Raw genomic sequence first — 142,182 nt, 5'->3', positions numbered from 1 at the left:
TTATAAGCCCCTTTTAAGTTCCGAAAGGCTACAATAAGGTGTCCTCAGAGTCTTCGCTTCGCAGCTGGGAACCTGTGGCTTAAAAATACGGGGTATTCTCACCAGTGCTACTCTGCATTCTGGCTTTGGTTGTAAAAATAAATGGTTTAGTAGTATGTGTATGTAAAGTTATCCATTGTTTTCTGCTCTTGTTGGCTGAACCTTATGGTCAGTGCTGGTGGTTGTCATTTTAATGGTTCTGATAGATCTTCCACTGTAAACTGGAAGATTAAAAATCTAAGATAAAGCAAATGCTCCAATTAAGTGATACCTAGAGCATTTGGTAAAGGAAAGGACCTTACTAATGCTACCTGGGATTCTTGCCTGAGCCTTCCACAGTCTTGTGTTTGTCTCAGTAACAGTTGATGAAGTTGTTGATAAACAGAAAAGCAAAGTAAGTTATTTTTGCTCTGTTTTTCAAAAAAGGATGCAATTTCAGTAGCTGTTTTTAGCTGTTTTACAGCATATCTTGTGAGCTGCTTTTTAACATAGAATCACAAAATGCTTTGGGTCGGAAGGGACCTTAAAGAACATCTCAGTTCCAACCCCCCTGCAGGGACACCTTCCACTAAATGAGGTTGTTCAAAGCTTTATCCAACCTGGCCTTAAACACTTCTGTGGATGGGGCAAACACAGCTTCTGTGAGCAACCTGTTCCAGTGCCTCACCACCATCACAGAAAAAAATTTCTTTGTAATATCTAATTTAAATCTCCCCTCTTTCAGCTTAAAACCCTAATCCTATCACTGCACTCCCTGGTAAGGAGTCCTCTCTAGCTTTCCTGTAGGACAAACATCATGCATTTGAGTTTTTTTGTAAGCTGGTCTAGGATTAAGTCTCTGTAGGCATTCATTCTATTTTCCATGGTGGCTGAAAATGCGTAATCTTCTTTTAAAATGCATAATTACCTTTCCTTACAGTCCTACAGAACAAGCTTTGCCCTGTTTCATACCCATTCGAGCTTTAGACAAGTCACTAGGGCCTACTGGATACCGATTATCCAACACTTGCTTTTATTCAGCTATATAACCTGAGTTATAAAAATAACTACATATATATAAAATCTGAGTATATCAAGTAAATTCACCATGACTAAGTTACATGAACCATGCTGTTCTCTGCTAGTGCAATTTAAGAGGAGATTCAGGGGCCTAAGAGAAAGCTGAGGAGGGACATTTACGAAAGCTTTTAGTGATAGGTCTAGGGGCAATGGGTATAAACTGGAGAAGGGCAAATTTAGACTAAACATAAGGAGGAATTTCTTCACCATGACAATGGTGAGGCACTGGCACAGGTTGCCTGGGGAAGCTGTGGCTGCCCCATCCCTGGAGGTGTTCAAGGCCAGGTTAGATGAGACCTTGGGCAGCCTGGTCTGGTGGGAGGTGTACCTGCTTATTGCAGGAGGTTGGAACTGGATGGTCTTTCAGGTCCCTTCCAACCCAAACTATTCTATGATTCTATCGTTCTGTTTTTCTATGAAATACTTGACATCGCAGATAACTGGCAATGCTGAGTGATGTAGTAACAATAAACCTAGAATGGAAAAATAAGGTGTACTTGAAGATCACATTTTTATTATCTCTCTTACTGCAAGTTATTTCCAGGAATTTTTCCTTCCTCTCTGCTCTGCATCCTTTACCACAATCAAGGCCCTGTTTCACATCCTCTGAATTCAATAGCAACAGCCTAAAATGGGATGTGCTTCATTATAATGAAAGAATCAAGGGGTTCATTTCCCTGTTTCAAACTCTTTACGGAGAGGCATTATTGCCCACCAACTATGGACTACTGTGGTCTGAGGGCATTGAAGCTAACTTGACCATTATTGTTATCATTAGAATGAGAAATGGAACTTAACAAGATACACCTATGACAACTAGGATTATAATTTGGAATGCACCAGAATTACTTCTCTTAAAAGTATATTAATAGTGCTAATTATTGTCCATTAATAATTGACCTATTTGTAATAGTCTCTAGTGTATTTAGGGGTTTTTTTATTTCTATGTACATATTTGTATAAAGAGAGGAAGTACAATTTGTGCAATAAATCAAAGCAAAATGGTGATTGCAAGAGATCGTATTTAAAATAAATTCATATAAATTAATTTTGGATCTTCCCATCTGCATGTAATCTTCCTAAGTGGTGGTTAGTTCTTTCTCTGTAGGCAGGACTATTTAAATAGCACACATAACAAGGATCAGTGTGATTTAGCCTTTCAAGACAAATTATAAGTGTTCAAGAATTGCAATTTTTTTGCTACATGTTACCAGTAGAACATCAGACTGTGTTCCCTGGGTGCGGTTGATCCCAGCACCTTTGCATCAGGAAGGGTCGCTTCCTCTGTGAGTAGAAACTCTGTGGCCAAACCTTTGGCTCATACAGCGACACATACATCAAGGGAGGGGAAAAATAATTAAAAAAATATTATTTGGTTTCATGCCAGCACACCATGCAAATCCCACTTAATGAATAAGTAACCATATATTTCTAAGCATCTCAGCCTCAGTAAATTCCCAGGTACTCATTAAGGGCTTGATCCAAAGTGAAGTTGATGATATGATTCCCTGCCACTGGTCACCAGCAAGGCAGACAGAGACGTTGGAAGTGTAGGATAGATGCCGATTCTTTCAGGCAATGTGATGAACTGCCATTCTAAACCAGCGTACCTAATTATGGAGAAAGAATTTCATAATAGACTTGTTTTATTATACAAGATATATTAGAGAGCAAGGAATATAGCACCTACCAAAACATTCTAGCAGATTTTGTGCTGGAGCTCTCATAGTCAGTTTGAAGACACCTATAGGCACTGAGAATTACAAAACTTAAGAAACAGATAAACTCACATTCATGCACTTTATCTCAAGGAGAAATACACTACAAAGCATAGCAGCCAAAGCTATGGATGGAATGATATGAATGGAAAACTCCTTGGCAAGATCCTTTGCCTGGCATACAAGACACCTGTATTGCTATCTGCATGATACATCTCAAAAAATTCTGTAGCTATCAGCAAGAAATGATAGTATCTACATAAAGTACTACATAAATCGTTTCAAACCTACACAAGTGACCAAGTTAAACACAAGATGCACAACATCCATCTAGACATATTTGCAGTGTGTTATTCTGCAGTTGGGTTAGTGACATTTCCTCAGTCAAAATCGCTCCAGGATCAGGGACCTTAGGCTCAAAACACCTGCAGCCCCAAGAACTCAAGGATATTATCTTATTATATTATTATCTAGCATATTATTACATGTTTCATTTGCTGTGAAGAAGCAAGTCTGATCAGACATCAATGCCAGCTTTTGATCTCCCCATGTTAACCGGCTTTGCATTTCTCCCAGGCTTCCGTGCATGTGTGGGAAGAGCTTCCCATAAATATCTACTCAGCCATCTTGCTATCTTCTTTCTGATTCCTCTGCAAAACTCTCTTTTCCTGTAAAGCCTACAAAAAATGGATCGGGGTCAGACTGCTGGTGCACCAAGGCGACTGCTTATCCTCTTGAGTAATACTGACTCATAGCGTTCTTGTCCACCCCCAGGATTCTGTCTGCATATATATGTTGTGCTTTATGGTTAAACTATACATTCTTTATAGACCATCTTTTTGTTCTTTATAGAGTGTTCAACTGACATTGGCTCATGACTAAATGCACAGATTAAGATACATATATACATGTAAGCACGTATAGTACATATGGATACACACGAAAACCTGATGGCTGAAGCCTGACACAAAGTTGTGTTTGGTAGGAACGGTTGGACTCGGTGATCCGGTGGGTCTCTTCCAACCTGGTTATTCTGTGATTCTGTGTGATTCTGTGAAAGTTGATTTGTATTGGAAAATGCATCTTACATTGAAGCATTCTTGCTGAAAGGAGATGTTCTTCATGAAGTCTTTCCTCTCTTCTCCTTCTCCTTTTCCTTCCTTCTCTCCTGCACTATTCTTGTTCTTATCTCCCTCCAATAAAAGGTTTTGAGTTTTCTTATACATCCCTTGTGGTTGTGAAAGTTTTTTACTGTGTACCACAGTTTTATTTAATTTTCCATGTTCCCTGACTTCTAAAGCTTGAGCTGGTGATGACCTGTGAACCTTAACAGCAGAGTCCAGCTGCTACTGCTCCCAGTGAAGGCCTCACAGAAGGGTCATAAACACATTAGTACGCCAACAATGAATAAATTAACACCTAAATTTGCTGACAAAAAGCTTTGTTAATACAAAGTTAAGTTTGCCCTGTAGGTTCCTCATGTCATTCCAGGACAGCAACAAATTCAGTGACAAATTCAAGTGATGCTTTAACCCTTGAAAACTAGGAATCGCCCAACTGAGCTACATCCTGGTGCAATGTTAAGGCTGCACCTGGAGCTCGCAACAGCTCTTGGCTTAATTTGCAGGTAAATCTCTGGCACCAAAGGCATGGATATGGTAGACGTGTGGGTAAAAGGAAGAAAGGCATGTAAGTCAGAAGACACGTCTCACTCCTTTTACAATTAAGACCACTACCAGTGATGACATCCTCCACTCCTTTGGTTGTAGGCACTGCATGAGAGTGGTCCGTGATGTTTATAGCAGGCAACTGGAAGTCTGTGTCTGTATCTGATCCTACAGGTGCTCAAGCTCACTGTGAAAGAGGACAAAGAATTAACGCATCAGAGGCTGTTTCAGGTAACTGGGTGTCAGTGTTTGAGTGCAGCGTATATACAGGATTTGTTAACACTCACCTAGACAGAGGTCTTCCTTTACGAGAGCTGTGCTACAGCTCTGAGATGCTTTGTGATGCCTATGTATGCTACAGGAAGACTGAATCACTGATCAAACAAGGCAGAGTTCAGGTTGCATGCAAGTACCTTAGCTCTGTATTTCCTGGTTCTCAGAGGTTTGTGTCTCAGTGATTTAGTGGAAGGAAACAAGACTGGGCAACTGGAAATTGAAACTTTTCCTCACTGAGATGCCTGATGATTTTTTCTTTCTTTCTTTTTTTTTTTTTTTGAGCGGAAAGGAGGGAAAAAAAACCGGAAATTTGGCTATTTCAAGAAATTACAGCAAACACATATATGTGCAGCTGGGATGCTATTGTAGTAAATACTGATATCCCCTAACCCTTCATCCTGGATCTCTAAATCATTTTGAAAAGAAATAATCGTCATTATTCTTACCTTACCAGTAAAGAAACAGAGAACAAAAGAAGCAATGTGCCTGATACTGCTCGAGGCCTGAGATGGAAAGTAGTGAATAAAATAAAACACACCTGAAAAAATCTTCTGTGCTAATCTTCTGTGTCTGATGCCGTTACATGCATCACAGGTAGCAATCTAGTGCATGCTTCCTAATGTACCAGATCTGAGTTGAATGCCAGGCCAGACCCCGCTTCCCTGTGAGACTTTCCCTTGAGTCAGCCAGTCTTTCCAGCCTTTCCTCAGCCCACGCAGTCTCCCTTCCCCACCCAACCAGTCCCTGCCTGGCAATAACTAACCTGATTTTCAGATTAATATATTTGCATTTATTCACTCCTTCGTTTCCTGGTATACTGAGTTTAAGTTTGCATTACTGTAGGTGTGCTCAGATATTGGCACATACAATCAGCTCACACTCTTCTTCTTCTGGACCAGAGATGAGTCATTTAGATCTCAGAACGCACCTCAGAGGTACAAATAGCACTGAATTACTACAATTACCAAACCTGTCTTTCCTTTTGGCAGTTTTCCTACAACATCAGTTTCACACCTTTCCAGCCAGTCCTTTCCTATGATCCTTTCTCTTCTTACTACAGCGTCAGCTCTCCCCACCACCTTACTCCTCTGTCCCAAGCTCGTATCAGCAAGCTGCTGTTCACAGCACTTTTAATTCTGTTTTCATCAACATGTTTTGAATTTTTTTTACTGTTTCCTTATACTGATGTTGCATTTCTCCAAAGTTAAATAGAAGCAAAATCCAAACCCTGGCAAAAGTGGGATCTGGCAACCTGTCTGTAGAGCTTGTAAGATTTGAACTGGGCTTAGGTCGGGTTCAAGAGTGATGCTGTTTCACAACCCATGTGAATACTATCTGACTGGAAGTCCTCTCGGCCACCCTGTTCAGCTGGCAACAGTGCAATCCATTTTGTCAGGGAGAATTGGGTACATGCCTATACAGGCAATTAAGCTCTTTTTTTTGCTGATATGAAGGTTAGTACGTGCCAGTGGCATACGTGTCAGGAGGATGATTGCTTTAGGATATGGCTCATTATCCTGGTCTGTGCAATTGCTAGGATCTGTCAATCTGAAAAAACGTAAGGGGTGGAGAAGTCAAGGGGTTACATCCTCAGGACTTTTTGTTTAGTTAACCCTGGCTCTGGTCAGAAGCACACTGAATTTCAGGGTCAGTTACACATCTGTATTTTAGACCTTTGGAGGACTTAGTCTTTAGATATGTGTATTTGTACAGTCTATTGAGGGCAGGTGTGAACACATCCTACTTGTGCTCCAACTCAATCAGCAACAGCATAATTTCAGTTCATGTAGCACTGAGCCCAGACAGATGTTTGGACAGACAGTGGTACAGCATTTGAAAACCAGTCAGATATATGCAAAATATAGCAGAGTTCAATTCACTGAGGAAATAATTGAGGTCCAAATTGTTGTTCTCCTAAAAGTGGAGGCTGAGAGTATTCTAAGACTCAATGCATGTGTTATTTAGAGCATTAGAAAAGGCATAGAATCTACAGAATATAAGGAAGGATTGTATAATAGAGAAAACAATCCCCAAAAGCTATGCAAAATAAAGAGAAAAACTAAATGATGGTTCTTGACATGTGGCAGTTTCTACACAGAACTTTTCAGCTACTGAGCTGGAAGGGCATCCAAAGAACAAAGTGTTTTATCTGAAATATCATACACAAAACTAGAGGGGATACAGGTAAACATAAACCCCATGTTATCATCTCTGAGGAAGATGGTGATATAGCATGAGTCATGAAATCTGACAATATATGGGGCCAGATGGTTTGTAATTGCAAGTATCAAAAGTTTAAGGAGCTGTCTGGTCCAAAAATAGTTCCTTTGTTTAATTAAATTACCCAAGATGTGAAAGGGCAATTATAGTCCTAAAGCAGCTCCTGGGTAAGCTCTTTGTCTCCATAATTTCCTAATCAGCTTTATTCACTTGATATGACCATTTCCTTTTTTCTTTTTTTTTTTGTTTTTAATCCTCTAGAAGATGATGAAAAAAACACCCTGTGGACTTGAACCACAGGGGGTCTGCCTGCGGTACTAATGTAAGTTACAATATTTTTTAACTGTGGCAACAATTCAAGGGTGTCAGGTATATTAAGAAGCTTTACACTACTGTATTTCAAAGATTTCTTGGATTTTAGCACTGGCAACATTTCAGGTTCAAAGGTTTTTGTTTAAAATGAGATTTAATGTACATAGACTGCAACATTGCCAATAATATCTTGAACTGGGTGTGTTTTATTGGGTGATTCATAAAGAAAGTCAGACTAAGTATGCACAGTGGTATTGGAATGCGGGTGGGATCAAAGTAATGATTTAGTGGAATATGCTTGTCAAGCACAGCATACAGGAAATCTTCTTTCTGAATAAAGATGGATTTAGCCCATGGGAGCCACAATCTATTTCCAAGAGTCATTTATTCCAGTGAATCCCTGTGAAAATATCAAAGTAAAAGGAGAAATCTGTGTCATTCACCCTCAGATATTCCATTGGCAATGAGACTACTGTTAGAATTGTTGGGAGTAAAGGGCAGGAAAATGAATAAATTTAACAAAAAGAACATTGATTTAAAGGGGTGCTGTCTGCAACTCCAACACAGAAGAAAATTCCATCCATTCTCTACAAAGCACTGCAATGTTTGTATTTAAATACAATTTTGGTATTAATTGAGTATCTATAAGCCTGCTGAGCTGGGTTTGTTGTGACTGCACATTTGCATGCATATATCTCACTCTCTCTGCACTCTTCCTGTTCACGTCCCTTTCTAGGCAGCATTTTGAAAAACACAGTGTTGATTTTGTTTCTCAGACTAAGGAGCCACTCGTACTGAGAACAAGGAGCCCTAACACTGGGAAACTGAGTCTTCCTTAGAGGGTTTCATACTGGTACAAGTGATAAATGTTTCCTAAGTTCAGTCATTAAAAAGCAAGCTGTTTTATTTTTAAAACATCTTTTAAAATATATTATGTTTAATTTCTCTTTGGTTCCCAATCATGAATTATGCCTCTTTCGTTATACTACTGCTTGCTAAAGAGTAAAACCAGAGTAGCCTACCCTTATTCCCGCTTTCTCCACGTTGATGCACTTGGAGGCCATAACCACCTCGGAAGGTTGGCCACTCTTTCCCACAGCCCCACAGGGCTTTCAAGTGTCATGGTCTGATCAGCAGACCACCTCCACTTTTGTTCATACCCAGAGGATGGTATGGTACATGCCATACCACCTCGTACACATGCTCCCTATATCAGGGAGCCAAAGGGGACAAGCTTTCTTGTTCTTTTAATAGAACCAGTGCCATTTTTCAACTTTTCACATTTTTTTTTTTTCACTACATCTTGCCTCGGTCTTCACTGGCAACTGCTCTCTTCAGCTCTCCTGAATCAATGGACAACAAGATGGGGACCAGTGGGGTAAAGCAGCTCCCACTGTAGGGCAAGATCAGGCTCATGAGCCCCTGAGCAACCTGAACATATAGAATTGTGTGGGACCTGACGAGATGCATCGCAGAGTCCTGAGGGAATTGGCTGATGTGGTTGCCAAGCCACTCTCCATGATATTTCAAAAGTCGTTGCAGTCAGGGGAAGTCCCTGGAGACTGGAAGAAGGGAAACATCACATCCATTTTTAAAAAGGGTAGAAAGGATGACTCTGAGAACTACTGATCTGTCAGCTTCACCTCTGTGCCTGGAAAGATCATGGAACAGATCCTCCTAGAAGCTATGCTAAAGCATGTGGAAAACGTGGAAGTGATTAATGGCAGCCAGCACAGCTTCACCAGGGGCAAATCCTGTATGACCAACTTAGTGGCTTTCTATGATGGGGTAACCACAGCAGTGGACACAGAGAAAGCAGTGGTTGTAATCCATCTAGATTTCTGTTAAGCCTTTGACACAGTCCCCAACAACTTCCTTCGCTCTAAATTGCAGAGATATGGATTTGATGGGTGGACTGTTAGGTAGATAAGGAATTGGTTTGATGGTCACATCCAGACAATAGTGGTCAACAGCTTGATGTCCAGATGGAGATCTGTGACAATTTGTGTCCTTCAGGGGTCCATACTGGTATCAGTGCTGTTTAATATCTTCATCAATTATATAGACAGTGAGGACGAGTGCACCCTCAGCAAGTTTGAAGATGACACCAAGCCAAGTTGTGCAGTTGTCACGCCAGAAAGACGGGACCTGAATAAGCTGGAAGAGTGGACCTGTGTGAACTTCATGAGGTTCAACAAGGCCAAGTGCAAAGTCCTACACCTGGGTCAGGGCAATCTGTGGTTTCAATACAGGCTGGGATGTGATTGAGAGCAGTCCTGTGGAGAAGGACCGGGGGCACTGGCAGATGATAAGCTCGACATAATCTGGCAATGTGCACTTGCAGCCCAGAAGACTAACTGTATCCTGGGCTGCATCAGAAGAAGTGTTGCCAGCAAGTCAAGGGAGGTGATTCTCCCCCTCTATCCTGCTCTCATGAGACCCTGCTGTGTCCAGTTCGGGAACCTCCAACATAAGAAGAATATGGAACTGTTGGAACAGGTCCAGAGGAGAGCCACAATGATGATCAGAGGGCTGGAGCACCTCTGCTATGAGGACAGGCTGGGAGTGTTGGGGTTGCTCAGCCTGGAGAAATGAAGGCTCTAAGGAGACCTTATTGCAGCCTTTCAGTGCTTGGAGGTCTACAGTAAAGCTAGGGAGGGACTTTTTACAAAGGAACGTGGTGATAGTATGAGGGGAAATGGCTTTAATTTGGAAGTGGGGAGATTTAGATTGGATATCAGGAAGAAATTCTTCATGCTGAGGGTGATGAGGCACTGGCACAGGTTGCCCGGGGAAGCTGTGGCTGCCCCATCCCTGGAGGTGTTCAAGGCCAGGTTGGATGGGGCCTTGGGCAGCCTGGGCTGGTGGGGTGTCCCTGCCCATGGCAGAGGGGTTGGAACTGGATGGTCTTTCAGGTCCCTTCCAACATAAACTATTCTATGATTCTATGATTTTTCAATGCCTCTGTACAGTTCAGTTGCCAAATGATGTCATTACGGTGGTCCTAACTGCCTTTTTTTTTTTTTTTTTTTTTTTAAATACATGCATTTATGAGGCAGGACAGCTTGCTAGAGTAAAAAGAACCGAAGGAAAGGCTGTGGATATCCTGTTTAATGAAGAGGAGTTTTACAGAGGAGAGGTAGATTGCAAGACTCACGTTCTCACAAAACAAGGGCAGATGGGACAAGGTGAACTATCCTGCTAACAGGAGCTAAAAGAAAGACTCCAACTCTGACCCCAGTGTTAGAAAGTATTCGCTACAGGAAATAGTGCATATATGATGTTTCTAGAGGCCTTTCTACCTTTGATGTTAAAATTTGAAGACCTGTGTATAGACAATTAACATTCCACAGATGCTATTTAGCTCTCTAAATTTCCTGCCATCAGCTGTGGTTTTTTAATAGTATGAATGCATTTACCCATAGGTTAATTGATCAGCTTTAAATAATACATTACATCCTTTCACTCAAATGTACTTTCAGATTTAAATCAGATTAAATATGCAGGCAAGACTTTAGTTTATAATTTTCCTCAGCATGTAAGGGATGAAACAAAAGGCTGTGCTTGCTGTGGTGTCCTTCACTTACCCATTAAAAGTTAATCTGCACCATTCTCAGCATTGCCAGGGAACAGGATTTCAAGATATGAAGAATTTGAGAAGAAAGGAAAAGTTCTGTTGGAAAAAATTCCTCTTAGAAAGCTTTATGAATAGTTTAGGTGCATTACTTATCTCATGATAACTTCTGGAAATCAAAGAGAAAATCATGCAGTGTACAACATATCTCTGCAAAGAGGAGTGGCAGAGAAAATTTGGTTTATCTTGAACAAACTGATAGACCGATTTTGTTTCTTTGATCCACAGAATCATAGAATCCAGAGACAGAGCTTTCATAAAGACAGACCTGGGAGCAGAATGTCTTTCTTTAAGACAGGCTTGATGTCTTCTCATCCTCAAAAATCTCTGCATTCTTTTTTCTTCCACATCTAGCTCCTTAGATGCCACTAAACCAGCATATGTATTTTACTTTCTCTTTTAGGCAAGATAAACAAACTAGCCCCCAATTTGAGCTTATTTTTTGGGTTTGGGTGACCAGTCTGAGAACAGGTACACAGTAGGTGTCCCTCAAAGGGATGCTTATATTCTCACTCCTATGTTGGAATAAATAAGATGTTATGAACTTGCTCCTGCTACGGGGTAAGACACCCAGGCAGCATTTGGATAAAGTCACACAGTATCATTTATCTCCCCTTCCTGCAGGATAAAGCCAGCCAGGAATTAATTTTTTTCCCATCCTCTGTGCAAGTCGCTTGGGATCCAGCTCCCCAAACCCTTTGTTATTTCCAGAGGTCTGATTTCCTTACTTTCCAGGTTGCTGTTCATTCTGCAGCCACAAGCAAGCGCTACGACCCAGGTCACCCAGGTGCCCAAGTGCTCCGTGTAGGAGCATAGGGGATATTCCCACCGAAGTACAGTTCATCTGAGCTTTGTTGGAAGGGGGATTACAGTCGAGGCATTTTTTTTCCAGAAGTTCAGTGAATTTCGGTAGCTTGCATAAAGCCTGAATTGTTCACGGGCTAAGCATCTTCCTTTCTGGCAACTGCACGAACAGCTGGACCAGGGGACTGGGGGCAAGCATCTCTGTTCCAGACACCTGTCTTACTAAAAGGATTTGGGTTCAGTAGAACTCTCAAACTCTCAAACTTCAACCAAGAGCTGGAGTTCAACCAATAGTGTTTATTTAAATATGTCCTAACACCAAAGTGGGACATTTTACTTTTCCTGGGTTTTTATAGAATGATATTTTGTCCTAGTCAGAGTGTCAGATTTAATTATTTCTAATCCATTTTAATATCTTCCTGATACCATTAAAAAGATCATGACTATGGAAGGTTCTCCCTAAGGTTGGCCTGCAGATAGATCTTCACACTGATGACTGTATTACTACGGAAAACTACTGCTAGTTCTTTTTTAAACAATACCTTCACATTGTACTTTTCCAATTATTGCTCTAATATTTTCATTCTCATTAAGTCTGCATGAGAGATATGACTTCCTGATCTACCTGTTACTTGGCGAATGTATGTCTACGTACCCTTAGAATACAGGCTTAGAATAAGACTTTGCTTGGCATTTAGCTGCCCTAAAAATTAACATTTACAGCCTCCTAGTGTACTGCAGGATCTTTGGACACGTTGGGCCATCACTGTTCCATCATCTTTAAAGAAACCACAAAAAATTGTTGAAGGTCATAAGGAAGACTCCTAAGTCTCTTAGCTATTAGATATGTCAGGGTAATTAGCATCTGTTGGTGCACTCAAGGCTCTGACAAGTTATTACTTTTTCAAAGAGATTACTGTATTATTCCTCCTCATTAGAAAAATAAATCTGTAGATGAAGTGGTGCATTCTTTTCCCCCTTGTAAAATATTTTATTGCTAACTATTCAAAACCCTGCAAAACAAAACATACAGACTTGTTGTTTTTTTTCAGAATAGAACCTTAGAATCATAGAGTAGTTTGGGTTGGAAGGGACCTGAAAGACCATCCAGTTCCAACCTCCTGCAATAAGCAGGTACACCTCCCACCAGACCAGGCTGCTCAAGGCCCCATCCAACCTGCCCTTGGACACCTCCAGGGATGGGGCAGCCACAGCTTCCCCGGGCAACCTGTGCCAGTGCCTCACCATTGTCATGGTGAAGAAATTCCTCCTTATGTCTAGTCTAAATCTGCCCCTCTCCAGTTTATACCCATTGCCCATTGTCGTATCACTACAAGGTTTGAACAAACTCAGATTATCTGTGTTGAAGGCAAATTCTGAAGCCCATAAACAGGCGGTACTACCACTGATGTAGATGGAAATTGGAATAAATGTTAAACAAGGACTTGCCCTGAGAAGAAAACTACGGACATCATAACAGAAATAATTCTAATTTGTGTGGCAAAAACTTGGCAAAACTGTAAGTTTCTTTAAAGGCTAATCTGTCCTTATAAAGGACAGAGACCCCAAAATGGATTTGGAGTCTACATCAAACATCCTGCACATTTCAGGACTATTTAGGCTAGGGGTGGGAAGAGGAGAGGTCACATTCCCAAACTCAGACTTAAACTCATTCAAACACTCAGACACATTTTTCATAGCAGCAAGAGGTTTGGAAAAAGGTTAGGAAATCTGCCTTTCATGCTGGAGAGAGTTTTTTTGATTGATGAGAGCTTCTTGATCAGATTTTTCTCCCTCTGAGATTTCTTTCTCAGATTGTTTTCCTGTTTAATGTTTGGGCTGTAAAGAATGCTCTCGCTGTTAAATATAAACAAATGAATCAAGTTTAATCCATAAGATAAGCCTCCTCAGCCACCACCTGGCTTACAACTGAATTTTAATTTCTTCTTTCCAGCTGCCTTATGAATGTTCATAGTGAACATCCAGTTCCACAGATGCAGACAAAAAGCTAGGAGTGACACCACAGGCTGGCTACAGACACCCTACTCATCACCTAAACTACTGTAAGGCCAGAATAGATGGATGCACTTTTATTTGAAAATGTTCATTTGAGGCTTGTTTGGAAGACCCCTGTTTGGGTCTTCTGTAACCACAGGAAGCATCTCTCAGTGTGCATTCACTGCCTGAGTATTTAATGAGAAAAATGAATGTGAAGTTCAAACCTTCTCTGGCTGGCAGTACACACACATTGGGCGTGTTTTAGACAAACCTGATGCCCACTTGGCAGGACAAATGCCTGACAGCATAAGAGCCCTGTTATCTCTCCTTGGCAATAAACAAAATAGAAGCCTGCTTTCTTGACAATAAAACATTGGCCTTAGTATAATACCCTTTTCACAGTTTGCAAGGCTAAGCTTAATTAAAAGGAGAATTATGGATGCCTTCCTTTCATTTGGTAGTAAACACAGGCTCCTTCACCCTATACAAAGCTAATGGTGGTACATTGGGCAAAATTAACCACTAGATACTATGCTATTCTGTATGAAAATAGTCTACTGTGGAATATACTGCTAGAAGGAAACAGCATTCCTGTTCAGTAAATCCTGTTGTAATTTATAATGAGACCCTCACTAAGCTGCTCCTGCAGTGAGCTGGAAGGCAAGGAACTATTGCTGTCCTGCTGCAAAGTCTCCCTGCATTTTGAAGTAGGGATCTCTTGGAACAACATCTAGTTGAGTGAAGCCGATCTTTACATTCTCTTTTCAACCAGCAACTAACAGGTATCAGCTGTATCAGAAGCATTAAAAGGATGGAGCAAACCAATGTCAGCACCACTAAATATGAACTGAGACAGTTTATGTCACCTCCATGGACTCATAATAATCATCATGCTGTTTTTTCAAACTGTGCTCGAAATTGGCAGCCTGAGGAGAGGGCTTGCAAAACAAAACATGTTACAACAGCTACAGGCACTACCAAATTGCAGCCTTGAATGCCCACAAGAAAGTGAGCCCCCTGCTTTGAACTGTGCCTTGGTACATGAAATCACAACAACCTTTTGTTTAGATTGCTGTTTACATTGTAAGTGTGTGCATGCTCAGGCATATTTTGTACAGAATGCAGCTTGAGAAAGGACTCATCCAGCATCATGGGCTCATGTAGGTATTTTCATAAGGTTCGTATAGAAAAGGAGATTGATAATACAATACGGAGCTCTTATCAGGAATTGATAGCATGGATTCATCGTGTATAAGTAATATCCAGGCTGAAGCAGCCGGACTTTTGATGAACTAAAAGATGGTAATTTCAGTCTCAGTAGAAAGAGCTCTAACTTGATTCTTTTGTCATACATCTGGTCTGATGCCCAATCTGAACATTTTTGAAAAAAGGAAAAAAAGAAGACTTGGGGAACTACAGGCCGATCAATTTCACCTCTGTGCCCAGCAAGATAATGGAGCAGATCATCATGGAAACTCTACCAAGGCACATGGAAAATAAGGAGATGATTGGTGACAGCCAATATGGCTTCACTAAGGGCAAATCATGCCTGACAAATCTGGTGCCCTTCTACAATGGGGCTACATCACTGGTAGATAAGGGAAGAGCAACTGATGTCATCTCCCTGGTCTTGAGCAAAGCATTTGACACTGTCCCACAGGACATCATTGTCTCCAAATTTGAGATACATGCATGCGATGGATGGATGTCTCAGTGGATAAGAAACTGGCTGGAGGGTCACACTGAAAGGGTTGCAGTCAACCGCTCGATGTCCAAGCGGAGACCAGTGACAAGCGGTGTTCCTCAGGGGTCAGTATTGGTACTGGTGTTTAACAGCTTTGTTGGCAACATGGACAGTGGGATTGAGTACGCCCTCAGCAAGTTTGCTCATGACACCAAGCTGTGTAGTGTAGTCAACAAACTGAAGGGAAGGGGTACTATCAGGAGGGACCTTGACAGGCTTGAGAGGTGGGCCTGTGTGAACATCATGAGGTTCAATAAGGTCAAGTGCAAGATCCTGAATATGGATCAGGGCAATCCTGTGTGCACAACTACAGGCGGGGCAGAGAGTGGATTGAGAACAGCCTTGAGGAGAAGGACTTGAGGGTGTTGACTGATAAGAAGTTCAACATGACCCAGCAAGGTGCTCTTGCAGCCCAGAAAGCCGACCATATCTTGGGCTGCATCAAAAGAGGCATTACCAACAGGTTGAGGGAGGTGATTCTCAACCTTTGCTCTGCTCTAATGAGACTTCACCTGGAGTCCTGCATCCAGCTCTGGGGTCCCCAGTACAAGAAAAATATGGACCTGTTGGAGCACATTCAGAAGAGGGCCATAAAGATGATCAGAGGGCTGGAGCACTTCTCCTGTGAAGACAGCCTGAGAGAGCTGGGATTGTTCAGCCTGTGGAAGAAAAGGCTCCAGGGAGACCTTATAGCAGCCTTCCAGTACCTAAAGTTGGCCTACAGGAAAGCTGGAGAGGTATATTTTACAAGGACGTGGAGTGATAGGACAAAGGATAATGGCTTTAAACTGAAAGAGGGTAGATTTAGATTAGATATAAGGAAGGAATAAGAGTGGTGAAGCAGATGTCCCTGCCCATGGCAAGGGGGTTGGAATTAGAAGATCTTTAAGGTCCCATACAACCCAAACCATTCTACGATTCTGTCTCTTTCCAGGTCTATCAAGAAGCATGCTGGTAAGCTTTATACAAACAACCCCCAGTTTTTTTCAACAGCAATAATGCTACTTTTCAAAATATTTAGCAACAAAGCTGCAAGTAGGATCTTGCAGAGCTGTACTCCCCTCTAACCTTTTTTGGTGGATTTTCTCTTCAGAAGGGAATGAATGGATCATATAGATACCGCAAACAAGAGATGTTAAAACATGAAGTAAAACATGATGGTTAATCACAGACTCAGTCAGAGAATCACAGGATAATTTGAGTTGGAAGGGACCTTAAGGATCACCCAGTTCCAACCCCCTGCCGTGGGCAGGGACACTTTCCACTAGACCAGATTGCTCAAAGCCTCATCCAGCCTAGCCTTGAACACTTCCAGGGATGGGACATCCACAACTTCCCTGGGCAACCTGTTCCAGTGCCTCACCATCTCCACAGTAAAGTATTTCCTCCTAATATCTAATCTAAATCTACTCTCTTTCAGCTTAAAACCATCACCCGTCATCCTATCACTACTCTTCTTGACAAAAAGCCCCTCTCTATCTTTCCTGTAGGCCCCCTTTAAGTACTTTAAGGCTGCTGTAGAGGTTTTCCTGGAGCCTTCTAAGTAAACAAATGGGAAAAAAATAGCATCTTCCAGACTTTTTAGCCATTTCATAACCACCGGATTTTGCGTGGGATCTAGGGTCTGAGCTGGATGCTGCTCTTCCTGCTCCAAGAACTGCTTGCTCAGCAGCAGCTGCTTTCCTTTTAAGATATTTTGGCAGTTCCTTGGGCAGGCACCGGCGAAATTTGTGTGCTGGCAGTCATTACTGTATTGCACATCTGTGTCATCCATGGGACGCGTGAGGCATTTCTCCCCAGGCAGTGTGGAGTTAACTTGCCTCCTGCTCTGTGCTTTGGGAATAAGTGCTGGGATGGCAGCCCATAGTAGGAGGGCCTGGGCTGGATTCATCAGTGAAGAGGAGGGATAACATTTTTGTGTGAGGAAGTTTCTTGCCAAGAAATCAAGAGGGAAAGCAACAGTGGGAGAAAGGATGTAACTCTTCAGGTGCTTGGGACAGACAACAGCAGTCTGGGGGACCTGGACACACACTGGGGTCCTGCAGGGATCTTTCTCTGCACAGGACACTCACCAAAGAGAGAAAGCAGAAGGAGGAAGGCAGATCCCTTCATAAGCCTGGGAACGTTGCCAGCAACTCAGAAGCACCCAGTTTCCTACCAATACAGTCTAGATAAATACTACTATACACAACTTACAGAGAGAAGTAGACTGAGATTGTAGAAAACTTTTAAATGTAGGGCTAGTTTTTTACTGGCACAGACCACAGAAGGACAGGAACATGTAGGTAGGGGCAAAGAGCATGGCAGCAGCAGCCCCAGATGCCATTGTCCAAGGCTGCTGGAGGAATCCAAGGTGGGACAGAGCACTCACTGTTAGGTACTCATCCCCGGGTCTCACAGTAAGGATGCACTGCAGGCAGGAGAATAACCCAGTCTTCCCGACTCCCTGTATTGCACCTCTAAGCAGGAGGCTGCCTTCCTTCCTCTCCTCAATGGGTCTGTTCACAGGACATCAGTCATGCGACGCTGGAAAAAACTAAGGTGAGTGACAAGGTAGTCCTGCTTTAGCTGTCTAAGCAAAAGCAAAGTGAAGGATGAATCAATCCTACCCTCCCAAGGCAACTAGTACTACCTTGAATTTCCAGAGGCAGGCCTGAACAAACTTTCCAAGTCGGAAACACCTTGAGCCAGATTACATGTTGCTGGCTTAAGTCCAGTTCTGAGGACCTAAACCTTTCACACTAAGGAGTAATAAATTGGAGAGCAGTGCAATTATGCTATTATAAAATTAAACCAAAGCATGGTCTGGCTCCTCCAGTTTCTGGACACTGAGGAAAATGATGTCTGAGGAGAGAACGGATTACTTGAAACTCTAAAGGAAAGCTGCTGAAAAACAAAGCCAATTGGTTTTGTAATTCCCAAACACAAAATAGAGTTGGGTAGAAAGAAGTGAGGTAAACCATTGCTTCAAAGCTTATAATTATTCATTGAGTAAGATGCTACAAAGGGGAAAAAAAAGGAAACATTTGGGATGCAAAGACTTGTTTTCTTTTGCTTTAAACCAGCCGTTTGAAAACACTGCAACATGACCAATTCCTCAAAAATGTTTTCCTGACCACAACGTCTTGCATGCAGACAAACACAAGGATTATGCCAGTTCCTGGAAGAATGAATGTCATTAGCTTTTTCTAATTCTGGAGCACATGTCTGTTTGTATTGTTGTTTTTCTTTCTTCTCATCTCCCTAATTTTGGGGGATATTTTTTCCTTCTTTCTTTGATTCCTAGACTCTTTGTTTAAAAGTACAATGAGTTACTTTTTTTCCCTCTGGTTTTCTTTTCTTTTTTTTTTTTTTTTTTTGTTTGGCTCTACAGACTTTTTGCCTACGTAAGTAAAATTGCCCTCCTTTAACACACTCTCTCGTGCTATTTCAGCCAGAACAACTTCCACTGGGTCATCTTCGTGCTACCCTTGTAAACAATTTGCTTGTTTGTAAGTAGCTAATTAGTTATTTGTATCTTCAGAAGTAAACTTTTGAGGTCATAGCTTTGACCTGTTTTAGTGAGGACTCCTGTTTCACCACTGTGTATTTGAGAAAAAGTTTCCCCAGATAAGGAGGAAGATGGGAGTCTGACTTGCTTTCCTTGGCTGATTTCTCAGACACTGCTCTGTATTATCATGGTACTGAGTCAAGGCAGCATTAGGCATGTACTTACCTGCCTTTGAAGCCACTAAGGTGTATTACTGTCTCAAAAATGGATGGGCTTAATCAAATGCTTTCCCAAACTGTAACTTTATTTATTGAATTCTAGTGCATGCCTGCATTGAGAGGCTTTGGAAAATGACACTGCTGCGATTAAAGTGGCATTGTCAATGCATATATAGTAAAGTGCTTTAATCTGCTCTACAGATGCTCCCATTACATCATCATAGCTTAATCTGAGTGAACCTATAGACAAGCCCTCAAGCTGTGCTCATGACACCAAAGATCTTTGAATACAGTGCTCCAGTCTCTTTCTGTAATACACAATCTAATGTATTGGCACTTCAATGCTTCTTGCTGGAATTAGTTCAGCTAGTATAACGTTTCACCCGTACAACAAGCAAAAATTTCCAAACTTCAAGAATTGCATGAGTTGGGCTAAAGCAAAGGGATAGGTAACCAATATGTGGAATATATGGAAGACACAGAACTGTTTAAAGATGTGTCAAAAATACAAATCTATGCAAAAGATGATACTGAACCACAACACAATCTATGAAACTCAGTCCCTCAACAGTGGAAATGTCTGAATTTAAGTAATAGGGGGAACATTTCGCTTAGACTTTACATAGAAAGAGAGGATGGAGTTGAGTGGTATAAAGCCTTGAAAATTCAAATCTCCTTTTGTTTTGTAGATTAATGATGGGCTGAACTGCTGAACTGCTCTGAATTAGTTGTGCTATGAGTGCAAACTGTAATTGTTCTATATTAGTGAGTATATCCTAGTTGCTTATTGTAAGACCTCTATTGTCTCATGCATTCTTCTGGAAAGACAATGAGCAGAGTGAATTCTAAAAATGATCTGTATTGGCTGTCTGAAAACCTGCTGTGCTCTGTTTCTCTTTGCTACATTCTTCTGAAAAAGAAAAGCTTAATTAAATGACAAGCGTTTTTTCTGATGAGCCTCTCCCTTGATATCTTTCTTTTGATATTCTGTCTCCTGACAGGCTGTGATACTCCACTACAAATGCTTTGTGTTTTCCTCCTTGGGGATAACAACTGCTCTGTTCCAAGTGTTTCCTTGGCCTAGGATTTGGGAGCTCTGGAAGAGAGCAAACATCTTCTTCCAGCCAATTAGTGTGAGTATAGGACCCCATGTGGAACTATTTAGTGACATAATGAACGCCACAACAGTTTATTGCCAGGAAGCTCCTAATGATGTAGCAGTAATCTCACAATGACTAATCAAGATTTTCTCCATTTCCTTTTAGAAGTTCTACTTCATAATTTAGCAAAAAAAATGAAAACAAAACTGTAAGTAGAACAGAAGCTGTGACTTTACAGATGACACTGTTCTGTTTTCTCAGGGTTGTCGCACGCAATTCCTCTCCCTAAATTCTAGGACTTTGGCTGCTGAGAGCACGGCAGAGCAGTTTCGAACCTCCCTCACAGATTTGAGTGAACTGGTCCTAGTATTAGCTGCAATGTAGTATTTAGCATAGCTTTCAGATGCATAGGTTGCAGCCCTACTATCAACCCAAGGCTGACTGATTTAATGAAAAATGTGTAACGTATTACTTAGGACTGGGTTAAAATGGAGTTAGTCTTTCAAATGTTTTCTGCACACAGAAAGTAAAACTGAAAAAAAAACCCTCCATGAAGCAGATGGATACAGATCACTCGCAACCGAAGTAACCCAAATCCTGAATTTAGACCAGCAGCACACAGAACTTGGCACATGTGCAGTCCGGCACACCTGGAGTACTGTGTTCAGTTTTGGGGGCCTCAGAACAAGAAGGACATTGAGGTCCTGGAGCGTGTCCAGAGAAGAGCAACGAAGCTGGCGAAGGGTCTGGAGAACAAGTCTTACGAGGAGCAGCTGAGAGAGCTGGGGTTGTTTAGTCTGGAGAAGAGGAGGCTTAAGGGAGATCTTGCCACCCTCTACAACTACCTGAAAGGAGGTTGTAGAGAGGAGGGTGTCGTTCTCTTCTCCCAAGTTACAAGTGATAGGACGAGAGGAGATGGCCTCAAGTTGCATCAGGGCAGGTTTAGATTGGGTATTGGGAAAAACAGGCTGCCGGGAGCAGTGGTGGTGTCAGCATCCCTGGAGGCGTTCAAAAAGATGAAGATCTGAGAAGTTTGACGTGAGCTGGCGATGTGTGCTTGCAGCCCAGGAGGCCAACTGTGTCCTGCAGCAAGTGTGGCCAACAGGGCGAAGGAGGTGACTCTGCCCCTCTGTTCCTCTCTTGTGAGACCTCACCTGGAGTACTGTGTCCAGTTCTGGAATCCTCAACATAAGAAGGATATGGAGCTGTTGGAACCGTCCAGAGGAGGGCTACAAGGACAATTAGAGGGCTGGAGCACCTCCCATATGAGGAGAGGCTGAGAGAGTTGGGCTTGTTCAGCGTGGAGAAGAGAAGGCTACGTGATGATCTTATAATGACCTTCCAGTACCTGAAAGGGCCTTACAAAAAAGCTGGAGAGGGACTATTCATAAAGGCTTGTGGTGATAGGACAAGGGGGAACGGGTATAAACTGGAGAGGGGCAGATTTAGGCTAGACATTAGGAAGAATTTCTTCGCCATGAGAGTGCTGAGGCACTGGCACAGGTTACCAAGGGAGATTATGGCTGCCCCATCCCTGGAGGTGTTGAGGGCCAGGTTGGATGGGGCCTTGAGTAACCTGATCTAGTGGGAGGTGTCCCTGCCCATGGCAGGGGGCTTGGCACTAGATGATCTTTCAGCTCCCTTCCAAGCAAAACTATTCTATGATTCCAAGACGAGGCACTTCAGGTGGGGAAGGGCTCCCAATCGCATCGTCCCGACGCCCCCCACGGGGCGTCGGGACGATGCGATTGGAAGCCCTTCCCCACCTTTGCGTCCCCTCCCCCGGCTGCGGGGGCGGCTCTGCGGGGCGGGGCGGGGCGGGGGCCGCGGCGGCGCCGGGGCAGATGATGGCGATACGCGAGCTCAAAGTGTGTCTGCTTGGAGTGAGTAGAGGGGACCGGGCAGGGGGGAGCAGGGGACGGTGGGGCGCTTCACCTCTTTTCCGTCCCGCCCCGCTGAAGGAGATGGGGTCCTCGCTAAAAAAAATAACAAAACCCGGGAATGCTTCCACCCCCCCCCCCCCCCCCCGCTTCTCCCCTCTCGCTTCTCCCCGTCCCGGGTTGGAATTCCTCCACGCCGAGACTTGGCAGCCGCGCACCGGCCTCTGGGGGGCGAGGAGGGAAGAATTAGTGGGATTTTTTTGTTGTGGTGTTTTTTTTTTTTTTTGTCTTGGTTTTGAACTTTTAATAAAAAGTCAGAAGGGCGCAACGGGTCGGAGGGGGGAGAAGCGAGGGGCTTCCTTTTCCCAAGCCGGAGGTGCCGGCTGCCCCTGGATGGAGTGGGGGGTCGGCTGGCGGCTCCAGAGCGGGTCTCCATCGTGTGCCGGAACCCCGAGAGGGGTCCAGGAGGGTTTCGGTGGCCTCTGTCCCTGCGAGAGGCCGTGGGGTCTTGTCCCTGTCTGCCCCTGCAGCGATGCTGGGGAGCGAGACCAGCGGCCAGCCGGGACGGGCTCGGGGGTGGCTCCTTCTCCCGGGCTTTGCTGAATTGCTCGCTGGGGTTTATCCCGAGCTCGTTTGGCTCGGCTCCTTGCAGGAATGGCCCTTCTGCCGCCGCTTTTCCTTCTTTTGTTGAGCTTCGCAGCCCCGCGCCCCCTCGTTGCCCTGCGCGCTGCAGCTTCCCAGCAAAAGGCGCTCCCCGAGTCGTTCCCGGCGCTGCTGGGAGGACAGAGCCGGTCCCTCACGGCAGATAGAGATCACAGCATCGCTACTTTGCTTGTTAGTTACCCCCCGCCCCCGCCACGAATAAAACATCTCAAATTATCGGGTGGGAGTTAGGCTGCTTTTTAGGTCCGTAGCTCCATAAACATTCCCAAGAGCTGCATGAATGAAGTCGTTGTAGCGTGACTTTTCTTTCGTGCCCTAGAAGTGAGTTGAACGTATAAAAAGCAGATCCAGGCGCTCCACTTCTCTCCGGTCTTTGTTGGTGTTTATGCCAGACGGAGTTAGTACCTTGCCCTGGAGCAAGTGCCAGGGCACTGGGGAGTTCAACCCAAAGTATTTGGCAGTGACCATCCCTTCTTTCCTGGTAAGAATTCCTGCCTTCAGCTTTTGCAAATGGCATAGAGACAAAATAAATGTGGTTTATACAGACCTGAGGAGTCTGTGGTAGAATATGTGGATGTGTCTTTATTTTTCTAACCCAGCAGAAAATCGTGTAATGTTATAGTGATGAAGTGTCTTGCGGAATGACATTCCTCTTACCCATTATTAGCTGTTGTTTTGTAACATTAAACTGTACTGGGGATTTTGCAAGGCAATTGTTTACTTCTTTTAAAGACAGGAAAAGAAACCTATGAAGTAGCTCTGTATTACTAAAAGTATGCAGTTACTCTGTAGGTTCATTAAAATGATAGTGTGGTGGTGGGAACTACTGTGTCTGTAGTTATAGTTGTTCAGTCGCTAGTGAGGTGTTCCTTCCTGAGTTTTAATAGGGTGTAATCCTAGAAAAACATCTAGTTCTGATCATAAACATCTCATTTACCATGGAGGCTGACACCGTTTTCCCAAAAGTGAGGAATCCTTCTTATAACAAATCCCCTTGGGAAGCTCAGACAGATTTCAAGAAGAGGGAAACTATACCTGTCTGTGTGAACAAATGCAGGCCTTAATCTTCTGATCCACTTGAAAACTAGAGGGCAACTCGAAAATACATTTTCAGATCTACCAAAAGGAATTTTAACAGTTGTCTTTTCTGTAGGTCCTGGATTTGGTAAGGTAATCTGCATTTGTATCTAGTGGGTCCCCTGGCAGTCCAATCTAGCATATCACAGTCCTATCTGTATCCCTCTCTGCTTCTGAACAAAGCCCTAGGCTACACCTCCAAATCAGACAGGAGGATCACTGCGGGTCTGTGGCCCTCAGCTGTGCAAAGGGCATGGACTTGGGCTGTTCCTGCCAGATCGCAATTCCCCAATGAGAAAAAATTTGCAGCTGGCATAACATTGGCAAAGCCAGCTTCTCCACAAGCCCTGAAGGCCCCTCTGAGCTGTAGAGGGTCTAGACGGGAGGGTGAGAAGAGAGGAAGAGAGTAGCCGGAGCTGTGCTCCATGCTGCCGGCCTGCATGAGCTAGCACAGTACTCCAGGGCTACTGTTTGTCCTGGAGCTGTTGCCAGACATGGGGAGTAAGCTATTGGCCCCTGGATGTCACCCTGCGTTGCCAGGAGGGAACCTGGCCTGTAATTTTCAGCATAAGTCTAACAAAATAGGGATTTGTATATCTGTGCTTTACTTCCTCCGCCTCCAGAGTGTCTTATGGTTTTTAAAACTGTCTGTGGGTGTGATGGGAGAGATCTGGAGCGGCCTCGAGGGCTGGTTGTGGAGTTTGTAGACTTGAAGGATACACTAGCAAGAAAATGACAGGAAATTTGGGGCAGCTCAAGGCTAGCTGGGGTCAGTTTAGAAGGCGTTGTTGATGGCAGCAGAGCTTTGTTGTTCATGAATTTGGGAAGGCAGTGCTCCTTGAGGAGAGGTTGTTCCAGCTTGCTGGTGGGCAGGCAGCAAGAGGATGCCTGCCTAATTGTGCAGCGCCATACAGCCTTGGGTGTAAAAGCTATGGAGCTACGACTTTAATAGCTCTCGAGTATGTTGTCGTACAAGTGGTCTCAAGCCTGCTCCTAAACTACTTCACCCAGTAAATGATTGCTGCTGAGCAGCAAGGTGTCTGTATGTGGAACGTGCTCATCGTCATAAGTGCCAACACTTGAGCAACTACTCCCAAGTCCTGTCTTGTCATTCCAAACTCTTCTTGGTCTCTGGGTCCAGCCTGTTCTTTGTTCACAGCAGTTGTCTCTGTGTTAGAGAACACTTCCTTCTGGTACTGAGCAAGTTTTAGCTGCGGGTCAGTTTATGCAGTGAAATGGAGTGCAGATCCTGTTCGGCTTGCACGATGTTTCTGTCCTGAGTGGGCACCCTCTTGAGGAAAGAGGGGCAGAGAGCAGCTGGTGTGTTCCTGAGCTGCGCTTCGGTGCTGGATGTGCAACTGGGAAGAGCTGCCAGGTTTCCTAATCTGGCTGTGGCTGCTGAGTGCCATGTGTCTTGGCTCCCAACATTTTCTTTATGCAGGCTGGAGGAGTGATTTATAGCTCTCTGCCAAGTCCTGACATAATTGTGTGTTCCAACCATGGAAGAGATTGCCAGGTTTAGGACTAAGGCAGAATTTCTTGTCTTTGTCACTTCCTGAGGAAACTTTGACAGCCCTTCAGGGAGACTTTAGGAGGTGGCTTGTTAACTACCATCTAAAGTGACCTCCATTACTCCTTTCCATTTGTGTGTGTTTATTAGATTTTTATGTTGTGACTGTTCGTTGTAGGACCAATGGAGTTAGGATTGGAAGAGACTCAGAGGTCATCCCTTGGCTCTACAGCTGCTCATTACTTTCCTGACATATTTGTCTCACCTGTTCCTAAAAAAAAACCCCTCCCTATCAAAGTTTATCTTTTCCCCAGGATAACGTCCCAGAACCTAACTGCTCTTTACTGTAGAAAGTTTTTCCCAAACATAGCACCTACACCTTCCTTGCCTGAGTCTTCATTTCTTCACCCTCCTGTTTGTGTTTCCGTTTTTTTGCTCATAAGAAGACACTTCCTGGCATGCGTTTTGCTAGCATATAGTCTGAATATACTGTCTGAAGCTGGTGAGCCTAAATTTGTAAAAGGAGTGACATTTCCTGTGTGGAGGAGAAGGAGGTTTCCTCATGAGTTTCTCCACAACTGAATTGCAGTTGCTAGGTATGGAGAGCGGTTTATTACCTTTGACAATGTTGTGCACCTCCATGTGCATTGTGGGCATGTGCAGGCTGTGGAATTGAGCTCAGAATTGTTTGATATTTAAAGTAATTTGGAATATGATAATAGCTTTCCTGAGAAAATCTCTTTTTTTCCTATCTTCATGCCATGATAATGTAAAGAGCTGATTCTGTTGGATGGAGAACAAATTCCTGTAGCAGACCGTATGTATGTGTCAGGCCTTTCAGTGCAAAGCTTAAATATCCACTCTTCCTCTTTAAGTAACCATTATGCTGGACGTGTACGACAGAAAATCTTTCAGTTTGTGTTGGTGTTTATAAAGACAACAATTTTATTTCTCTTTTGATGCTGTTTGTCATTATTAATGCTCTTAGTGCCTAAATATGCCAAAACCAAAAATGCATCCCTGGATGGGTTTTACCAGTTAAGGACCTTTCTTCTCACTGGATACATGCCAGGAGTGTCTAAGTGTTAAGATGAACATCCTACTGAAGACAGTAAGGCTACACAGGTGCAGAAGCAGTGCATGCATCAACAGCTGCGGTGCTGTAGCCTAAACCAGAACAAGAGGGACCAAAGTACTGCAGACAACAAAGATCGTCATGAAAAGAAGAATATTTTACTGAGGAAGTAATTGTACACCTTCGAAAATTCTGTGCACAAAATATCTGTCTGAGAGAAGAACAGAGACTGATGAGCAATTTCTTTTTTTCATGATAACAGTTCGTCATCGTCTACTTATTCATTCATGTTGTATTATGTAAACAAGCAGCGCTATCGTGAGATAAATTTCTGAATCATGGGTTTCCACGGCTGTCTATCATGTGGAGTCACTGGTGTGAAATGTTGATTGTCAGAGCCTTTCTGTCAAAGGACTCCACACAGTCTATCTGTGTCTCTCTCCTAGCCACTTCGTTCTTTGCATTGTAGTGAAACATCAAATCACATGTAAAGCTGGACAGTGATTTTAAGTCCACAGGGAACTGAAAGGCAGACAGCCAGACATGGTTAGTGTGACTACGTATGCCTCATTTCCTTGGGAAATGGTATTCTCAATATTCTTCCCTGCTGAGGGATACTCTGAAGTTTGCACTTAAGTGTGCACATAGTACTTCCATACTCCATTGCCCTGCTTTGCCATTCAAAAGAATGGTCTACCAGCAGGCTGAAGAACACTGGGACTGTGGTTATTTGAGGGTTCTTTTTTTTTTTAAAAAAAACAACAAACAGATATGTTCAGAAGTCTAAACTAGCCTTTTCCTATAATCTATGAAGTATTTAAATGGCTACAATGAGATCTTTGCAACATAGACATTAAGTATGTGGGTAAACAATTTATCAGAATTTAGCATAACTCAGGATTACATATTGACCTTGGCCTTACTGCTTGCTTATGTATCTACAAAACCTTTTTATTTACTTATATCTTCCCAATGTTTTGTGTGGGATTGCTTAGAAAAGTGAGTAGACTGAGTTATGACCTGAACATCCGTTTAGGAAAACATGAGCAGAAGGCAGGACTTAAAACAGGTTTTACTTGCAGTAGCTGCAAAGCCTGTGAAGGGGAAGCTCATTATTACTCATCAACTGGGAAGCAAAAGAATACCCTGTGGCTGGTGCCTATTGCTGCATGTGATCAGCTCCGATCCACTGCTCTCATCTGCCATGCGCTGCTTATAACTTGCCTGAGACCCTGTAGTGGTTGTCATCCATAAATTATGTGCAGGTTGTAGTTTTACTGTCTCTCAAATTGTATTTATTTCTTTTGCTTATAGTGTGGGGTTTTTTTTTGTTAGGTTTTCCAGCCCCTTGGCTTCAGTATTTTTTTACTTCTTAGTATTGGTTGAAAAATTGTGAAGTGTCTTGTTTTAGAGTAATTCATACAAAAAAAAAGTAAATTCTTTCTTTCTGTGAAAATAAGGAAGTTCAGTTGGTGATAAATTCTATTTCTTTGTTAACATGGATGAATGCAGTTCTAGCTGTACTTTGTGCTGAGGCAGATTGTATGAAGCAACCAGAAACTCTGCATGTGAGAAATCTTGGGGGGGAAGGAAAAACCCTGTCATTCTCATCAGGCAATTCCTTTTAACTGGCTTAAGTCATGCCATATTCAAAGGCTATTTTTTAATTTACATTTAAAGTATGTTTTCTGAGACTCTGGTTGATGGTACGACTTGTTTCTAAGGTGACAGTTTGCCTTATTGATAGCATGTGTTGGAGTTAAGAGCGCAGTTTAAGGAAGTGGTAAAATAGGCATTAGCTGAGTTGGTCATGGGCAAAAGCTTCTGGACCTGCAGTGCTTTTCCATGAGGCAGTGTTTATAAATTACAGTGCTGTTGAATTTTGCTAATGTTGGGTTGGGTCTGAGCTGAGTATGTGGATGCTGTGGACTCTGCAGGCGTGCAGGCTGATTAGACATATTCTTTCTGAAGTTCCTCCTTGTTGAAAGAAGCACTTCCAGGGAGGCTGGAGCCACAGCTCTGCTCTAGTTGTCATCAAACACCCACTTTTTCTTTTGTCTGCCTTCCGCTCCTTCTTCCAAATGCCATTTGTCCAGTCATCAGGGCTGTTGGACCCTCCAGGGACTGTGTTGATCATTGTATTTCCTGAGTGTGTCCCTGCTCAGGTGAGATCAAGGCAGGCACTGTTTTCTTGCTTTCCTACTCCTTGGTTTTGAGGGGTAAGACCAAGAGGTGCATTGAAAGAGAACACAGCTGGCTTTAGCAGGTTTGCACTGTTGACCCCACCTTCCCTATGGTTCAGGTGCTGCCTCAGAAAACAAGCTGTTGAGTGCAGGACAACTTTTTTCTCCTCAGCTTCAGTGATTCATGAACCTCTGTTGATGGGGGGGCTGTAGTTTGGAGTTTTAGTTCAACTGCCTTGCCGTCATCTCCACCTCCACATGGAGATTTGTGGCCTCTGCTTGTAGTATTCCTAAGGCACTTCTGGGGCCAGCTGTGTGCCCAACATGTGGATACACAGAAATACACTCCAAAAGGATTGGGAAATATGGTTGGGAAATGAGGGGAGAGTTCATCTGGTCTGATCTACTGGATCCTGACATCAAAGGGAACAAATGCATTTGCCCTGGCTAAACTGGGAGCCTACCTGCCAGGTGTTTCAGTCTTTCTTAGAGTTGGTTTCATTTGTTTATGGAGCTTATCCTGGGAATGCCAAGGATCTCGTTTTCAGTTCAACAATCATTTGCTGCCTCTAGAGCTGGCAGCATATGTCAGTTCAGTATCTTCCTAGTCCCTCTTCTGCTCCTTGGTTTCCTTGACCGTGCCATGGACGCTAGCATGTGGGCTAATAGCCAAGAGCTTCCTAGTGCGAGTCATGGCTTCAGCTGTTTCCCACCAGCCCTGCAGCCCCATAGGTTTTTTTTCACAGAAAGGGTCATTGGGCACTGCAACAGGCTGCCCAGGGAGGTGGTTGAGTCACCATCCCTGGAGGTGTTTAAGGGACGGGTGGATGAGGTGCCGAGGGACATGGTTTAGTGGTTGATAGGAACGGTTGCACTCGATGATCCAGTGGGTCCTTTCCAACCTAGTGGTTCTATGATAGGTGAGTTGGACCTGCAGTGGCTGGCACAAAAATAGTGTGCAGCCCTCTGAATATGGCCAAAGATCTCAGCTGTGGGTCATTATGATGTCCCTGGAACTTCCTGCAGGGAAAACTGTGAGGGCATGGATGGGGATAGTTCGTCCTTGGGCAGTTCAGGCAGTAGCTTGCTGCTTCCTATCTTCCCGGGAGTTTCTTGCTCTGATCGTCTTTCCCTCTGAAAACTACTATGAGATAGTGTGCAGTCTGGTCTTTTCTTTCTAGTTTACATGGCCTGGTATTTCTAAATGCTTAGCTTACTAATCTTTACAGCACATTTAAGGTGGTTTATTTTCTCCCCTCCACTTCCTTTGGGTAATTGGCTGCAATATAAAGGGGTTAAAAAAAATCCTGCCTCCATCCAGTGCTGATCACAGCCATGGGTTAGATCATCCCACAAGTTTTTGGACAGGGCAGAGCAAGCCTTCAGTGCTCTGCTCCATGTCAGGGCTTGTTGTGCCCCCCACTACCTTTCATTTGTAGCCTGGCGGCAGCTCGTGTGAATATAACTCCGCAGCACCTTGCCAGAAGGCGCGTGAGAGCTGCTGTGGGGCACACACTCTCAAAGTAAATGAGAATAAAATATATTTTTGTTCCCATTAAATTGTTTTTCTTCTCTCTACGTACCTTGTAGAGATTGGGTAATGGTCTAAGGGTCAAAGTGAAAGGAAATTTTTAAAATTCCACCTCGGCTTAACTTGTAATACGCCAGGAAAGGGACATGTTCCAGTTTTCTTCTGAAACATCTTATACACCCTTCCTGTGAACGCTTGCAGCTTTGAACACTACCGCAAGAAGACAAATCCAAGCTTGAGAAAGCCGCCAGTGGAGGTGGATGGGAGGCTGGCTCAGAGGACAGCTTTGTGTAAGCAAATGCCAGCGGTTTGATTTACGGTCTCCAGCCTCGCAATGCTGATCATGAAAGCTGAACAGCAGGCAGTGGAACAAATGCTTTTTATTTTTGCCTGGCTATTTTTAAACATAAATGCTGGTTAGTGTGTGTTTTTTATGTTTCTTGGAGGAGAGGGTAGAGCAGTTATGGTTTTGCTATTTGTTTTGAACAGACTATGTTCTTACTTGGGCAACATGTGGAAGTACATGTGCATGAAATCCGGCTACTAAATACTTTCTGTCCCCAAGATATTGTTTCCTCCTCTGTCAGCAGAGCGACCGGATGCTGCAGACGTCATCGAGTGTCCTGGTTGGACCAGTCAGCCTCTGCCAGAAACACCGGCAGGGGATTATAAAAAACTGTAAGGGCAATCTTTTAAAATGATAAGTATCAGGCTCTAGCAGGGACTCTCTGAGGCAGATCTTCCTTTACTTTAAAGCCTATCTACAGAGGCACAGTGAGATTTAATTTTGAAACACTCTCTTTTTGGCCCTTTTAATTCTCCAGCAAATGGAACAGTAACTGTTCATAGGGTTTAATGTTCGTCAGCGAAGCTGTGCATCTGGGCAGTGGGTTGTCTGAAGTCATTTGCATATCTTCCCATGCTCACTGGTGACCCAAGAGATGCGATGGACATTGGAGTAGCATTAACCTTTTCTGTCTTGTGCGTGGAATTAGTAGCTGGGACCTCATCTCCAGCATTGCTGTTGTGTGTGTTCTCCAGATGTGCCCGTTTTCTGCTTGTGAGGCTGGTACTGGGAATTCAGCAGCAGAAGAGGAATCCTTAGGTGTTTGGTCAACATCTAGTGTGTGCCAGTGCAGAGAAGGTGGAGTAGGAATCACCAGGCCACTCAAAGACTAATGTGAAAAGCATCCCTGAAAGGACTCCCTTGAATTTGGTGTGGAGTCACATTAAGGCTCAGCTTGGCTCCTTGGACTTTTAATTCCATTTTAACTACCTGATTTAAGGAGGACGAAGTGGATTATTGCTATGATTAGTTGCTTAAGAGTTAGAAGCATATTACAGCTGAAAAATTTGAAGCGTTTGTCCATTCGCAGTCACAGTTCTAATCCCAAGCAGCTTCTGCTGTCTGTGGAAGCAAATACTGTGTTTGTTTGCTTCAGACAGCCTTTGTTAATTTAAAAAAAGCCAACACTGACTGATACACACCATTACCAGCCTGTAAGGGCACACTTCCACTTTGTGGCTGGATAAATCTGGCAGTTGGTTAATTCCTGGAGGGATTTGGGAAATGAGAAAAAAAAGTTTTTCCTTTGTTGAATAGGAAACCCACTATCTCTTTTTTCCTTTTTTTTTTTGCTTTTCCCTGTTGTACTGAATATAAATAGGTCCATTTTAAGAGTCATACAATCAACACTTGCATTGTATCTTGTTAAAGCTGATATGAATAGTAAGCTTCCAACCACATTTAGGTCAAAAATTCTTCATGATGCATAATCATGATGACTTCAACCTTCACAATACTATGCACACAATCATACTCTTAGGATATTCTGTTATTGAGTGTGCTACAAACATGTTTCTTTTTTTCTTGCGTTACCCCTTAAGTCAGATTTTTAATTTGTTTTGGATAATGCTCTTGTAGAAAATTCAAGGAGAGTTGGGCTTGGCTTTTGTCTTAACGTGCTTGGATCTCAATGAAGGAATTAAACATTTAATGTCTTCAATTGTTATGACTCCAGCAGCAGAATATAGTTTATGTAAGTAGACTTCAGAGTCAATTGTTCTGTCCTTTGACATTTATTTTTTCCCCCTTGGATATTTTTCTTTATTTTCTTTTCCTGCAGGGTGTGCTTGAAAAGAGTAAATGATTAGACAGACAATTGGAAAATATTTTATGTGACAAAAATGATGGTTGTATAAAACCAGATAACACAAATTGCTGAGCTAAGATTATGTTACTAGAACTCTAATTTGAGTAGCATCCTCAAGTATGTGTTTGATTCTAAGCATTGGGGTAATTCCTCTTCACCAGTGTGTCGTATGTGGTTCAACCTTTGCTTAAGGGGCTAAATTGAATTCTACACAGCTGAATGCAATACTGTGTGGATGACAAAGATAAAAAGTTTATGTAAATTGAGTATTTGAGATAACACAGCTGTTGAGTGACTCCTGTCATTTAACATTAAGAGCAGTTAAAGTAGCTCAGTTCTACCTCTGTTTTTCAGCATTTGGTAGCCTCTTTGGAGATGGTGCTTTGTTTCAGCAGTTGTTAAGCTGATGCAGAGTTTTGTGGCCAGATTTGCTTTCTCCTTTAGGCCAGTGGGAGAAAGGCTGAGGGAGAATTAACCTTTGGTCCTAATTGACTAAGTCCAAATAAAGAAGTTTGTCTGAAGGCCAGTGGTAGCTCTACAGAGTTTTTCAGGAATAGCTTAAGTGATAACCAGTAGAAAAGGGGTGTAAAACTGGCATAGAGGAGATTTGAAGGAACAAAGTGATAAAGCTTTCTTGGAGGAAGTGAGGACTGAAACTGAGGGACAGCATTAGAGGAGCGTTGTGGGGGACCAGTGGGAGAGAATGAGGAACATGGCGTGGGGGGTTAAAGTCAGAGAAGAAGCAAGGGAAAGAGAAGCTGAGAATTAGGAAACAGAAAACCGCACAGAGCAAAACAGCAAAAGGAGTAATACATATGAAATAATAAGATGGGTTGAAAACCACCCACCACCTCTCCCTTGGTTTTAGCTTTCAGTTTCCTTTTTTCTTCTTTTAAAGATGTAATTTTGTCCAGCTGAACCTGCAGAGTCGTTCTTTAAAATTAAGCAGTTATCTTTCAACCAGTAAAGAACAGTCTGTCACAGGTCTGAAGGGGAAGGTCTGGTAGGATCTTGTGGTGCACTTGAGATGTCCAAAATCCCGGTACCTATTGTTTTGCCATATGTGGGGTCTGTAGGAACTTTGGATGCAGGCTCATATGGTTCCAAACAGTCCATCTGCAACATGAAAAGCATTTTTAGTATCCAAACAGTGTGTCCTGAGAAGGACTCTTCACCTTCAGTGTGGCTCAGTCTTTTCCTGTTTTGGAGGGAAATACCAAATCTTTTCTGCCCTGGCTATACTTGTTACTTGAGGAAATGGTCTTAAATGTACTAAACTTCGTGGTTAGCACTACAATTTAAATGTTTCCATCAGCTTTTCAGATGAGATTTGCTTTTAACTATTTCTGGTTTCCAGTTGCTTGGTGAAGATAAGAAAAAATTGACTAAATGAATAAAAACTTTCTTGTGTGAGTCAGTTATATAGTTATTTCCTAGTTATTTTTGTGGTGAAGAAAGGAAAGTGCCTTAACGATAGTAACAAAACCCACTTCTGCTCTTTGTAAGGGCTTTTTTTCCTAAAAGTTGAATTTTGTGGCACTAGTGGTACCAGCTTTAGAAGTTGCTGGACTTAAATTCCTACTGAAATCAACAGGAGGTGAAGTCAGCTGCTAAAGGGATGCAACGTTGTGCTGATAATGTCTTCCATTTATGAGCCTGTTTGGTGCAGATAGCTTTAGTCCCAGTAAGTTCACAGCAGCACACAGTAAATCCACAGATAAAGAACTCAGCCTTAGCTTTTATTGTTCTGTGCTTGCACTTATCTCTTCAGTTCAGTTGCATGGGTGACAGAGGGGGCACCAGGTGGGTCCTCATATGATGCTGTTTAAGATAAGTGCAGATGTTTACTGTGTTAAGGAAAACTTTACATCCAGACAGTATGTGAAATGAGGATGAGAACATTGTTAATTGAAGTGAATTAAACATGATACTTCGATGAAAAATTTCTTAACAAGGATTGAAGTTTATGCAAACCTCTTGTTGTCCATACTCAGTTCTGCACATCAAGTCAGGAAATGAAAACATTGGTTTCAAGGATTCTAGACCTCTCCTTGATGCCATTTAATGTCCATGTAGATGTATATTATCTACATCTACTTATTACCTACATTGGATTGTAGATAACAAATAATAGTAAATTCCAGTAAATCTCAACTCACCCCCTTCCCTTGATGCACTGGGAGAAGGCACATGTTCTCCTGTGTCTAGAAGGCTGTTGAAGGTAGGTTCCCAAAGGCTGCGGGTGAGCTGGCAAATTGTAAGGGCAGTCTGCTTAAAGAAGGTGCTATTAGCAGCTGGTTTTGGCAGAGGCAAGGAAGAGTTCTTTGCCTCTGGTTATTGGTAGGTGACATACCCTGTACTAATATGGAGCAAAGATCTGGGGCTGTGAGGCTGGTTCCTATTTGTTAGGAGAAATGTCTTTAAATAGCTGCTCCTGAAACTCTCTCCTTCCTCTCTGTTGCCTCTTGCTACGAAAGAGAAGAGATCAGGCCTTATTTTCTCCAAGACTGAAGTTTTCAACGTGTGTTTCAGTTTGCACCCAAAATTTATGTGGCTTTTTTCTTCCTCTTTGGTATGAAATGCAGTAATAAGTTGCAGGTGAAGTAGTTACAAATTGGGAGGGCAATGTCTGAACATTGAGTCATGTTGCTTACTGAGATTAGGTGGTCAAATTTGAAGGTAAGTCAGCCCTTTTACAAATTTTCCAGGCAACCACTGGACAATTTTTATATTACTGAGGTAGTAAACTGAACATCAGGAACTGTTTTCTCAAGTGCTGCTGCCTAGCTGATGTGCATATAGTTGGTTGCATAGGAGCCACAGCCTTCTTTTACTGAAAGAAAATCACTTTGTTCGGATATGTAGGCAATCTATAATATGAAACTATATTTTTTTTATTGGATTACAAACATTGGTGGTGGAGCACCTCCCATACTAAGAGACTTGGGGTTGTTCAGCCTGGAGAAGAGAAGGCTCTGAGGAGACCTTATAGCAATCTTCCAGTACCTGAAGGGGCTACAAGAAAGCTGGGGAGGGACTTTTTACAAAGGCTTGTAGTGATAGGATGAGGGGAAATGTCTATAAGCTGGAGAGGGGAAGATTTGGACTAGACATAAGGAGGAAATTCTTCACAGTGAGGATGTTGAGGCACTGGTACAGGTTGCCCAGGGAAGCTGTGGCTGCCCCATCCCTGGAGGTGTTCAAGGCCAGGTTGGATGGGGCCTTGGGCAGCCTGGTCTGGTGGGAGGCATCCCTGCCCATGGCAGGGGGGCTGGAATTAGGTGATCTTTAAGGTCCCTTTCAACTCAAACCATTCTATGATTCTATGAATATCTATTCTAAACCGCCCAGAAGATTTTGAATATCTTCTATACGGAGACAGGTATATCTAATCTTCACCCCCACCTTCCATTAAGTAAATGACACTAACAAGCCTGTGATTTGAATATATAGATCCTAATGATAGGATTTGATAACAGAAGAGACAGGGTGTTGGAGTATGTGCAGAAACTTGTGTCAAGCAGCAATTCAAGTCAAAGATGATTTCCTTGTCATGCCATTATTTTGAAAGCATTGGCTGCTACAAATAAATGTGGGGAAAGTTCACTCAGGAAAAGAACTGGGTTTGGAAAAAGTAACACAGAATTGTTTGTCCCATTTTTTGCTGCCAAACTGTGCTGAAAAACAACAACATTTGTCAGGGTGCTGTTGCCTAAAGTGTTTACTGAACTATGAAAGCATCAGGTTATTTATGTATTTAGTCTGAAACTTGGTTTCTCTGATCACTGCATTGCACAATGGTGATGAATGATATTTAACCAGGTTGTTATGCTGGTGCGTACATATGGCCAATAGAGATAACAGCCACTGCAGTCAATACTCATTATTATTGACAGTGTGAGGTACAGCTATTTGTAAGTTACTTCTTACAGTTATCCATTACTTAATTTTTCCAGTTCAGGGCCAATTATCAGGATTACTAAGCATAAATCATTCACACAGACTGTGAATGATATTTTTGAATATTTTGATATTTGTGAATTCCTATTTTTGATAGGAATTTATCTATGTAAAGAGTAGTATATGAAGTGTATTTTTGTGACTGCATGTATGTTTTGAGATAGAATGGGTAGGAAGAGGATGGAAACATGCAGATGTTAAATGGTCTCCCAAGTTTGTCCGGAATATGAACTCCGACCATTTGAGTCATCAAAATCAAGTACTGCTGCAAGATTACATTGGCTTTAAAGCAGGACTCCCAAATTTTCTTTGTTTTTCTTTGGCTTTATTTAGCACCTCCGTGTTGATATTTCACATGCTGGAGAGATCTGCTAAGTTTTCTCTTGATTCCTGCTTTGTTGGCCAGGGAGATGATAAGTGGTGACCACCACCCACCCATGGCACCACAGTAGAAATTTTCCCCTGGTAAACTGGAGCTCTCGTTTCTCTTCCTCACCCGAAAAATGAAATGGTGAATGTTGAAGTGATAATACCTAAGTGTCTGACATGGTGCTTAGATGGGAAATCGGCAAGGCAGTAGCAGGGAGAGGTCATTAAGGTGAGCTGGGGTGGTGGGAGAGCTTACCGTGGAGTATGATTTCTTATCACTTACAGGGCATCTGGCAGGGTTGTTTTACCTGTTGGTTTGTGTTATGACTTGATCAGGAGAATCCTATGATTCAGTGATCGGTAGAAAGCAATTATAAAGGTCACTGCTATAGGCCTCCTAAAAAATGAATTAAAAAATATCCACCTGTGGTGTCGAACAGTGTTGATACTGTGCAAGTATGGGTATTTTGGTGGTGTTTTTTCTTTTTTTTTTCCTTTCTCAGTTCATTAATACAGCGATTTGTGTGTGGGGGGTGGGCATCCATTTGGAGCTGCCTTTGCTACGTTCATACCACCCACTGTCACGCAGAGCTCCCAAGGTGGTAACTGCAGTGGGAGATGCCTATGTTTTCGAGAGAGGGTGCTCAGGCACTCTTCTTTCCATTTCTGTCTGTCCCACATGTCTAGTTCTTGTAACTCCATCATGCAATCATCTTCCCCTTCTTACCCAGGCTCTTGGTTCCCAACTCACTTGAACGATTTGGCTGGTGGTCTTTCCTCCTGTCCTAGTATGGCCGAGTTGACTGTTCCTTCTCCCTTAGTACCAGAAGTCACCAGGTGGTGCTATTTCCCAATTAAATGCCCTCCCTTGCATTGCAGCACAGTTCAGCCCTTGCGGAAGGGTTTTATGGGGTTTGTGTTGGAGCTTTCTTTGGTGGGCAGCTGTGTCAGGTAGTGAGGAATCTTGGTTCTTGTCATGCATTCAGACTTGAGTTAGTTGTTTTGAAGGAAAAGTTGTTCCCTGTGACTTCATCAGCCAGTGCCTTGTTCGACACTGAGGTCCTGAAAAGGCTACACTGCTTCTACACAGCTTGTGACCACACTGTTGTACTCAAAAGCCACTTTACTGTAAAGTACAAGTAAGTCTCACTAAGGATGCCCTCATATTTTGCACTATTTGGTCCCCCTCATTCGATGGGAGGGGTTTCTGCAGATTCCTTGGCATCTGCTGCTACTCCAGTAGAGGTTTGTGTGTGTGTGAGACTGTGCCCTGAAAGATGTTCCTCTTGTTTTTCCTTTCAGCTTCTCATCTTATTAGTCAGCTAGATTGATACCACCTTATTTGTAGCTGCTTTTTATAGAGATCGTGCTCTCACTTGAAACTGTAGAGGCCATTCAAAACAAGGAGTTCAGCATCTTAAGGAAATAGCTAGTGCCCCCAAAAGCCATGATTTGAGATGAAGGAATGCAAATAAACACCAAGTTCCCATCTTCCTTTTCACAAGGCTAAGCACTTCTTCCTCTGCAGCAGTCTATACCTCATGCTGTCAAGGGCATAAGAAATTGATTGATTGAGATTCTGCTCTTTGATTTCAATTTAAAATCCTCCATTTCTCTTGGCAGTTCAGCTGCTGCTCTGAATTTGATAACTTGTGTGGAAAGCAGAAAGATGTGTGTAAGAAAAGAGACAGAATTAGCTGGAAATTTAATGTTGGGAAGCAGTTTTTAAATAATATTAACAATGATTGAAGACTCTTACCTTTGCCATCCATACTCCTGCTAGTGTGGCAGCATGGTTAGCTTGCAATTTGTTTGATAAGATGTAGTGATAAAGTATATATATTTGAATTAGAGTATTGGTGGTTTTTTTTTTGACTGAAGTTGTAGATGAGCTTTAAAAATTGCTGACCTGGGCAAAGTGGGGCTAGGTTGGCCGTGGTGTTAATTTGTTGTTATTATTTTTTAATATATTCTATAGTGCTGCTGTTCTTGAGTCATGTTGAAGAACAAGGAACTGAGGTAGCTGGGCTACTGATCTACAGGCTGTGTTTTCTTTATCAGTCATATTTCTGTTTTGCCATATGGTTTTATGTATTTATTTTTTCTGCATTGGAGTTATTTTAAAGAATAGCTTTGAAGGAAGCTTCTTTGTTCTCCCTTCCCTTCTGCAGCCCTCTGTCTCATAAATAAAGATAATTTTATATACCCATGCCAATTTTACACACAAAAAAAAGAGTTGGCAGGTCATGGAAAGGCAGCACGGTTTGTAAACTCTGGTTGAGTAAATGTGCAGCAGCCACATGGGCCACTTTGTGATTTCTTGGATAGGAGATAGTTTAACTGACTGCTAATTCTGCTGTCCCTTGCTAGTGCCGTGTAAAACAGGGATTTGTTCCTTACTGCTGATTTAATGCCACATCAGTCACTGGACTATATATGAAGGAAAGACAGCTCCTCTTCTGATTAGGTCATCTTTCCAGCACTGTCTTGCCTTCTGTCAAGGTGGTAATGTTTTCCTTGTCTCAGGTCTCGACATTTGGAGAAACCTTTCTACACCTGAAGTCAAATCTTCAGCTGAAGTTAGTGGAGTGCTTATTGGCTGCCTGATGAGAGAGTGAGCTTTGGGCGGACCTTTCAAAAACCAGGCATCTGGGGAAGAAAGGTGAAGGGAAGGTACAGCTGGTGCACTCATCTTTGAAGTCTTCAGGCTACAGCTGTGACCCTCCATGCCTTCAACTAAGCATGAAGAGTTTGAGATTGGAACCCTGGTTATGATAGCAGGATACTGCCAAGTATTAGGGAAGACTTGAGGAGAGGCTTTGGTTTCATATTATATTATATATACAAAGATATGTATGTCTCTAGGAAAGTGAATATATTGTTAACATTAGCTGCTTCTCAGTCTCCCTCATCCCTGACCAGACACATTGCTTTGATAGGATGATGAAGTGCTTTTGTCCATCTGTGCTTGCTTTTGTACTTTATATTTGGTGAGGCCAGAGTGTTAATTGCAGTCTCTGAACTTGTCTCTGACAGAAGTAGACAGATGGAGAGATTGTAATTAATATAGCAATCCAGGGCGGGGAAGGGCTGGATATATATTTTTCCTGTGAGAGTGGAAAGAATGCAGCAAAATACTAAAGATGATGTATTTGAAACTCGGGCATCAGGGGGTTTGTATTTCTCAAAGCTTTCTGGGCTGGAATCTGGTTGAGAGCAATGGACCTGTCACAGTGAACACGGATAAATTTATTAACTCTGGAGAAGCCTACAAAATGTCAGGACAAGTAGGACTGCATTCCCTGGCTCTGGGTATGGGAGATATCAGAGCAGCTATGCATGCCCAAGCTTATTTCCATAGGAGGATGAGTGCAGGATGGTGTGTGAAAGGAAGCCACGTGCTGAATAGTCACAGTGGTAAGGGAGCCAAAACCTGGCAGCAGGCGTTTGGCTTTGGTGGCTGGTTAGGAATGGGAGAGGTCAGTGGGGCTACTGGCATATCCAGCTCTGAGGTGGAACAGATGGGCAGTAATTGTATGTGTTTTACTAACCGATGTGGACGAAAGGAAAAACAAATTGAGAGAAAGTATGAGGTGATACATTATGCATTCAAATGCCAGATAGCATTAAGCCCTGGCCAACAGATATTTTTTTTTAATTTAAAAATAGCTGTTAGGAATATGCAGGTAGTATTGAAGATGCACATAAATATCAAACAAATGGACTTGGCACTTGACTGTTTGTCCAGGTACTTAAGTGGTTCTTTGTCACTCTATTTTCTGAACACTTTACAGGTACCACTGATTTTAATCCTTATAATGCTGTTACAAGGTAAAATCAAGTAATGATTATTTTCATCTAAGGGCTAGTGAGCTGAGAGTGAGAGAGCCAAGAATTCTTATGCAACACTAGGAGGGAGGATTGTATTCTGATATAATGGGACTGACCTGGTTGGGGCTAGAAAAATGTCTCTGAGAACAAGTGGTGCACTTCCTACGTGTACAGGGAATTAGAGTTAATGTAATTCCAATGCACACTACAGGAACCTTATTCTGTAGCTAATTCATGCTCCACAACACCAGCATGAGCCTGAAATTGCACTATCAATTAGAAATTATGTGTGGGGTGTTTTACTGTGGGAGAGTTGACACAGATCATTCTAATTTTATGGAAGTAGTATACTGACTGACTTAAAAGGTACCAATATTACCCCATATTATGAGTGTAAAGAAAGGCATACAACAAACGTGCTGATGGGGATGTTCTTTTAAGGCTCCCACATGGAGGATCACACAAAAGAAATGTGGTGGTTCCTACTGAAGAAGCGAGACACCGCTGAATAATCTTCCTCCTAAAACCACAGTTGCTTGTATCAAGATCTGTGTTTGTGATGGGATCTTGGGGAACTCGGTTCCAGTATTCAATGCAGCATTGCTGTCCATTAGCCAAGTACCTTTCACTCAGGAAAGTGCATAACAGCACTTTGACACTACTAGAGGACAACTCTGGTTCTAGTTCTTCCCTTTAAAAAAATTACCCTGCAATTGCATAACCTTTGGGTGTTTGCAGAAACTCCTTGCAGATACATCACTGGTGGCATATGGCTGTACCTGATGCCGTTTGGAGCTCTTGTTGAAGAAGTTGCATTGTCAGGCCTCGTAGTGAAGAAAGTCAAACAGTTAAAGTGGTGGTGATGGGGTAGGGAGGAAGAACACAACAGGCCTCTCATTTATTAGAAGTGCATTGAATGAGATGCATATTCTTTTAGCCGCAGAAGCAAGGCCTCAGAGCACCTCAGGGCACCTCACCATTCTTCGGGTTCAGGCTGAAGCCTCAAGCAGCTTTGTGTTGAAGTGGCTGAAAGCCAGTGTGTTGGTCTAAGGGCTGCTCGTGCATTTTCATCCGTGCACTTGTGCAGTGGTGGGATTTGCTCACTTGATACGTCCTGCAGATGGAAAAACTGAACACAGTGAGAAGCTATTTGCATTTCTTCCTAGACACCACTCCACAGTGCGTGGCTGCATTTTTGCTGGGACTAGCCTGACGCTTGGCAGATTCAATTCAGTCCTGGGGTATCTCTGAACCCAGGTATCCTGAAAGATATTTCTCCTCACAGTTGTGTCTTCAGACAAATAAGTGATACCCACATGCAGGGAAGGATGAAGGATGTGTGTAAGCTTAGCAAAAGTTTATTGGGTAGAGTGATTCTTGAGTTAAAATACTGCCCTTGGAAACTGATCAGGAGTCTGTTGTGCATAACTCTTCCTTGTATGTTCATACAGTTGTTAAAAATCCAAAGCCGTTTTCAGATGCTTTTCAAGCTGTCTGCCAGAGCAGCTGTAACTGGATTAGTAAGACATGGAAAGTATTGCAATGCTGCCTGCATCTGATCATCTGAGTAATGATTAAAATGTTAATGGCAGGCATAGAGAACTAAAGCAGGCTGTAAATTGCAAAGCTTTATTTTGTTGTCCAGCTCATTGCTTTTTTACCTCCTGTTAGAGTTTAAAAGGCAGTTGTAATCCTGTACTCAGCCTTAAAACATCACGTGCCTTTGGGGTAAGGACTGGCATCTCCAAAGCGTTGAAGATGCAGGTTGGATATCTCAATGCTGTGTGCTGGACCTTGTCCAAGGAGTGAAATTCCTCCTAGATACCAGGCTTGACCAGATCTGAGCATACATTTCTGCAAAAGCCCAGTGTTACTTTACAGTAGAGGCCTAGCGATTTATTTGATGGTAGCTAATAAAATGCTAACCATCTAGCAGTGCTGCAATGCTATTATGCTGCTGTGGATTTTCAAATTCCATTAAAGTCCTGCTGAGGATAATGGGAATGGGCCAGGGGGATTCAACTGTAAATCAAAAACTAAAGCGTGGCCAATTCTGACAGTGGAAAGAACAGCTATTTTAATGTGCAGAAGCTGAACTGCCAAGCCAAGACCAGCTGTGCTTTACAGAGCTACTGGAATGAAAGGTCTCTCTGCGCTGCATTTTTTGTAAGATTCATTGATTGTTTTTCTTCCCTTAAAGCTTAAACCACGCCTTTCTACCTCAGATTTGCCTGGCCAGTTGCAGAGTTTCGGAGTGCCCGTTTTTTGGTGTTTGGAATATCAAATGTTTTGATCATAAAGGACCATTTTCTTATTTTAGCAACTTCATAGTAGTTCAAATGCTTTCAACTGAACATCTTAATTACTCCTAGTAATGAAAGTTCTGCACTGAGCAAGGCAAGGGCTTCTCCTTCCTATCTGCCGTGGCATTGGCAGGAGTCAAATCAGTGTAACAAAGAGGAGAATTTAGCTTGGGAAATCTTAACAGCTTCTCTGTTATTTTTCATTTGAACCAGCCAAGAAGTTTGCCCGGTGGCATAAACATGTGACAGGGAGCCAGAAATTGTTGCTTTTATCAATAGTTGGGAACAGCCAGCTTCCTCTGAGCAGATTCTCTTCCAGGAGAGTGGGACAGCTTTTTGACTATACCCTTGTCCTGTATGTTTGGTTGAGCTTTCCTGCTGCTCCTGTGCCTGAAAGATGACACAAGGCAGCATTATTACACTGAAAGGTTCATGAAGCCAAATTTGACTATGATTGTTTCTGGTGTGTGCACTTATTGCACCTCTTGATGCTAACCTGTCTTAAGAAAGCTTCAAAACAGGTTGCTGGTAGGATCCAGTATTTCCTTCTGCCTATAACCTGGGTTTTCATCAGTGTAGCAGCTATGTAATTCCAGCAGCACACGTGGTGAAGAAGCTGTGCCATGGGACACTGCCTGGGGGTTACACTAAATCAACCCTGACTGTATCAGCCACACTCTTTTTCTCCTTATCAGGGATCCTCAGAGAAAAGGCTGAGCTGTCAAATGCTCATGATGCCTTTGCAATTAGGGTGCTTAGCAGGTGAGCTCTTGGGGGACCCCTGCACAAACTGGCTCGGAGGGGCAGATGGATTCTGAATGTGAGTTGCAGGGGGATTCCTGCTGAGTTTGGTCGAAGCCAGGTGAGCTGTGGGATTGATTTTTGGAAATGGGAAAGGGTAAAGACATGTCACTTACAAGTGTTTCTCATATTATTGTTGAAATAATATTGCCTTTGCCTGTTTTTCCGGAGCACTTGATATTGATATGCTCCACTTTGTTAGGGTATTGTCATTCTTCTTCCGATATGCAAGACAAATGCATGTTAAACCCAGGCAGTTTTAATAAGACTGCTGCCAGTAGGTCGTGTCTCGGTGAATGTTGGTTACTCTGAGAAATGCTTTGGGGGGACAGACGTTTCTAGTTGTAAAAATTGTACAAATTGAAATACCATGGATTGAAGCTTGGCTTTTTCTGAGGTGATAGGAAGACTTATAGAATCATAGAATTGCTTGGTTGGAAAAGACTTTTGAGATCATAGAGTCCAACCATACCTGTCTGCTACTAAATGATTTCTCTGAGCACTTCATCTACCTATCTTTTAAACACCTCCAGAAATGGTGACCCAACTACCTCCCTGGGAAAGCTGTTCCAGTGCCTGATAACCCTTTTGATGGAGAAATTTTTCCTGGTGTCCAATCTGAATGTCCCCTGGCACAACTTGAGGCCTTTTCCTCTTATCACCTGTCACTTGGGAGAAGAGATCAATGCCTACCTCACTACAATCTCCTTTCAGGTAGTCATAGACAGTGATAAGGTCTCCCCTCAGCCTCCTTTTTTCTAGGCTAACCAACCCCAGCTCCCTCAGCCACTCCTTGTAAGACTTGTTCTCCAGCCCCTTCACCAGCTTTGTGGCTCTTCTTTGGACATGCTCCAGGACCTCAATGTCTTTCCTGTAACGAGGGGCCCAAAACTGAACACAGTATATGAGGTGAGGCCTCACCGCTGGTGAGTACAGGGGCAGAATCACTTCCCTGGTCCTGCTGGCCACACTGTTTCTGATACAAGCCAAGATGCTATTGGCCTTCTTGGCCACCAGCATACGCAGCTAACTCTTACTCAGCCAGCTGTCAGCCAACACTCCCAGGTCCTTCTCCACCAGGAGGCTTTCCAGCCACTGTTCCCGAAGCCTGTAGCACTGCAGGATTGTTGTCTCCCAAGTGCAGGACTCAGCACTTGGCTCTGTTGAACCTCATCCCGTTGGCCTCAGCCCATCAGTCCAGCCTGTTCAGATCCCTTTGCAGAGCCTCCCTACCCTCAAGCAGATCCCAGCTTAGTGTCCTCCGTGAACTCACTAAGTTCAATCCCCTCATCCAGGTCATCAATAAAGACATTAAACAGGGCTGGACCCAGCACTGAGCCCTGGGGAACACCACTTGTCACTGGCCTCCAAGTGGATTTAATTCTATTTGCCAACAAATGGAATTTGATCCATTGGGTCTTTGGATCTGGCCAGCCTGATTTTAACCCAGCAGAGGATGTGCCTGTCCAGGCCAGTGGCAACCAGTTTCTCAAGCAGAATACTGTGAGAAATGGTGTCAAAGGCTTTAGTAAAGTCCAGGTACACTATATTCACAGCCTTTCCCTCATCCATTAAGTGGGTGACCTTTTCATAGAAAGAGATCAAGTTAGTTTGGCAGGGTCTGCCTTTCATAAGCCTATGTTGACTGGGCCTGATCACCTGGTTTTCTTGCATGTGCTTCATGGTGGCACTCAAGATCACCTGTTCCATGACCTTCCTTGGCATGAAGGTCAGACTGGCAGGCCTGTAGTTCCCGGTATCCTCCCTCCAACCCTTCTTGTAAATGGGCGTAACATTTGCCAGTCAAGTGGAACTTCCACAGTCAGCCAGGACTGCTGGAAGATAATAGAAAGGGGTTTAATGAGCACCTTCGCTGGCTCCCTGAATACCCTTTCTTTCTATAGGAGCCATGTGTTGGATCCTTATGTTCTAGAGTTCAGTTCTCCTTTACTCCTCAAAGTAGATTTTTGTGGCACTCATCTCTAGGGTATCTAAACCCTCTTTTAAAGCTGAAATGGGAAGTTAGTCATGAGATCTGTAGTGGTTACAAGCCAGATGTTCTCTTTTTTTTACTTGCTTTGCAAGTAGGAGGATAGGCAATTTCTTCAGTGTATTCATTCTTAGAATGTCATTTTCTTCTGTGAAATGCCATCTAGTATTCTTTTTTGGTTTGTGTTTCCAAAATCCTAGAGTCATAAAAGGATTTTTGCATGGTTTATCTAATTTTACATATATTAAGAACTCTATTAAGAATTTTACCTATATTAAGAACGTATATTAAGAACGGGAAGATTCTGCGTAAAGAGTGAAATAGCTGTTGCAGCAGTGTGCATAATTATAGGGCTGCTGTTTAGTCATCAGTCACAATACAAGTGGATTTTTTTGTGGATTCAACATCTATTTCAGATGTAAAAAGAATTTACACAAGGAGCTTCTTTTGCTCAACACGCTAGGGCTTGATGCATCTGAATATATTAAAAGCTATTTTAATAACTAGAGTGAAGATTAATAACCTAATTGGGGATGTGTTACAGTGTAGTATAGTTCCCTTTAAATTGGAAAAGTGCTTGGAGGACTGAGCCCTATGGTTATGCAAAGGTATAAAAGGCATCCAGATTTAAATTAAAGAGCTAAATTTTTCTACATTGTTTTTTTGTTCCAGTGTGCACACATTTGGAACAGTGGATGGAGGAATATACCAACTGCTTATTTGTGGTGGGAGAATATTTTTCTTTTTTAATATATTGCTTATATTGAACTTCTGCTTTTTCTTTTTCTTTTTTTTCTTTTTTTTTTTTTTTAATTCTTCCTCTGTGTTGCTGCAAATCAGCCAGAAGAAATCAGCAGCTAAGTTGTTGTTTGTCTGCGAATTAGTTGCCAGCATCTGGCCATTCTGTTGGCTTGAAATACAGTCTCATCTCTTTACAGTAATGTAAGCTGAGAAGAGCCAAGTGGTGTGGTTCTCTGCGAGCAGGAGTGTGGGTGGAAACACTGTTTTTTGTGGCATGCTGCTTTCCGTTTTGATGCTCTTCAAATCCTCATGCTTAAATCTGTGGGTGAAGGATTTTAGAGGAATAAAGAGTATCGTTTCAGGGTTAAAGGGTAAAAATCGGGAATTGGTCATGCTTGCATTGGTTCCTTGTATTTATCAGAAACATCTGATGTAGCTTCCAGTTTCCATATCCATGTTTCTGACCAACGGGAAATTCTGAAGCTGCTTCTTCTGGTGAACTAATAGCGGTTCCCTTACTGTGGATTACATTTCTACTCCTTTCCTTCCTCCCTACCCCACCTCTTTTGCTTATCCCAGTACAATGCATTTTATAACTGACGTTTTGTAAACCTTGTACAAGGCTTACGAAGAAGAAAGGAGAAAAGCAAAATGCGCAGTTGGTCCCATGAGTGACTCATCAAATGCATCATGTACATTTTGGTTCAGAATAATTATTTTACATGTATTCCTTTCTTGCCACTCCTTTCATGGAGTAGTAGACTCTTGATCATGATGAGTCAATTAGTATGGTGCTGAAACCCTTAGATTTCCTATGAATAGGCTTTTTCTGAAGAATTACAGATTCTGTTCCTTGAAGTGTGACGGAACTCCTGAGGACATGTGTTCTCAGTTCCTGAAACTTGGCCAATCCACTCAGCTCAATACCACTGTGACATAAACTTTATTCCTTGGTATATGTTATATGTACACCAACATGGAATAAAACAACAACAAAAAATGGATTAGAGGGTTTAGAAAGCTGATGAAAGGCAGAGCATTGAGAATTGAAAAAAGAAGTCATCTGCATGCATGAATGTTACCCAGGCATGTGGCTTGACAAGTCTCTTATAATCCTCTGAAGAAAAAGGAACAAAACAAGGATGATCGTCCCCATCAGATATTAGATGGATGTATGTAGGTGGATATAGGTAGAGGAAGGCCATATAGCAAAGAACAAAGTAGACGGCAGCAGGAAAGCTTTGTGCAGCCTTAGCAAGGAGATTTAATTAAATCCATCTCTGAGAAGTGAATGCCTTTTCTATTTCTTTGACCTCGCTTTCCTTGACTTCTGCGAGATTGACTTGAAAGGTAGCTCCCTGCTGTCAGTAAAAGATAAGGTCCGATTAGTGGTAAGAGATTTCAAGTTGTATAATGTTAATACATCATGATTTACTTTGCTTTCAGGCAAGTGAGTGTCTTAATTTGATGGGTGCGGGTACAGTAGCATGAACTGAAAATTGTCTTAAGCAGTTTTAAATTCTGCGATGGAATGAGGATCACTGCCGTAAGTAGGAAGCTTTTTGTTTTTCACTTCCTTCCCTTCTGTGCTCTAATTATAGCCAGGTAGCCGGCTGCTTATATCCTCCAGGCAACAAAGCAGAAGTTGGGAGTACTTGTTTCAGCTGAACTCTTGGTGCAATAGATTGCTTGGCTCCTGGAAAGCACTGGCAAGTGACTGCAACAGCCGCCATCCTAAAGGCAGGTTTATTTGTGGTCCAAGTCCATTGGTTTTACTGTAGTTACATCAGAAATAAATTTAGGCCTCTTAATAGTCCAAGCAACCCCAGGAACGAAGCGTAAGAATGCCTCTGAGCTATTTGAGGGCTCTTGATATTCCTGGCACATGTGTAAGTTTAGCTGTGCTTGTTGCAAGAGATGTGAGGGCAGTAGAAACTTTTAAAATTCATTTAACATTAGCGTGAAACGTTAGTAAGAGGCGTGAACTGAAAGATGAAGAGGTAGGAGCTTCCAAGAAAATGAGTTAAGCTTTAATACGTGCTTGAGGATGTCACGTCCCTGTCAGAGACCAAACTCCTCTGGCTTAGGAACTGTAATTGCAGTTGCCCTTCTGACCTGTCTAGAGAGCTGAAGGAAGTAGATGAAACTAAGCATCATTGAGTCATAGGAGTCAATATCTAGTTTCAAACATGGTGGCAGAAACTCCTTCCCCACAAGAGGGAAATGTAATTCCTCACACCCAGTGTGCGTTAGTTCTTGTTTCTTCACAATGTTTAAAATCTGCAGTAATAATTAGATCCTCAGTTTCAGCACAGAGCACCCTTTTTTTTTTTTCTTAATGTGTTCTGCCATCCTGGTCTAGTAATTATACAGAGATATCAGCTGGAATCAATAGCGAAGGCTACAGGACTGGTTTTAAACACTACTTCTCTCTTTGATCTTTCTTTCCTATTGATTGAACACAGTAGATAAACAACCGTCTGTGTAGCATGAGCATTTATTATGATTTTTAAGCTGACTAAGGACAGCTTTGACTTGAGAGTTTAAATGATGGTTTTCTAATAAGTGCTATCGTTAAAGACTTCACTTGCGGTAGTGATACAGCTTCATTGAAGCATGGTGAAAGGAAATCTAAATACAGGCATTCTTTTTCTTTTGTATTCAGAAGAAGATAAAGCATTGTAAAAGTGATTACAGGAAAGGCAAAGGCAGCTTGTTGTTTCTTTTTTTTTGAAGTATTTAGTTAAGAGTGTAGTACTCTTAACAAACTATGTTCTCGTCTCGCTGCTTTTCGAGACATTTGTGTAAATTAGTCAAGTGGCCTAAGATATGGATAAAAATGGAACTACCAGGTGCAATTTGGTAGCTCTGCAACCACTTCCAAAGAAATTAATAGAAAACTTTCCATTGACTTTTTAATGAGTTACATTGGACCCCGGGCTGTTATTGTTAACGTCTTGGAAAGGTCAGAATCGATTTCCTGGCATCCTTTTTGTCTCTAAAGAGGCTCTTAGCAGTTCTGTGGGAGACGCAGTGATACTGATATTCTTCTTCCTTGATAATTCTCAGTATAGTTAATGGTCTTCTATGTAACATCCAAGGCTTCAGGGAATAGCATTGTATTTTTCAAACTGAAAAAATACAGCTTTTTGAGGAGGTTGTTAATATCTTAAATGCCTAAAGTAGTATTTCTGACTAATGTCAAGCTTCTTCCACCCAAGAGTTTATTGTAGATTTTATTCTAGGGCTGTACTGCTGTTACTTTTCCTTACTGATTGGGGGGAAGTGTGTTAAAAAGCAAAAAAGCTGTTCCTGCAAATAGAAGCAGCTGGCCACATTTCAGAGTAGAGAGTAAGTTGTGTTGCATTTAAAATAACACTGTTTCACTGCAGTCCAGTAACACAACCTGCACAGGGATAGTTGCACATCTTTGGAGATCCAGGTTTTTGGATTCCTATCTTTTCAAAACCACCTAAACCCTCTGCGAAGTTTCCACTAAGCAGGCTTGTTTGTCTTGGAGTGGAAAGGTTAGTTCTACTAAGGTAGTGCTGCCAGTGTACTAAAAGGTTGGTGTTAGTAATCTGTTTTGGAAGCTTTCTTGGGCTGCCCGTGCAACAGGTTTCTTGGGCTTTGCTGGGTAACATCTACAAGAAAATCCTGTGCTTTCAAACAAGTAAATGGCTGTGCTTGAAGTACTGTGGTCCTTGCAACAGGGATATAAAATGCACCCAAAAATACAAGGCTTGGAGAGAAGGAAGTGTTGGGAAGAGGACGAGGGAGCTCCATTCACAGTGTGGACATTTATAAAGGATAATCCATGTGCTCTTAATTTCTTTTGAAATGTTTAATCTCTCCCACTTGCCACTAGAGAATATTTCACAGAAATATTTCACAGGCCCCATCCAGCCTGGCCTTGAACACCTCCGGGCATGGGGCAGCCACAGCTTCCCTGGGCATCCTGTGCTAGTGTCTCACTACTCTCATAGTGAAGAATTTCTTCCTTACGTCTAATCTGAATCTACCCTCTTTCATTTTAAAGCCATTATCCCTTGTTCTATCACTACATGTCCTTGTAAAAAGTCCCTCTCCAGCTTTCTCATAGGCTCCCATTCAGTACTATAAGGCTGATGTAATGTCTCCTTGGAGCCTTCTCTTCTCCAGGCTGAACAACCCTAGTTCTCTCAACCTGTCCTCATAGTAAAGGTGCTCCAGCCCTCTGATCATCTTTGTGGCTCTTTTCTGGACTCTCTCCAACAGAACTGTTTCTTTCCCAAAGCAGGATGCTGGACTCCAGGTAGGGTCTCAGGAGAGCGGAGCAGACAGGGAGAATCACCTCCCTCAGCCTGCTCGCCATGCTTCTTCTGATGCAACCCAGGATACTATTGGCTTTCTGGCCTGCATGCATGCCTTGCTGGGTCATGTTGAGCTTCTCATCAGCCAACACCTGCAAGTTCTTCTCCTCATGGCTGCTTTCAATCTGTTCTCCGCCAGCCTGTATTTGTGCTTAAGATGCTCTGACTCAGGTGCAGGACCTTGCATTTGGCCTTGTTGAACTTCATGAGATATGCACCCGCTCACCTCCTGAGACTGTCTGGGTCCCTCTGGATGGTGTCCCATGCCTCCAGTGTGTCAAGCCTGTCTGAGTCCCTCTGGATGGCATCCCATCCCTCCGCGCCACACATCTTGGTGTCATCAGCAGGCTTTCTAATGGTGCACTTCGTTTCAGAAATTAATATTTGAGTGTTTCTTCACGTGAAATACTGGTATGTAGGGTCTCCTGAACTCAATATCATCCTTTCCTTTATTTCCAGGATACAGGGGTTGGGAAATCTAGCATCGTTTGTCGATTTGTCCAGGACCACTTTGATCACAACATTAGTCCTACTATTGGGTAAGTACTATGCATAATGTCTTTTTTGTTTTATATAATTTTTTTTAACTCAGTACCCTCCACTGAACTCCTTTCTTTTCCTTACTTTCAAGGCTCTGAATACTGTATATCTATTTTTCCTCCAGCTTATCAACTGACTTAACTCTTTACTCTTCTTGAGTGGCTTTCAGCTCATGTTACCTGTGTAAAGAGTCTGGGACTGCTCCAAAACCAAGTCTGCTTTGCCCTCCCTCTTCTGGGAAGACAGATTGGTCCTAAACTTGCTATACTGCTGCATACGTTATTAGGGAGAGGCTGACAGGGCTCTGCCCTTCTCACCCTGTGTATGGTGTCTCTTGAAATAGCCTCTTTTCTGAAGCTGTCCAGTACCGCACTGTATTGTGTTCGGCACAGCCATGACTTCAAGGCGTTGTGTTTTCTTTAACATCTTATACTAAGATTCTTAGATGTCTTGCTCATTTGGTGCCCTTTTCTTTTTGTCATGTCAAGAGCTTCCCACTTTACACTGTGTTTTGGTCATAGGACCTCAGGATTAAAATCACTTTAGTTCCATCTGATCAATGAGGTATCAAATCTGATCTTGGAGTTAAAAGAACCAAAACCCCACCACCCAAACGGGCTGTGACCTACAGAATTCCTGGAGGCCCCATGGCTGAGTAATTGCACAAGAACCATGGGGAGCTCTTGACTTGCCTACATTGTATGTCCTGCCAGGCTGGGCTCGAACATGGGCAGTGTCATCTGGGTTTGGGACATGTTACATTATCCTGCTTTTCTCAAGATAGAAATGATGCAGTTTAAACTAGTATAATTAAACTAAATGTAATTCATTCATACCTATTCTTTAAATATTGCGAAGCTTCCATGTGTCAAATCATCATAAGCCTACTAGTCCTGTAGTTGATTTTAATACCAAAATTTTTTCTTTTAACAAAGGGGACAAATCTACCAAATCCAATGTTATCTGGAAAACTTTGATAATTTATAAAGAAATAAGATAATATATAATGTTCACAAAACAGAAATTTGAATGGAAAGGGCTGATCTTGCTTGTGTGTTATAGCTGTTTTAAATGGTCTGTGAAGGATTGGTATTGATTGCTGTGTGCTGTTCAGAGGGTTAGACGATATATTCCAAAGCTCTGCAAGTTGCATGTTGAAGTTGCAGGACAATTTTGGACTCCTGAATGTAATGAACAGAGAAAAACAGACAGAGAGAAAAGAAGCCTGTAATGAATAACATCACTGGCCGAAAGACACTTGTTTGCAGTGAAGGAATTGAGGGGAACTTGAGTGGTTTTTTACTTCTGAGCCATCATCAACCTTTTTCCCCAAGTAGTTGTTGTTGCTGAATAAATGTCTTCTGGTCAAATAAAAAAAAAAAAAGAAAGTCCTTTTCATTTTCATAATTATGGTAATAGAGCAAAAATATTATTCTATTTGAGGATTAAAATGTGAAGGCTGCACAGCATGGAGGGGATAGTACTTGTCTATATAGATAAGGTTTTTATTTGCTTTTTTTTCAAATTAATCAAATATTTTAAATATGCAATCCTTGCAATCTGCAGTAGCTGCTGAGGCTTAGAAGTTCCTGGTTTTGAAGCCATAAAGTGTTGCATAATGCTTTCAGAAGGCTGACAATGGAAAGCGCACACCCTGAAAATAGTCAAAGACACTGCTGCTTTTCTTTTTGCATTACTTAATACTTTTATAAGCAATGCAGCATTGTTAAATTGGAGCAATTTGCAGATGGCTGTAGAGGAGAATTCTGATATGTCATTCTCAGGAAATGTTTTGATCAGTCATATGTCATTTGGTGCTTTTGTAATGACTGCTTTGCACCAAATGCATTTTTACAAGCCAGGAAAATGCTGTCACAGCAGAAATTGTTCAGCAATGTCCAGATAGGCTGGGGAAAAAACAAATTTACCAGAGTTTGGCAATATCTCCTAGCTAGTTTTCGATTCAAGTGCCATAATGTAGAAAAAGTCTATACATTTGTAACGCTCTTTTGAAGAAAGTCATACTGTGAAAACATAGACAAATTATATTTCCTACAAAAAATACAAGAAGCCACGAAGATTTCTTCATTTGACTTGAGAAAGGGAAGAACTTCTTTATTCCTATTCACCACATACATTCCAGCAGATAACTTTTCTGTTCCCTGATGATCCGGTTTCCTAGCTGTAACTGGAAAATTGTGCTTTCATTGCCTAGTGTGATGCTGGCTGATGCCTTTTTCTCAGGGACATATCACTGAGAAGATGGAGCTAGCTAGCAGCAGAGGCTAAGTGTGAGTGGTAGGAACACTGTGTTCCTGGACACAATAGCACTCTGAATGTCCTTTTAAAATACATATAGAGTTGTCATATATTTTATCTGAGTAAAGGGGGACTTTTGCTTCTGCAGGCATTTTATCAAGGTTTTGGAGTTTCCTTCTGTGCAGTCTAACCCAGCAGAACTGTCTATGGGATGTATATTTGGATTATCAGTTGTGTCACGAATTTCTGCTGCTTATTGTTTTCAGGGCATCCTTCATGACTAAAACTGTGCCTTGTGGGAATGAGCTTCATAAATTTCTGATCTGGGACACAGCTGGTCAGGAACGGGTGAGTATTACTTTACGATGTGTTTGTTGTCCCAGTCCTTTTTAACGTGTTGGCATACTTTTTCTAAACATACTGAATCTTTGCAAGGCGCTGTGAAGCAGATGATCAGCAGTCATCAAGTATATAGGTTCCCATTTCACAGGTGAGGAAAATGCAGAGGCAGGCTGACTATACCACTTACCAAAAAAAAAAAAAAAAAATCCTGGTGTGAATTGTTAGCCATTTTCCTCAAGACACTTTGGGCAGTGCCTGAGCAGTCTCCAGCTCCCCTCTGGTTTCATCAAGTTTATGTGTGGCAGCCTTCATTGATGTTGGAAAGCACTTGACTTCCAGCACGTGGTGGTGACTCCAAGGCTGACCTGGATTGTGACATTGCATATGGACCCATGTTGTGTCCACTGTTGTTATTATTATAGAATTTAGCACTGGCAGCCTGAACTACTTAGGGGTTTTGTCTTGTTTTTCTAGTGTGTGAAGTGAATTACACAAATTAAGTAGCTATTCCTTAGGCTTTAAAAAAAAGCCATAGCAGAGTTTTTGGACATTAGTTCATATTGACTGTGTAAGCCTTGTTGGTCATTTGTTTCTTTGCCTCAGTGGCAGCAGTATGTGGTAATAGGCTGTAGAACTGTAGAGTTCTCCTAATACATGCCCACATTTATCCTGAGAGGTTTGAAAGAAATGCAAAAACCGTTGCGCACATTTTAAATTATCCTCAGACTTTCTTTTGAATTGCACTGTTTCCATTTGTAAAAAAAATATGTAGCTATGCTCATGTTTGGTTGGGGTAAAATGAGGTGCTTATACAGGCTGTAACGTCAATCCTGATGCATCCCACTGTATTCTTCATGCCTTGTATGTGAACTGCAGTCAATGAAGATTTTTGCTGTTAAGCGCAGGTAATGCTTGTGCTTTTATTTGCAATGCGCAGCGTGGTGTAAAAGGGGCTCTGGTGAAATCTGTTGACTCTTAGTAATTCAGTATGTTATTTATGATGGGAAAATGGATCTTGAAAAACATATTTGAAGTACAGCATCATTCCTTCTGTTGGATCTTGTTTGTTCCATTTCTGCATGGTCAGATAATTATTGCAAGAGGTAGAAAAGTTTCGGTTTTCTTTTCCCATGATTTGAGTTTTTGTTTGTTCTCTCTCCCTTCTGCTGCCCTGCTCTCCTTTCTTTTGTTTTTTTTTCCCCATTAAGCTCTTTAGCATACAAAACTCAGTTCTTGACATTTATGTATAAATACTAACTATTTTCTCACATAGTCTTAAAACTGTCAAAGTTTTTTCTTTTATAAAAGCAAGCAAATATGAATAAAGTCATATTTACTGACCTAAATGATGCCTTGTTTGCGGCAGGAAATCTGTGACTTGACTGAGCTTTGACTCTTGGACACAAAAACCATCCTTCCCATCTTGTCCCTTATGTTTCCTCTCAGTTTTTTTTAAGCTCATCATTTTTCAAACATCTGCTTTCCTTTTTTAATGTATGTGTGTGTTCAACAACCATGAATGGTGGCCCCCACAAACCTTGCCCAGAATCTGTTACAGATAACTTGTGTTACGTCTTTTCAATTACGTGTAATTGTCAATTATAACCTTTTTAGGCTAGGGACCATCTTTTTCTTTGGTGTTTGCACAGCGTATTCACAATCCTTCACTATGACTCTACAAAACTGGGGTGATACAGTAAACAAAATTGGCAGGTGTTGAGTGCTAGCTACCCAGGCAGACAAGTTTCCCAGGTGAAATCCGTGTTCTTTCAGGTCATTCTCTGTCCGAGACAATCCCCAGTTTACAGCTAAACACATGATGCTTCTCAGTAGCTTATTCACTTTAATTTGTATCTGGGTTTTTGGTTACTTTGTCTTGTGTTACTCCTTCTGATCTGCTATTCAAGAATTAATGTCTCCCTCTGTTAATTTTTCTCTTTATCCTCTGAACAACAGTAATGACCCAAAGCTCCCAGCCTACCCCAACCTTTGGGCCTTTTGCTATTTTCCATAGTGTGCTAATAAATGTCTATCAAGTTCCATTTCTGCTCTGAGAGCTGTTGTCCTTCCCTTGTTCTTTGCAATTTTTGTTGAAGCTTTATGTTCCACTGACAAAGTCTGAAGGTTTTGTCAATGTCCCTGTTGTCTATATTGCTGATAATAGTATTCAGGACTTCCTTCTTTTCTACATTGCCTTCGTTTTGCCAAGCATAGGGCTTGCATGTGCTTATTTTGGAGTTTGGGGCATTCTGTGCTTCTCCAGCTGTGCCAGCAGTTGCAGTGTCTGTGTGCTGATGTGAAGCCTGCCCTGTGCTGCTGCTCCCCTGTGATTCACAGCAGGAGAGACTGCGGTGTGATTTAACTGAAGCCAAATCATAGAATCATGAGGTTGGAAAAGACCTTTGAGATCATCAACTCCAGCCATACCTGTCTACTACTAGATCATGTCCCCAAGCACCTCATCTACCTGCCTTTTAAACAACTCCGAGGATGGTGACTCAACCACCTCCCTCGGCAGCCTGTGCCAGTGCTTGGTGACCCTTACGTATGCCTTGCAAGTTAAGCCCAGACCTTAACTGTAGTAGAGCGGGCAGGCGGTAACTATAGCAGCAGCAGCACTTTGGTGCTCCTCGTTCGTGGGTTTCTCTTTTTTTGAGTTTCTCTTCTCTGGGCACCAGAGTGGAAAACCGCCAGCTTGGAGAGTGCGGAGAAACCACTGTTAAGGATCTTAGTTGCAAGCCCTTATTTAAGCACTGCTCTGTGAAAACCAGTGTGCCTTTTGGCTGCTTTCGGTGAGCTGGGACAAACTGGAAATTGATGTGGGTGCTTCTGAAAAGGAGCTGTATCCTAGCTGCTTGGAGAAGGCAGCTGGAAGTACTCGGCACCCCCTTGAGGCGTTAAATCAACTTTCAGGTAGCTACTTGGAATGTAGCAAGCCTTTGGAAATACTGGTCATTGCTGGGTTTAAGAGCTTGTAGGATTACCTGAGTTTGTTGAAGAACCTTCATATACAGGCCAGCTAGTCAGAAGTTGGTCATGGAGAACAGATAACTTCTGATTCATATGAGTTTTAGATAGAATATTGTATTGCTTTTGTACCAGGAAAGTTGAGAACTGTAGGTAGAGTAGAGAAGGAACCACAATTGTCATTTTGCAGAAAAAAATAAGCAAATGTCGCTTCCTCAGAATGACAATAATGCAGCAGAAAGTGGAGATCAAAAGCATTTCTGTCATAGGCTTGCTGGGACTAAATGCTCCTCAGTGTGCATCCCAGAGGAGACCCCGGAGAAGGGTACATGGCTCTCCAGCAACTTATGCTGTGGAAAATGTACATTGTATTTGATCACAAAAGGAAACAGCTTGTTAATTCTTTTATCTTGTTTTTTCTTCCCCCATTTTTTGGATAGGGAGAACCAGAAACTGGCAGCACACTTAACAAAATCCCCCCGCTTTTCTGTGCCTAAGTACTGGTCTCTGCAGACCCAATTTTGCTGGTGTGAAATCCCATAAATTCACTTTATTCTGTTTTTCAGAGGCACCTTCCCTCCACCTCACTATTTTCCAAATGTCACTTTTTTTCCCAAATCTCACTGTTTCGTCTTCACCTTTAAGTTGTTGCTGTGGTCTCCGGGACTGAAATGCATGACAATTACGTTATTGTTAGCAAAGGTTCCCTCCCCGAAGAAGAGTCTCTTCACAAGTTAGCTAATGATGTTTTTATTAGCATATATTTTGGTTCATGATGTCCTAAGTAGCTTCTAATTACAATGCTTTGTTTGAATACTTTGGGTAGCTGCCAGTTTTCCATTTTGCCAGCTGTGGAATATTATAGCACATAAGTAGGGAACTGGAGAGCCACGTTTCTAGGGCAGGAAGATTTATCTCTGTCCTTTTTAAATTTACTGTGTTAAACGCTGGGATTTTTAATTTTGTTTAATAGACAGAGCCTCAATTACTTGAGCTCGGTTTAAATCTTGATAGAAATTACCCTGAGTTATAGGGCTTTTTCTTTTCAAACTGCTCAATTTCCAGGAAAAGGCTGACTGATGAGACATCTGAAGAGCTTTATAGCCCCTTCTTCTCTGACTTCTGGTGATTCAGACACAGTGTCACAAGGTAGACGGTGAAAACGCACCTTGAGAGGAGGACTTGTCGTTGTTGGAGTCTCAAGTTGGAATGTTTCCACTAAGCTGAGCAACCTAATCACTGAGCTCGTGGATGATTCTTCTGAAACCAGACTATCCTGAGAGAAATTAACACCAACTGTCAATGGCTTGAATTACTTCTGCAGTCAAGATGTGGCCTGAGTTTTCTTCTGCAGTTTTGTACGGGTCGCTGAGGGTAGCCCACAGCTCAGTCAGCCTGGAGGTGGTTCCTTGTATGCAGTGTAAGGACCTCACCATGGTGTGCTACTGCCAGCATGCTGCAAAGGTCAACAGGTGATTTGGTAGTACATGTTTGTGAGAGCACAAGTCATGTTAGAGCTAGTAAGTGTATATGTTGTCTTTAGTGAGCGTAAAGCTTGGTAAATAATTTCAGATGCATGGGGTTGTGTTTTTTCTTAAGCTTCAGCAAACTTGTGGTGCATGTAGCTTGCAATTGAGCCATGGCTCAGGTGTACTATCTTTTGCATCTCGTTTAATGACTGTAGACTTCAAAAGGCTAAGCATGGGGAATTTCTGTGATGTTGCAAAGATTTGTTTTCTGCTTATTTAAGATACATTCAAAATATTATCCTAAAATGTTGGAATTTCCTCCCTTCACTTTAAGAAAATGTTTGAGAAAAATGCTTGTTCTTTTATATCTATCTTCTTCCACTTAATTAGCAAAAAATACCTGTAGGTATGACTCTGTAGGTCAGAGATAGAGAGCTGTTGCCTGATTTATTCAGCTTGTGAATCCTGAGAACTGGAATGTAGGGAAAACTACTCAAGGTTATAAAATGCTAAATGGTATCTGATAGCAGCATTCATGCATAACATTTTTCTGTTCACTTTTTGCCAGCTAAGAATGTCAGGAATTTTATATCCTTCCCTGTGCTGCTTCTTGTGCGAGAAGCTTATGTGTTAGGATAATCTGTTTGATGCTTCTGTTTTTTGCCTTTGCTTCTCTCCACGCCCCAGATTTTCTGTTTATTGGCAGCCGCTGCCTAAAAGATGACAGGAACGTGGCATTTAAATGCCCAGACTTGGGCAAGCGTAGGAATGGATACTGTTTGTGGTGCATAGGCTGCTTCAATGAGCTCATGCAGCACAGATGCAGTGGTGGCAACCTTTGACTCTTCCCACATGGGCGCTTGTCTGGTTCATGGAAGCAGTTAAGGCAGCTCTGCTAAGCAGGCTGGTAGTAATGTGTTTGTGGCACTGGTCTACTGTGCTCTTCACCATGAGAACCTCCGTGGTTTGAGCTGAGGGGGAAAGCGTGAGGAGGAGGAACACATTTCAGGTGGGTTTGGAGAGAGGGCTGAAGGGGTTTGTGAGCATGGTGTGGCAGGAAGGGCTGAGAACAGGAGAAACGGGACACCCAAAATCCCATGGGCTCAGAATGGACCACTGAGTGAGGGGGTGTGTGAAGGTCCTAGTCTAGAAGGGTAAGTGTGTGTAATAGGAAGGGGAAGGAGGTTGCAGAGTTGTGTCTCTGCCTGCACACATAAGCAGCTAGAAGAGTGCCAGAAGCTGTGGCTGTCCTCACCATTAATGGCACCCAGATAAAGAAAGCATCAGGATCTCTGACCTTGAGAGGAGCCGAGTGGTTTGGTCTTGCCCACTCAGGTGCAATTTATGTAGTCAGAGAGCAGCTTTTCAAGAATGGGAATGAAATATAGTCAAATGATTACAGCTGTCAGGAAGCAAGTGTATGCTATGCACCTGCAGGTGCTTGAAAAAGTACCATGTGGAAAAATCTTAGCTGAATTCAGACCTTGACATGAGAAGATGCACTTGCTGAGCGCTGGTCTGGTTCTGCTTACTCTGTGCATCCTTACCCTTTCCAGCCATGTTTGTAGGCAGAATTGTAATCCTTTCGCACCAGGAAGAAGTGATGTTCTTTACGGTAAGAGTGACCCAAAGAGGGGTTGCGTGATTTGTTGTTGTTGTCTCGGATTTTGATTTTTAATTTTTTCCTCTTGACTGTGGAGTTTGGAAGAGACAGCCCTGCTGTGGCCGTAAGCCAGCGCTGGGGTGTAGCGCTACAGCATGGTGCAAAATGCTGCAGACATGAGTTAGTGTTCCCTGGTGTGCCTGGCAGATTGAATGAATCCAGACTGTCTTCAGCAGCATTTGTCAGCCTCTATATAAATAGGCAGGAGTGGTATTTCTGTATTTATTTGGTCTCTGTTTTGCTTTCTAAACCAGCATTACATAAGACGCAGTTAAGAGTCTTTCACTACCGCAGCTTGGGTGTGATTTATGTTGTGCTCCCTTGAATTTGTTTTTCTCTTCTAAGCACTGCGATATGGCTACCCTGTGGGTTTTTCTTCTTCCCCATTCTGTCCTATTAGTACAGAGGAAATGTGAAAAGCATTACCTGTAATCAAATATATCCCTGCACAGGAAACACAAAGCAAAATGCTCCAGAGCTTTTAAATAGGTGGTAGATCTCTTAATGAATGGTTGGTTCCATTTTTCTGCCCTTTGCAAGGGCAACGCTTCTGTTGACTTCAGTGCGATGGCCAGATCAGGGGTTGCAGAATCCCAAAATACTCCTGGAATCAACAAGACCAACACTGGTTTTGCTCAACTTGCATTTGTACCACCTGAGACCGAATTTGTCCTCCGTGCTGCAGGGCTGTGCAGCTGTAAAGGTTAGGCAGCTTCTAGTCAGATCCTGAGAGAAAAAGAGGACCTGCTTTCAGAAGAAATTTCATCATGTGCATGTGGCCTCACTTCTTCCTTATCAGCAGAGATGATGAACCACAGGAACAAAGTGTACATGTTGGTAGAGAAGCATGAATACAAATGTGCTTTAAACCCACATAGCATTGCACCAGTACTTAATGCAACTGTGTAGGTATGTAGTGTGCTCAGTGGCCTGCTCTAAGGAAAAGAGACTTAAAAGTCTGCATTAAGCTACACAAGTCATTGATTTTGGTTTTTGGCATTATTTATGTTTTGAATGGCCCTTTCAGCCTTGCTGTAGCTGTTGAATTGGAAAATGTACCCCTACAACTTAACTATTGCATTGCATGGTTTAATGACCTCAGACTCACAAGTTGTTATCAACACCTACAAAAGCTGAATAGGCTTAATGAGCAATGAAGTGGACCAGTATTTGCAAATAGGCAAACTTTCTCTGCCTACTGAAAGAGAGGCACAAGGCTTCTAAATTTCCACAGTAGGTGAGCTGCTAATGATATATACAATATATATAACATAATGATTATACAATGATTATACAAAATATATACAATGATTATATGTATCATATAATGATTATACAAAGATAAGAGGTATTCCCAGTGCCTAGAATGACCTGGTGGAAAATGGTGCAGATGAAATTCAGTGGTCTATGTAGCAAGTCCCTGTATCTTTTGACTCCCAACAAAAATGTATACTGTAAAGTTGTAGGTGTTTTTTTTTTTTTTTTGGAAACAGAGGAGTAAGCCACTTGTGAGTGTGTTTACTGGTTAAAGGATGATCACGTGTGTCTGATGCAGCCATGAGAAATGTATTAGAAGTTAGGGGAAGTGCAATTAAGACAGTTCTTTGTTTGCATACAAACCTGATCAGCAGCAGTCAGGAAAGATGAACTGAAGCTGGACCAAGGCAGAGAAGGGTGAGTAGGTTCTGCTTTCTCCCTCTTACCTTACGTTCAGACTGGAAGAGCGTGGTTTAGCAGACTGGCAAAGTTAAAACTGCTTTATGTTTGTATGTCAGCAAAAGGCAAGCATTGATGCTTGGATTTTAGTAAGTCAAGGTGCAAGTAAATTGCAGGTAGTTAATTAGGAATTCAGAATTTTGTTAATCGCTGAAATAATAAGACGCCTGTAGAAGTATGGGGGGAAAAAGGTATTACTTTAGGCTGGACCTTGATCAGCTTTTGAAACGGGTTAGGAGTTGTGGTTAATTGTGATGGCGCGCGCTGATAGGTGACTGTTGCGGGGCTGTGTTTCCCTCTTTGCCTGAGGTGATGTGAGCTGCTGCTGACTGCAGGTAGGGATGACCCCTGCCAGAGTGCTGCTCACAGCTGCGGGTTGTGGAGGGGCTGACTCCCTGGCAAGTAACCTGGGGTTGCAACCTGGGTTGTCAGTGTTGCAAAGCTCGGGGTGGCCGCCCGAGTGTTTTATGTGGCCCTTGTCGGGAAGCAGAGCAGGTTTCAAACTGCTTCTGTTTCACCTAACACTTTTGAGAATTACTGGATGCAGAAATACTGAGCTATAAAACTGAGATTATGGACGTTGTCATTTATAATACAGAAAGTAGTCCTGTAAGTTTTAATTTTGTTAGCTGCTCTTTTGTACGTTGTTTGGTCCTTGGCAGGTGAAAAATGTGCATGTTAGTATTTTGTATCCCTTTAATTTCCCGTGACTCCTTTTCCAGGTAATTAGGCCAGGAAACGGTTCAAGAGGACTTTGCTTTCGGGCAGTGATTTAAAAGGAGAAAAAGGTCGCAGGAAAAGCTCATAAAATAAACATAATTATTTGCATAATATTTTTAATAGTATCTTTGTGATGCTCATAAAACACATTCGTTAAGAGTCTATTATGAGATCATGAAAACTTATTCAGAGTGACAATTTTTCATCCGCTCTTGATTCATTCAGTGTTGCAAAGAGTCTTTTACCGTTTTCTTGTGGACAGCAGTGATTTCTTGTGACTAGGACATAGTGTATTATTGTGTTTGTTTATTAGACTCTACAAAAGAATGGCAAGGGGGATTTAATTTTGTTTTTATTTGATGTTCTGTATTGTGAAAACTGATAACGGTTGTTACTAGTGTACTTTTGGTTGTTATTAAACAGTATTAAAGTACCTGTTTTTCCTCACAGACCATAGGAAATTGCATTAAGATGCATTGTAATCCCCTTTTTGGTCACTTTGTCCAATGTGAAATATAAGATCTTGATTGTCAAGTTTATCCAAACAGGAATATGAACTTACATTCCAGATGAAAACTATCACTTGGTATTAAAAAACTCCAAATCCCAAAGCTACATGCCCAAATAGGGACAAAAGGTTTTCTTCTTTTAAAATGCCTTATAGCTAAAATATTACTGTAGATTCACAAAAGAGGAAATAGCTGTCCTGTCAGCTAAGCAAGTAAATAGTTTTTTAGCAGAGTAGAGTAGGGAGGTTGTATTTATATGTTACCAACAACTACTGAACTTGAATGCCTTTCAAAGGTAGTTGCCTTTCCAAGCCTGTCTTGCTGTGGTCTTGCCCTCCTTCTTTCCAAGCTTATGAGGAATTGGAATATTTAAGTAGATTATTTTGTCTTAAATAGCAGAGGAACTGCATTCCTCCTGCATGCTGTGCCTCTGCTTACTGCTTTTTGTTTCTTGACAGAAGGAGCAGGTCAAACAGAGATTGACATTGTTTGGCATTTCTGTTACTGAAATGCAACATGCTGCTGAAGTGAATAATTAATCTCAAAAAGGGTTTTAAAACAAGTTTTCATTGATTTTGTTTATTACCCACACTGGTTTTAAATTGGTTATTGCTTTTGTTATAGAAAAAGAGTCCAACGGCCAGTAGCAGTAAACTGTACCATCAGGGATGTGCATTAAGTAGTTCTGCAAGTGCAGAGCTCTTTCAGTATGGTCTAAACTGATGTGAATTTGACTTCTAGTGGTCCTGTCCTTCCTCCTTTTTCTCAGCCACATATTCCTACTCCTCACTTTTGGCTGAGCCAGGAGTTTATCTGATGCATAACGAGCTGCTTTAGGAATCCAGCTAAAAACTAATCTTACCCAAAACCTGGTAGTTTGCATCCCGGTTCCAGTTTGCATCCAGTTGTTCTGTTCTGGGATCAAGCAAAAGAGGTTTGCTTTTCTCCTTCCTTTTTAAAAAATTCTTATTTTTTTTTTATTTTTATTTTCTGGCCCTAACACAATATTCTTCATTGAAACAGCTGTTATGGAAAGTGTTCCTGTCAAAACAAGAAGTAGTAAGAATTGTCTAATAAACAAATATGATGATGCACTATGTCCCAATCATAAGAAATCACTGCTGTCCACAAGAAAACAGGCAAGACTTTTTGCAACACTGAAAGAATTGAGAGGGATGGAAAAATTGTAATTCTGAGTAAGTTTCATAATCTAATAATCATGGTCTAGACTCTTAAGAAATGTGTTTTTACATCACAAACATACTAGTAAAAATGTAATGCAAATAATTATGTTTATTCGATGCTTTCTTTTGGTGCTTTTTTTTGTTCTGGTCAAAAGAAAAGGGAGGGAAATTCCCAAGGTATTGTGTAGGTTCTCAGTGTGCTTTCTGGCCCAGTACTGAAGGAATCTGAAGCAGGTGAGCTTAACTGCATGGCTTCTGTGAAGTGTGATTACTGTTATCTGAGATCTCTTTGTAAATTCATAAATACCTCGTAATCTAGATTAAAAACAAATCATCATGTGTGTAGGGTATGTAATTGTTGTTTTTCCAGGAAGTTACAGACTGGGACAAGTATGCATACAGCATGAAAGGTCTGATCTACCCTCCACAATTAAGATCCCTGGTTTCCAGGGTACTTTAATGCAACAGACGGGAAATTTTGGTTGCCATCTGGAAGCCTAAAAATTCTGGAAAGCATTTATTGCATTAAACATGCAAGTAGTAAAGCCACACCCTAAAGGCCTGGAAGGCATGTGTTTGCTCAGCTCCCTCAGGATCTGGGCTGATGCCTTTTCTTCAGACCTAGCTTCTTGACTGATTCCTCTTTCTTTCTCATCCCTCTTCCTGCTGTTTTCTCCTATTAATGAGCTCTCCCACCTGCCTCGCTCCCCAAAACACTTCCACACTTGACCATCTGTCATTGCTGCCGTGTGTCCTTTGTGTTATAAGAAAAAGTATCCACCTTGAGCTGGAGCATGTGATCTGTGATAAATGGCGTACAGTCTGACAAATGAACCAGTACTACAAATAACTTGCTTTCCACGTTGCACATGAAACAGTGCAACATATGGAAGCTGCTAGGTCTAAATGCTTATTCTGTAAGTAAGTTCTGAGGCAAAGAAGTGTCCTGTAAATCTACAGGGGTTTGCTGTGTAACACACGGATCTGTGCGTGTGCTTTGGGCAGTGAGATATTCATACCCTGCCCAAATAATGCATTCGATTTGAGACCTGACCTCAGTTATTAACTGCAGCTTTATATGAAGCCTTTGCAGATGACTTTACAAATAAAAATTCGTAAAATGGCTGTGCGAGTACAGTGATACTAAATATATTTTCCAAAAAAGATTATTTTTGGTTTGCTTAAGACTAAGTTTAGTTGAATCAGCAGAGGCTTTCTGACTTCCTTTCTCTGTGTAATTAAAAGCTGAAATTCTAATTAGCTGCTTAGTCATGGTGAATTATGAAAATGATGCTGTTCATTGGCAATCTGTTGTTATAATAAACATATTTATTGGGTTTTTTTTCCTTAAAAGGATGTTTCCCTTGAAAAAAAAGGCTAAAGAATAACTTAAATTGCAAGAACCAATGTTTTTCAAAATTTCTACTGCAGTTTAGAATAAGTAAACATGAAAGTTGTTCAGAGTTTTTGGGCAAGTTAATTCTAAGTGATTTGCAGTGTTTTATAAAAGTTGAACCCAGGCTGAATCCCGTCTGTTAACGACTAAAAGCAAAGTGTTGCTGTTAGCAAGAGGAGGGGTGTCAGGTTAGCCCTCAAGGTGCAGGTGATCTTCATGTCAAAAGTTGTCCTTGGAGTCCATGCCCTGTAATGGAAAAGTTGTAGTGAACCAGTCAGTGCTGATGGTGTAAATCCAGCAGGATGAAGAGCAACAGGAGATAAGGGAGCTCTACTTCCTTGGCTCTTAGGGAAAATTAGAGGTGGGCAACTATAAAGAGTTCTGTTTTCTATGGGATGAAAGAAAGTCAGTGGTCCTGCCATGCAAGTATATGTGACCTCACAAAGTGTGATAATTCTGATTTATTAATGATATTTTTTGTTGGGGTGGGGGTATTTTTTAACAGTTTCATTCCTTGGCTCCAATGTACTACCGAGGGTCAGCAGCAGCTGTGATAGTTTATGACATCACCAAACAGGTAAGACCACCTGTACGCTTTTCGCCTGTGTTAACTCTTCTGCTGTAGACAGAGTAAAACCAACAACCGCAGAAGTATTTATATGTTGTGTTCACAGCAGTGGAGTTTACATGCATCAGTAGTTTGGGTAGATTTGGGTGGAGGTGTCCAGCTGCCTTAAAAACCTAAGTGGAAGGTCCAGCTTACATGTTGTTTATGCTTTTGGATTTCCTCTATCTAAGTAGGTGGAATGATATCCTGCAATAATGTCTGTGATCTCTGTACAGAACTGAATTTTAATACCAAAAGCAGCTATGTGCTTTAGCAACCAAACAGAAATTCAATTGTTTGCATAATACTGATATCAAAACTAATTATTTTTAGCGAAGTGTAACATCTCATGATCGCACTGTGGGACTCGAGTCTTAAGTTTGAAGCTAGTAATGAAATAATAAGTCTCTGACCTTTGGCTCAACATTATTCATTTGGAATGAAAATTGTATTTTTGGATCCTAAACTGTTCTTGCTTGTTTCTCAGGCAGAGAAGGCTGGGAGGTACTAGATGAATGCCTTTTCCACTGCTTTTAAAGAAACTCCTGCTGATAAAGCTGAGTTAGAGGAGGCACTAATGGATGGATGGTCATGACAGTTCACTTGCATTTTATTCCTTTCCTGCCAATTGAATTATTTACTACTAGGTTGAGAGGGCTGGGTTTGTTCTCCAGTGCATTAGTGTAATGATCTGTGGCTGATGGTGGTGGCCACTGTTGCACAGCAGTACTGTTTTCCTTTGCTAATTTGCCAAGGAAAAATGAGGAAGAGTGAATCATGCTGGGTTGATACTTATTTTTAATCTAAATGTCTTAGAGTTGATCTTGTAATGCATTGTAAGAACAGAATTTGTTTTCGCCAGCCTTCTTCCAAGCCTGTGTGGAACATAAATAAAGATGGGAAAATAGGAGAGGAAGGTCAATGTATATTTTACTTTCTGATGCTTAATATGCAGTATTGGCTGTTAAAGCAGAATGGATATTTTTCCTCAAATGACTGATAGTGCTTTCCCTTCAGTGATACTAATACAGCCATTGCTGATTTAGACACAACTCTCACATGCGTTTCTGAAGAGGAAGAAGTTATTTATATATTAATATATTTGGGAGCTCACTTTGAGTTTCTTTAATAATTTCAAGTGTGGATTATAATTAGAATCCTTAGGAACAAAAGTAATTTTAATGCTATTAGTTCATTAAAGAAATAGAAAATCTACCATTAAAAGGTAGATAGCATCAAAAAGTGATTGAATTTTGTACTCGGAGGAAAAAAAGTCAAGTGAATTATCACATCTCTTAGTTTCCATTATGAGTGAATTGAAGTTTACCAGGTCACAGATTCAGAAATGCGAGGGGGAGGGGGTCACTGAAAGGTCTCTCGGCCGTTACTGAACATATGGCAGTGGTTTAGATGATAATCCACTGGGCAGAAATTGAAATTAGACAAATGAAGCTCACATTAAAAGTTAAGGGAAATGAGCTACTAGCCAAACTTAAAAGATCTGTGGTAGTTTCTCCATCAATGAAAACTGAAGAAAAACTTTCCATGCTGCTTTGGCGCGACAGAGTAGGAAGTGTCCAAGTTCGGACAAGGCTTAATCTGAGGAAGTCTTATGACTTAAAGTTTTAAAAGCAGATTACATAGATACAGCAGTCTTTTTCTGGTGTTGTGAGCTATAAAATTCTTATTGCAGTAATACTGTCAAGGCTGTGTTCCTCTAACTTCAGAAAAATAAGCAAATATGTTAACTGAGTCTAGGCTTATTTGTTATTTCTCTGAGTTAGGATTCGTTTCATACTTTGAAGAAATGGGTGAAAGAACTAAAAGAACATGGTCCTGAAAACATTGTGATGGCCATCGCTGGAAACAAATGTGATCTTTCTGATATCAGGTAATGCATCCTTTTTTGTTGTTGTTATGAAATCAGTAGTATCTTGTTTCCTTCCTTGGGGTAGCCAATTTGTTTCATTGTTACAATAGCATATCATTTTGGTCAGTTGCATTGAATCTTTCCTAACAGCAGTGGTCCTGCCAGTGAAGAATCTCACCAGCAGCAGCACAACTAGAATTATATACTTTTTTTTAACCTGTCTTTTACTGGCTTTCCTGTGTATTTGTACAGTGTACACCTTTTAGCTGCTGAATCATTGGGAATGGAAAAGTATTCTTTATTTTTTCCCTTTCCATTCATATTAAAAGGTGCAAAATTCATTAAATGATGAGCAAAACCGGCAATGTAAAGCTAGAAGGATGGGCCTGCAATAGAATAATGTCATACACAGAGCAGCTGTGAGAACTTGTACTTTGTGCTTTGCAGTGACTGAAACTGTCCCATAATACTGGATGTAGAAAGTGTGGTTTTGTTGTTTTTAGGAGGGTAGCCTCACATAAAAATTGTCACCTGTGTGAAGCAAAATGTTCCTGTGTAAAAGAGTGAGTGATTGAATCCACCCTGCTGAGAAGAGCCGAGATTATGCTCTTTGGGATAAGAATGAAGCTAGAATCACTCTTCTCTTGTTAGCTCTAGTTTAGAGTCACATTTATCCTTTCTGGAACTGGAAGCACATTCTGCTTTACAGTAGCAATCCTTTGTGTCAGTACACAACTCTGCTGTTTTTTGCTTCAGTTGGGAGTACAGGCTCAATGGCTGTATTAGATGCTTTCCTTTTTAGGACCTCATTCACTCTTGCGTTTGTGCAAGTGTACCCCCTGTTGTTTCACAGTCGTTACTTTGACTCAAGTTCACCAGAGCCCTAAAGCACATGTATAACTTAAGTGCTGCAGTGCTTCCAAAACCAAATTGTGTTAGGTTTGGTTTGGGGTTTTATTTTTTTATTCCCTTCCTCAGCCCCTGTCAGCCATGAACCAGCACCAAACTGTGAGTCACTGCTTTATGTAAGACCTGAACAAGCCCTGATGCTAGAAGACTCCTGGTTTCTGTTGGGCTAAGAATCAGGGACACAGGTAGCATATTGACATGTCCTACTTGCTCTTATGTTATGCTTGTCAACATGGTGAAGCGGAGTCTTGCAATACAAAATTAGAGGTTTCCACACATGAAGAAAAGAAAAACAGAAGCAAGGACAATTATAAAAAAATAAGCCCCAAACCCAGTTAGCACGAAGGGGAGTTTCCGGTTGCCCCGAGATCACTTTAATTTTAAATTTACATGTTCCCAGCAATACAATTGCCTGTTTAAAGCAAGGGCAATAAATTTAGAGCTTGTGACAAATAACACTAATAGCAAATGAATCCATAACCAGCCCTCCTCCTGTTTTTTGTTGCATTTGCCATGCTAGCAATCTTTTAAATGCTGTTCCACCAGAGGCAGGTTAGCTTGGGGGCATGAAGGAAAATCCACACCAGAGAAAGACTGGAACAGTACTGGGTTTCCTCACAGAGGGACTGTGATCTTCCCAACACATTCTTCTCAAATGCTACCTGTTTTTTACTGATGGTTGATTATCTGTTTCTTGCTCGTGTTCAGCTAATACATCTCTTCCATGCACAAAATGTTCTGGCATTTTCATGGTGTTCATTGCCTTCCGTGAGGTAATGTCTTATTCTTTTTTCTTTTTTTTTTTTGATAATTATGAACAGTTTTAAGAATTTTTTTTTTATGTTATTATTCTTTCTGCATCCACCAGTCTTTTCTCTTTCTAAAGCCTTCCGGTGATGTCCAGTTACAGAGATTTTGGTTGACAAATAGAGAGCAGACTGTATTGTACGTGTTATGTTTTCAGAGTTCTTCCAGCAATCTGATTGTTTATGCAATACATGCAGCTGTATGTATTCTCTGTCTGCTTTATGTTTTCAGATTGACTTCAGTAAAAATGATTGTAGGTGAAATGTGTCACCAATTTATCAGATTGTTTCCAGTGAGTAGAAAATACATATGCCTTTCTGCACAGAGAATTTAAAGATAAGATGATGTGAGCAAACAGGAGAAAGCTGCTGTTTATATGCATTTTTGGCATCTCTCTTGGGTTTTGTAGAAATTCTGGCAGATGTTTTGTGGGATATTAGAGAGACAGCTGCTTTTAAGACCAATGTGAATAGAAGCAAAAGAGGACAAGCTGCCCACATCCGAGTTGATTTGATTCTACAGTCTCTTTGACTGTAGGAGTTGTAAGGAGGAATGAAAGTAAGCAACAAGAACTGATTATTTTCCTCTGGGAAGCTGGCACCATTTCTCATGGTCATTGACCATGTTACCCTCCTTGTTTAGCATCTAAAATTTGGTTTTGAGCTGCCAAGATGGATTTGGGACAGTCAGGGGTCATGCTGTTTTTACAATGTTGTTAATAGGTTGTGAGTGGTTCTTGGCACTCTTGAAGTGCTGTTTGTTCTCCACTTTGAAGGAATTTCTACAGGTAAACAGGCAATATTGTTTCATATAGACCCTCATTTTTGTGGTAGTACTGTCAGCTCTAGTACTGTTGAGTGTTTGGCATACTTTTAAGTAATAGTAGTAGACTTTTCCTTCTGGTATGTGTTCTGTCCTTCAGGCAGATAATTAAACAGTAGTTTCAAAGACCGGAGCTGAGACTTCAATGTTAAAATGGTTTTAGTGTCCAGCATATTTTTTGAGCATTATAGAAGTTAGTAGTCATAACAGCAACTAAGAAGTGTTTGCTTCTATAAAGATATGGTGCACCTTCTTAACAAATTGTGTTCACTGGAAATGACCAGATCCTTGGTTAAGAGAATTCAGCAGAATTTCATGCTCAGATCTTCCAGAATATTTCTGTATTCAGTAATTATTCAGAAAATCTGAAGGGAGATTGAATCAATAGAATGATTTGGAAAGGATGAAATGAAATAGTTGACAAATTTCAGAATAGGTATTCCTCTGACTTTGCCTGTAGCCCTGGGATAACACTTACTTAACACTCCACTGATGGTTCTTGCCCTCTTCCTTCTTCATCCCATCTTGCGTGCATTCATCTCTTGGCTTAGAGTTCAAGCATTTGTGCTTTTTCTTTTTGATGACGTAGCATCTTAGCTGTGTTGACATCCAGATTATGGTAACGCCACTTCTTCTGTGCAGCCTTTTTGGTGTCAATGGCAGTGGATGGCATGATGCTTATTGCTCATGTGCTGTGGACCTTTATCAGCTTCCTTTAGAAATGTCATCAGAGAAAGCTAAGAAGTTTCGTGAAGCTTCTGTGGAATGTTGTCACTTTTTTTACTTTTGTAATGTTTGTTTGAATGTTGCTGCTTTTTTACTTTTCCTTGATTTCTGAACGTTTTTTTTTCTCATCTAAGTTACAGCAAGTTTAAAGTCTTACATAACACTGTGTTCTCAAATTTCTTCCTTTACTGTTGTTTGAATATTATGTTACATAGTTAAGTTCCATTTTTCTTATCTCTGGGGCCATCTGCAGATGGTGGTACCTTTCCTAATAAAGGCCAGGGTGCTATTTCAGAAATAGTAAGGGGCAATGCTGCATTCCCTGTGTCTTCCTCAATAAAAAGACATGTAATACAAAGAAGCAAGTAATGGAAACAAGCTCTGAATCCAGCTGCTGGAATTGCAGGCTAATTTTTAAAAAAACATTTCTAATAAATTGGGCAATTATTCCCCCTCTCTGCATGTTTCCTATGAGCAGCAGATCAGATTTATTTAAAATACATACCTCCCTAACCTAGTTGTGAAATGGCATTGCTATGCTCTGGTACCTTCTGTTGAAGTCCGAGGAAATTGTACTAGGAGTCTCTGGGTTTGTATGTTAGAGCTGTGCGGTGAAGGCATTGGTGCAAATTCTTCATGTGCAATAGACAGCTATAAAGCCACCCGAAACACACCAGCTGGATGTGTTAAACAGCTGGCAGCCTGCTATTTCAACCTATGCACCCCTGCTCAGATGTATCTCTGGTGCCTGTTAACGTGTTCAGTCTCTGATTTTGAGCTGTTGCTCAAAAATAAGGAATAGTGATGGTTACAGACAGCAGTGGACACAGGCAGATGCATCTCTGCCACCTGGCTTAGGCAGGTATAAGGTCAGTGTGGGGCTTGCTTTGCGTCTGAAGCAGAGGCCTTTTGCATGTTGTAAACTGTGTTTACCAGCTTTTAGCGTATATTGGCTACGAAATGAGGATGTTCTGCCAATGATTTTAAGATGGTGTCACTGGCAGCAGAGTTTTATGTCTTTTCTCTCATGTTTTAATGCTTTTATCGGGGTCAGTTTTGAAAAACAAATGTGATTGTCGTTTAAATTATCTTCTTCTTTTTAAGGCATGGGTTTAGCAGCAAGTCCAAGAAATCTTCAGACTGATCATTGGTGAAACTTTGATATTTTGAATATGATTATTTAAATGCTATAAGAAGGAGAAAGATGCTCATGCAGGGAAGAAGACTATACTAATGCTTTTCTGATCAGGCTATGTTTGTAGTCTTTTTTTTCCTATACAAAATCAAGGTTTTTTTTAAAAATTTGTTTTATTTTATATGTTTGGGTTTTTTTGTAGGGAGGTTCCTATGAAGGATGCCAAAGAATATGCAGAATCTATAGGTGCAATTGTTGTTGAAACCAGTGCAAAGAATGCTGTTAACATTGAAGAACTGTTTCAAGGAATAAGTAAGTAAACGATCCCTTAATTAATTAATTTTTTTTTCTGATTGTTTAGAAGTCATCTAAAAATAGCTGTCTGTTTCGAGTTTGAAATGTTCTTTCTTAAGGACATTAAGAAATCCACTGGACCAGTGCATGGATGCTGTTTATGCACATGTAAACTTAAGAATTATTTTGAATGCACCAGAACAAAACATAGTAAATAGTAGATATGGCGTAAGGCTTTTCTTTCTAAATCAGTATATGAATTGTAACATGGGTTACGTCTTCTGTGTCAGACCAAGCCTGCTGTAGAGGCAATAGTGTTGATCATATCATCGTGTTGATAAAAACTTAAATGTTAAGAAACGCGCCTGGAGGGCTGTGATAAGTAGAAAATAGTCATTGCAGTGGAATCAGTTTAAAAAAAAATATTTTCTCTTCAGGTCTTTTAAACAAGCCAAGACTGACATTCTGCATAAGTAAAAGAAAAAAACATCATTCATTTTGCTTTCTGGGGGTTCCAGTTTTGGTCTCTGGCTGCAAGTGGGGAGGACCTTGCAGGCTGGAAGGGACCTGAAGAGACTTTCAGTCCAACTTCCCGCCCAAAGCAGACTTGATAGTGAATTTAGACCAGATTGCTTAGGCCATTATCTGCCTGGGCTTGAGAGCAGAGGTTCCACAACCTCTCTGGGCGGCTGAGTCCAGTGTTTAAATAGTCCTAACAGTGGCTTCCCCTCCTGCCCTGACCAGCGTATCAAGTTAGAACCTCTCCTGATTCAATTCACAGTCACCATTGCTCATTGTCCTGAATGCATCTCAGCAAAGAGCCTGACTATGTCTTCTTAGCAGCCCTCTCCATAGGTATTGGCTTTGCAGTCCTGCAACGCCATCTCATCTCCAGGCTGAACAGACCCCTTTTCCTCAGCCTCTCCTTGCAGGGCAAGTTCTCCAGCCTCCTGACTGTCTTGGTGGCCCTCCTCTGGACCTGTGCCAGTTTGTCAACATTTTTCTTGGTTTTGGGGGCCCCAAACTGAGTGCATTACCCAGCTTGTGTTAGACCGTATCTAGAAGGAGGTAACTGCTTCACTTGATCTACTGGCTTGGCTCTTGTTGCTATGACTTAGGATGCTGTTGGCAGTCTTTGCTGCCAGGGTGCGCTGCTGGCTTATGCTCGGCTTGCTGCCCTCAGGTGTTTTTCAGCAGAGCTGCTTCCCGGGCAGCCAGTCCTCATAGCCAGGGACTCTTTATTCCCACAAGCAGGCCTTGGCATTTGTCCTTTCTGAACTATGTAAGGTTCCTGTTGGCCCATTCTGCCCTCGAGCCTAAGGCCCTCTGAACATCAGCCCTGCCCTCAAAGGGATTGAATGCACCTCTGAGTTGGGTATCATCTGATGGTTGAAGTCGGTGCATATTTTTTCCTCTTTCAGGCCACTGATAAAAGGTATTAAGCAAAATAATCTGCTTGTAAGTGGCCTATAGGTAGATACGTGCTGTTAACTGCTGGCCTTTGAGTCTGGTGATCCAGCCAAATTTTCACACAGCTAACAGTCAGCCTATCTAGACAATAACATCCTAACTTGGATATACCCGAATGCTGTAGGAGAAAGTGTCAGAAGCCCTGCTAAAGTCAAGGTAGGCAACATCCAATGCTCTCCCTCAGTCACAGATCCAGTTGTACTGTCATTTAGGACAACCGGATTGGCTGGACATGGTTTACTCTTGGTGAATCTATGCTGACTGATCCTGGTCACCTTCTTCACTGCTCAGAAGCAGCTTCTGGGAAGACTTGCTCTGTGGTTTTCCCAGGAAGCAGTGAACCTAACCAGCCTGTGGATTCATGGCTTGTTATTTCCCTTTTCGAAGACAGATATAATATTCACCTTTCTTCAGTCATAGAGGACCTCCCTCATTCTCCACAAACTTTCAAAAATGATAGGGATGATAAAGAACAGCCTTGCAGTGACATCGTATTGCTCCCTTTACGTCCTTGGGCATGTATGGATTGAGGTTTCTGAAGAGTTCTGTGACTTGATCTTCTTTTGCTAGTGCTGTTTCCTCCTCTCCCTTGATCATGTTTTGGAGTGCATAAGCCTAGGAGACCTAAACCTAGGCACGTCTAGAAACTCCACTTTTGTTTCCCTAAAGTCTATTTTGTTTTATTTCACATATTCATAATCAGCTCATATTACCTACAGCATTTTGCCTGAGATGGGGCCTGTTCAAGTGTTTATTTTGCTTGCATGGAATGTATTTGAAATGGTTAATGAGAACTGATATTCCTAGAATAAGCTACCTTTCTTTTGCCTCCTTTAAAAAAGTAGCGCGTAACATGGCACACTGGAGAAACCTTCCTTGTGATAGTTTACTAGATTGTCTCTAGATTGTCTCCAGCTGGTGGTTGTGAATATTCTCATGAAGGAACTCATCCTTGCTGTGTAAATATCTAATTAGTTTCCATCTTTGATAGGCAGTGCTGCAGCTGGCAGCGTACACTGTCCCTAATAATGTATATAATAGATGATGAGAATCAGGTAAATTAAGTTTAGTATGAACTAGATACTCAGGCAAGTGCACTTAATTCCACAGGCAATTATTTCTATATATAGAAATATTTGGTCTCAGTGGATGTACTCGTGACCTTATCAAGTACTCAGTGGAGAGAAAGGATAGATTGGTGGTGTATGTTTATAGAAATATAGTAGAAATGAAGTGAAAAATGATTAATTAGCTGGATAATTAATTAGTATGTTTATGACTGGGCAGAGGGTATGAATAGCTTTCTGATGTTTTACACCATTTTAGTCTTTGTGCAATTTCCAAAAAGGTCTGTTTATGCCTAAGCTGAATGGCAGCGTTTCTGCCTTCTCTCTGTATGAAGTCCATTTGTGGCCATGTCCCTACCCTGTTAACTAATTTTATTTGTGTGGTACCCTAGAAGTCATGCTGCAGCTTTAAGTTTTGCTTCCATGCTGCCTGAGAGTTCATGCCCTTTTCTTTGTGCTCTGTAGAAGGGCATGGTGCAGGTCCCCAGCCTCTGAACAGGGCAACAGCAGCTTCTGTTTTCCTTGGATCTTACAGGTAGGCTGTATGTGTTGCCTATTTTACAGCCTGGATTTGGAAGGATATTCCATCACGCGTAGCAAATTTCTTCATTAAAAACCTTCTTGAAATTGATACCCCAAACAGAAAGAGTAGACTACATTTTAATTTAGCTAAAAAATTTACCTGCTGCTTGCTTATGCTTTTTGTTTCCTAAGGGTATTTTAATGTAATCATTTTTCCTTCCTAAGGTGTCTAACAACTGTCTCTTTTCCAGGGAAGATAGAGTGAACGGAGTGAAATAGTATAATAGGAAAAAATTACTCAACATAATGATATAAAGAAGGCAAAAAATATAAGGGGAACTGGGATGTTTTGCTGACAGCCAGATAAATCTTGGAAATATTAGAGAGATTATAGAGAGATCACTTCATTTCTAAGGTTATTATATTAGACTATTTTAAAAGGTTTTTTCAAAATAAGTTTGTCTCAGGATTTAACCACTTTGAGGGATGTCTTAATAACACAGTCTCAACACAAATCCATTGTCCTTATTTCTTATCGAGAAAATACAAGATGTGAAAGACTAGAATCAGTAAAAGTTTCTGATTTTTGTAAGATGGGGCAGATCTGGCAGGAGAGGGATTCTGCAGTCAGTTTACTTGGGCGAATAAGGCTGAGAAGGCAGACTGAGCACAAATGTCAGCAAAGTCAATGTTCTCTGTGCTGGAGACTTTTCACTGAGCTGCATCATGGGACGCAGCTCCAGGCTGTCTGTTGTACCCTGTGATTTCAGATGGTAAGCTACTCACTTACCTTGGTGAGATTTAGCAGCGCCTGACTGAAGGCTTGCTGTGATTGTGAAACATCACATGGCTGGTTTATTTCTCTGTAAACAAGAGAAGAGTATTGTTAGTACTGCTGTATATTCCCCACTTGGGCTAATTTTTTCTCAATACCTGTCTTGAAAGGTTTTTGACATAAAAAAGGCTTAAGATTCTAGTGGGTTTTCATGTGTTCCGGTAGTTCTTTTTTGATAGCTGAGTTTCTATAGGATCAAATATTATTAATTTTCTTATTTCCAGCATTATAAGACTTATAATCACAGCAGCTCCTTGTCACTGGCTTATACGTCAGCAGCAGCGAAAGTGCCAGGAATTCATTATATGATAGCAGTATAATACAGTATAAAGCTGTGCCAGTGCAGGAGGTCATACCAGTTCTGTGTTGTCACTTCTTGGTTGTGGGGCTTCAGTGCTGATGCCTGGGAAGGCAACTTACCTGGTTTTCAGTGACTAAACAAGGTGCCCCAAGTGTCCTGTCATTTAGTAGCAATCACACCCTTGCAATATTCCAACACCTGTTCATTTAGCAACTCAAATAAGCTTTCATTACCTTATTCAAATCTAGTACACACCCAGCTGTTTCTCTTCAATGTGTGTATTGCCTGTTACCTTCATGTGAAGGTGCCCCAGATAGGAAAGAGAAGATTACATAAACCCGTCCTCTGTAAATGGTAGAGCTGAGGCTGCACCTCCCAGGTTAATATCAGTCTGCATCAGTAGGTCCAAAGGTAAACAGGCAGTGGGATGAGCAAGCCAGGGAGGAATACCTAGCCAAGTGAAATATGAAATAAACTTATATTAAGCAAAAAACAATAAACGGTGGGCATGCATTATTTTTCGACATATGACAAATGTAAAGGACTGGTGTGCTACTGAAGGGGGAATGATTGAAGCATTTCAGCATCTTCTGTCAAAGGTGAGAGGGAACTGAGGAATAACATTATCAGAACCGCTCTATGGAAAACGTCTAAAGAGTTCTTTCCATGTTCAGTCTTACTGATGCTGTTAGTACAAGGAGGAGGGAGAGGCTAATGATTATTATAAAAATCCAGATAAGGATGTTCTTCCTAGATGAGGCTTCCTATCTAGAGCAGAGAGTTTTTGTCTGAGGATACAACCTTTCATAAGGTAAATGCTTAGTAATAAATGTGTGAAGCTATTGATTTTCTTATGCCTTGCCAGCAGCTTGTATATTGAATATTTAATGTAACCCAAATATGTGTTTCCTAGAAATACTGGGAGATTAAAAAAAAAACAAACAAAAACACAACAAACCCACAAACCCAATCTGTAGAGTTTACAGTTTAACCACTTGTATACTGGACTAACTAGAGAGGAATGTATGAAATGTTTGTAGAACAGGGAGGAGTCCTGTCCAGCGGACATTCAGTGTTTGTGCTGACTCAAATGTACTTGGATGGATAGAATTGCAGATGGACAATTTTCAGGCTCTGTGAGTGATGAACATCATAGTTTTTATCCTGTTATCTGCTTGTTTGGAGATACCTGTGAACTGCTTTGAAGAGGTCTGTGAAAGACATTTGAAGAAAAGCAAGTATATTTATGTCACAGAGCAATTCACATACACCATTTTGAAAGCAGCCCAAGCTCATAACTGAATTTTTGTAGGAAGTGTTCACCTGTGAACACCCTCTGAAAGAATGGAGGAAACAGTGCCCTAATTTATGTTTGCAATTACATTCTTTACAGTTTATGCTCCCCATGTTCTAGGATTAGTTCTCCTCTTGTTTCCAGATTTTAATGAGTGAAGCAAAAGTTACTGACCTTCAGACTACTCTTAAAGTTAAACTTTTGAGGTCCTGGTTTTCTCTCCAGCCACAGGAGAGCCCTTCAACATAAACTAAGAAGCATGACTGCCATAAGTCCTACAGGTGCAGAAAGAGTCTTGTATGCAAATGCTAAAATTATTGGATAAGATGTGCCTCTTTCACTCTGCCATGACTTCACAGACAACTATGCTGTATTATTGTTTATAGAGAGCACTGCTTTGCAGGGCCTCACCTTGCAGTGATAGTCAGCAGTTTTAGGAGGAGATTCTGGCTATTGTATAGCTGTTATACCACTGCTTGAAGAAGTCTGCCTTTTCTCAGGTTGCCCACAGCAGTTAGGTCCTCAGGGTGCTGCAGGGGGCTGCTGCTCTGGAGCCAAGTGAGATGGACTTCACATCCTGTACTAACAAAAATCTCCCCTTCCTCGTCCCCCCCGAAAAACTGAGTTGTACACAATTTTCAGAGAGAGAACAGATGGGACAAATGTGCAGAAAGCCGCTGTGCAGCCCTGTTATGTCTTGTCTCTTACCCTCAGCAGAATTGTTGTAGTTGTGTTAGATATTAAGACTGTGCTTCTTTTGAACTTGGACATCGTTATCTGGATGTCCCAGCTCAAGTTGATCACATCACATCTGTCTTCCTTTCCAGTACACACTGAATGAGTATCTGTTCAATGCACTGTTGTGTTGGGCCCTTTGTCAGTGTGGAAACCAGCTGGTTTTTTTGCCTTTTGCTCAACTTCAATGCTATTTCCAACCTTTCACACAGTCTTGTACAGGTCAATAATGAAACTAAACGTTTTTTAAAAATACCCGAAAAGCCCAACTCCAAGCTTGGTTTTTCTGAGATACTGAATGTCACAGCTTATAAGTGGATCATCACATTCAAAAAGGAAAAAAGAGAGCACATTTTATTACTGTGATGATGCATCCTGTTTCCAGGTGCAGCAGAGCAATCCCCATCTGCCTGCCTTTAACTTCTGCTTGCAGTGCTGTTACCTAGTCCCTTTTGTCTCTCTTACTTCCATGCTCCAGTTTTCATTTTTCTCCCTTCCCATTTTGTTTATATCCCACCCCCCCACTTCCCCATCTCTTTGCCTCTGGCACTCTAGAACTGCAACTCCCAGAGAGCTGATTAATCTCTTTATGTTAACAAGTCTCAGATTCAATAGCAGGAGCTGGAACTGTACCAGACATTGGAGAAGACTCTGACCTTCATCCTAGGCTGCCTCAGCCCAACTCAAACATGCCAGAACAGAGGAGATTAATTGTCTCAGTGCTTACCACCTGTTAACCTGGATGGTTCACTGCAGAACAATGACAATTTCTGTTAACCTGCATTTGAGCAGTCTCTTGTGATGCTTATTGTTTTACAAACCAAGGTGTGTTTACTGGAATGAGATCATGGAGGACACAAAGACCTCTGCATAACTGTGTAGAGGTGCATGTTTACGAATGTTTTTGTTGCACAAAATCTGTGAAACATGGTCTGAACATTGGTGAAACGAAACCAAAATAGATAATCAGGTATTTAATAAAAACAAGTGCAAAAATCTAATTTTTAATCACAGTCAGCAGGCCTTACTCCATAGGAATATCAGCAATGGGAACCATATGGAATTTCTATACTGTCTGAGTAACAGGATATCCCTAGGTTCCTCATTTCACCAGTTCAGCTGCAGAGTTCTTAGATAAATGGGTGCACATCTGTTTTTCTCTGTGCGATTGACTGTTTCATGTGGATCCTAAGATGTACTATTGGTTGTCTTTGGCAGACTGGCTAGTTGTGTCCTGCTCTCAAAAATGGGGGAAACACTCTATTTGTGATCTAATTTGATGTCTTTAAGTTGAGCAATGTAAGAGTTTGACTTCTTATGGATCTTTTGAGCTGGCTATCTTAACAGAGCAGTCTTTGGTCTGAAGAGGAATTGTTTTAATCTGTTTCTTCAGCAGGATAATTGCTGGGCTGGCTCTCAGGGGACTACTGATCCTTTCTGATACGAAGTGCGTGAAAGAAACAGCATGAATTAACAGTGCTGTAGGTTATCTAATACTTGGCTATCTTTTTTTTTTTCTGGATCAGAGGTGTTTAGAATTAGTATATTCTTCTAAAATTAATTCAGTTTACAACCTCTGTTGATCCTGACTCAGAGCCAGCTATAGTTGAGTTGGTGTCAGCATATTGATGCCATATTTATCAAGAGCTGAATGAGAAGATGCAAAGAGCATGGTGCTTTTAGGTAGCAATAATGATTGAGCTGCTTTAGAAGCTTGACGTGTAGATGCAGGCTCAGCATTTCATAGCTCCTTAGCATTCTGCTGCTGCTTAAACCTTCCTCTGTTACGGCATCTGCTGTGAGACCAGCTGTCAAGGAGGCCCAGGGAGAGAAAATTGGTCAAACAGATTTCTGATTGTTTTCCCTGACCTTTGGTGAAAATCACTATATCATTTGCTGTGGAGCTAGTTCTCAGGTGTTAAGAGTTCTATGCTCCAGCTTGTCAACTGCAGATCAGACAGCAAAAGCTGCTTTGGCAGGGATAAGTCTTGTAACTGAAAATAAAATTATTTAACTTGATGTCTTAATAAATTTGGTAATAAGAGAAATCATAAGTGTGAGAAAATGCACCTACTAAAAAAAAATATTCTCAACTCTGAAAAACTTTTAGACTGTTTAAGGTTTTAATTCCTTGTGCTGAATTCAAGGAGGTGTATCCAAACAGCAGAAAACATGGCTGGTTAATGACAAACAGTTCTTAAGTTCAAAGGCTAGAGTAACTAATCAGCAAATATTATGTCTAGGGTTTTTTTTCTCTTTATTATTTGTAGATTGTATGGCTTTTATCATTTTGAGAAATGAAATGAATCAGTGTGATTCTTAGTGACATATATCGTGTCCTGGTATGAACTGGACAAAGTGTTCACTGACCTTGAAGCCTGGAATGGTTCTTGCTCCAAAGATAAACTTCCTGCTTCTTTGCATGCACATGGAAAATACTTGTAGAAAAGACTTGAATCTCCAAAGAAATACGAAACGTTGAACGAAGAACAGAGAGAGGTAAAAGTTGTTCGATGCAGACTTCTAAAGTGAAAGTTGAGCTTTAACATGCAAACTAGCTTTCCTCTTCTGAACTTGCTGTTAGAGAAGCTAAATGTTTAGAGAGTATTTGCCTAGTGGTTATGTTATGAAAACAGCGTAGATTGCAACTTTTTTAGGTATGTTGTGTTTGAGTCAGCCTGTCAGGGTTTTATTTTAGCTGGTGCTGAGTTGAAAGGACTTCGTAAATAGCTGGTAACTCATGCAGAAGGTCTCTCTAGGTCTCCACAACAGGAGCATTACCTTCTTGGAAAGCCTCTCACAGATATTAAGTTATTCATATGTCTCTAGACTTCCAAGAATTAATGGAGTCTTTATCTCCAAAGCCAACAAAAGTAATACATCTAACAACTGGGTCTATAACCACCCATTCTGCTTTTTGTTTTACTTTGAAATGGCACTTGCAAACATGAAGTTCAAATGTAATGTAAGCAAGGTGTGAAGCTGATATCTTAGTGACCTGAATAGAGTGCAGCTTTTAATGTCACTGCTTATACATACTTCAGCCCTCAAGATACATGTGTCTCATTCTCTTGGACCAAATACAGTATCTTTAGCGTAGTAATGCGAGGAATTTTTCCTCTCCTGTTCCCATATACAAACACCAAAGATGCTGCTTCAGATGTCACTCTGTTGTTGTATAACATTCCTGTTCAGGACTGACTGAAAAGGGGAAATTTTCATGGTTTTCACTAAAGGTAATTTAGGGACAAGTTTTACAGATTAAATTTTGCTGGTTTATTTAATTGGGATTGGATTTTATGTGAATACTTGTAACTCACCCCCCTACAACCATCCTCCCAAGTAATTTGTAGGACTCGGGCTTCAACACAGGTGTGTAATTCATAGAACATTTGGCAAGGGAATGCTGTGAATAGATGCAGTAAAGGATGGGGAAATGTAAACTGTAAAATCCACCTGGATTATGATGTGCACAGCAACTTTATGCTCTCTGAAAGTAGCATATAACAAATAGATGTTAAATGTTCTAACTCTTGTTATTTAATATGGGTAATAGTAAAACTAGGAGTAATTCATAGAAGGTACGTCCAGCTACAGAAAAATACTCCAGCAAATCCACAGGGTAATAAGTGCATTACCATGACATTGTATGTTGTCCATGAGTAGAAGATGCAGCAGTACAAAAAGGGCATACAGGGGCGGGATTTGGAGCAGCGCTGTTTGCCCTGGGAGAGAACTCGAGCTCCCCTGTGGTGGCTGAAATTCTGTAGAACACTTAAAATAATCACCCCATAAGATGATTGAAAAGTCAGAAGAGTTTTTGGAGGGGTTAAGTAATCAAAGCTGTCAACTGGAACATGGGTATCCCTCAAAGGAGGCAGGGATTCAATGAAAAGGTGTAGGGTTTTTTTTCTTTTTCAAATGTAGGCAGCGTGTGTTTAGTTACAGTGTTTTGTAAAACTCCAGTGTGCCAGGACTAAGTGCCATGCAGATTTAAGATGGGCAAGATATTTTAAAACTAGCACCATTTACCTTTAAGTGGAATTGGAAATTAAGCTGAGAATTTTGTCTTTCTTAGTTGCAAGGTGCTCAGTGAGATAACTTTTCTTTTTTTAAATAGCAATATAACTATTTTTTTAAAATACATGGATATTTGCGTGTATTTCATGCACTCTCAATAGCTCTATTTCATTATTTTTTTTAATGTGAAAATCTTCTCTCATAAGCAGGATACAAGAAAAAAGATTCAGGGTGCATAGGAGATGGTTTTCTGGTGAAGTATCACAGATTTAATTTTTATGCAAGCTAAATCGTCCTAAATGTTATCTGCCTGCGTTGCCAACTAAATTAGGAAAATTGATTTAATTGTCTCCTTGTGTGTTTCAGGTCGGCAAATTCCACCCTTAGATCCTCATGAAAATGGTAACAATGGAGCCATCAAACTTGGAAAGCAGACTTCACAGACGGGTAGGCGGTGCTGTTGACCCAACTTGATCTTTTTAGATTTACTTGAAAAACAGCACCGTTTGTTTTTTCACTGAGAAAGGACTTCATGATCTCAGTGACGTGGCTCCTTATCTTGAAAGCAGTAGTTTCAATACTTCCCATAAGCAATAATGCAAGGACCAGAAGCAGAGAGCTTTACTTCAAAGGGATTTTGCAAAACCTAGTTGGAAAATTCTCTCTAATATCCTGTCAAAATTACAATATCAGAGTACTATGAGTCTCTGTTTAAACCAATGACTGGTTTTGTTGTGTTATTTTTTTTTTTATAAACAGATCCTTTTATATATAAAGTTTAGATTTCATAGAACCATAGAATAACCAGGTTGGAAGATACCCACCGGATCATCGAGTCCAACCATTTGCTGCAAAAACTTCTCTTCTTACATTGCAAAGTGGACTTGACATGTTTTTAGAGTTTACTCTGTAATAATAGGGTGAAAAAAAACCATAAACCCTGAATTTTGGCTTACAGTTTCTCTGCCATCTTTCTAGCTGGACTCTGCTTTGGTGTTTTTTTCTAAATCTGTAGCTTCATCTTGTACTTCCAGTAAGCATCAACAAGAAATGGACTGAATTTGCTAACTGAAAAACAAAATGGATCCAAAGGATGAGTGAGTGCAACTTTTACAAGCTGGAAGTCAAAATCTGGTTCAGGTGGTGCTGTGTATGTGAAAGAAGGAGTTGTCATGAAGGAGACTGCTGAACTCCATACAGTTCCAGTCTGCTCTGGAAAGAAGTGAAGACAGAGCCGCTGTGCTTTGTCTGGATTGATTCCCTTTTCAGGCTTCATTACTTACTGAAATTGTAAAAAAGGACGTAAATGTGAGCTTAATCTGCACTACTTACCAGGTTACCTCCAAATCTGTGCCCTAATCCATAGTTGTCTCTGCTCAAAGATGCCACCTCCCTGGTTTCTAAGTGTGTTGCCACATTGCCCCACCTCATGGTCTCACTGCAGTGCACTGAGATGTCGTCAAGTCAGAAGAATGATATTTCTGTACAAAAACAAAGTAAGAGAGCGTGATATCATTTGAGGCTAAAGGCTAGAATCTAATAAAACAAACCAGAGTGTTATTTACAAATGCAATTCCGTGAGTTTGTGGCATAGTCTTTTCAGCTATGTGGAGATGCGTTACAGAAGACCCACTGTGTGATATCTTTGAAGCTTGATGCACTTGAAAATACAGTGTAGGAAAAAATAAACCATATGTGGTCACGAACTAGAAATAACGTAAAATCCTTCTGTATTCTCCCCTTCCATCTTTCATGAATGTGTGTGACTAAGATGATAAATTACAAATTTATCTTCTTCATCAGTTTATTTGGGAATCAAGACTAGGGTAAGAAATGCAAGCTTCAAACCCAAAGCCCAGCTTGCGTTCCACAAGGTTTATTTGTTCTTTTATGAGGAAAATTAACCTTGCTTCACGCTTTCTGGGGAACTTATGAAAAGCAAGCAAAAGCAAAAAGAGCTTTCCACATTATATCATGAATATGCAGGCTAGAGCTGGGTTCCCATGTTTATACATAAAGCCCCAGACCTTATTGCTGTGAGATTGCTTTGATAAAATGGCACTAATTATTAGGGCTTGAAACAGAACCAGGTGAAATCAATAAGAACATTTCTTTGTCTTCAGAGGACTTGAAGCTAGTTATAGATGGGACTCATTGCACCAGATTTTGTCTAAGAAACTAAACAGCATTGGGTTTTTACATATAATCAATTTCTTGGATGTTTTGGGCTCCTTTGAAAGCACTCATACTTCAAAATATGCCCTTGGATAAGAAGCAAACTCAGACAGCTACCGTGGGAAAGAATATCTTAGGTAAACCTTCAGTTGTCACCTGTGCTGATGTATTATCCAAGTCACTATTTCATTGCAGCAAATATCTTACAGATAATCCAAGGTTATTTTAAGTGAAAATTCAGCAATCGTGATTGTTGATAGCTGGGGAGGGATTCAAGCTCCTTCAGGGAACATTCCAGTCCCTCTTAGTACAAGCAAGTTCACCAGGGTGCCTGGCTCTTTCACATAGCTGTGGAGGGAGAGGTTAACCTGGCCTTCAGTGCCAGAAATATCAATCTTATCAACATCACAGAGTCAAATAATTTATGAGATATGTGACCCAATGCTGCAAGAGATCTGGTTCTTCCTAATAAAACCCAGTAAAAGGCTAGACCTGTTAACAAGAACACAAGGTAAGATTGAACCCATGTTTCTAAAGGTGGCATAAATTTTAGTTCAGCATGTAGTAGTGATGCATAACTGATTTTTAAGCCTTCACAAATCTTTGTGGCCTATTTCTTTTTTTCATGTGACATCTCAAAACTCATCAAACCCTACTTGAGATGTCTGAAAATTTTGTAAAGTAATTCTGCAAGTACCTTATATACTCTAATTTATGCTGGGACTGGCAATTGATGCTGATCTGTATGGAATAGATAGCCTTGAGAAATCAGGTCTTACAGCTGCCATTGAGCCGTATGTGAATCAGAACAGGTTTATGAGTTGTATGTTAAAATAATTTAAAACTGTAAGTTGTTACAATGGATCTCTGGCAGATTTTAAAATTCAAATGCTGGCTAAGTAGGCTCAAAGATATTTTTGCGTTTGGTGGGCCAAATCCAAATCACCTTGTTCTGCTTTTAGTCAAGAAAAGGATTTAAATAAATAAGGATTCTGATGGTATAAGTTCTTGAGGTTTGGATTATGGTGAAATCACAGGTGACAAAATAACAGGCTACTGTGCTGTGCGGAGTAGCTCACATTTGGTTTTGAAGACAGGGCTTGCCTTTAGCAATGATGTTGTTTCTCTGCTGTTCATCAAAGCTAAAGTGCAGCTTTAACCTGCCTCTTCAAATGGGGGGAATGGTTTGGTTTTGAAATTGTGAATTTCAAATGTGAAACTCATGATTTCTGCTTCCTTTTGTTGCCTGCGTTGCTTGGAAAGTACCACTGCCCTTCATAAACAGCCAGAAAAAGGATGTACAAAAAACCCCCAAACTCGCAGTCAAAAGTTTCAGCAGCAACCAGAATTCCTCTTACTAGTCAATGGCTGGTGAAAAGCTGAATTATTGTACAGGAGCACCTGATTCTAGCTGATCTGCTCTAATAATAATTACAACTCTGTGGTTTGAGGTTTAGGCTGGATTTGTCCAAGAGTGGTTTTCTCAAGAGAGCTTGCAGCAGGACTGAAGCCCAGGCTGCAGTGCCAAGGACGTGTGGTGGAGCTTGTTTGCACCATGACTCAAGACTGCGAGTGTCCAGTTGTGGGTGACTTGCTTTTCTGGCTTGTCATGAACTAGTTCAAAAACAAGATTATGAAGGAATTAGTTTTCATGTATGTTCTGCATATGTTGTGTATATATAAGTACAGTTTTATATTGTTTTGCTGACGTGTAGTGTTTTGTCACTATGTCTGGTTCTCATATAGTGCACATTGTATTCTGTAAGTACTTTTTTTTGTTAATGATCATTTCACCTTTATGAACTTAAAAGTTGCAGACCGAAGGTAGCAAGAAGATGGACATACGTGTAGGTACAATTGTTGACTTGCCATTCTTATACATAAAAATGGCATATTGTAGAAAAAGATTGTTTTGCAGACTGAGCAGTTTTAAAAGGCCATTATTACCCAAGGATTGGGATTCTTAAGTCATAAAGTAACACTGAAAAAAGAAAAAGAAAATGAATTTTTGGTTCATGGTACAGCAGGTCTATCTGAAATGCTACAGTATAACAAGGGTCTGTATCAATACCTAGAAAAGTCACCTGTCATCCCTTGTCTTCTCTAATCCTTCATGACACATGGTAATAAGCGTGACTAGATAGATTATACATGCCAGCTCTCTGCCTAGAATCAGACCTTTTCAGTACAATGATGATGTACTTTACTGTTTTAATAATTTAAACCAGAGTCAGTGGTAAACTGTCAGTTTAAAATCACCTGCTAAGTACTCTTACTCTGTTTTGTTTATATAAGGGCTTTGGTTGGGCTGGACCCACTTGCTTCATGTATGGGATGCTGCAATCTGTTAATACTTTACCTTCTGTTTTACATATTAATTGTATCGTACCTAATAATGGGTGATTTTTTTTGCCCTAAAATGTAGTTTTTATGTTTTATTTAACCCACAATGATTAATGCTAAATAAATGTTTTAAATACCTCTGATTTGGGGATGTCTCTGGTCTCAGTAAAGTAGAAGGTCTCATTTTCCACATCATTCGCTCTTGAAAAAGGGCTTTCTGCAGTCTTTGGATTGCTTAACTGGGATTTAAATGCTGCTTGAAATGTGTGGGGCAGGCCTTTTAGCAGTAACTGAATGCATTCCTGGCAGATTCTGCAGTGCAAATGAACTTTCAAAACCCAGAAGAAGATTATCTGAAAATCCCTTTGCTAAGTTATTTGGTTTACCCATTAGAAGAGAAGTACCTGTGTGGCCAGTACCAGCTTGGAAATTCAGAATAGTAGCTGTCCGTAGAAAATGAGCTTATGGTTGCACTCACTTTGGAAAGCAAAGTATAGTATGGCTCATAAGACACTTTCTCTTTTATATGTTTTTATTGTTGTGGTACATTTCATTTTTTTTTTTCTACTTGTTGTCCTTCAAACTTGTCTTTAGAAGTTAAGAATTAACACTTCCTTGAGTAGTAAGTGTTTCATACCTCTTACTGTTATTGTTCCAAGAAGTCTGTAAATTCACCAATTTTTTTTGCACTCTGGTTCGTATTTTCAGAGTTGTTGCCGCATCTTTGAGGACTATGAATGAAGGGTTGGGCTTTCTTAAGGAAAAACAGGTTTTGGATTAAGACTTTTCTAGCTACCATTATAAATTCAACACACGCCAGTGCACAAGAAACACAGCAACTCAAGCAATAGCACAGAACACCGTGTCTCTGTGTTAGGAGAAACCAGTATTTCAAGGGAGATTAGACAGGTTATGAATTTAGTTACTGCTTGAAGACACCCAGCAGGATCCGTTCCCTACTTTAAAGGATTTATAGTCAAGTGAAAAAATTATGTATCTAATTCTGGCTATGCACAAATTAAAATGAACCCAAGTATGTAACTGTAAACTGTAAAAGGTGGTGTACTTAATTCAAGGAAGGCCTAAGTAAGTCCCTTTTAACAATTATCAGTGTGTGAAAAACGGAAAAGAACACTGATTTTCCCTGCAGTGTGGAAAGAAAGTTGTGCCCCTTGACCTATGGGTCCTTGCATAGTCAATGGTTTACATGGCTTGGAAGCATGTTCTTGTAGGGCTTTAGGTTAGTTTAGAGTTGTATTTAGTAGTGAGGTGGGAGCTATGCAATTGGCTGGAAAATAAGCCTCTGCTTTCCCTTTGAAGACTGAAGGTTGTGTCTCAGGGTACTTAAGGAAAAGTAGTTGACATTTCATTTTTGTGACTGTAGCTTCGATCTTTCTGCAAAGAGCATCACAGGACACCCTGCTGTGATCTCCTGAGCGCTGTTCTGAAATCAGGACAACAAGGCTGATGAAATAGTCTGTGTAACTACTTCATACTTCCACCCCCTCAACTAATCTGTAAAAGTGTTTAAGGCTACTACCAGGTTTGTGAAATGCTGCTCTTCCCTGAAAGGAAAACGGTAAACTGCAGGATTTCTTTCATCCACCTTCTCAATGTTGTTTTACACAGGGCTACAGAGTAATTTTCTCACAAGCATTAAAAAACTCATGGGAGGATGGAGTGGCTAAAAGTATTTGTACAAATGTCTCTGTTATTTGGTGGAAGTTACTCCCTAAGGACTCTGCATGAATGATACGATGCATTCACATGTAACAGGGTTCTTCACCATTAATAAGATTCACTTTAGATTACATCTGGTTTTTAACAGCTGGACCAGGGGTAAATTTATTGCTTGATATAAATGCTTTTGGACAATATAAATTGTCCAAAAGTAAGAGTCCTCTCTAAAAACTGTAGAATCAATGGTTGACTGCATTTAGCAGGTTAAGATGAGAAGGAATAAGTAATGGCATCATGTAGCATAATACAGCCATTATTGTGTCTGAAAAATCTATTTCAGATGAATTTTTCCTCTCTCAATTAAGAAGAATCCTTATTGCAAAATGTCTCTCTTTCTGATACTACGAAGTAGGTCTTGATGCAGATTAGTTTGCATTATCACTTATCACTGGTGTATATTCTCTAGGAATATGAGGACAGCCTCATGATTAGCATTCATCATCACTGTATTTTCAACAGATACAGTGTGGAAGTGTTATTAAAATTGTTTTGTAATGCAACTGTGAAAACTTGAAGATAGTACCCTGGCAAAACTTGAAGTACAAGGGACCTGCACTAACTTCCATTTAGTGTAGCACCAATTACCAAGTTTTTAATAAGATGTTATTCAGTCTAGAACTAGAATGGAAAAGAATTTTGAGGTGTCTGGTTAGGTATTAAACATTTATCACCTTGGAAAGGATTTCTTTTTTTTCTGGCTGTTAAATTACTGCAGCCAGAAATCATTTTTATCCCTGAGACTCCCCAAAGTATTTAAAAAAAACCCTTGCTTTCTTTGAAAAGCACTGACCTTGTTTCTTCAAAACCGCCCTGAGAACCTGAGCTTATCTTTCCTATCATCTGTCAGAAGGTAAGATACACCTTATTTATGGTGAAACATTCAACCTTTCTGATTACCACTCTCAGAATTTTAGAAAACAAAAATGCATTTCCCCTTAAGTCCATTTAATTCATTTTTATTTTCCCTAGTCAGTGCCATTCCTGCTCCCAACATGACAGTAAAATACATGTTTAAATAAGAAGATAAATACCTAACAACTAAATCCCTGTTTCCCTACAGCAAGTAGAGTACTCCAGGGAAATGATCTCTTACAGACTAAAAGAGAGAGAATCTCTAGGCTTCTGATTACATATTGACAAGTACCAATCGATAAGGAAGTCAGCTTACATGTCTAAGAGATGCCCTTGAGGAAAATGAACATCACGTTCCTTCCCCTTTGTCAAGATAACATGACTTGGGGCGCAAGAGTATTGCTGTTACTGACTTAAAATAAATAGAATAGAATAGAATAGAATAGAATAGAATAGAATAGAATAGAATAGAATAGAATAGAATAGAATAGAATAGAATAGAATAGAATAGAATAGAATAGAATAGAATAGAGTGAAGGTTTCTCTTCACTTGTTTAATAGGGTTGAAATGTAGACTAAGCACCTTGTAAAAGGAATCCCCATTGTCATTTTCAAAGAATCTGGCTGAGTTGCTGACAAATAACATCAGGAGTTTTCACAGAGGTTTAGCAAGACAGAGCAACGGATGCAACCTGGATGACAGTGCATTTCAAATCTCTTTTCAATATTCTAGCTCTGCAAAAAAAATCAACTCATCAGCAAACCTAGAGTCCCTCCCAAATATCCAAGTTCCTGTCTGTGTTCATCACTTATCACGTGCAACAATTTTGCACTGTAGATGTTTACCAAAAAAAGCATAAAATGTTTAGTAGGAATCTAATAAGAACTCTCAGAGAGGAGGGCATTCAAAATAAAGATTAAATTTTCTGTACTATGAGACAGACAGGAACCCAAATGAGAATGAGGTAGCTTTCCTGGCACCATTCCCTGCGGACATACTGTTTGTCCTCTATGTTTTACCACACTCTGTAGGTCATTCTGAGTTCTCAGGGAAAATTTGCTTTCAAGGTGGCAACCTGAACTGCCTGCTGGCGCCTACCCAGCTCTCCTCCTACAGCGCAGCCTTTAATACCAGCATGGTTCTCCCCATCGCCTCAGTAAGGAGGGACAGAAATGTCATGAGGCTGATGTTTCTAATGGAGGTGACTCAGTTTTTTGGCAGTTTTGAATACAAAGGAGGCTTTTGAGATATGCTGGAAATATCTACTCATAATGATCTGGGAAGCAGCTCTCAACAGATGAACTTATTTCCTCATGACAGAGATATCAGAAAAGGAAATGCTTTTTTTTTAAATAAGTTTTTTCACCACAGTCTGGTTTTTTTTTCTTTTAATATTTTTAGGAGAGAAAATTTCTGGAGTGGGAATAATTTTCTTGAAACGTGAACAAGGCTGGAGTGTCAGACTGATTACAAAATTCTGAACAGGGAAGATAATGTTTAGAACTGAAAAGAAGTGATAAAGAACATGTTGATGTCCTACCCCGGAAGATACTCTTTTTGGTGATTTACGACCCCTTCAAGGCAACAGAGAAGGAATAGAAGTGGTGTCTGAGACAGAAAATTTGGATTTGGCGAGAAAAGGCTATCACATAACTAGTCAAACAGCGCATATACATGTGTTTCATGGCACAGCCACGTCGACACCATTGTTACCTGAGAACCCTAGCTAATGAATGAGCATAAACAAATACAAGATTAAGAGTGCATCAGGTGCCTAGACTCCACCTGTAAAAAAATGATACCATATCTTTACCTGTGGGTATGCCTGAATTTACATAGTACAAAGTCCACTGAATAAAAGATGATGCAGATACATGTAGTTCATGACACACTGGTTACTGAGTTGGAACCCTGGACAAAGGGCTTTGGCTAGAACACTCCAGTGCTCTTATGTAGCCACATAAGCAGTTTAGCTTTTCCGGAAGCTTGATTCTGGCTGAAGATGTCTTGGACTGATGGGCAGTTTTACATGAAAATGGGCAAATTGTTCCAAAGAAGGCTAAGGAAGAAAGAATGAGGTAGTGATAAACATATCCAAGTAGATTTGCACTGGCTGATTTAACCACAGTATGCAGTATGTACTTAAGTACTTGCTCCTGAGAGTATAAAGGCTTTACAATAACACAACATCTATCACTGAAAGATAAAGTGGAGGGATTTTTATTTTTTTTTTCCCCAGGAGGAAATTGATGCCTAGAAAATACACAAGACTTGACTCATCAAGTCATCGCTGTCAGCAGGCATGTGTTTCAGACACCTTGTCTCATCTCACTGCAAATCACACACCAATGAAAGATGCACACCATGGCAGAAAATTGCCCCCTTCCTTGTGTGATACACACAGTTTAAAAAGTTACAGGGCCTGAAGCAACTACCAGATTAGAAGGAGAGCCTCCATCTGGGCAGTGTGTTTCGCATCACATCAGTGACAGCAAGGTGAGGATGTCTGGGAACTATGCTGTTTCAAAGCTCTGGGAAAGTTGTTTCTTAGCTATTCTGCAACATGAGTCAGTCCATGTCTCTGGTAGTGCAGGAGGATCTGAAGTTATTGAGGCTGCCTTCTGACAGGTCTGCTTTTGAAGGAAGCTCACCTTTTTTTGTGAAATGGTGACAGAATTCCCATGAGAGGTCCCTGTTCTCTGAGATGCTTGAGGAAAGATGTGCTCCCTGCCATTTTCAACCAGTACTGGAAATATTCTTTGCACTCAGCAGGAAGCCTAGCTAAATCCTAGATGTTAGATAACTCCAATGTATATTTTAAGCCAGGCAGCCACAGGCAGAAAATTAGAGTTTGGGAACTTGTGATTTTATTCTGTTATCTCCAGGTCATGCTGGAAACGTAAGCAAGCCTTGTTACAATCTAGGTGGCCGCTCTGATTTCATACACAACCATGTCACAAAAAGTGTGTGATGAGGTGATGAAAAATCTTTCAAATTTTTCAGTCATCTGCAATTTTAAACAAAAAATGTTGCCATAATGTAACAGTTGTCGTTTACCTATGTCTTTTGCACTCAGAGCTAATCTATGAAGCATGAGATTTCGACTGATTATGACAAACTGGTACCCCTCTCCCATCAGGGTAAATGCCTCTGATTTATGTATCCATCCTCTCCTCAACTGCCATCCTCCTACGAGGCCACTGAATAAGAGCAATTTGGAGCCAGACCTTTGAGGCCTCAGGTTGCCTTGTTGTGCACTGACTTAGCACAGTGTCAGGCATCCATGGCAATGCCATTGCTTCCATCAGAACTGGCAGCTGTATTGCCTCATACAAGAGTACACTTTATGGGTAGTTCTGGGCATTTCTAAGTTTTCCTATGGAGCGACAGCAAATATTTCATTTTCTTATGATGTCATCTGTTATATGCTCATGACACAAGAAAGGAAAGTGTAGCATTTTATTAGCAACTCAACTGCCATGGAGGCAATAAGGACAGTAAAAACTGAAAATGTGCAAAAGTCTGTTTAAGCTCATCTCGAGTAAACTCTACTGTTCTAGTTTCTAGAAAAGCAGTCAGATAATTGATACATGTTGCTATGGTCAACCCATCAAATGAATTACTTCTGCTTGTGTTTAAGAATTAATCCATATATGTTATCCAGACTGAAATGATACGAAGTTAGGTCAGTCATAAAGTGGTCAGAATCCCGTCCTCTCTAGTCTTATTATAATAAGTTGTTATTGAAATCTGTTAAAATTAAGTCAGTGGCCCAGATTAGTCATTCAGAAATATCTATCCAGTTCACTCTCTAAGACACAAACTTAGGATTTAAAACCTCATTTCACTTTTCAAGGAAAAAAATTCTGAAGAAATGTCATGCATGATGTCACTGCTTTCTCAAATGCACAACAGTTTTTAAGGAAGAGCCTAATTCTCATATTTTAAATGAGAAAAATGTAATGATGCAGTTTCTTGTTTTGCTGTCTGTCAAAACTATCCATATCAAGCCTCCTAAGATTTGCTGGAGACTATGTGCCAGACTTGGAAACTCTGCTTAGAATGTGAAAATTGCTTAAAGAGTTATCTCTTTGGCTTAGCTGTCCCTAGGATTGAACATCCAATATTTTAACTTGGTTAGAAGTTCTGTTACTGATGCATAAACCAAAATCCAGCTCAGCTGTTCCTGTCACAATTGTGTTTTCTCTGAATAGCTAACAAGATCAAAATGCAATGATTTCTTTTTTGCCTTTGATGTGAGTGAAACTGAATTCACCTGGGGACTAGTTTCTGGATAAGAAAGCACAGTTCTTACTAAGCTACTTTGAAAAGCTGGATTTTTTCTGCTATAATAATGAAGTGATAGGAAATTCTTTCCTTTCCACTGCATGTGTGAGAGAATGTTCATCAGTGAAAGCAAAACACATTTAAATCTTCAGGGCTGAATGATCCCAGGAGTATGACAAAAATAGGTGGAGATACTCTTGGAGCCATTCATATTAATTCTGAACAAATATTGGTGCACAAGGGAAATTTCAGATGGATGGTAAGAAGCAAATATAGCACATGGTAAAGAATAAGTGTGGTGGGTTCAGATAATTAAAAGCATTACATAGACCCTAGGCAAAAAAATAATAAAGACAGCTATGGGAAGCAAATAGAAAATAATTCATAGGTAGCAGCTTCTGTAATGTTAATAAATATATATTTTATGGAAAATAGGTGAATTGAAGCAACAAGATGAGACTAAAATGCAGTTGCTTAAGGTAGATGTATTGATTTACTACACATGGATTACTTAAGTCATTTGATGCAGCCCTGCATTACAATCTGGTAAAAAAACCCAGTGCTATACAAAATCGATTTACCTGTATCAAATACTCTGCGAACCAATTAGCAGCTACATCAGCATGTTTCTACTCTCTTCTAATGGGTTATTTAATGGCTTCAAAGGAGCTAACACAGCTTAATATCTTTATCAGTGATCTGGAAGAAAACATAAACTCTTTGCTGATAACTCTGTAAATGACACCAAAATTGCTGGAAAGAACAAAGAGAACAAAATGATATAAAGGTATTTAACATTGTGCTTCAGATCTTAAGCCTTAAGCTAGTATTTAAAACAGGATAAGTCTCAATGTGGAAGAGTTACTATATGCTATCTGCATTCTGAAGCCTCTGCTGCTGGCCTAGAGAAAGAGAGTGGTGAAAGAAGAAAAGCTACTCTGTGATCCACTTACAGATTCCCATTTTCCTCATTCCTACTATTTGCCTTACTTGGGGAAGGAAAAAATTGCAAGGAATGGCCAGGCACAGTTAAAAAAAAACAAACAACAAACCACATTCCAGCTTTGCAGTGACTGGCTCTGGTTTTCTATTAAATTGCTATTAATTTCTACTAAATTGCTTTTTTCTCATGCTAGGGACAAAAGAAGCAAAAAAAAAATGCCTGCCTCATTTGAAGGTGAAAGGAGGGGAAGCTTCCTGGCCTTGTGTGTCTTGCTATCCATTGGGAAGAGAGGGGCAAGAACAATGTAGATTAGGAGAGAGGGAAGGGAAAAACAAACAACCCAGCAAAATAGTACAGAAGTGGTTTTGGGGTGATGGAGTGGGAGCAGAAGGGTCTCAAGACACTATAATGTGTTTCCCTCTGGAAAGCAGAATTGAAGCCAGGAAACCTGTGCAATTAAAACATGGCTGCGCAGTTAAAGTCTGTATTAAAAGGCATGCTCACAAAATATTTACAAGCATTTAACTTTATGAATTTAAGAGTGAAACATCTCTTTACATTTTTATCTTCAACAGATATGGAGGCAAAGAACCGAAGTAGCCGGTGTGTAAGTACACTCCCCTAACCTTCCTTGTTAGTGCTTGGTGTTGGGGGAGGAAAGCAGTGAATAATCCTTGTAGGTGGAGAGCTACACACACAGTTGCAGTGCCCATAGCGTAGGTAGGACCTTCTGAAGGGCAGAAGGGACTGCGTTGCCACAGGAAAGTGGAGCATCAGGGAATTGAGTACAGTGAGAGAGACTGCTGGTTGATGGGTGCATTTGGGTTAGGAGTGGAAAGGTCCCACGTGGGGTAATCCAGGTCAGATGATCTTTTGCTACATGGGGCTTTCTGCAGACCTTTTTACCCTTTGCAACTTCAAAAATGCAGTTAGGTATTCCAGCTTTGCCTCTGCAAAGTGTTCATACCTATTTTAAGGTGACCCACCAAAGTACCAAAATAAAGTCTGAAAGACATGTCCCTGTTTTTGTGTAGTGTATCAACTGCATATTGCAATCTAACAAGTCCTCATGGGTATCATTTGTACAATTAAGCTATAAATAATTCAGTATTTGGCAGTCAAAGATTCCATTGATAATATGCAGACATTTTTCTTTTTTTCTTCCCTGAATGCAAAATAAATGAATATTTAATAAATTACCTCAGGTAGAGTGTTCAGGCTCGTGTGCAGACACAAGGCACATCTGCAACAAACAGACTGGAGTGGGTAAATGATTCTAGAAACCTTGTGTCTTTACTTCTAGAGATAATGAATTAATCAAGAGCAAAGATCATTGATGTGTGTTGTTTTAGCCACATATTAGTAAGCTTAGCTTCCTGCACGTGTCAGAGGAGCATTTTAGAGCGCTTGCCTGTTTCCTGCCACAACACCAGGGTAACAGAGAAAGAATTTCCAGGGGATGCCCACAGAAGCTGTGATTTTGGAAATCCGCAAAGTCTTAACTTTATGCATATTAGTATTCCTCTGAATCACACAAACATATGCAATTGCAGAGGCAGAGCTTTAGCCGACATAAGTGCTTCTGATTTAATTGATCATTCAGAGAGGAAAATCTTTATATTATTTGGTAACAGACTACGGAGGAATGGATCTTTCCTCATCAGTCACTATGCAACTGATTGAATCTGCTGGCAGTTTGAATTTCTCCATGTCTCGCCTTCTTTTCCTCTGCCCATTTTCAGGCTCTCAGTTAATTTGATCTTTCAGCAGAGACAAATATTTCATTCTCACCTTCATGATACCTATTATTTTTGAAGTGTTGTTAACACAGTTTTTTGCTGTCTCCTAATGTCTGGCCCAGCTTAATCTATGCAAAAAATAGCTGTCTAGATTGCTCTTCCTTAAGAAAAGTTGCTACTTTCCCCCCAGAGATCTTCTCCTTGTGTCTGTCTTCAGTCAATTCTACTCAATTTTGTACAAAAAATCTAGCTCTGCCTCTTCAGCATGTGCTTGCTTTCTCTTGCAACCATTGCAAATTAATGTACCCTGGGAAAAGGAGTTGAATTCTTCTCATTTGAAAATACCATTACAGAACTGTGCACCAAATTCCATACACAGCTCCAAATTACACACTCAATTAGGGCCTTATCCAATGCTTATTAAAGCCACTGGAAAAATTCCCCCTGATTTAATGGACTGTAGCTCAGACCTTAGGGAATGGACATTTCCACTGCAGATGATCAGTTTAATCTTTGAGCACTCTGGAATTTACACAATGATAGACTCATAGGGCTGGAAAGGACTTCAGAGGTCACATCTCAAGGCAGGATCAGCTAAACTTATATCTCCCAACAGATGTCTAACCTGTTTTTAAAAGTCAGTGACTGGGACTCCATGGATTGCACTTCCAGGCAACCTTTCTTGTTAATTATTTTTTCTCTTAAAACGTTCCTCATATCTGCTCTAAATCAGTTCTTGCTCTGATCTATGCCCATTACTTCCTAACGGTTGGACTCGATGATCCGGTGGGTCTTTTCCAACCTGGTTGTTCTGTGATTCTGTGATTCCTGTCCTATCCAAAGTAAATGAGAGCAGGCTATTTTCTTCTTTTCTTTGCAATGGCTTCTAATGTATTTGGAGACTATTACCAAAGATGTGAGTCAGTCTTGTCTTCCTTAGGCTAAACAACCTCAGTTTTTCAATCTGTTCCCATGTTTCAATCTGTCTGTTTTCTGGACCTTAGTCCTCTCTTCTGGACTCCCACCAATTATCCTACATCTTTCCTGAAGGATAGTGCCCAAACTCAGGCACTTCAGTGCACATCTTATCAGTGCTTAGTAGAGGGAAAGCACATGGGTCATGCAGAGTTTCAGTACAATGCTTGTCTTTCACACACTGATATGACAGTACTTGCTCCTATTTACCTTGTGACCCATTAGAACTGAACCAATGTATAATGCAAAAATATCATCTGATGGTTTCCTGGGATCACTTAGGAGATGCTGAGGGTAGAATTAGCATTGCAGAGCTGCTACGAGTATTAACAGAGCAAAATGAAAGGTGAAATTCGAATCGCTGTTGCTAGATGAGTTCTCCACATGGAGACTGTGAAAGACCATGATGTTGTTTGCAAGAACATCGGATTGGAAAAGAAATGCAATGACCGCAGGCCATCATCATGCTGTTTCTGCAGAACTACTTCTCAGGTTAAGACTGTTACTTATGACAGTTTTTCTCTTCTGGAGGTGCATTTCAACTACGTATTTATGTCTGTATACTTAGCTACGCATACTTGATTTTTGGCAACTTTTTAGCAAAGCTTTTGTGCATTTTTAGTAAAGCAGCACCAGCAGACAACAACCAACACATACCTATCCATATTTTGTATACTGAACTTCCTAATTATATCCTTCATGAAGATATATGAACTGTAACAACCAGTTCTTGAAAACAGTATTCAAAACCCCATTTCCTTAATAACTTTGTCCTTTATCAAAGGACTAATGACTTTTAGCACATTCAAAATTGGCTCAGGAAACATTCAGTTCTTTAAATACTACTTAAAAACACATAGACAAATTTTTTTGTTTTGTTCCTAGATAAGCTAATGGTGTAAGGCATTTCTGTGTTCAGCAGAACAGAATCAGGTCCAAAATACGAAAAGTACTTAAAATTTTACACTATAGCTATTTATCAGAATGCCACTATGTGTTATTACCGTCTATCTACTTAAATATTCAACAGTATTATGTGTTTTTGTAATAATGTCACTAGGTAAAGAAATAGTACACTTTAGATGAACAAATGTGAAGATATTAAACTAAGATCTACTTTTCCAGACTGTGGCAACATCTGAATAATGCCATAAATCTTCAATAATGAGTGCAGACTGTAATTTTACCTTTGATTTACAAAATAAGTGGGCCTAAAATTATATATGGAATTCATAAGCAGTCAAGTAAATGATGAAGTCAAGTAAATGATGAGTAGAGCCTGCTATATGAGCAGAAGATAAACTGCAGCACCAGAAGGCCAGGTATTTCCTTAAAGAGAAACTAAAACATACTCTTTACCTTTATACCTTTGCATTTTGTGATATTTGCTTAGTTAGCAGTGCAGTATGCATCAGATCTAGAATTTTCCCATTAACACAACAAGTAATGTGGCATTCGGTTGCTTTTTCTGACAGTCTTATTAACACCAAGAAATTGCAAAGAAGGTCATGCTATTGTTTTATTGCAAAGACATGTTCAAGTTCAGAGTTGGTGGGACTGCATAAACTACCTGCCTTAATAAACAGTGGAAAACAGTGATACAAATCTGAATGTACTTTGCTACTTCTCAGATAAACAGAGAGCTTATTTAGTATTTATTACTTAATATTTAATATCAAATAGTTTTGAAATGTGTCAAACCATCTCCAAACTGAGCTATTATAATGATACTGAATTCACAGTGGGAAATGCATTAAGAGCTACAAATACACAGGAAAAATGTTGACCTCTGATTAAGCAAATGTTATTCTTTTGCAAGCAGTGATGAATATAGTAAAGGCACCCCTGGAATGACATAATGATCTCACCCAAATCAGTGAGAGGAGTTCTGTTGACTGCAATAGATCAAATATTTAATTCCTGAACTGTGCTATGAGGTGTTAAAATGAATCAGATGTCGGAGGAGGTTGCGAGATATTGCTGATCAACAGCACAGGTGTTGTTTAATATAAAAAATTATAACAGTCTGGATGAAATAAAAGCATTAGATCAAAAACTATACTAAATGCAACAAAACAGATTAATGCACTATTTAGGTTATCAATGTGTTCAAACAACAACAAAGACTACGTTAAAAAAAGCACGTTCATACATAATTACCTTAACTAATCTGCACACTCAATATTTATGTGCTAACTTTGCTGTTGCTATAACACAAACCAAGCAGACTGAAGCTGGACAGACAAGCACTGAGCCAGGCTGCCCTGAGGAGGCTGAGAAATCTCTGTCCTTGGAGATTTTAATGATCTCACAGGACAAAGCCCTGACTGACCTGGCCTGAATTCAGCTTTGACTCTACTTTGAGTTGGGAATGGAACTACAGGCTCCCTGAGGTCCCCTCCAGACATCAGTGATGCTGTGATGCTCCCTCTGCGAGCCACAGCGTACTTGAGGCTGTGCCCTGCTGCTCATACACTGCCTCTCAATATGCTGGTGGTAAGGATTTACCCAGTCCTCCTCCAATACATGCATATAACCTGATGTCAGAGATATCTATTGCACACCCATGTCTTACAAGGTGTTTGCACTGAAAACCACACATGGGAAAACCTGTAAGACCTGTTGTCATATTAAGGAGAGATCTTCTGGTTCTCCTCAGTTATTCTTAAAAGAGAGAGGGAGAAAAGAAACAGAAAACAGAAGTATTTCTGTCTTTTCAATCTGAATAAAGGAAGCATCTTTTGAATTTGCACTCTTCGCTGTTAATTTTTAAAGCCATTAAAAGAACAAAAGACAGAACATTTTGTGGCATTTAGTATTTTGCAGCAATTCCCCATGTCTTGATTCTTTGCAAGCCAAGACACAGAAGTTCTTCTGGTACATAATCAACACGTAATTCTAGAGCTGAATTACAGTTTCTGAGAGGTGTACACTATGTCTTAATCCTTGGTGGATCCATGAGCAGAAAAAAAGAAAGAGTGGAAGTAATAGACTAAGTGTCCATATTAACAGAAGAAGAAAAAATATACTAGGACAGAAAACCCCTTTGTCTTCCAATTTATCTTGCAGTTCCCAAGAATAAAAATGCATAAACAAAGTGGAACATTGGTATTACTACCAAAGTCCAGCAGACCAGCAGACAATAACTTTAAATATTTCACTGCAAATAAAGGATGTAATTTAAAATGCTGTTTTACGTGCATAATAAAACAGGGCTGTAGCAGAAAAACTGCAGCCAGAGTAGTTACAAACCTCTAGCAACATTTCCATGTGTATGTCATGTAACTCCACCTACTGAAGCCAATTCCAATCCGGTAAAATGCCTCTTAAGTACTTCTCTACCACACCTCTCACTTATTTCTTTTTCAGTCAGTGACAGTATTAAAAGCCACATAGGTATTTGCTGTTCAGAAGAGAGGTGTGTAGAAAAGCACTGAAGTAGGCAGGTATGACAGGCCTGGAGGAGAGGCAGTCAGAGGAAATCGAGGGTTAAGGCTGTGCTGGAACCAAGACAAAGCCTGAGTCTAAATTACTCAGAGGGTCTCCCCGTGCTGAATGGCCTCATAATCTTTCCTTCACAGTTGAGGCTGAGGTAGAGAAACTCACCAAAGAAATTATTTGATTCACAAGTCTTACTATGGTAAGCTGATTTTGAAGGTAAAGCATTTAAATAATTTCGATGTATTTATTATCAGGATATTTTTTTCAAATGGGTTATTATGTCCCTATACATGTTCTTAGAATATCTACACCAAATTTCAAGAGAATAAATGTTAATCGTTCTGACTTCATTGCCATTGTGTGTGATCCAGTCTTGCACGAATACAAACTTGTATATCTTTCAGCCAGATTCTTTAGTAGTAGGTTTAGGACATAGAGATCACCAAGGTACAGATGCATTTTGCTTTTTATCTGTTTTTTTCTCGCCATTCCTATATTCAAATATCCCAAGATGGATCATCTGCTTGAAAGCATGGTATTACTGAAAAGGCCTACCGTGAAAACATTGTGTCTGACAAAAAGTGCAAGTGAGAAGAATGGCAAATACCCCGTGTTCCTGCCTACTAGTAAATCATAGAATCATGGAATCATGGAATCATAGAACCACAGAATCATAGAATGGTTTGGGTTGGAAGCGACCTTAAAGATCATCTAATTCCAACCTGCCTTGCCATGGGCAAGGACACGTTTAAGTGCAATGTGCACTCACAGCCCAGAAGGCCAACCATATCCTGGGCTGCATCAAAAGAAGCGTGGCCATCAGGGAAAGGGAGGTGATTCTGCCCCCTCTATTCCTCTCTTGTGAGAACTCATCTGGAGTGTTGTGTCCAGTTTTGGAATCCTCAACATATGAAGGATATGGAGCTGCTGGAATGGGTCCAGAGGAGGGCCACAAAGGTGATCAGAGGGCTGGAGCACCTCCCATATGAGGAGAGGCTGAGAGAGTTGGGGTTGTTCAGCTGGGAGAAAGCTCCAAGGAGACCTTACTGCAACCTTCCAGTTCCTGAAGGGGCTGCAGGAAAGCTGGGGAGGGACTGTTCATAAAGGCTTGAAGTGATAGGATAAGGGGCAATGGGTATAAACTGAAGAGTGGCAGATTTAGACTAGACATAAGGAGGAATTTCTTCACCATGAGAGTGGTGAGGCACTGGCACAGGTTGCCCAGGGAAGCTGTAGCTGCCCCATGCCTGGAGGTGTTCAAGGCCAGGCTGGATGGGGCCTTGGGCAGCCTGGTCTGGTGGGAGGTGTCCCTGCCCACGGCAGCGGGCTTGGAACTGGGTGATCTTTAAGGTCCCTTCCAACCGAGCTATTCTATGTTTCTATAAGTAATTTCTACGTATTTATTATCAGGGCATATTTTTCAAGTGGGTTATTGTGTCCCTATGCAAGTTCATTGCATATCTACACCAGATTGCAAGAGGAGAAGAGATGCGTTCATCGTTCTGACTTCATTGCCATAGCGTGTGCCCCAGCCTTGCAGAACACAAACTTGTATCTCTTACAGGCAGATTCTTTAGAAGCAGATGTAGGACACAGCGGTCACCAACACCCCGTGTCAAGAAGAAACCCTCCCCGCCCCTCGCGGGCCGCTCTTTCCCGCAGGGACTGAGCCCGCTGCGACTTCCCCGCTTCCGCCTCCCGCCAGGACTACAACTCCCGGCATGCCCCGCGCCCGCCCTCCGCGCGGCACGCCGGGAGCGGTAGTCTCGCCGCCTTTGCTCGAACTCCGTGCGCGCTTGCGTGGTCTGGGAGCATCGCTTCCCTTGCCCCCTGCACCCGACCCCCGCCGTGTGTCCGCGCGTGTCTGTGCAGGCCGCGCCGCTCAGGGTGGGGAGGAGGCGATTCGTCGGGGAGCGGCCCGGGCGCGCGCGCGCGCGCATGCGCGCAACGTCCCCACCGCCCTCGCGCCCTCGGCTCGCGCCGCGGCGCCGCCCGGCCTCCCCCCGCCCCTTCTCTCCTCCTCCTCCTCCCCCCGGGCTCCTCCCTCCCGCCGGAGAGAGCGAGCGAGATGGCGGCCGCCGGGGCTCTGGCGAAGCACGAGCAGATCCTGGTGCTCGATCCACCCACCGACCTCAAATTCAAAGGTGAGGGGGAGCCGCGCGGAGCGGGACGGGACCTGCCCGCGGGGCTGCCCCGTTTCGCCGCGGCACTGGGGCCGCCTCGGGCCGCCTGCAGGCGCCCCGGTGAGCCCCCCGCCCCCCGCCTTCCCCCCCGCCTCCTTGGCGGTGCCGGGGTCTGTTGCGGGGTGGGGTGCGTGGAGTGTTGGAGCGGGGGGCGCCGCCGAGCCGGTGTACGGGTTCGGCCGCCGCCATCTTGGGATCCCGCGGGAACTCGAGAGCGTCTCCGCCGCCCCGGCAGCGCCGCGGCCCGGCCCCCGCGGCGGGGAGGGGGTGCCCGCTCGCTCTGACGGGCGGGACCGGACGCTCCCCCACCCCCCCCTTCCGATGGACCGATCCGTGCCCCCCCCTTCCCGTACCCGCCGATGGGTCAGTCCGCGCCCCCACCCATTAGCTGGGCTGCTCCACCCCCACAACCCCCCCTTCCTCCGGTGGGTCAGTCCGCGCCCCCGCCCATGGGCCGGGCTGCCCCCCCCCCCGCCCCCGGCGATGGGCCGGTCCGCCCCCTGCCCACGCGTGTCCCCCGCACCCCCGCCGTGTCACCGCTCCGTGAGGGGGGTGGGGGGTTTGGCCTCTCCTGTAATTCCTGTGTCCGCTGGTGCCGCTCCGTGAGGTCTCCCTCTGCTCGCAGTGGGTAGGACAGACCCCGAACTGGGCGGTGGAAGCCTCGCCGCCTCGCGAGGGAGCAGAGAAACTCTTCCGGAGGCTGCCGTCACCTCTGGGCGCTGGTCAGAGTCCAGGCACGGCCCCGCCGCGGGGGCTGCTGCGGTCTGGAGGCGGGGGGCGAGCAGGCCATGTGCGGGCACTCGCCCCCTCTCACCGCTGCACCTCGGCCAGCTGGCCTGGCAGAAGGACTCCTTGCCTTTTTCCTCAAGTTGTCATGTCTCAGGCAGGTTCTCAGCCCGTAAACTTAGGGCAGCTCGCTTCTTTCTTGGGAAAGAAGGAAAGGAATGTGTGCGTTTCGGAAGTTTCTGCATATCGAGTATTGGCGTGCCGACTGCATGACTGTGACCGGCATCACATGCTCCTGTCAAAATAAGTCCCAGTTAGTGCTGTTGCCATGTAGGTTTTCTTTTTTTTCCTCCTAATAAGTTAGATAGTTGTGAAAAGGAACGTTCTTCCAGAGATGAGCGATCCTTGAAAGGTAATGACATAATGAAAAGTGTGAGCATAAAGTGGTCTGGGTTGGAAGGGACCTTTAAGATCATCCAGTTCCAGCCCCCACAGCCAAGGGCAGGGACACCTTCCGCGTGATAGAATAAGTATTTTTTAGTAGTATCCTGTGATTATATTTAATACCCATTAAGGGTGTTGAGAAAGGTCTTAGAACATTTCAGATTTAGAATCAATAATATTAGATTTCTTTTTTTAAAGCTGTTAATGTTATCTGAACTTACGTTTTAAATTTTGTGACTTATGTCAGCACATATACGTGCCTAGGCCTATAAATACTTCTTAGTAGACTCATTTTTGATTTAGAGGGACAGAGTGGAATTTATGATGTTGTAAAAATCTTTAAATGGACACCTAGAACGAATCAGTGCTTATACTTGAGAAGAACACAGTATCCCATTAAATAACTTTGGCCAGCCTACCTTTTAGAATAAAAGCTTAAGTCTAGTTCATCAAAGAGATTTTTAATCAACTGCACTTACTTTATTTATTCATCAGATCAAAATGAAAACCTATCTGATCACACATAGTAATTTCTTAATAGCTTCAGTTTTTAAATTGTGCATTCATAGACACATCCAAAACCATAGTGGGAACTTATCTTTTTCACTTGTGTCTTTTGTGATAAAAATCCTACCAGGTCTGGCTGCACTCAGCTTTCAATACATTTTATTCTCGTTGCAAGAAAATGCATGATTTTTATTATTACTTCTTTAAAAAAAATGTTCAAAAGCTACAGTATCTAATTAGAAGCTTTCAAATCTTGAACTGTCTTCAAGCTGGAAGTAATCTATAATTATGTGATATGAGTAAAGTGTTGATAAAGGAAATATAGAATAAATACTAGATTAGAAACTGCATGAAGCCATTGCCAGTCGGTGATCTTTATTCTGCTGTGTATTTATGTACTTAGAGCATGAAATGTGTGTTCTTTAAGCATAAATGTTGGGTTTTGGTCTGTTAGAACAGACTAAGCAAAAACCAAAATCTGAAGCATAGTGAGACTGCAGTTTTAAACTCTATGGGAAGCACCCTCCATTACTATATTACTACAGTAACATACTATAGAAAGAGCTATCTGTTGGGGGAGTGAGTGCACTTTCAACAAAGATTTTCTAACTGCTTTTATTCTGAGGTGTTCAAAAATGTTTGTGGGTTACAAACTAACTCAGTTACAAAGTACCACATTGTAGAATGTGATATTTGCAGAAGGAAATTCTGAGTATTTCTTTAAAAAAGTAACTGATTTATAAGGGAATGTGTGACTTCCTGTCACAGTGTAGGAAAATCAGGAAAATCATACAACTTTGTCTAAAAAAAAAATATATATTTTTCAGCGCAGATTGTTATTCAAAGTTATTTTATTGGAGTAGTTATCCATCATTATTCATAAAATCATAGAATCACCAGGTTGGAAAAGACCCATCGGATCATAGAGTCCAACCGTATTATTGGCATAGTACCATTGATGTATGTAACAGAGATCCAGTTTAAGACTATACATCTGAACTGGACAAATAGTTTTGCTGGCTTTCTTGCCACAGGAACTTGTAATGGATTTGTTGACCTTTAGGATAAGTGAAGTGTGTTAGTATGCCCGTATGTCAACAGTGATTTAAATTAAAAAGTACATAGGATTTATCTTAAGGAGCTGTTCACAGGGCTTCAAATTCATCATTGCCCGATGAAATTTTTTTTTAATTTACTTTACTTGATCAGCAAAAATAGTCTGTAATACATTTGTCCTGAATTTTATTCCATGCAATTTAGAGGGAATTCCAAAGAACGTGTCCAATGATGGCTAACACATGACATGTTTCTCTTGATGACCAAAAGATCAGAGTCCTGTTTTTATAGTACTTTGTATTCCTAGAAATTTGAATCGCTAATCGTGTTTTGGGTCAAGGTTGATTCCCTCTGCTTCTATGATAGCTAGATTTCTTTGGGAAAATGCCCAAGGAAAACTTCAGAACATATAAGTACTTTTCATAGTATTGTGCAAATGTGACAAGGGGAAATCATACTTAAAAGTGATGAAACTAAGAGGTAGTTGATATACTGTATAAAAATGCTTTCAGAGACTGATATGGAACATAGAAAATTTGCATCATGGCTTTAGTATCCAGGTCTTCAGCCATATCATAGAACCATAGAAGAATCATGGAAGAGTTTGAGTTGGAAGGGACCTTAAAGATAATCTAGTTCCAACCCCCCTGCGATGGGCAAGGACCCATCCCTCTAGATCAGGGTGCTCTGATCAATCCTGTAGGTTAGCTTTCTTCTGTACTTTAGACTAATGTATTTTGTTTAGCTTCTTGAATCTGAAGTTGATTGGGTTTGTTGAGGACTAGATAAGAACAACTGAAACAGGAGACACTTAAAAGCAGCTCATTTGAAAAGTGGAACATCACCTGCTTCTTATTGGATCTTTTTCATGTGACTCATGCATATAATCATTGTAGCTCTAGTTTAGTGAAGATTATGGTAATATGGAAATGGTTCTTCTGAGTAAATACATTTTTTTAGAGAATTGTTTTTGAAGAGTTGTATAGTTAAATAGCAGCACTTACCGTTTTCAGTTCAAAGACTTGTATTATTTTTATGGAAACTAAGTCTTTTTTAAGTCGAAGAAGCCGGTTTTGCAATTGTAAGTAATAAGTATTGAAGTTGGTCTTGGATCACGGTCCTTTAAAAGCCATTGCCGAATCTTTAAATCAGTCATAAGACAATCTTCTGCAACGCCTAATTGAAAATCAACGCTAGTTGATTTGATGAGCCTTGGAAGATTAGTAGGCAGTGTTCAGAATTTGAATTTCATGTGATTCAGAGGTGTTTGACTAACAATAGTCAGACATGATAATTTTTTTTGTTATCACCTTGAGGCTAGAAATAAGTCAGCAAGTAAGCTGACTGATTTTAACTTTTAAGCATGTCTGTGTGCTATAAATTTTCCCTTTGATGGTTTGTGCAGAGGTATGCTCAGATGTTATACTGGTAGAGACCAGTATAACAGATCATGTTTAGTTTCTGATTATTAATCTGATTCATAATGTGGGATTGTTAGTTTATAAAATCAGATGTCAGCTGGTATATGTTCACTTGACTCTTTCCAGGTGAGGTAGGCAGCACTTAAGTATTAGAGCTCATTCTAAAATGCAGATTTGGATGACCTTTTAAATAATACAAAAATATTGCTGCAGATTGTTTTGTAATAGTGGGTAACATAGAAAGCTGCAGGCTATGTGTGGCTGCAAATTGAGAAGGTGGAATTTAAAGGTAAAAATAGCTCAACATTAAATCCATTCCTTGCTCTCTAGGCCTGTTGCCAGAAATGGCCTAGGGTATCTTTTAGTGTAGGCAGAGTTTGAAGTCCTCAGATGTGAACTTGCTGTGTTATTTGTGTGTCTTGATTATGTCAAATTTTATGCCTGTTTTCACAGATTTGTGGGTATTTTGAATAGTGATGTTCAGCTTTCTGAGATTGGTTAAAAGGTGGTGATTGGCATGTCAGTTTTCATAGGGTCATAGAATGGTTTGAGTTGGAGGGGACCTTAAAGGTCATCCACTTCCAGCCCCCCTGCCATGGGCAGGGACACTTCACACTAGATCAGGCTGCTCAGGTCTCCATCCAACCTGGTCTTGAACACTTCCAGGAAGGAGGCATCTACAACTTTCCTGGGCAGCCTGTTCCAGTTGCCACCTTCGTCACCCTCATTGTGAAGAATTTCTTCCTGATGTCTAATCTAAATCTTCCTGCTTCCAATTTAAAGCTATTCCCCCTCATCCTATCACTCCATGCCCTTGTAAGAAGTCCCTCCCCAGCTTTCTTTTATGCCCCTGTTAAGTACCATAAAGCTGCTGTAACGTCTCTCTGGAGCCTTCTCTTCGCCAGGCTGAACAACCCCAACCCCCCCAGTCTGTCCTCATAGCAGAGGTGCTGCAGCCCTCTGATCATCTTCACAGCCCTCCTCTGGAACCATTCCAACAGTTCCGTATGCTTCTTATGTTGAGATTTCCAGAACTGAATGCAGTATTCCAGGTAGGGTCTCAAAAGAGTGGAGTAGTGGAGGAGAATCACCTCCCTCGCCCTGATGGCCATGCTTCTTTTGATGCAGCCCAGGAAACAGTTGGCCTTCTGGGATGTGAGCGCACTGTGCTGGCTCATGTTGAGCTTCTCATCAATCACCACCTCCAAGTCCTTCTTTGCAGGGCTGCTCTCAATCACGTTGTCTCCCATTCTGTATTGAAGCTGCAGATTGCCCTGACGCAGGTGTAGGGCTTTGCACTTGGCCTTGTTGAACTCCATGAGGTTCACACAGGCCCACTTATTCAGCTTGTCCAGGTCCTGCTGGATGGCATCCTGTCCTTCTGGTGTGACATCTGCAGCACTCAGCTTGATGTCATCTGCAAACTTGTTGAGGGTGTGCTTGATTTTGCTCTCTGTATAATTGATGAAGGTATTAAACAGCACTGGTCCCAGTACAGACCCCTGAGGGACACCACTTGTCACAGATCTCCATCTGGACATCGAGCCCTTGACCACTACTCTCTGAATGTGACCATCCAACCAATTCCTTATCCACCAAACAGTCCATTTTAGAGAGAAGGATCTTGTGGGGGACTGTGTCAAAGGCTTTACAGAAATCTAGATAGATTACATCCATTGCTTTCTGGTATCTTCATTCAAGAACACTTCTGAAACTAAACCATGGGAGTGCAGAGGGGAAAGACTGATTGTAAGTGGTTACTAACACAGTTGTGACCTTTTGATACTTTGACATTATTCAGTTTAGCTTAACATTTTTTTGGCCAAGTATCATGTAAAGACAAAGATAGAACATCTCATAGAATGACTCAGTATTCAACAAGTAGCCTTTGACTTTTTTTTCAAGTCCAAGAAGGATTCCTGGAATTAGAATCATAGAATAACCAGGTTGGAAGAGACCCACTGGATCATCGAGTCCAATCATTCCTGTCAAACACTAAACCATGCCCCTTAGCACCTTGTCTACCCGTGCCTTAAACGCCTCCAGGGAAGGCGACTCAACCACCTCCCTGGGCAGCCTGTTCCAGTGCCAAATTGTTTACTCTTCTGTATATCTGTACTTCTATACATTGTTCCTTGACTCAAGTGTAGTAAGTATTTAATTTCTTTTAACATAGGTATTAATGAAAATTAAGACAAAAGGATTGGTGGGAATGTGTTGAGGAAGAGAAAGGAGGATATATTTTACTAGGTGTTCCTTGTGAGGTAATACTCTGTTAATATATATGTGTCTACTGTGGTGTTAGACTGCATTTAAAACTGACTAATAAAGAGGAGTTGTATTGTTCTGTAAAGTCAGTCATATTATAGGTGTTAGATTATGATTTGGCATATCTAGTTTGCCATTTGTTTTAAGATTCAATAATGAAGATTTTCCTGCTGTGATAGAGGGATGCAGCATCGAAGATTGGGAAGTTTTGTGCTTTACCTGCAATTTGTAGGACTTCATTTTACTTAATATTGCATCTTCACTAAACAGAGAAACACTATCCAAGCCTCACGATCTTGTGGTTCTAGCATAGTCATTGCTGTAAAAGCTTCACCCTTACATTGTAATTAGCGTAAAGTGCCTACTCATTCTGCTTGTTGATAACCTAAGCCAGTGTTGTAGACCACTGTAGTACATCATAATGTAAGAAGTGCTGTATTATACATGAACACTGTACCATTTTTCAAGGCTAAGTTGAAAAATAGAACCTTATGATGAACAAGAGTAGCCGTTTTATGCATCAGTTACTAGGTCTGAATATTTGGTGCACTGACTGTCCATTGTGGTATTATAAATTGTTCCTGTTTTGGCGTGACTGTGTTTTGTGGATATATTTTACTTTCTGACCAAATTTATCTTTGGGAGATATTTGTTAACTATATCTTTGTGACCATCAGTTGTTAAAGGGTTATTACATGCTCAGTTTATGAGCCATAAATTCAAGTTGGAAAAGGCTGCTGGAGTGAACTTGCTGTGTATAAAGTGGAAAAAAATCACTGACTAATTAGATAAGTATAATGTTTTCCAATTTGAAATTTCTCATATTACAAGGCTGTTATTGTCAGATGAGCCAGGTAAGTATGTATAAGCTAATTTCTTAAAAAAAACCCCAAAAAACAAACCCAAAAAACCAGCAAAATGATGCTACTAAGGTAATTTCTAATTTGGTATTGTTGAAAACAATAATGCAGCAACACAAGTTAGAACTTCAGTAACTTTGTTTTTCTTAAGGCAGTAAGACTTTATCTGGTGCAAAGTGATCTTGGCCTCTTTAGCTTGTCTTGGCGTTTAGTGTTTTTTGTATTGTATACAGTTATTTCATTGCATTGTAAATTATTTGGCAATGCAGATCACAGACTCTCAAAGTAGTCTGGGTAGGAAGGGACCTCTGGAGATCATCTAGTACAGACCTCCTGCTAAAACAGGTTCACATAGAGCAGGTTGCACGGAAATGCACCCAGGCAGGTTTTTAATGTCTCTAGAGAGGGAGATTCCACAATTTCCTCCCCTGGCAGCCTGTTCCAGTACTCTGTCACCTTCACAGTATAGTAGTTTTTCCTCATGTTGAGGTGGAACTTTCTGTATTCCTGTTTGTGCTTGTTGCCCCTCGTCCTGTTGCTGGGCAGAGTGTCTGGCCTTATCCTCTTGATGCCCATCCTTTAGATATTTATGAGCATTCATAAGATCCCCTCTAGGTCATCTCCTCTCCAGGCTAAACAGATCCAAGTCTTTCAGCCTTTCCTCATAAAAGGGATACTTCAGTCCCTGATCATCTTTGTGGCCCTCAGCTGTTCTCTCTTCAGTTGTTCCTTGTTTTCCTTGAGCTGGGGAGCCCAGAACTGAACACAGTTGTTGTATTTCATTTTATGTTTTCAAAGTATTTAGAAGTACATAGTTATGTAAATGAAAATAAATATTTTCAGTTTATTTCTGTGTGAAAAAAGTCTTAAAAATGAACATAGTTTACTAAATATCCTAGTGTAGGACTTCAGGTGTTTGGTTTTTAATAATAGGAATAAGGAAGAAAAAAAATAGTAATAGTTTCCCTGTATTTTAGAGAGATAATCCCATCAGAATTTTTCTCTCCTGTGTTACTCAGAGTGTTGTCTCACTTGGAGTAATTCTTAGTTTGACACTTAAGTGCTTGAATAGGTCTGACCTCGATAGTATGCAAAGCCTTAGAAGAAAGAATAATTAAGAACATGGGGATAAATGGAACATGGAATAAAATACAGCATGAGCTGTATACATGCACGCACTCACACTGTGTCATTGATGAAGAGATTGAATAGTATTGGCACTACTTGTTGCTGTTTTCCAGTTGGACATTGAGGCATTGACTGTAGCTCTGGACATGACTATCCAGCCAATTCCTTATCCATCTAACAGTCCACCCATCAAACCCATATCTCTCCAGATTAGAGGTAAGGATGTTGGGCAGCACCGCGTCCAAGGTTTTACAGAAGTCCAGATAGATGACATCCATAGCTCTTCCCTTGTCTGCTGATGCAGTCACTTCATTGTAGAAGACCACTAGATTAGTCAGGCGTGATTTGCTCATAGTGAAGCCTTGTTGGCTGTTTCCGATTACCTCTGTGACTTCCAGAAGGGTCTGTTTCATGATGTGAACATTGATTATCTGATACAAAGCTATCTGTAAAACTAGTAGCTAAGTTGCAGGTAAAAGAGCTTAGTGGAAGAAATGAAGGTAGAGAAAGGACATACTATAAAATAAACTGGGCTTTTTATAAAATAAACGGCAGCTGTTGGGCTATTGGAAGTTTAATAAGGATTTTTATAAAGGGTGTACGAGTGCTGTGTTTGAACTTTGTTTAATATCTTCATTAACTGCCTTGGTATGGGTGGAACTGTGCTGGTAGGGCTCATTGATAATGCAAAGTTAGGAGATGTGATGGGCATACAAAAAAATTAATGCATTTGTTGTGTGCTAATAATAGAACTACTGTTTACTTATTTTAGTTGCAAGTAATGAAGAAGTAGTAAAATTAGAGACAAGTACTTAATCACAGCTTTATTGTGAATGTGGTGAGTTATGAAATGGGGCAAATATGAGACTAGTTTTGTAGTGAGGGAAGTATTGATGTCAAGGTTTATGGCATTGATGAAGCTTTCTCTGAATGCATCCTTGGCAATGCCTTGTTAGAGAAAATGAACCCAAATGGGAATGCTGCAAAGGAAAAGTTATTAACACATGTGAAGTAGAATACTTTGGCTTGTTTATCTAGGCAAAATGAACACTGAACGGGCGTTTGATTGCTGTCTATAAATGTATCGGAAGCAAGTAAGCACCGAGGAAAATAAAAGCTATGTAGGCTAAAGCCTCGGATTGGTACAAAAATGCATTGGCATCAAGAGGCTGTGAATGTATTTAGATTATTAGAAACTAGTCTAATTTCAGATCTGAATCATGTCAATCTGAACCACCTTATAAAAATTATGTGGGCAAAAGTAATTTTAAATTCATCAGATACCAACGTAAAAAATGATTTGTTTCATGCGAACTTGACAAGGGTTCTCCTGGATCACAAGGTTACAATGTTCCTGAAAGTTTGGTAGGACAGTAGTACCTCATCATGTACTTCAGCTAGAAGCTGGTATATCATGTTACTTTCTAAGACATCAGAATGGCTTGACTGAGAGTTGTTCAGGGTTTGTTTCTTTACAAGAAGGGATATTCATAAATTTAAAAATCATGTGCATAGGAGTAACTGCTCCATAGATGAAGTAAACTTAGTAATTATAATTCATAGGAGTATAATGTTGATTTAACAGGTCTAAAGTATGATTTTAATATGGCTGCCAAGTCTAGTAGACCTGATGAAAATAAAAGTTGCTTTTTTACTTCGGATGTCTGCTAGACTTGCTCCATGTTACAGCTCAAGTTAGAGCTCTTGGTGCTTCTATAGAAATGAGCAAGCTGATCCTGGGAAGCGTGGCTGAATTAGGTCAACTCAGTATTGTGATGGAAGGTAGTGAGGGAATAGAGTTTGTGATCCTGTCTGAGTGACAACACTGACTGAATGCAACTTCTATGTAAAATAGGTATTTGTTTTCCTGAGTGACTGCAGGATATATTGTACTGGGCTTTCGGAGATCTGGGAGATAGAGACCTGTAGTCTGTGCTTCCAGAGAATAAAAAGGTTGTTCTGAAACTGAAGCGAGCTGTTCTTGTCTTTGGGGGATAGTCCAGTGTTAGCTAGACCTGTCCTGTAGGAAATTTTATGTCTGTTACGTAAGCCTGTTTAGACTGGGCTCTCTGTTAATGTGCTGAGGTTGGACACCATGTAACAGTCAAACACCTAAAACTGTTTAACTTTTTAAAAAAAGAACTTTCTGGGCTTTTGTCACAGTGGGAGAAGTGTGAATTTTTATTTATTTTTGAGATTACTTTTTTACACTGTTAAGATGCTAGTTGTAAGGAAACCAATCACAAGAGCTCTGGTGTTCTTGTAGTGTTTGAGTCTGGCCTCTGATACCCAGTTCTTGGAGCACACTAGGAAAAGTGTGAGGTAACAGCTTTTGGTGAGGTCTTCTGTGGAAAGACTGATTTTCTACGTGCCACTACAGCTGCCATCTGAGATGATTACAAGTATTCTGATTACTGCTATAGAGTCTGAAGAGTATCTTGTATGTTGCAATTCAGATCAGAAAGGTGTATCAAACTGGAAATTTCATATTTGAGGAAGCATGCATATTTTAAGCTGCTGAATATTTGAATATTTTAAACAGCAGCTCTGGGCTTTTCAGCATCAGTGAAGCTTTTTGTAAGCTGTGCCAGGTTAAAATGCAAAGTAAGTTTAAAAGGAAAAAGAGAAAATTTACTTGTTTATTTGCTTCTGTTGTTCAAATCTGCTAGCGTCTTTTGAAATCTAAGAGCCATTTCTATGGGTGTATATTAATTACTACATTCGTTGATTATTCTAACTTACGCAAGTACAGAGAATGTTTGCTCCAGCAAGAAGGGTTCATAACTGCTCTTACTGAACTGAATTGTAAATATTGCATCTGTACCAGAAGATTGCTTATACATATTACTTAGCTGTTTCAGAACTTAGGGGATAATTTGGAACAGGTTGCCCAGAGAGATGGTAGATTGCCCATCCATGGAACGATTCAAGGCCAGATCGAATGGGACTCTGAGAAACCTGATGTAGTGGAAGATGTCTCTGCCCACTGCGGAGCGGTGGAACTAGATGACCCTTAAAGGTCCCTCCAACCCAAACCATTCTGCGATGCTGTGATAATTTCCTCGTTTAAATGTTCATCTTTAGCAGTAGTAAAATATTTCTACTCTTCTTATTTCACTTTCATGTAAGAAATTCACAATAATGTGGAAGTTAAGTAAGAGACATGCCTTTGATGTTAGTAATGTGAGAGTTCTTTAATCATGGTGCTTTTTTGATAGAAAAAAATAGTAATAATAGACATATGACTGAATTGGACTCAGAATGCTAGATTTTAAAGCTTAAACTAAATACAAGCATTAATATCTTCAAAGTTATTCCATGTTATACCATCTTATTAATAGTGCTTTTTGTTGTTGAGGCAAAGAAACATTTGCCCATAGTTAACAATAAATGCAGGACTACCTTCTTTTAGTCTGTATTTTTTTAAAAAAGTAGATAATATTTTCTTTACTATAATTCATGGTAATGAGTTGTACTTTACTCTTAAGATAGATGCTTCATGCATTTTTACTGTGTTTTCTGGACATTAACAACATGTCAGTAACAAGCTGGGGTGAATATGAAATTTTGATCCAGAAAGAAAATATAAGAAATTGATTGTTTTTCTCTACTTTGAAATGGCACTGTATTGTATTGTTGTCTTTTCTGTGTTGGAATGGTAGGCAAAAAGCTTCAATTCCCATTTCTCTCACACCAGCCTTCAGTAAGGCATGCTTGCCAGCTTCTGCACTAGCATCTCTAGTATGCTCTATAGCCATATATAGGCTCTGCTTGCCCCTTTGACAGATGAAGATGAGCTCTTTAGGATTAAAAAATGGGCATTGTGTCAGCATTTTTTAGAAGGAAAAGTCTTTGACAGATACATCAGCAGCATGGATGCTGACAGCATGTCATTGTGGGGAGTTTAGATAAAATCTGATGTTATCCATGATAAACAACTCTAGCCTAGAATCAGCCTTCAGGAAATGTGGACATTGAAGTGTGTCAGCTTTCTTATAAAGCCTTTTTTGTATTCTGACATTTACATGCAGGTTGATGATGAAACTAATAACTATTTCTCAGGTGCTTTCAAGACGTGAAAGATTCTGTATTATTGCTCTAATACATGGATATATACCTGAGAGCCATGATTATTTGTAGGTATTATTAATCTTGCAACTTCATCCACTGATTATTGCTGATCATTCAGCTCTATAATGTTGAAGTATTAATCCTTGAAACCTAAGCTGTTATGCTTCATAGACTGTGAATAATTTTATTATAGGTGATTTGTCACAGTAGAAATTTTTCTTCCAGTTGAAGACTGTATTTGAATGGTCATGGTTTTGATATTTCAAGAGGAAGGAATTGCGTTCATCGGCAATGCATGTGATGGATTCTCTTCATATTGCTTTCACAGAAGTCTGAATGTTTCTTGAAACTAAGTTATGGAAATACACAGCATTTCTCTCACTTTTTGTCAGCTGTGTCACCTGTTCCTTTTTCAGAAAGGACCATAAAATTTTTTATTTTGAGATGTCTTTCCTTCAGTACTGTTGGTGTGATGGACAGGTTAGGGTATACTTAAATAAACTGGACATACATAAGTCCATGGTCCCGGATGGGATACACCCATGAGTGGTGAGGGAGCTGGCAGATGCAGTAACAGGTTAGCAGGAACCTCCTGAAGTTCGACAAGGAGAAGTGCAAAGTCCTCCGCTTGGGGAGGAACAACCCCTCATGCACCAGTACAGGTTGGAGTCTGACCCAGCCGGAGAGCGGCTTTGCAGAAAAGGCCCTAAGGATCATGGTGAACACCAGGCTGACCGTGAGCCAGCAATGTGCTCCGGCAGCTGTGGCGGCCTGCGGTGCCCTGGGCTGCATTAGGAGGAGTGTTGCCGGCAGCTAGAGGAAGGTGATCCTTCCCCCTTTGCCCAGCACTGGTGAGGCCGTAGCTGGGGTGCTGGGTCCAGTTCTGGGCTTCCCACTATGGGACAGACGTGGGCATACTATAAAGAGTCCAGTGAAGGGTCACAAGATGATGAAGGGACTGGGGCATTTCTTCTGTGAGGAGAGGCTGAGAGAGATGGGACTGCTCAGCCTGGAGAAGAGAAGGATCAGGGAGATTTTAACCATGTGTACCTGAAGGAAGGGTGCACAAAGGACAGAGCCAGGCTCTTTTCTGTGGTGTCCAGTGACAGGGCCAGAGGCAATGGGCACAACGTGAAACACAGGAGGTTCCCTCTAAACATCAGGAAACACTTTTTTTTTTTCTTTTTTTTTTTTTTTTTTTTCTGACTGTAAGGGTGACTGAGCACTGGCAGTGGTTGCCTATGGAAGTTATGGAGTCTTCATTCTTGGAGATACTAAAAATCCATTTAGACTTAGTCCTGGGCAGTTGACCTTGGGTAGCCTTGCTTGAGCAGGCAGTTTGGCCCAGATGATCTCAAGAAGTCTCTTTCAACCTCAGCCATTCTATGATTGCTGTGTCAAATGGTAGGAAAGAAAAACAATTAACTTCTGACATAGATTACATGGGTCTATGTTAAATTAACTTATGCTTCCATTGTTCTGGCAAAATGAGTTATTGGAGATCTTAGTCTGTTCCTATCAGGTCTCTCATAGAAGTTAGTTAACTTGTTCTTAAAATTTGTCTTGCTGGCTTTATAGTAATTATTGCTAGTTTTTATCCTGCTGATTTAACTACTTTCTTATTCATTAGGGCTCAAATTGTCGAATATAGTAAATGATTTTTCTTAATGATTTTTCTTTGCCTGCCCAGCCTACTTTATTGCATGCTGAAAGAAAACTACCTTGCCTGAGTTTTTTATAAGGATGTCTTGAAGTGTTCTGTATATTTCAAGTATTCTTCGAATTTCAAGGGTGATAAAACAGTTGTGAAAAAACAACATCCCACTTAAAGCATGCTATCCTGATAGTTTTCGATATTAACACTGTAATTTACACATTTTAAGGAGTTTGGATTCCTCTGTGTACTTCTGAATGTGTGCTTATATTGGTTTTAGATGTAGCTGAACCCGTAGCTGACACTTTACTGTGCCAGTTTACAGCTTAAATAAACTTCGGTTCTGCGCTTGAAGTAGTGTGCTTTCTGGCAGTCAGCTTAGGTATTAGCTTTTATATCAGCTACAGTTCAATGCCTTAAATCAACAAGGACAATATACTTAACATTTAAGCTTTTCAATATAAAGTACTGTTGAATTTGTTTAATAATGCATGTGCATTTTAGTACAACTCTACAAGTTATGTGTCTTCTAATTATCAAAGATTTCATGTAATTTAATCACAATTTCTTATCCAATTTTAGGTAGAGGTGATGCTCTGTGTGTACGCTATGACAGCACCACTAATTTTGAATGGAGCTTTTTGATAACCAAATCTGTATGCTTATCAGAAGTTCTTTATGCTCACTCTGTACCACCTATACTAGAAATACTGACATTGATCTCCCACCTTTCCCATAGGTACCACAGGCTGAGGAGGTTTGTCTAAGGTCTTCCCTCCCCCTCTAGAAAGGCACATTCATTATGTTTGACCATCCAGGGTGGTAGAAGGATGCCTTTTGGAGCTGAGAAAGCCGAAAAAGACCTGAATTTGAAGAGAAAATGATAACCATTTGTCAAAAATATCTCCGTACAGGTCCTGCCTGTTCAGTAATGCATAGTATTTGCTTTACTGCAGAATGCTGGCAAGGTTGTGGCAAGCCGGGAAACTCAGCACTGTGTTTCAGCAGTGAAAACTGGCTCTGCAGAATCTGTGTCATTTCTTCCTGCCCACTATTTGCTGTAGTCTGAGATGTGTAGTTGCCAGAGGCAACCCTGGCATTAATGTTGCTGTGGCTGCACTGTAAGATTGCTGGAATAGAAATTCAGTACATAATGTTTTTGGAGATCTCCAGTATTCTGAGTGTGATTAGGCAGGTATCTGTCATTCCTTTCTAAAGCCCTTGTAAGCCAAGAAGACAAGAAAAATCTCGACATGGATTGTCACGGTTCCATTCAAAATTGTTGGAATAACCTGGCACTCTAATGAATTTTATTCTAGGAAAATGCTGTAATTGGTGTCTTGAATTTACACTACTAAGTGGGTTGCTGAGCTACTTGTCCCCGTTAAAGTAGCTCTAACTCCCAGAGGTTGTTAGATTAAAATCACAAGTTTATAAAGCAATCATCTCTTGTCATTTTACATCATAGTTACATAAGTATAGCTTGAGGATTTTATTAGTTAAATTACCACCGCTTCTGAAAACTCTCGTTGCAGATTCAGAAGTACATTGTCTTAAGTTGTACAAATATAAGATAGTCTTAAACAGTTTACAACGAAAGTATCGGGCAAACAACAGTAGATGAGTACTCGTGAAGCTTTTTGTATGGTGGACACAGTTAGATATGAGCTGTGGGAGGTTTCAGTGCTCAATTAAAAAACAGCTTTGGCCTAGGTGTCACACAACCAGCAAATGGGATGCTCTTTCTGAGAGTATACTGCTGTTATGGTGTATCTGTATGTTTTCTAAGATTAAGTTGACATGCATTTGTCCACTTTGGTGCATGTGCAGAAAGTCTGTATTCATCTTTTCCTGTTATTTTCCTTGGTTCGATGCAGTCTGTGTGATATGGCTTAAAATGATTCTCCTTCCTGGTTCTTCCTCCTCCCTCCTGCTCTTGTTTTCTCAAGGAACAGTCTTGAATATAGACTTCTACACTCAGGCTATTAGTACCAGCTTGTGTGTTTCCCCACTCCCTCAAGGGTAGTGGTATTTTTGTTTGTGTAAAGGGGTAATCCAGAATGCTCTTCTGCTGTTAACATGGTTTCCTTTTTTGAAGGATGTGTCATGCTAATTTAGATCGTGCGGCTGCTCTGAATGGTAAAAGATAATTTTTTTTTATTTACTATCCTTGTGTCTGCTGCTGCGTGTCCATGCTCAGATCAGTGCTGTCTGTCAGCATGCCACTAAACTACCAGAATGGGTTGGTTCTGCAGGAACAGTGAAATTTAGCCATCTTTTCCTTTTCTGCACCAGTTTGTTACAAGCTATTTAGTAAGTCTGGTGGTTGTGAGTCTTGAGAGGCTTTATAAAACATTTTTCCTTTAAAGCTTTTAGAGAGCAGGTGGAAGGTAAAGCTGTCAAAAGAGTGCTGTAGACTTCAGAAAATATTTCAGTCCATTCTGAAAGAAATGTCTGATACTAAAAATTTTCCCTGAGTTACAGGCTCTTCTGTAAGAAGTACCCAGGCAGTGCAAAGGTCACTGCATTCGTGTACTGGGGGAACAAAAGCAGATGGGTTTTTTTTTTAGTTGTCTGTGGTGGTAAAACTGACAGTAAGTATCAGAATCATTTGGAGTGTTTTGAATCTCGCTCATTATTATGTACTTTGAGAAGGCAGACATGGGGGAACCTTTTATGTCTCAAAAGAAAAAGAACTTTAAAAAGAAAGTTTATCATCAGTTTGTAAATTCACTGCTTCTTTGTCTTGAAATAAGGTATGCTGGAATAGTATAGCTCCTTCTCTTGATGATTGTGCCTTTCAAAAGGAGCCTCTGAACTGAGCCTTTTTTACTTTGAGCAGAATTGCCTCAGTAATAGTAGTTGAGAAGATTGAGAAGCAGAGCTCCTCAGGTTGTCCAGAGTTGCAATTGAAAAAAAAAAACCAAACCCCAAAAAAACCCCAAACACAACCAAACAATCCAGACCTTTGAAAGCCAGATTCAAGGTGCTGTATGCCACTGGGCATTGCAGAGGCAATGCCTTGTTGCTTGTTAGTAAAACTCCGAGAATAGCTTACTCCAAAATGTTTGCATAGCTCAAAAAAAAAATATTTGATCTTTTCTAAGTGCATCACCAGTCTTAGATTTAGAGGAGTATTCAGCTGCCTGATTTTTAGTTCAGCTTGTGGTGTGGGTGATGGGAGTTATTTTTGGATCACACTCTAAGTAAATGCAACTAGATCCTGCAAGAGCCATCAAGAGGCAACTGGCAGGAATCTTTGAAGTAGTTTTGTAAATCTTCCTCTTGAGGGCTGTGTTAAATTTACCTGGATTGACTTGGTGACTGTTTCATCCACCGTATAAGGCCAAATTAGAAATAAAATTTCAGGCAAGTTAATACCAATACCTGTTTTCTGACAAGAGTTTCATTGAATGTAAACGTAGGTTGTGTATGTCTTCATCTGTTGTGTTATGTTTCTCAGTAATTCCCGTTTTAGTCCTTTACTGATTTGTATTTTTGTGTTTTGTGTCAGTACTCTGTTTATCACTCCCTGAAAATCAAGGATTTGGACTGAGAGTTTCAGAAACAAAGGCTTGAGTCAGATAGCGAGCCCTCTAGTGTAGTAACGTTTTATAGAGGCCAGTGCCATTTCCTTGAGAGCAGTCCAGGCACCTCTGTGGAATAAGGTGTCCAGAAAAGAATTGACTTCCTCTGTCTCATGCAATTAGTGGGTTTGTTAAACCTTACTGCTTGGTCATATGATGTTTATGTTTCATCCTATTTAATTTAAAGTTTGCTTTTTTTGTGTTTTTCTTTCTTTTAAAAGGATAAGTAGTCATGTTTTCAGTAGTGATGAAAATTATTTTATAGTAATTTGATATGTAGTTTAAAAAAATGGTAAAGAAGATTCTTAAAGGTTAATTTGCACATTAAATATTATTGAATGAATTTCATGTTCACATGAAATTCCATTTTCCAAGTTATTCTTTTAGTGCTTGTGCAGTCTTGCTTTCAGATGGCACAAGCATAAGGGAGATTTAACACAGCTCAGAACACTGAACTTTGCTTGCTTTTCGTGCTGTTACTGTATGGCATCATGTAGAGGTGATCTCTCTTGGAAGATGTGCTTTTGCAGCTTGACATTGAAATTATGCCTGTGGTCCATCCCAGTCTTAGAGACAATTCCTATCCTGGTTTTTTAAAATAAACACAGTTGTTTATTAATACACTGCATTAAATAGGTAAATATGGCAACTACAACTTCTTTTCTTTGGATCAGTTAGAGTATATGCGTAAAGAGAATATCATCTCTCTTGCCTATTTTGAGTTTAAAAGATGAGGTTGATGTCTGTTTTTGTGATCTGTGCAGCAGAAGCTGAAATCTCAAGAGTGATGAGTATATTTTAGCATCACAGGGTTTTCTTTCTTCAAACATTTGGAAGAGTTTCAAAGTCCACATTGCTTCTATTCCTAAAGAGAAATGCAGCAAAATATACTTTTGCATATGACAGTTACCTTCTAGGTATTTAATATGTTAAGAAAGATTTGGTAAAATTAGCATGTGTATATATGAACTTCTTGAGCCAGCAGCTTGAGTCTGTCATACTATTTAAGAATTACTTGTTCATTGCTATAATGTATTTTATTGTAATTGAGGCGACTGAGTGTACTTTGCACGTAGTAGTGTATATGCTAATCAGATGTATGATTTATCCTGCTTTTAGAAGTTTGTTACCATCAAGTTATATTTTAAGACTGATTTGTACTGTATAAACAGATTTATTTTCCAGAGATACATGCATATTTTAAAAAAAAGAACTTCTTTTTTGCAGGTCCCTTTACAGATGTAGTAACTACAAATCTTAAACTACGAAATCCATCAGATAGAAAAGTATGCTTCAAAGTGAAGACCACAGCACCTCGTCGATACTGTGTGAGGCCGAACAGTGGAATTATTGACCCAGGATCATCTGTAATTGTTTCAGGTAAGAACAAGTATATGCAATGTAGGTTAGGTGGTTTTAGGCCTTTCATGATGTTCTCTAATGCTTGATCTTTGAGGCTGTTTGAAGTACGTGAGCTTTTAAAATTTTATTTTTAACTAAAGCTGTTCTCCTTCATTAATGCAATGTCAATCGGATGTAGAGCAGCAGTGTTACAGGAAAAATCCTCCATACGGAAATACTTGTCATTTGTCACATTTATCTGCTCCCCTCTGTGAGAGGAGGAAAAGGGAGTTGGAAATGGGCAGTGACGTTGGCAACACCTGTGCTTCGGACTACTATATTTGCGCTTGTATCTTGAAGTAGGGCATTGCTTGGTTGCTCTAATGTGTTTGAAGCTTAACATTTGCCAGTTCATTGCATCTGAAAAAAAAATTCATTCACAATTGTAGCCTAGTTGTTTTGACCATAGTATTGGTCCCTGAACTTTATTGTTTCATAATTCTTCCATTTATCACAGTAGTATGTATTAAGTGTCAATCATTGAATTGTTTATAAAAATGATTTTTTCTGTTATTTTAGGTAGGTGAAGTAGTTTGTAGCCCTTAAATTTGAAGTCTAGTGTATTTCACTATAGATACTCATTCAGGCTGGACATCCGAAAAAAAATTTTCATGGAAAGGGTCATTGGGCACTGCAACAGGCTGCCCAGGGAGGTGGTTGAGTCACCATCCGTGTAGGTGTTTAAAGGACGGGTGGATGAGGTGCTGAGGGACATGATTTAGTGACTGGTAGGAATGGTTGGACTCTATGATCCAGTGGATCTTTTCCAGCCTGGTGATTCTGTGATTCCTTATTCAGTTTTTGGTTTCTTTTAGAGTGAGGGGATTAAAAAAAGAATCCTTCCTTTTTAACAGAGTGTGAGCCCTGAAGCCAGACAATTTTTCCATGAAACTCCATGTACTTTTGGCTTACATACCTAATTCTGACAATCCACAGAATTTTGATGGCTGTTCATATAATAGTCTAATCCTGTACTGGACTGTACAGTATAAAAACTGCCAGGCGTTAGTAATTGTGGGATTAGATTTTTCTCAAGACAGTGGGAAAAGACTAGGTGTTGGTCTTCTGATATGGTAAATGATTTTCATAGGTCATTTTCCTGATCAGTTTGAGGTAGGAATCTCCAGAATAAAGGGGATTCTTGAGCGAGTGGCTGTAAGAGGTGCGAAACTCTTATTTCTCCGGACCTACCATATTTCCTAAACTGGAGAGACGGGAATCCCCTTTTTATAGGCTATGGTCTTATAGGTTGTAGAGAGGAGACCAGTGATGGGTGGCTTTCCTCAGCCAACCATATCCTGGGCTGCATTAAAAGTATGAGCAGCAGGTTGAGGGAGGTGATTCTCCCCCTCTACTTTGCTCACCTAAGACCCCACCTGGACTACTGTGTCCAGCTCTGGGACCCCAACAGAAGGAGATTGACCTGTTGGAGCGAGTCCAGAGAAGGGACACCAAGATGATAGAAGAGTTGACGTTGTTCAGCCTGGAGAAGAGATGGCTTGGGGAGACTTTATTGCAGCCTTTCAGTATTTAAAAGGGGCTACAGGAAAGCTGGTGAGGGACTCTGTCGGGAGTGTAGTGACGGGATGAGGGGTAATGGCTTTAAACTGAAAGAAGGGAGATTTAGATTAGATCTTAGGAAGAAATTCTTCACTTTGAAGGTGATGAGGCACTGGAACATGTTATCCAGAGAAGTCATGGGTTCCCGATCCTTGAATATGTTTAAGACCAGGTTGGATGAGGCTTTGAGCAGCAACCTGATCCAGTGGAAGATGTCTCTGCCCGTTGCATGGGCATTGGAACTGGATGATCTTTAAGGTCTCTTCCAGCCCAAATCATTCTATGATTCTGTGATTTTTAAGAGATTGCAGACAATATAGGTATGAGTTCCTGGATCTTCTAAGTCTAAAAGCTGATTTTTGAAGAGCCCTTGGAGAGCTGTAATAAAGGAAGAGGGAAACATGGAGCAGTCCTTAAAGCTTTTCACATTCATATAATTCATACCTTTTGAGAAGCTTAAAGGAAGCTGTAGAACTAGCTTCAGGTGATATATTCAAGTGTTGCAAGGAATAACTCAGGGAAACTTTGTATTTATGACTAAGACCTTAGTATAACTTCCCTTGTAGGAGAGAGACCAGTTTTCTAATCTAATATGACCTGTAGAATGTCACCCTTTAAAACTTCAGTATTGCTTACTGTGGACATTGCAGCGTTTTGTGGATGAAGTGCCATTTTGCTGAGAATTGGTTCAAGATTCAAGTAGTCAAAAGCCTACTTTATTTGTCTCAACTTCGACTTCCAGCCTTTTTGTCTTAACCATGCGTTTGATCTGGTATCAAGGATCTTTCCCATGGGTGGTCATACGTTATGGTCAAAATATTGCTGGGCTTACTGTAACTTCAGGGTACTGAATAGGTAGTATCCCATTTGCCTCTTGTAAAGTGTGTTTTTGTAGTTACAAATCATCATTTTAATGCTTAGAATATCTTTTTTTTTTTTTTTAATGAGGAAATACTAGAGTTGCAAACAATTTCAGCTTCAGGCTCACCAATAGAGGGAAACGGCATCATACTGCTCGACTTTGCATAGTAGGGAATATTCAATATCCTTTGCTTCTGTGTTACTGGGTTCTCATGCAGTTATTAAGCTACAGTGACCCCAAGTTGCTTTCATGTGCAGTTGTTTAGTTACAGTGACTCCACAGTGCTTTTCAGAATTAAGTTATCTTCCTTAAATTGTCAGCTTTATCTTTTTGTTTTTAAGCATATAGTTTGTTTTCGGTCACTTGGTAAGCCAAGTGCGCAGATAATTTTTCTAGTGACCTACTTTATCTCATTGGTCTCTCAACTGAATGTTTTCATTGCTGACTCATCTTTCATATAATTAAAAATAGATTTTGCTCGCATTGTTGTGCAGAGAGAAATAACTATAGGATACCATGGGCTGAAATTAAACTGATTTCAAAACTAAATGTTGAGATAGTATTAACTGTCTTCAGCCTGCATAATGCATCATGCTTATTCAAAGTCAAGCCAATTTTTAAATTCATTGTCGATTTTCATTTAACAATCATTTTGAGGAGGTCCATGGGTATCTTGTTTATCCTTTAATTGTGAATCACTAGGTGACTTTCTTGAGCCATGTTTATACATTTTTTTCAAAAATACTGATTTGGTAAGACCTGGTTATCTTTACCTTGATTTCCTAATTTAACTGTTTGTTATCATATCATGGATTCCTTTTTGTTAATTTGCTAACAACAGTTGCTTGTTGGCTTTTTATCTTTTCAGAGTACAGCATGTTACTTTTGTTTTCTTCACAGCTTGGTACTGTTACTTGTTACGGTTCTTCCTTCTGGTTTTTGGACCCGTTTAAGATTTATTTTGTGGAGATAAAGCCTTTGTGTTTGGAAAACCTAGGCCTGTTAACAAGAGGCTTGCTTTTATAACTGCTTACTGCAATTCTTCTAGAGGTGATCTCTGGATTACTCACGGATTCCAAGAACATGTTGAAAACTATGGCTTTGTATATTCATGAGATTTTCCATGATTACTTACAACCATGAAGAGCTTGAATAAGCTCTCTGAATTTGTGGTTTGTCATTGTCTGCTTGTTCTCAATTCCATCAGGTTTTTGGCTGTTACCAGGTAGTGAAAAACCATAAAAGTTATTTAACTAGTTATCCAAGGATTCTACCAGTATGTGAAGAAGTTCTCTGATGATGGAGAGCTGGCTTTGCCATGTTTCAAGTTACTCCGTGTATTCCCTTGGCTCTAAGGAAACTGAAGTACTGCATGCTATTCTGTTGATGTAGCAGTTCTTAGAGATAAATTGCTGTAGCATCCATATCTGGAAGAAACATTTAGTTTGATCGGTTGTATTTTGGATGACAGTGGAACCAATGATTAAGGAAACCTGACTTAAACCCCTCCAAATGAGATTCGATTGAAAGCATGTCAAATACTGCAATTCCTTCATGTGCTTTATTTGTGAAATATATCTGATTCAGATTACTCACTCACTCTTTGGTTGTGCTGTTTGCAATTTAAGGAAAAAGAGATGCAATAGCCATCCTGTAGCAAACATCTGCAACTTGTTACTGGAATTTAAGGTCTAAAGGTAGTGGTAGTGTAATTAAATTTGAAAGTATCTTATTTATCATACTAGTGAATTTGGAAAGACCAAGTTAGTAACTTTTATACTATACTTAGTATTTTTTACATCAGTCCAGTTCAATCCTACCACGAAGAATTTATTCTTTGAAGGGAAGCATGTTGAACTATTATACATCCAGTGAAAACGCAGAATTGTGGAAAATATAGTTGAATTCTTGGAAGCTACAGCAGTGTCAAAGTCTACAGTCTGAATTTTTAGTAAATACGGGGAGGTTTTTCTATCTAAATCAGTATTTCTGCTTTAGCTTTTTCATTGCTGTAAGATAGGTAACTTATACAGATACCTGTTGATAGGACTTCTTAAATGTAATTTTTGTGGTTTTTTTTATAATTTTTATCTGTAACTACTTAAACTTCTAATTTTGTGTGAAGATACACTGAACTGTAATTCCCGTTTTGTGAAAGACAAATGTATATACACCGTCAAATAATTTATCTCTACAGTTTACTCAGAGTCCTTGTCCTCTGGTAGACCAAGTTGCAAGTGCACCCACATGTGCTTGTTTTAATATTATTTCTGGGGTCCTGTACTCCCATCTGGAATAAGGAAACCAATTGTGTTTGAAAGGAGACAAGGGAGCAAACACCATGATTTGTTTCAGGGTCTGCACCAGACAGACAGTATGGTTGTAGGCAGACTCTGCTTGTTTTGTATCCATCCCTCTGCTTCAGCAGACCCTCAACACTACCATAACAAACCTTTGGTATTCAGGTATTTCCACAAACCCCTATGTTACGCCCCTGGAGATGCAATTATGTCCTGTAAAAGTTGTAATCTCCTGGTCTGTATTTTAGACAGCATGTGATTTCAGTCTCTTTGTACTAAAGAAACCACACAAAATAGTGATGCCAGGGTGACCTGGACAAGTGCTGTCTGGTGCAAAAAAAAAAAAAATCAGTCTGCTCCAGGATGACCTTGTACAAGGTACTGTGAAGATACTGTGCTTCTGTAATTACATCTTTCAATTAAAAATATTGTAGTGTTGTAGAAATAATGGAGGCTATAAATACAGCCAATTATGGGGTGTGGTGTGGGGTTTTTTTGTGGGTTTTTTTTGGTTTTTTTTGTTTGTTTTTTTTTACTGAGCTGGTGCACACTTCAAAATTACTGTAGAAGTAGGATTTTCCTTTCTTGACCAATAGAGTTTTCAACTTTGGAATGCTGAAAGTACAGTAATAAGGCTGTCATTCAGAAAGTCTGAACCACTTTCATATTCTACCCGTGGTACTTGTAGCACAAACTACATTGTGTCAAAAATATGTGGCTTCATCCAGAAAGTTGGGTTTTTTTAAAATATGCATTAATGCTGAAAGCTGAAAATGCAGGGAGAAAATACGTAAGATAAAATATAAGGAGTGGGTATTACGAGTTTTGTTTTAGTGTTCCACTTACAGCTACCTTCACAGAGAATTTGATTTTGAATTCCATCCCTCTTTCTTTGCTGGTAAAATGCAGTAGGGACCTCAAACTTGCCACGGAATTAAAGTCTGTACCTGGATTTTGGATTAATTTTGGGCAAATGTTAACTGTTAGACTGGACTTACGGGTAAGAATGTTAAAACTTCAATAAAATGTGTTGTGTAGTTGTCACATGACTTACTACTGTAATTTTTTTAAAAGACCTCAATTTGAAAGTGTTTAAGATGTATTATTAAAACCTCAGTCAGATTTACCTCCCATAATAACTGTAGTTTGAATGAAGTCTTGTAGTAGTTTTGCTCCCAGCTTAGACTAATGTATCTCTAGAAGTCATTTCAACCTGTCCCACTGTTTGGTTGTCTACCTAATGTAGGTTCTGCTCTATTCTCTCTGCCCCGGAGTATCTATCTTAATGTGTGGTACTGGTCTTTTACCTTCCCATTCACTTAATCATAAAATATGTTTATTCCGAAGAAAAGTCCCGTGGTGTTTGCTTGTTTGGGGTTTTTTTTTTGTCTGCCTTACAGATTCTATTTGTTCCTACTTGCATATGAAATGTCTTTTAGCTATAGTAATTACAGAGATCATGTCGGCTACACCAGACTATGAAAAAATGTTAACATCTTTCCTCTCAGTACCTGTTATTACAGTATTTATATGCTCTACTTTCAACACTACCTTTGCATTTTAACTTCCAGTGTCTGTTCATTGAGAAGGAAATCTGAAATGGTTAGCATGCTTGTTACGGTAATTGGCAGAAGAATCAGTTTTATGCTTTATTTTTTTCTTTTGAACAGTAATGCTGCAGCCTTTTGACTATGACCCAAATGAGAAGAGTAAACACAAGTTCATGGTACAAACAACCTATGCACCACCAAATATTTCAGATATGGAGGCAGTGGTAAGTAAAAATGGGATAAGATGTCTGTTGTATGCATATGTTTTTTTTTTTTTTGAAGTCAGGCTTAATTTTAAATGAATCATGGTTTTGGAATATAGCTTTGAAGAAGAATTGCTCTTTTTTTTTTTCTCTGAACAAGTGATTTCCATGCGTGATTCGGAGTTTTTAATATTAAATGCAAGCTTCGTTCTTAGAACTTGCCTGGTGAAATGAATGGAAATTGTGAATCTAAGGTAAGATCGGTTCAGTGTCAAAATATGGGCATTATACATTTTACACAGCTATCTGAAGGAGACAGATTGTATATGAAGGAAATGTGTATATTTAAACAAGAAGCCTGAAGCTGTATAAAATGGGTACACTTGGTCTGAAAAGTGTTTAAGTGAAATGTTTAATGAACAAAAATGTTTGGAAGACTAAGTTGGGATTATAATGAACAAAAATGTTTTGAAGGCTAAGTAAGATACTGCTCTCTACAAGATACCAAATAGTTGAACATGGTATGAAGGATAGATTTATATTCTGTTTTGACAGAGCATGTTGTAGATACAGTTCTTGGGCAGGATTGGTGTGATGAAAGATGCAGAGAGAAGATATTTAGGTTTATGCTTGTTAGTTCACAAGTAAGGATGCCTGTTTCTGACCTTATAAGCTGTCAACAACGGGAAGGAAGCCTTCAGTTGTCAGAACATACCATTTAGGGTGCACATGGGCTCCCATAAGCATGTATATTAAGGTGGAGGGGAACGATCCACAGGCTTCTGTCTCTACAGACTGTTTTAAGGAACACCTGAGTTTACATAGCTATCTTCAGCGTTCACGTAAGGCAGAAGAGAAGAGGGGAAACAAAGGATAAAGATGAGGTTTTATAAATTGCTGAAATTACTAGACCTCAGCAGGTTTAGGCTCTGTCCTCTTATATGAAGGCATCCCTCTTCACTGGAAAGAGTGGAAAATCTTTTAGATTGTTAAGCTTTTGAGACATGTAGCTAGAAAGTTAACATCTCTTTTCCTTGTTGGTCTGATTTACTTTTTCTTAATATGATCTTGGTTGTGTGTGGTAAGTGAAGCCTGACAATTTGGTGCGGATGCAAAAATCCACTTCAGAAATACCTTTCAAATAACTGCTTTCTCAGTGTGTTCAGGTATAGAATACTGTAATACCGAGAAGCAGATCTTGCAGAAAATTGGTAATTGTAGTTATAAGTTACCATACAACTAATGCCTCTGAAAGGAAGAAAGGTGGTGGTGGGGGAAAAAGGTGTTATGAAAAGCCTAGGTATTCTAGTCTGTAAGACCTGCAATTCTAAGGTAATTTCAGAGGACCTATTGTTGGAAAAATTGCTGTAGACTTCAGATCAAGCTCTGAACCTAAAGATTTAATGCAGCTACATAAAATGTATGCTTTGAAAGTTAATTCTAAGTTGAGCAGAGAGATTCCAGCATATTTCAGTTATTTAAATATAATCATTGGAATTTAAAATGTTTCTTATAAATGGCTTTGAAAAATTCTCTAGGCTCAAATCGTAATGTATTATACAGTAGGAGGAGGAAGTGGTTAAAAATCTATAATAGGAAGAACTGAAGAAGTTTACTCTGGAAGTAAATATTGAATCACTAAAAGGTATCTTTCAATCTTTTGTTTAAAATGAGTGCTTCCAAGATGGGACATAATGAATACATTTACCAAGGAGTGATAGGGCTAGAACTTTCTCTTAAACTCGGGTAATACTTGTTCCTGAATATATGTTAAAGGAGCTGCTGTCTTGTATCCTCCCTATCCCCTACAAACCTCCAGATCCTTCACTGCATTCAATTTACTCATTACCATTTTCAGACTTAGCTTCAGCAATTTCTAGCTTTTATTATTTTGCAGTAGTCAAAGTGAATAAAACGAAAAAATTCAGAAGCGAGTGTGAAAATTGCAGCTAGGGTAAGGACAATATCCAGCTATATAGGAAGCAGGTACTTAGAGCAAGCTTATGAACTGTTCAGGTGTTTGTATGAGTCTGGCACGTTAAGTAACTATATCAATATGTTGTCTTAGTGGAAAGAAGCAAAACCTGAAGATTTAATGGACTCCAAATTGAGATGTGTGTTTGAAATGCCCAACGAAAATGATAAATTGGTAAGTACGAAAAAACTGTCATGCACTAGTAGAATCTCGTGGACATCTGTTTTGAATTTTTTTAAACCTATTTGATTTGTTGATTGAATGTATTGTAGGAATTTGTACTAAATTGAACAGACAGGAGGAGTGTTCAGTATATAACTGCTTAAGGATTCATAGAGTCCTAGAACAGCCCAGGTTGAAAAAGATCTTGAAATACCCTCTGGTCCAACCTTTTGTTGGAAAGGGAGCACCTTAACCAATTGCATTTGAAAAACCTCCAGCAATGGAGACTAGTGCCAAAAATCATTATCCTTTCAATATTATTGATTTGTTTTAGCATTTTATTGCTGTCAGATTAAGAAAAAAAGAGAATCGTCAACACTGCATACAGTGAAAAGTAGTGGATAGTTTGTGTTTTTTATGTTGTGGGGTTTTTGGTGCTGCTTTTAGCATAGTGAATTAGAGTGCTAGAGGAGGATTTCTCTAAAAAATGTTATTTACTTTATGGCCTTGGCTTTTCTTTTTAGTACTGTCCAGTTTTTGCACCAGTCTGTCAGTCTGTAAAAAGCAGTTGGGTGAAAGTAGCATGAGTCTCTGCATGTAAAAAACATCTTACTCAACATGTGTAAAGGGTCTCAGTGAAGGCTGCTAGCTGGCCAGGAGCTGTCTTTGCAACCATTTAAAACAATTTTTTGAGTGTAATGTAGGGATACTTTTCATATGCTATGTCAATATAATGTTTCTCGTTTGACTATTTTTTTGTAAAGGAGAATTCATGAGATGCAGCCTTCTATTCCGATGCAAGCTTTCTAAGCATCTGTTAAATGCTAAAACTCTAGAAGTTAGGCATTTATTATGAAGGCACTTAGTTGGCTGCTTTCTGTGGTTTTTGCTGCCTTATTAAACTACATCTTGGATTACTAGAAAATTATACTTGTGTTTAATTTTGTAAAATGTATAATGGAGTGAGAAATGTGGATTATACAGAACTATCTCCTTTTGTACTTTTTTTCATGTGGTATCTACATAGTACTGACTGTACATAATACTTGATTTTTTTTTTTCTGAGTAGCAGTGTAGGATTGCAAAACCCGGTGTTAGGAGGTGATTTAGTCATTCCCTTAAAACTGGCAATGAGAAATCTGCCAAGTCCTGAGGGTGAGCTTCACCTGCCACCTCAGGGTATACCCACACCAGGATGCAAGTATTTCATTCTGCTCATCAACAACTTTCTTCATATGCCTGCCAGTCACACCCAGAATATTGACATGAAGAAACCAGTCAGTGAGGTCACACAGCAGGAGATTTGTGCCAGGGAGATATGTCTTGGGTCTCTAGTGAAGTTTCAGTGCTACTAAAGGAATTCAGTTCAGCTAGGAAACCAATTAAAAATGTAACAGATTCCGATCTGTTTAGTCATGGTATAAATATGATGGTCTTTTTAAGTCCGGTTGGAAGTACCTGCGTGGTGTAGCAGGATTTGGCTCTTCGGCTGTCTGTGGCTGAATTACAAAAAATGTAAAATTCAGGTAGATTCTATAGACCAAAACCTGCTATTTACCTAAGAACTAAAGAAATTCTTGCATCTTTTTTTAGTTTTTTGTTTTTATGTAGGTATGTTTGCCTTTTAATAGGTTTTCTGTTACATTTAGTGTTTGCCTTGGACTATTTTGGTTAGGAAAGTTTCAGTATGGTGGTGGTCCAAATGACGTAGCTGTGTAGCCAAGCAAGTAGGAAGGAACCTGAATATGAGCTATTTTTGAGTTTATTGCCATATCAATGCTGTGTTTTTACAAATGGTAACCTTGGCGATAGTCGAATCCGCTGTACTATTCATGTCTGCTGAAAGTCATTGTATATTTTGAGCAGAGCAGTGGAAACTAGATTTTAATTTTTTTTTTTTTACTTTTTCACAGCTTTTTGTGACTTTTCACTTGTATGCAAAATTAATGTGTATTTCAGAGATGCTGAGAGACTTAAATTCCATGTTTGTGCAATACTTTATTTTCCTGCAGTAAGAGAAGCTATAAGTACCAAGTATTTCTGCTATTCATACTTCATATTGGTGACACAAGCTGTTTGCTTTTTGTTTCTTACTATTGCAGGACTAGTTTCTTTCTTTTATTTTTTCCCTCTGAAGCTCAAATGCTGCTTGGTGTATTTTATGCCATCTTTTGGATGCCTACTGGGTCAGTGTCAAGCAGCTTAAGTATTAATTTTTGTCTCAGTAGCATGTAGTACCAAATGTAAACTGTGTAATCTTCTCTTGCTTTTTAATATTTGAGCTAATTGGAGTTGAACTGATAATAGAAGTCTTTGTTCAGATGACTGTAAATATGAACTTCGTTGAACTATACTAGTAGCTGGATTGTTTCAATTTTAAGCTGAAGATAATTTTCTCTAGGTAAGGAAAATTCTTAAGTAACTCTTAATATTTGTAGAACGATATAGATGCAAGCAAACCTGCCCCAGTACTGAATACATCTAAGCAGGATGGACCGATGCCAAAACCGCATAGTGTTTCACTTAATGATACTGAAACAAGGAAGCTAGTGGAGGAGTGCAAAAGACTTCAAGCAGAGGTAATGAAGCTGACGGATGAAAATCGGCACCTGAGAGTAAGTTTTTCTTTCATGTTTATATTGAAGTGATTTTGCTCTTCTTGATTGAAAGGTCTGGTTTATAATTAGGCCAATAGATGTTTAGCCCAACCTAGTTTCCAGAACCTAGTTTCCAGAAACCGGGTACAACTATTAGAATGTCAAGATTGATTTGTAGCACAGTTTAACTGTTCTGTATATACTGTATATTTTAAACTTCTCAGTGATTGAGCCTTTGTGTTTGTTATGGATGAGATGCTGAAGCCATGTAATTTCTTCTTAAATGAAATGGTGATATTTAAGGTGGTCTTAGTTACTTTAAGTCTAAATCAGAGATACTGAACTACTAGTTATTAATAAAAGTGCATTTTTATTAATAAATAAGAATGAGTAAGTGAGATCCAAGGTGGTAATACTCTACCACAAGTTCTTAGTGAATAAGAACAATTGTTTTTCTAGAGGAGGCAAGCTAATGTTGCTTTTCATTGCTTTTGTATAAAGGTGCCATTTCAGTAACCTGTGACTATTCAATATGTGGCATTGTGACTTTCCTATATATTTCCTTTTGGGTATCCAACAATTTCATTGGCTCTGGTAGCCTTTTGAAGAACCATGAAAGGATCTCTCCAGAACTGTAATTCTGGTGACATTGGAACATTTGGAGAAAAACTACACAAAGCAGATATTTCTCCTCAGCAATAAGGAATTACTGGTATTTAATTCTGACACATACTAAGTAAAAGCAGGGTTTTTTTTGTTGTGCCTAGCAAGAATTTCAGAGTCTTTTTTAACCAGGCATGGAGAGAGAGTAGTGTATTACCTGCCCTTATGTGAAATGTTACAGTTAGCTATGTTCATATTTTGGATTTTAGTGTGGTGTAATGTTAGTCTTATTTTTTCAACTTTATATATTTTCTAGTAAGTTTGGCCTTTTAATTCAGTTTTTATAATTGTAAAGATGATGTGTTTATAAATTTTTCTTCCATCTGTGTTTTCTCCCCCTTAGGATGAAGGCCTGAGGCTCAGAAAGGTAGCGCACTCAGATAAATCTGGATCACCTACAGCTTTGGCCCTCAGAGATAATGGCTCTAACTCTCTTCCTTCACTTCTTGTTGTAATTGCAGCCATTTTCATTGGATTCTTTCTAGGGAAGTTCATCTTGTAGAAAGAATGAGTGAGAGAAGCATGCAAAAAATGCAGCTTCCTTTTTTTTTTTTTCTTGGCCAGAAAAAGATTTGTTTACCTACCACTTCATTGGTAGTATGGCCCAAGTGGCCATTTTTGTGTACAGCATCATAACAGGCTTTGCCTTTAATGATCTCGCACGGTTAGAAAACACAATCTAAAAAGACAAACTGTTCGGCTACTGGACAAAATTGTACATTAAGTCATCAATAGCAGGTGTCAGTTGCACAGTCAGTCCTTTATGAAAATTCATAAATAAAGAATTGTTTTTCTTTCTGTGGTTTTAATAAGAGTTAATTGTTCAGAGTCTTGTAAATGTTATTTTAATAATCCTTTAAAATTTTATCTGTTGCTGTTACCTCTTGAAAAATGATTTATTCGATTGCTAATCCCACTCATTCAGGAATATGACAAGAGGTATTCTGGGGGAAATGGTGCCTCTTACTGTGTAAATTTTCTCCTTACCTTACTTTGCTAATAACATGGCAGATTTTCTTTCTTATCCCTTGTGAGGCATTGTTGAGAGTTCTTCATCCTTACAATCCTGTCCCATAATATTTAACATTACAGAAGAAATAAAATTGTTAACAGATTTTTTCTGCTGGATAGCCTGTTTGTGTGTGTCGTACTTTTAGAAGGGATTCCTAACAAGTTCATTGTAATTTGCTACTTGTAACAAATGGCTGTTTTGAAGTTTATTTGCATAAGTCTCTGGCTTAGACTGTTGTAATTGAAGCTTGGGGGCGGGGGGCAAGGTTTCCATTCCATTTGTTTAAGAAAATGAACTGTTTTCTGACCGCTTTCAGCTACAGAGAATATGGTTATCGCATTTGTTTGGGGACAGAATAATTCAGATATCCAGCAGGTACCAATTCCAGACATGAATGTTTTCAGAATATTAACACATTGTTTGGATTGTGCAGGAGTGTAATCAGCCTTCTGTTCTGTCTTTGGATCTTCTGGGTGTCTACCAGAAGTCATTATTCTTTGATTTCATAAGGGTACTTAATTCACATATAGTATATTATTCTGTTTGTAATTCTGTTTTAGCAGATATTCACAAATGCAATTTGAATGATTCAGACACCCATAATAAATTCCATGATGCAGAAGAGTTGATATTTGCTGAGTGAGCCTCAGTTGCTCAATTTTGGAAATGGAAGTAATTTTTTTATGCAACTCTTGGCAGATCTACCTGTGTTAGCCACGTATAGCTAAGTTTAAAGAATGCATTTTTGGGGGTCTGAAATGCTTCACTGCCCTTAATCTTATGTCTTGCCTCGTCTCTGAATATGTCATAGCAAATAGTAGTATTGGAACAAAATACTATCTGTACTTCTGACTAAGCATGATTGATTACAGGGAATTACTTGTAAACTGAGAAAGTGCAGAAGGGGTTTGCTCCTGTAAGCAAAATATGCTCTTGGGCAGCTTGACTTGATGTGGTGCAGCTAATTGTATTAGACCTTGGGATATGCACACCTTACGTAGCTGAGAAGAATGTTCCAGAGATGTATGTATGTATGTTATCTTGGTTGCCTTTTATTTCTAGTGCTTTTTTTTTTTTAAAAAAAAAGAAAACTATAATTACATCATGTTCTGTCATTGGTCTCTGTGATAAACTTTTTTATAACATCTTGCATATGTGCAAGGAAGATGAAGAAAATGCAAATACTGCTTATCTTTTCACTTTAGCATGCAAGCACAGATGTTTCCAATTACTTGTTCCAGTGTCTGCATTCAAGTCTCCTTCTATCCCAGTGACTGGAAAAACTATGTTAAAGTCTTGATTATTTTGGTTCCACTGGTTCAGAATGGTGTAATTATTCCAGTTTTTTCTCTAACAGAACATTGATGCATCAAACTTTTGTAGCCCATTCCAAATGGATTACGTGGAAAATAATGAAAGCGATAGTGTGCAGGGTGTAGTTTGCTTCAGACAGAGAAGTCATTCCTGTGTTGAAGGGGAAAAAAAAAAAACTAAATAGAAAGAATCCCCTGGATGATCTTAAAGTGTTTATGGCATAGTGTATGGAGGTTTTTAAGGGTAGTTAGCAATTTCAGGACTTGAGAGCAGAAAAGGGAGTCATCGTTCAATGCAGCTGACTCATGGTTTGACGTCTGGCAGCAGAAATAAGGTAAAAATTATGATAAAATCAGATTGAAATAGATAAAATCAGATTGAAATGTCATAATTAAGAAACATGTGGTGGTAAAACTTGGTCATGGTGTAAGTAATGTCTTCAAAGTGAACATGCGCAGCAGTCTTGTAACCAGTGTACTTACTAATGATATAAGGACACTGTCTTGGTTTCCAGTAATCCCTTCAAAGCTGTATATAAAATGTAATGCTAAAACTATTTTGCTCTCAGGAGTCACACTGGATGAGATCAACTGTATTCAGTGAATTATGTAATATGGATTAAATTGTTCTTGAAATGGTTAGAACTTCTTTGTCTGCTTGCTTACTTGGGTATGTAAGCACAGGGAAATAAGTCTCTCCACCGCACCTAGTGATATGATCAGATGACAATGTCCATAAAGTAATGTAAGGCTAAATGCGCAAATTCAGTTAAATATGCATTGCAGGTTGCTCTTCTGATTTCTCAAAAGGGCAAGATGGAACAAGTATACAGTATCAAAGTAGTATTTTAAAATTTTTATGAATATAGCACTTTAAAAAAGGTTAGTGTGATGGATGGTTCTGGGGAAAAATAAAAAGCCTAGTTAAATAGAAGATGTAACTTCTGTAGTGATATGGGGTACCAAATTTAACCCACTTATATATGAAGTTCACAGAAGAAGTTATTTGTATCAATGCACAAGTTATTGGTGCATTTTTCCACGTTCTCTAAAAGCTGTTAACAAACACTATTGCCCAGGCTTGCATGTTTTTGCTGTCAGGATTGAAGCCAATTTACGTGTAAGAAGCAACCAAACACTAGCTTCAAACTTCATTATCTTCTTGGAAGGAAGGAGGGTGGAGGGAGGAGGTGGTAGGTGGCATTTTGCCGAAGGGGAAAAGACAAAGTCAATAAGCAAAACTTATCTTTCAGGCCTTCTTCAAAGATATTAAAAGTTGAAGTGTTAATAAACCATTAAAAATGTAGTAGTGTCCTTTTTATTTTGGAACTTCTTCCTGACTATGTACCTTTTGCAGACTGCTGATGTTAAATAGGTGTGTTGCCACTTCACAGCCAATGTAACTGCCCTGCTTCTAGGTACTGAAGATAAATAGCATGAAGCTGCCTTAGATGAAAACTATGTTGGAGTGAAGAATCCAGGCAATACTGAGGGTGCTGACTATTCATAATAGTTGTTACCAAGAGGGTTTTTTTTCCTCATTTGGAGTCCCTAGACGTTTATGCTTGAAGTGACTTGCCAGGGGAAACACGTACTACAGTCTCTGCAAAAGATGGAACGGGAGCTACTACGCAGCTGCAGAGCAATCCTAATAAACAGTATAATATTGAAATACCCTGTTTCATATTTGCAGATAGGACTGAAATTCTGTAGCTTGTCTTTTTAGCCATGTTGGTGTGGACATAAGTTCACTGCTTTGTACTCTATGCTGGTTCCTGTTGAATAACTTTGCGGGATGTGTCTTGAAATTTGCATCCATGTGTAGCACTAGTCACTGCTGCCAGGGAGACTGTCTTTGCTGATCTTGAGCTTCTCTGGGAGCTTTAGTCTGGTGGCATGCTTAAATGTTGGACAAGAGAGGGAGCTAAATACAGTGGTCTGTTTTCACAAGGCTTTAAGCTCCTGTAGGAAGGTCTGAAACTGATGACAATTAAATGAGACGTATTTCTTTATTTCCTGCCTGAAGTTCTGTTAAAGGAGCACTCAAATAATGTAACCAAGTATATGATCGAAGATGGTCTGTTGTATTTTTCTTTCTGAATGCAGGTTGCGTATGTTTGAGGAAAATCGCCCATCCTGACAGGGCTGTATAAACAGAGGTAGTGATGGTGTTATCACTTGTATTTATTTGCCCTAAAGACAAAATTAGTCACTTAAAAGTGACAAATGGCTATGTAGAAATGAGGTCTTGTGCAAAGGCAAAATTGATTCTTATCTTCTGTGTGTCTTTCCTATTACTGCTAGATGGTAAGGTTGGTGCCTCTTCTTCATTTTCTGGGACAAGGGTTTATGTGTTTGCATGGTGAACTGGTCCGGGAAACTGCTTTGGATGAGATAATTTTTTCATCCCCTACAAATTACGGTAGAACTAAATCGTGGTATAAGCATCTCCTACCATATTACAGTGCACTTTTACTTAAAGTGTGGTACCAGTTTATGTAATGTTGATAACACTGCCAGCAGGGTATTGAATCTGTGTTTACACAGTAGCTATCTTTGTAGCTGGCAGTGGTGGAATGCTGTTTGTAGTCTTAGAGTGTAAGTGTGTCTGTAGCAAGAAGAAACAAAAACTTTTGTGGAGACAGTGCTGTTTGTACTTCTCAGTTAAGAGAAAACACACAGTCCTGAATCTGTTAAGTGCCTCATTAGTGATGGTATATATTGCTCTGCCCATGGAAGTGGCAGAATGCTTTTCCCTTACTGCTTTGATACTCCAGATACAGATGATATGGGCAGGTTTGTATCATCAAGGGTCAGAAGGGTCAAGCACTACTTCTTCTTAAATGCTTAGTGTGTTTGACTCCTGGAAGTAAAGGTGCTCCAGCAATAGTAGACTCTTACAGAGATTAAATCCAGTGATGTGTTTTCACTCAGATTAGTAAACGCTTTGCCGTTATTACTGCTTTTCAGACTGCAGGACACTTTGCATTGGTATGAGGGCCGATTTGACAGATAATGAGAACATAGTAATTATCTTGAATATAAAGATAGTATTCTGTTTTGTAATGGTTGAGAGGCATTCCTTTAAATCATTACGTAGGACAGTCTGGTTTATAGAACCATGTTTTGGACAGGCTTAGGAGGAAAGTCTACAGAAAACAAAACTTGAACCGTGGGTCAAATAGAGACATAGCCTTCTATAATCAGAGGTACTAAAGAGCGCAGCTTTGATAAGGAAGTCAGTGGCTCATAGAAGGTGGGAGCTCATGTGCTAGCTAGTTTTCCTTGATTGCCTTCATCACCTCAGGTTAGTTTAGCATTTAGGAGTTATAAATATGAGATGACTGCCCCGCATCTCAGGAGTGGTTGGTGTTGAGTGAAGAAGAAAGCAGTATGGTAGGAAGAGGTGGTCATGAGAAGAGCGAGGTGGACTGCCTCATAGGTGGCTTTGTCAATGGCTTTGTCTTCACAGGACAGGTGGGATGTTAGAAAGGTCTGTATGTGCTGCCTTCCTCCTAGACATGCTGGAAGTTGCTGTGGCCTCTGGGAACGGGCATTTCTCTCCAGCCTCGGGGTTTAAAGCTTCAAACATGATGGCCAGGAGAATGCCAGGAGAAGGATTTTCATTGTATTCATGCCCAGGATTTTGCAACCTTGGATTTCCAATGCAGCATTCGACTTCAAAACTGGATGGAAAACTGGTTGGATGGCTGGGCCCAGAGAGTGGTGCCAAATGGTGTTAAATCCAGCTGGTGGCCAGTTACAAGTGGTGTCCCCAGGGCTCAGTGCTGGGTCCAGCCCTGTTCAATGTCTATCAATGAACTGGATGAAGGCATTGAGTGCACCCAGGCTGCCCAGGGAGGTAGTTGAGTTACCTTCCCTGGAGGTATTTAAAGGACAGGTGGATGAGATGCTGAGGGACAGGGTTTAGTGATTGGTAGGAATGGTTACAGTCGATGATCCAGTGGGTCTTTTCCAGCCTAGTGATTCTGTGGTTCTATGATTCATTGCTCTGCTTTCTGACCTCACTTTCTTGAAAAATACCTTGTAATACTTTAGCCCATGGGCCTCTCATTCCATGTCCCAGCTTCAAGAAAATGAGAACAGATTGCTTTCCTGATTCAGAGGAATTATCTCTTCATTCTACCTCCACAGGAACCAGTTTGCTATGGCAAAGGAAGGCCAGCATATTTGTGGAAAAACTTAACTTCTTAAAGAAACAAAATTTTCACAATTGCAGCATCTTTGTGCTGTGTGAATTTGAAATCTAATTCAAGCCACGTTTGATAGAGAGGTTGGTGTTTCACAGATACCAACTACCTCAAATTACAGGGAAATTAGTGCTGAGATGAAAGACATTTAAATTGGCACTCCCATCCAGGGCAAGCCTGCCCAGTGAGCGGCAAAGATACCTGTTGCGCTTGCTGCTGTTTGACCTGTTAGTGCTGGCATGCTTGCCAAGCGTGGGCATAGATGAAACACCCTGGCAGATGCTGGTGGTAGCCCAACACTTGTCAGCAGTGTGGGTGAGAGACAAGCCTATTACAAGGGAGCGAGTTAGCAGACACGGAAGGAAAAAACAAGCCCTCGCTGGAGTGAGCTTATGGGAGGGTATGCAGGATGAGATGGGGAGGAGGTGGTGCAAGAATATGCTAAGTAGTAGAGTGAGAAATGTGAAAAGTTGGAAGAAAGTATAACCCTGCATGTATGTATCCTCTCTTCAACCTGCTCTGCTCAGGCACTTTACAAATACTGATGGTTTAATGATTGCAAATGGGCGGGAGAGGGAATCTGATCTTCTGAAGAGTTGTAACTAACCTCTGAGCTTCTCTTAGACAATTAATTTTAAGAAAAATAAGCTAATTGTGGTTTTAGGAGTCCACTTCTAGAATTACGTAGAAGTTGCCTTTGTGGAACTAGAGGTGTAGAAATGAAGCCGCTAATCAAAAGGAAGTGTTTTCAGCAATGTAATCAGCAGCGTATGCACAGGGGCCTCCGGAGCTCCTTGGCTACTGCTTGGAAATCAGGGAAAGAGCAACTCATGACCTGAATCCTCTGGCGCTTGATGTATGCAGTGTGGCTCGTTAGGTGAGCCACACAAACGTTAATTCCCCTGTGGGCAGGCATTATAATAGGATTATGCAAAACTTCTGTTTGTCTGTGTACATTCATATTTATGTCTGATCTGTGAACAGAAATTTTCTGGGGTGCTGTATGCAAACTGGTGGTTACAGTGGACTGGGTTGCTGTAGGGCTTTATGTTGTCATAGCTTCAGTTGCCTCTACTGAATCCGTTTTCATCATTT

At 40.6% G+C, this 142,182-nt stretch overlaps 2 protein-coding genes across 3 annotated transcripts; both read left to right on the top strand.

The window, feature by feature from the left end:
- The first annotated feature begins 22,087 nt into the window (after positions 1-22,087).
- On the top strand, positions 22,088-87,815 carry RAB31 (RAB31, member RAS oncogene family). Of its 2 annotated transcripts, none has more exons than XM_069853842.1 (7): positions 22,088-22,162; positions 51,158-51,237; positions 53,764-53,845; positions 65,969-66,040; positions 67,855-67,961; positions 72,542-72,651; positions 83,244-87,814. In XM_069853842.1, the coding sequence occupies exons 1-7, from the start codon at positions 22,124-22,126 to the stop codon at positions 83,339-83,341; spliced, it is 588 nt and encodes a 195-aa protein (XP_069709943.1). In that variant the 5' UTR covers positions 22,088-22,123; the 3' UTR covers positions 83,342-87,814. The 2 variants fall into 2 exon arrangements, with proteins under 2 accessions (XP_069709943.1, XP_069709944.1); XM_069853843.1 differs by having other exon boundaries at positions 22,101-22,147; positions 83,244-87,815.
- A 15,555-nt stretch (positions 87,816-103,370) lies between these two features.
- Positions 103,371-136,633, top strand: VAPA (VAMP associated protein A). Its single transcript, XM_069853878.1, has 6 exons — positions 103,371-103,517; positions 122,506-122,658; positions 129,072-129,175; positions 131,223-131,303; positions 133,730-133,906; positions 134,895-136,633. Exons 1-6 carry the CDS (start codon positions 103,442-103,444, stop codon positions 135,051-135,053), a joined length of 750 nt encoding a protein of 249 aa, XP_069709979.1. The 5' UTR covers positions 103,371-103,441; the 3' UTR covers positions 135,054-136,633.
- Positions 136,634-142,182: the final 5,549 nt, after the last annotated feature.

This window comes from Phaenicophaeus curvirostris, chromosome 3, assembly GCF_032191515.1.
Source record: "Phaenicophaeus curvirostris isolate KB17595 chromosome 3, BPBGC_Pcur_1.0, whole genome shotgun sequence".
NCBI lineage: Eukaryota > Metazoa > Chordata > Aves > Cuculiformes > Cuculidae > Phaenicophaeus > Phaenicophaeus curvirostris.
This window is presented reverse-complemented; position numbering and strand designations above follow the sequence as displayed.

Excerpts from the sequence above, each read along its gene's own strand:
- VAPA (XM_069853878.1), top strand. The coding sequence starts at position 103,442 with ATGGCGGCCGCCGGGGCTCTGGCGAAGCACGAGCAGATCCTGGTGCTC. Across the intron at positions 103,518-122,505 it reads CACCGACCTCAAATTCAAAG|GTCCCTTTACAGATGTAGTA; the intron begins GTGAGGGGGAGC and ends TCTTTTTTGCAG. Across the intron at positions 133,907-134,894 it reads ATGAAAATCGGCACCTGAGA|GATGAAGGCCTGAGGCTCAG; the intron begins GTAAGTTTTTCT and ends TCTCCCCCTTAG.
- RAB31 (XM_069853842.1), top strand. The coding sequence starts at position 22,124 with ATGATGGCGATACGCGAGCTCAAAGTGTGTCTGCTTGGA. Across the intron at positions 51,238-53,763 it reads AACATTAGTCCTACTATTGG|GGCATCCTTCATGACTAAAA; the intron begins GTAAGTACTATG and ends TATTGTTTTCAG. Across the intron at positions 53,846-65,968 it reads ACACAGCTGGTCAGGAACGG|TTTCATTCCTTGGCTCCAAT; the intron begins GTGAGTATTACT and ends ATTTTTTAACAG.